Source organism: Anolis sagrei, chromosome 2, assembly GCF_037176765.1.
Source record: "Anolis sagrei isolate rAnoSag1 chromosome 2, rAnoSag1.mat, whole genome shotgun sequence".
Classification (NCBI taxonomy): Eukaryota; Metazoa; Chordata; class Lepidosauria; order Squamata; family Dactyloidae; genus Anolis; species Anolis sagrei.
Window position 1 is genome coordinate 57,377,930 of NC_090022.1, and position 144,179 is coordinate 57,522,108.

General features: G+C 40.4%; 2 protein-coding genes across 5 annotated transcripts in view; both read right to left on the reverse strand.

The window, feature by feature from the left end:
• The window catches only part of LOC132769299 (protein SPMIP1), a 2,398-nt gene extending 846 nt beyond the window's left edge, over nucleotides 1-1,552 (reverse strand). Inside the window, exon 1 of the mRNA XM_060766149.2 lies at nucleotides 1,014-1,552. Coding sequence (XP_060622132.2) covers nucleotides 1,014-1,455 — 442 coding nt within the window. The 5' untranslated portion in view covers nucleotides 1,456-1,552. The remainder of the gene's footprint in view (nucleotides 1-1,013) is intronic.
• Nucleotides 1,553-6,669: 5,117 nt separating this feature from the next.
• Nucleotides 6,670-112,691, reverse strand: FLNB (filamin B). Of its 4 annotated transcripts, XM_060766146.2 has the most exons (47): nucleotides 111,997-112,691; nucleotides 73,955-74,203; nucleotides 72,764-72,861; nucleotides 70,811-70,958; nucleotides 68,609-68,727; nucleotides 67,161-67,238; nucleotides 65,640-65,802; nucleotides 63,719-63,916; nucleotides 61,074-61,211; nucleotides 58,031-58,157; nucleotides 57,281-57,417; nucleotides 56,415-56,608; nucleotides 55,842-55,955; nucleotides 54,705-54,848; nucleotides 54,123-54,246; nucleotides 53,707-53,867; nucleotides 52,111-52,201; nucleotides 51,388-51,557; nucleotides 47,969-48,086; nucleotides 46,107-46,369; nucleotides 43,098-43,695; nucleotides 42,499-42,672; nucleotides 42,020-42,182; nucleotides 41,232-41,392; nucleotides 40,028-40,195; nucleotides 37,228-37,320; nucleotides 36,243-36,366; nucleotides 33,769-33,925; nucleotides 32,431-32,620; nucleotides 30,113-30,360; nucleotides 28,875-28,952; nucleotides 28,169-28,271; nucleotides 27,360-27,500; nucleotides 25,566-25,694; nucleotides 23,424-23,597; nucleotides 22,556-22,714; nucleotides 22,045-22,248; nucleotides 20,985-21,137; nucleotides 20,365-20,487; nucleotides 17,448-17,714; nucleotides 16,644-16,781; nucleotides 16,437-16,552; nucleotides 13,812-13,944; nucleotides 11,214-11,390; nucleotides 9,493-9,711; nucleotides 9,085-9,288; nucleotides 6,670-8,333 (listed from the first exon to the last, which is right to left on the reverse strand). In XM_060766146.2, exons 1-47 carry the CDS (start codon nucleotides 112,466-112,468, stop codon nucleotides 8,146-8,148), a joined length of 8,088 nt encoding a protein of 2,695 aa, XP_060622129.2. In that variant the 5' UTR covers nucleotides 112,469-112,691; the 3' UTR covers nucleotides 6,670-8,145. The 4 variants fall into 4 exon arrangements, with proteins under 4 accessions (XP_060622129.2, XP_060622130.2, XP_067319616.1 ...); XM_060766147.2 differs by lacking the exon at nucleotides 37,228-37,320; XM_067463515.1 differs by lacking the exon at nucleotides 28,875-28,952.
• Between the last annotated feature and the right edge of the window lie 31,488 nt (nucleotides 112,692-144,179).

Here is a 144,179-nt window from a genome sequence, read left to right on the forward strand (position 1 = left end):
TTTCCCAATTTTCATCCAATGGTTTAGGGTTGGGCATATGAACTACCAGACTAAGTACATCACGTCATTTCAGTTGGATCTCTGGGAACATAAACTTGTTTGAACATTTTTGAGTACAGAGTCAACAGCCAACTGATGTGATTTTCAGACTCCCTTGCAAAACAGTCACACACTGTCAGTTGATATGGAAAGAGAGCAATAAATGTGTCATGTATTTCCTAGTGACATCCAGCTCGTGCATTCCCCATCTGCAGCTGCGAGAATGAAACATTCAGTTTACCCAAAATTTCCAGTCCTTGCAGCTGAGGAGTACTGATTTTAACTGAGGAGGGGGACCAAGTCCTGTCGTGAATATTCATCCTTTTAAATGAACTTAGTGATCGACTGATCTGAAAATCTATTTACCGAGGTTGGTTCATAGTTCTCATTATAAGGTCCTTTCACGCTTTGCAATTACAGCCCATGGGATCTTGGGATTTGCAGTTTAGAGAGAAGTGTTCAGATTTCTCAACCAGAGAGGACCTGCCCTATGTCCCCAAACTACAAAGCCCAGGATTTCATAGAGTGGCAGTTAAGGAAGAAAAATTCCTGTAATTGTGTAGAAAAGGTCCATGGTTTACCTATGAGTGGCATCTGAAGCCAACAATGGGGAATAGAGAGTAATTTCAAGCTCGACCATGGGACACTAGTGTCTCCCACTGAAGAAAACTATGCCTAGAAAAGAATAATGAACAAAATCTCAGGCTAGTCTCATACAAGGAAAAAATACAAAAGTTTAGCATATGGACATGAATTGCCAACTTTTCTCTCTCTTTTCTGTAATCGTAGCAGACTCCACAGGAATTCAGCCACTCCCAATATTTCATTACACAAAGTTTCATCTGCTGGGCTTCTACATGCTAGAATCTAAGAACCTCAGCCGACTGCAATTCCTAGAATTCCATAATCAAAATGTGGTACCAAAGTGCTACTATGGCACAGTGCAGATACACTTCAAGAAGTGTTACTCTTACCTAAGCGCCAGCCATAGTCCCATGATGATAATAAAGGGTAGTAGAATTTTTCCTCAGGGCTCTTCCTCGTCCTCTCTTTGAGATAGTGTTGCCTGCCTTTGCCCTCATGGGAGAAGCCCTGGTACAGCAACTGCACTGTCTGCGGAGTTGGGGCTCTCATCTCGGGCAGAGGCTCCGGAAGAGGGGGATCATCTTCTCTTTCTGGTAACTTCCTTCCTTCCTTCTTTTGCACAGTTATGTCTTCACAGGTAGAAGGGTTCCCACCATCACCTGGAGGGCAGAGAGCAGGCAAGAAGCATTTTCTCTGAGAGATCCTATAGTCAGGCACCCGTCGAGGGTATTTGGACCCATATTTGGCTTTCCAGCCGACTCTGCAGAAGGCTTCCTTGTTAATCAGTTCCCTCCATCCATTCTGCTCCTGTGTGGTTAGAAACCCCCTCATGGCCCCAGAGCAATAACTAGAGCTTGTGCAGTGGCTGTCGTCTGTGCGTCTATGTATGTGTATGCCTAGTATAAGTGAACACTGCCTGTTTCTGGTGTCCAAGGAAACCTGCACAAAAGGGCCAGTCAAGCTGGGCTCAAATTACAGCAGCCATCACACTGGCTGGCAGTTTCCAGGGTCCTGTTTCCCTCCGTCCTTCACCAACCCCAGAATTATATTCCTATTGAAAGACATAAGGACTGTATTTGAGAAGGTTTGTGGTGGGATGTTGAGAAGTGCTGAATCAAGTTTGCCTCCAGGATGGCCTCACAGATGATTTTACAACCCAGTTGGCGTATTATTATTGCAGGTCCTGTAAATCATATAATCACTCCCCCTTATTCCCCTTTCTACTGGTGCTGACTGTAAGGAATATATTCTGATTGAGGGAGAAAAGCTTTAAAATGTTTAATCAATATTTGTTTGAAAATTGATGGAATCAGCCCTGAGAAAAGGACTAGATTTGCCAAACTGGATTGATCTAGTTTTGAACTGTGCTGGAATTAACCCAAAGTAAAATTAAATTAATTAGAAGCTGTATTGTCGAAGGCTTTCATGGCCAGAATCACTGGGTGGTTGTAGGTTTTCCAGGCTGTATGGCTATGTTCTAGAAGCATTCTCTCCTGACGTTTCACCTGCATCCGGGGCAAGCATCCTGAGAGGTTGTGACGTTTGTTGTCGAAGCTTCAAAATGCCAGATTGACTACTGCCACTCCATATCCTGCCACTTCCCAAAATGAATGAAACTGTCTGTATGCCCAGCTCACACATACTCTACGATCTGCGTACAAAGATCTGATGTACTGGTTCTTGCTGCATCTTATATTTAGAAAAATGCAAATGTTTTCAAAAAGTCCCCTTTTTCATACAGTCATCTTAATATATTGACATCTGGAAAGTAGCATAATAAGGGGAGAACATTATTTCAAGAAATGTATACAGAGAAGGGGAGAGAGAGGGGGAGAGAGCAGCAATTGAATTAAATGTTAAATGCATGCAAATATATTCTCTGTATCTTTCCTGTCCTGTAGTGTTCATTTGAACAGTTGCCTTTTATAGCTAAGCACAGAAGTAAAAAAGCATGTGCAACTACAGGGATGGGGAAGGAAACTATACAGAGAAAAATGCCATACCAGCCATTTGATTTCATTCTTTGAGGCTTTAATCACAGTTCAAGAACTACCACACCCTGAAAGAAATGGGAAAATCTTAGACTTTGGGAGCTAAACAAGCCATGAATTAAAAAGATTTATATGCCAGAGCCTCCACCCAAAATTCAGGAAGTATGCAATAAGTTAACTGACTTTTCTATTCCAACAGACGTTTGATAAAAGATTAGAGAATGAATCCACTTTAAATCCAGTTGCTGCCTCTTGCAGAATTCTGGGGTTTGTAGTTTAGGGAAGAGCCTTTAACAGCCTCACTAAACTACAAACCCCGAATTCTAGATTTAAAGTGGATCCATTCTTTAGTGTGATGAGATTGTATATAAAGATCTGCCTCACACAGTATGCTTGATACTGATAACTGATGTGCTGATATGTTTGTTTTAATGACATATATTTTAATTCAGGTTTTGATTTTTTTCCCCTGTTTAATTGTATTTCAAATTCCAACTGCAAAAAAAGGGGGAAGGGGGGGGGGTCATCAACTTTTGTCAGCTGCTAATATTCTCTCCAATGACAGAACTACATTTCATAACCATACCTTCTCTATAGCTCTGTAGTGAAGTACAAGCCATGGATGGAAAAATTCCCAGGCAAGCTTCGTGCCAGGGGCAAAAAATTGTGTGCTTTGAAGAAGAATCCTTCTCCTGTGTGATTTTTAATATCTTTGCCTGATGAAGAAGCCAATGAATCTTTGAATGCTTGTATTTGGTTTTCCAAAATGTGAGGGTTGGTAAATGTGAATAAGCAGAATATGCAGAAGCTTTACCACAGTATTTAAACCAAGATATATCCTGCAATATAATAAAATGTCACTCAGGCTTGTAAAACAAGTAACAGTATCTTTACTTTAGTACAAAAGTTCAAACAGTGCTACAATATATATTTCAGTCTCTTTGAATTCAAGCAGAGATCAAAGGAATAAAATAGTCCTTTAAAATAGTCTTTAAAATAAGCCTCATGCCTTAAAATGATCAGTCTTTAAGATAATTGGCAGCCAGCATTTTCTCTTCACTGTCCAAAGTGAGAAAAATGGCAGAATGACAGTTAGAACCATTGGTCTCAGCAGCTAGCCAGAGGCAGCAACCAATCAGAACTCTGGCTCCTGGCATGCTCAGCCAATGAGCTGCTGACACATGCCTCCCCAGTTAACCCACCATATCATGGCATCCTTTTTCAAATCCTCACACAAAACAGGTATCACCCTTTTGTGGACTGTGTTGTATTTGCCCTTCTATAGCACTAGGCCATATTCCTGGAGCTTGTGGCAAAGGGGCTTGCAATGCATTAAGGTTTGAAAGGGAGATGAAATAGCTTCTGGATTCACAGGCGTTGTCTACGTCTGCATTATTTAGACAGACCTTAAGTCTACAAAACAGTCAGCGAGATTTGTAGGATTCTTCTTCAAAGCAAAACAGGGTGTGAAATATGATAGGAAAACCTTGTGAGTCGTAGGGTGCAATTGCACAATTACCAATGAATTTGGAATTTGCATAGCAATGCTCTGCCATAAAAACCTTGAGTCGTAGGGTGCAATTGCACAATTACCAATGAATTTGGAATTTGCATAGCAATGCTCTGCCATAAAAACCTTGTAGGGTGCAATTGCACAATTACCAATGAATTTGGAATTTGCATAGCAATGCTCTGCCATAACTCATAGCATTGTACATATGTGACTGTGGTATAAGTGTTGAAGTGGGCTATGTTACGTATTTAGCCTAGGCTCAAAAATGAGTGCTGCTTTGCATGGTTTTGCATGGTCAGTGAACTTGTGCTGATCTGCAAACCGTTGACTGCTGGCTTGTAGCAAGTTTCTGGAAATGAAAGGTTCAGCTGTAGGCAACAGGCACAAATATGGTGCTGGTTTTCTGGCACATGGGGGTGGGGGGAAACCATGCCAGTTCATTATTTACCCATGACAGTTTAAGAAGCACCAATGTATGAGGCAGTGATCTCTACCAAGTTTGTGTATTTATTTAACCAAACGGAAGTGAGGAAGGTTCCAGTTCAAACGTTGTGGCAGTGTTAGTTTCTATAGCAACTGGCACCTTAATTATTAACCTTTGACGGAGACAAATTCAGTCAGGTGTGAACCATCTTGCCAAGGAGACTACCTGTGTTGTACAAATGTTTGTACAGCATGTTTGTTCTCCTATTCTAACCCTCCCATTTCCATTAGGCTTTGCAGCCTAGCAATTCAAAACTAGTGATTTTCATGCAATTACTATGTCTAGTCCCTGCCAGATGTGTTGGGTTGGACTATAAACTTCTGTACTCTCACCACAAGGGTGAAACAGGTTGTGCTATTTAAATATAGCCCAAATTGAAATACACTATTATTATAGCACCAACAGAAGAGAGTCCTAATTTGGATATGGTTTGTAGAAAAGATGACTAAGAAGGGACATGATAGCCATGTTTAATCATTCACACTGAAGAAAGGGACAGGTTTGTTTGTAGCTGCTCTTAAGACTAGGACACAGAGTAGTGGATTCAAATTGCAGGAAAGTCTCCTTCTCTGGAGGTCTTGTATCAGAGGCTGGATAGCTATCTGTTGGGGGTACTTTGATTGTATATTCCTGCATGCAGAGGGTTGGACCGGATGGCCTTTGTGGTCTCTTCAGATTCTGATCCCATGGAAAATCTCAATGCACCCCCTTGAGGGAGTTGTTCAAGTAAAAGTCAGCAAGTTTACAGGTAAATAGGATGCTGGCATAATCCATGCCTACATTCGGCAAATGCATGAACCTACTGTTATATCTTTCATCTGATGACACAATTCTACCAGTTACCTGGAGGCTGTTCATGTGCTAAATTAACCATTTGGAAGCTCTTTCATTGACTGACTCATTTGCAATTCAGGGGGAAGGAGATTACAGCTGTCTATACCTGGTTGCACAGCGGGTTAAACTGAACCAAAAGGTCGGCAGTTCGAATCCGGAGAGCAGGGTGAGCTCCCACTGTTAGCTCCAGCTTCTGCCAACCTAGCAGTTAAAAAACATGCAAATGGGAGTAGATCAATAGGTACAATTTCAGTGGGAAAGTAACAGTGCTCCATGACGTTATGCTGGCCACATGACCTAGAAAGCATCTACAGACAACACCGGCTATTCGGCTTAGAAATGAGCTGAGCTCCACCCCCTGGAGTCGGGCACGACTAGACTTAATGCCAAGGGGAAACCTTTACCCTAACCTATACATGTATCAGTTCATCTTCAACTGGATTCCTACTCAGATATCAACATGAGATGCCAGATTGTGCATACCTCCCTCTAAAATACAGGTATTACCTAGGGAGACTGCCAGCATCTAACCAGGGTCTCAAACAGAGATTTGTCATGCCATTTATTAACATAATCCTTCTTTCATATCCATGTTTTCAGGTCTATTTCAAATAGACAATTTGTGGGCCCCAGATTTGCATTACGGGATTGGTTTGTTCACCAACTCTAGCTAGAACAGCCAAGAATGAGAGATCATTGGAGTCAGTCTGAAAATCTCTAGAGAGCCATGTTGCCCATTCCTGACCTAGAATATTCAGTATGTCAAAACAATAGGATGTGAGTAGTTTAAGGACAGATTGGAACATTCCTAAGAGTTAGAAGGCTGCACCTGCTGTTATTACAAAAAGCAAGACTGCAGAATGGAAGGGAGGTAACCATTTTACTCTGTATTTAAAATCCCTTTGCGTTATTGCGACTTTTTGGCGTCTTATGTTCGTTCCTTCAGGAAAAATATATAAAGGAATCCCGTAGCAAGCACCTTTCAGACTGAGGTGCTTTCACCTGACAAAGCTGACTGAGGTCTGCAAAAGCCGATGCAACAGACTTCATTTTCTCAATTTCAAAGGTGCTACAGAATTCCCTTGCAACTTTTTGATGCTGAAACAGACTGACACGAGCTACGTCTGTGCTACTAAAAGCTGCCACTCCTGAGAACCACCAATAGAAGTTTCCCATACTGGACAGAAATCACAGTAAAACCATTATTGATAAGCCCACCTGAGTTTGTTTGTTAACATGCACATTTTATTTCATGAAGCAAACAGTCACGATTTTAATAAGTTATGAGATACAATATTACAATCCTGCATTTATTCCAGTTTATTTTGCTTTTACTTAATAGTTTACAATGTTGTGAGTATTTCACATTAAGGCACACAGCACAGTTAAAATCCTGTTACTTTATTTCCCCTCCAAGAAGCTGTGCTTAACTTAGTTCACTGATATACAAACTACAAAAATAAAGTTGACCCAGGAGAATTTTTTACTAAACAGGGAAAGGAACTAAGTCACTTGCAATTAAGTCTTTTCCTCCATTGACCACCATGTAAAGCTGAGAAAATTCTGCTTAAAAAAATGGAAAATTTGTATAACCATTGAAATAGATACTTGAGACCTTTTTTGACATTCTGAATGTTAGAACAGCTATGTACTCATATCCTTCTGCCAAAACAAAGAAGGGGATTCAACATCTGTGCATGAACTTCTTAATTTGACTTATTAACTAACCCAAAAACATCCAGAGTCCTTTAATGGTTAACTGCTGAGATTCATTTTCACATAGCCATTACTTGATATTATGATGCTTGAATCCCAATATACTTTTTTACTGGACTGGACTAAGCACCTGTGGAAATTAAGAATTTTTTCAATACAGCCAATCTGCGTTTCCTGAACATTCAATGGGCAGAAACAGTCAGCAATCCTTTGCAGTAAGACTTATTGCAGGTTGTATTGAGGGCATCACAACTGATCTTGAGCACTCAGCAAGGTGCATCCCTCTGTGTGAGAACGTCACCCTAATTTGGCATCCAGTCAAGAACCATCATAATTAAAAGCAAGCCACCACCATAAGAACAATAATAAAGGCTTCTGGAAACAGCCCAAGGCCCTCTTTTGAGTCCCTTTAAGGAAAAAAAGGCAAACAGTTCTAATTTCCTCCAAATGTAAACAGCCAAGCATCCTGTAAAACCTTTTAGTGTTCGGCTGTAACATGATTTTGAATTTTCATTATCAGGTACTAAAAAAACAAGTCAAGTATACAAAGGCACGTTAAGTACCACTTTAACCTCATTTCTTTACAGATGAACCTTTAACTGGCAAATGCCAACGTGATATTCTACAACTAAATGAAATGTTTCCAGTCTAAAAACACCCATCGCAAGTCAGTAGTTTAAGATACCCAATCATCCAAGACAAATTCCAGTTTGTAAAATCTAAAATCCACAAAACAAAAAGACAGCATATCCTTCAGTATTACATGATTTTGTACTGATTCAGAAAGGTAGAGTTGGAACGTGACCAAAGGAGCACACTGGATAGCAGTGATACGTAAGACAATAGAAAGGGGTACTTTAAACACAATGAATTTAATAGGGGGAACATTAAAAATGTGCATTACATTTCTTGTAGGAGCGCTCACAGTATTGCAATGTACAATTTCATTTGTAGAAAGTAGTATCTTTTGAAAAGAGGTGAACTTAGGGAACAGTAACATGGAACGGGCTTCCGGGAATGTGTTCTTCACCCCATTTTACAGCCAGAATGTAGTCACCCTTCTCCTTCACAACGTATGTTACATTGTACTGGTGGTTTCCCAAGTGTTTCACAGATACTTCTTCACAAGGTGTTGTTGGTCCATGAACTCCAACCAACAACATATTTGAACCTAAGACAGAAGGAGAAGGTTAGCACTACCATAACAACAGAAAACACTGGCTCTGAAATTAAACAATTTAGGAACTCAATAAATATTAAGTGTTTTAATATGTCTACGTCGGTGATTCCCAACGTGTGGGCCGTGAGACCTAAATAAGGTCCACGGCTCTAGATTAAATATGGGCAAACAGATGGCGACTACTGGATGGCATATGTTTTGTATCAGAAAGTAGAGCTGATGTGGTCTATCCAATGCAATTTTATGAATCAGCACCCCAAATAATCAAACCGAATCTAAAGTTGACCAAAAACTGATTCGTAACCCTTTTGGTATTAATATTGGAGAGTGGTCCCTGCTCAAAGTAGTCCCTGGTTTTTAAAAAAGGGCTGGGAACCACTGCTCCATGTAATGTATAATTAGTGTATGTATGTATGTATGTATGTATGTATGTATGTGTGTGTGTGCATGTTTGTATAGACACATTATACAGCCAAGATATATAGGCAAAGACACACACCAGGTTCTAAACTAAACTTCCAGTATTTTGTTCCCACAGCAGTCTGTTCATTTACTTCCTTGCTGCATGCAATGAGTGACTTGATATTCCACTATCAATAGCAATTCACGCATTTTTTTTTACCTGTGACATAAATGCCCTAATGGTTTTCTTAATCCTCAAGACTTACAACAGAAGTGAAAATTTCAGGTCTGGTCGCTAAATTGGTAAGACACTCACACCCTTTCTAGAAGGGCAAATTACCTGCTTTGCTGCCATCAACGGAGAAAGAATTTTTCTGGCCCACAAAAGCTCTAGAAAGCCCTGCCCCTCTGGAGGTGACTTTGCTTGCATCAGATGAAGATTTGGGAATGGCACTGTAGCAGGTATCAGTTGTGGACCTGGTGACAGACTCCACCATGATAGAAGACATTTCATTTGAGACGCCTGGGCTAACCAATCGCTGACCTTAAAAAAGGAAATGAAATGAATTAAAGCTCAGCCTAGCAATATACCTACACCTTTGTTTGAAGTCAATATTAACAGAATTGTCTGCTATTTGAAACAAGTCAATGATGCTGAACCCCCATCTTCTTCACTTTGAACCTCTTCCCTCCCAAACAATGCAGTGAGATCAAAAGTCAATTTTAAGGACCAGCTCACTTCTCTTACCTGTCACTTTTGCCTTGAAAGGGCTACCAGCTATGTGATTAGGGCCTCCATATTTAACTCCAATTAAGTAGTTTCCTGGAGCCATAGGAGTGTACATGACATTGTAGCCCTCTGGAGCTTCCTGGCAATCCATTTTCACCTTCGATGGGCCCTCAATGGTAACAGCAAGGGTACCTGGGCCAGCTTTGGTGGTGTCTATAGTAAACATAGACTGCAATCCTGGAAAGAAAAATACACATTTTTAAACGTAATACTACTTTTGTCTTCAATTTTGGTTTGTATTTAAGTGTACAGACAGGGATTTCAATGGCTTGCAAATATTTTTTCCCAAAAACCAACCCAATAATTTTACCAATTTATATAAGGGACATAATTTTACTATGCCATTGTATATAATGGGAATTGAGCATCCATGGATATTGGTGTCCTGAACCAAATCCCAGCATATACCAAGGGCACACTATACTTCTGACTGAATATTACTGTAAACTACTTCAGAGTCTATTATTGGGAAGAAATATGGGCTCTAAATCAAATAAATAAATATTAAATATATGGGGGAAAACCAAAAAGTTCCAAAATTCAGCACACACCACCTTACTTTTAATGTACATTTTAATGTAAGGTGACACATTTGTGAAATATGTGCCACATATGCAGGATCATGAATAACTGTAGTTCTTCAGTGTCTATACAGAAATATGTTTTTGCCACATCCTCTATCATTTATTGATAATGAGAACCTGAACCTCTTGAAAATGACAATCAAGAGTATCAGACTAGGCCCTTCCAAGTGTTGTGCCCTGTCACAGGAATGCACGTGCAAAGTGGAATCATATCTATTTGTACTGTCTGAATCATGCCAATCACAAGTTTCTTGATGGCACTACAAATGTGCTTGCAAAACCTATTTCACACTTCCAACTGTTGTTAGACAAAAATGTGAAGGGAAGAACAAAACAAAACTGGATGCATTTGTATAAAAAAAACCTCTTCTTTTAAACGTAATGGTTACATAGAACCCTGCTACAGAGCCAATAACACCCCAAAAGCTAATTAGCGATGATGGTCAATCAATACTTTGCTAGTCAACTGACATGAGAGAAGCCTCCCCGCAGGACAGTAACAAATCCTCTAGGAAATGTCTTCGTGGACAGCTGATTCTCTCCCACTAGAAGCAACTTGCAGCACCTCAATTTGCTCCTGACATAATAAATAAACTGACAACTGATATTTCCTTCATCAGTTGTTTCAATCAATGATAATTTCTTCAATGCCCATAGAGAAAGCAAGGAATGAGCACCAATGCCATCATTTAATACAAGACTAGAGAATCCTTGTCCTGCCAAGCATTTCAAAGTCTCACTGTCCCCTTTCATTGGCCATGCCAAGGGGGGCAGATGTGGTTGTGGGCCAGAATATCCAGAGACAAAAGTTCACCACTCTGGCTTTAAAATATCTTTTTGAAGAAAGCCAATACACTCAAGACAATTTTGTCCTTCAGCAACCATTTAACCAAGTACTAAAGCAGAATGCTACACCTCATAGAAATTGTTCAGATAGATTTGGCATCTAATTCTAAAGTTGCCTCGACATTGGTTTTTTCCTGCTTCATAGTTCAAATAAAAAAACTCAGGCTAGCTAAATACAAGGAATGCAGATTTCCTGGAAAAGAACTCTTCGGTATTCTAATGTCATAAGAAGATGGGGAAAAGGTTTACCTGTTGTGCCACTCTCAAGGCCTGGGCCATAGGCAGTAACAAGAGCTGGGCTTTCGACCTGACCTGGTTCTCCAACTCTGACTTTGAAAGGACTGCCTACAACATGGCTCCCGTTGAACTTCACATCAATAGAATGAATACCATTTTCACGTGGGATGAACCGTACAGCGTATTTATCTGTAAAACATATATAACATTGTTATTTAGAACTTGCCAATAAGATAGTGCACTTGTCAACCTAAACTACACAATAGCCTTTTATGCTCATATGTCGGGGACAGAATGCTTCTGACCCTAAGAATCTGCTGTCTGAGGTTTGAACTTTATTGTGCTTAATGGCCTGACCAGCCTGCCCTCGCAGAGGACATGCACCAGAATTTGAGTTGGCATATTTAAACCAGGCTTTGCCTCTTCACTTTCAACTACAATAAAGTTGATTTGTTTCCAAGAAACAAAAACTATTGGTAGAAACTCAAGACCAATCTTCCTTGAACAACAGTTGTACATGTTCACTGAGAACCAAATTTCTTTATTCCACAATAAACATTAGTACAGTTGTCCCTCCACATTTGCCTATTTCACTTATGTGGATTTGATTATTCATGGCTTTGAATAATATGTTCTCTTTAAAAAAAATACTCTAGGTCCTGCTCAGGCCCCTATTGCACAACTGAATATGATCCCACATTTTCAGCTTTGAGCTGAAATATATGACAGTGTGGACTCAGATAACCCAGTTCAAAGCAGATATTGTGGGATTTTCTGCCTTGATATTCTGAATTATATGGCTGTGTGGAAGGGCCACTTGGGGTCAACTTCTGCCACAGAGTTACACTGGAGGATCTAGTTTCCAAGAGAGAGCACTTTTCTACGCACTTATAGATCCTCCATGATTTTTTTTTATCAAATTCCAGTGAAGGTTGACCACAGAGTTCCACTGGTGGGCCTAGAGATACCTAGAGAGGTTTTCTCTCAGGTTTAAAAAAATTATTCACTTTTTCTCATTTTTGCAACAGTCCTATGCACCTAACCCCAAGGGAATGTGAAGGGCAGATTGTATGCTAAGGTATGTATTTCAGTGAGCCAGCACAGGTTAGTGATTTGAGTGAATTCGGAGTCTGAAGGTCCTTTCACAATGCCCTTTATCCCAGGATCTGATCCCAGATTATCCACTTTAAACTGGAATATATGAGTCTCCATTGCCATCATACTCTAATGGCCATATACAAAGGAGACATCTTGCCAAGATATTCCTAGAATAGGATTGACTTACGATGACATTGACATAAAAGCAACAACAAATATATCTTGCTGTACAAAATGTATCACTGGCCTGATGGTTGTTCTGGAAACATAGCTAATATTTTCCAAGAGATGCAAGCCCCACTGGCATTATCACAATCATAGAATCATAGAGTTGGAAGAGACCTTGTGGGCCATCCAGTCCAACCCCCTGCCAAGAAGAAGGAAAATTCCATTCAAAGCACCCTTGGCAGATGGCCATCAAGCTTCTGTTTAAAAGCCTCCAAAAAAAGAGCCTCCACCACACTCCGGGGCAGACAGTTCCACTGCTGAACAGCTCTCACAGTCAGGAAGTTCTTCCTATTGTTCAGCTGGAATCTCCTTTCTTGTAGTTCGAAGCCATTGTTCTGCGCCCTAGTCTCTATGGCAGCAGAAAACAAGAGGATACATGGCTATCATGTCTCTTCTCAGCCTTCTCTTCTTCAGGTTAAATGTGCCCAGCTTTTTAAGCCACTCCTCATAGGTCTTGTTCTCCAGACCCTTGATCATTTTAGTCGCCCTCGTCTGGACACATTCCAGCTTGTCAAAATCTCCCTTCAGTTGTGGCACCCAGAATTGGACATAATATTTCAGGTGTGGTCTAACCAAGGCAGAATAGAGGGGTAGAATGACTTCCCTGGATCTAGACACTATACCCCTATTGATGCAGGCCAAAATCCCATTGGCTTTTTTTTTTGCTGCCACATGACATTGTTGGCTCATGTTAACTTGTTGTCCACGAGGACTCCAAGATCTTTTTCACACGTACTGCTCTCAAGCCATGTGCCCCCCATTCTACGCAAGAAAGTAAAGACACTGTTGGAATCAATCTGCAAGTTGTACTAAAAACAAGAAGGGACACAGTGTGGCAGAATGGAAAGTGGCTTCAGCTAACATACTGCTGGTCACAATATTTTACCTTCTGCTGCATCCAATATACAGACCAATGGCAAAGTGAAGAAGTTGTGATATGGCTTTCTATAAAACAGCACATCCCAATAGGCCATCAATGTATCTGTAACCTTTCTCAGCTAGATGGGAACCTATATGCACTAGCATACTTTGCCTTTGCAAAAGATTCGGGGATAAAATGACAAACAGAAGTTGGTTCTACTCAAGCATTTGAAGCAAGGAAATAATTTCCAACTTCTTATGAAGTACAGCTTCTAGAATTTGGGCTCCAAAATAACTGCCTAATTTCCACTGAACATGTTTCTTTATTGGTATGTGGTGACATTTTGTGAAGATTTATGCATGCTGGAATGCTGCAATACTTAACACATTCTATGGTTTCACCTGGTTTTCGTGCTTCCTTACCTTGCTCCAGTTCAGAAACATGACACTCTTCTACAGCTCCAATTGGGCTGTGCACTTTAGCATCAATCTTGCCCTTTGCCCCATTAAGTCTAATTGCGAAGGCTGCTGGCTGGTTAACTTTCAACCCAGACTCCTAAGAATGCAACATTGAGATTATCACAGTCTGACATTTCGATTGCAAGGAAAACAGTCTGCAACAGTCCATAATTCAGTGTCTCTGAAGGCAAGAGAAGCATTGTACCATTCCATCTAAAAAATCACCACAGAACTAAGATGAAATATATAGTAGGACCATATCTCCTTTTAATAAAAGGACCGTGTCATCGAAAAATGCATAAATTCTGCTCTTCGCAGAAGCATCTCTGGACAGGGACTTAAGTGCCCCATCCTTATACATATGAAGGACTTACTCAGTGGGTAACCCTCAACCCTCACAAACCATTTTTCTCTCTAGAAAGAAAAAATGCGATTTTCCCTTGAAAAGCTAAAAATAATCCCTTAAAGAAAACATAAGACTTCTGAAAAGCCTTTCTAAAAATGTTCCACAGGTTTTAAAAATCACACTCTCAAAATCCCAAAGCCCACAGGTGACATTTTGGTAACAGTGAAGGAGGAACCAGAAGCGTATCTGAAATGCTGCTCAGTATTGAACATTACCTAGAATCATAGAGTTGGAAGAGACCTTGTGGCCCATTCAGTCCAACCCCGTCAAGAAGCAGCAAAATCGCATTCAAAGCACCCCTGAGAGATGGCCACCCAGCCTCTGTTTAAAAGCCTCCAAAGAAGGGGCCTTCCATCACATTCTGGGGCAGAGAGTTCCACTGCTGAACAACTCTTAAAGTTAAGAAGTTATTCTTAATGTTCAGGTGGAATCTCCTTTCCTGTAATTTGAAGCTATTGTTCCGCGTCCTAGTTTCCAGGGCGGCAGAAAACAAGCTTGCTCCCTCCTCCCTATGACTTCCCCTCACACATTTATACATAGCCATCATGCCTCCTCCTCTCAGCCTTCTCTTCTGCAGGCCAGCTCTTTAAACCACTCTTCATAGAGCTTGTTATCCAGACCCTTGGTCATTTCAGTCGCCCTCCTGTGGACACATTCCAGCTTCCCAAACTCCCTTAAATTGCGGTACCCAGAATTGGATGTGTGTGTGTGTACATATACACAGAAACAGTCCCAGGTAATATGCCTATGTGTTTCCTGTCTTTAACTATTGGGAAAATCAAGTTATATCACCAGGGGTGTTAGAGCACAACGTTTTGCTTTAGTACATAGCTTACCTGCAATTCCATTCACAGTTTTACCCTCAAGAGAGAAATAAATTGGAATGAGCAAAAGCTTAAAACCAAAACTGGACACTAAACATCATCAAGCAGCTTATGGAGTAAAGAACAATAGCCTGTTTCTGGAAAAGGATCACATCTCTTCCCCCACCCTTGTGCTCATCAATTTTATTTCCCTCTTCAGGGTTAAAATCATGTGACAACACACATTCTGTCAGGAGTCTTTAAATGAAACACAAGAAAAACATCAGTACCACAGCGGCTAATTAGCGTCCTTGTAACTCCTTGTTTCAGTGGAAATTTGGCTAAAGAACTGGACTGGACTGACAGTCAGGGGCCAGTGCACAAAAGCACAGGTCCTGTGTGACTATGTAATCTAACTACCTATCAGTCCCACCTTCAAGATGAAGGAAAGCGAACACATGGTAGCAGGACCTGGCTGAAACAAAGTCTCTCATCCAAAGTCATTACAATCTAGGTATAGGACAGGTCTAAAATGTTACTTGCATCAAGCTATCTGCTAACCACACAAATATAAAAATAATGGGCTACACAGAGTCTCAAATTTTGAAAGGCCTGGCATTCAAATTACTTTTGGCAGCTACTAAAAACAATTCAAACCACAAACCTGTGGTTTTGTGACACCTGCACAAGTGTGAATTACTACTTTGTGCTTGTCCCCTGAATCCAATCTCTTCAGTCAAGTTCATTATTAGAACCTAGCAACATGCTTCAATATTGGTCCAAGATCCTATCTCAGTGTAGTTATGCTGGAGATGGACAGGAAGTGGCAGCAACTGACTCTGAGCGGCTATTTCATGAGGACCCAGCTTCTGGTGTGTTGTGGCAATTCTCCACACCAGCTCTCCCATAGTGTCTCAGCTCCGAAGACCCTGGATGTCAAGCAGTCAGGAAAGAGACACCTCAGAGTGAGGGGTCTTCTCCCATCAGCATTGCTCTCCCACTTGGGTGAACACAAGACTTCTTCCATGCCTTGCCTGCATATGAATAATAAGGCTACATCTGCAATCGTTAAAGGCAACTGGCCATGGTTATTTCTGATTGCTGCCAAATATAGTCTTACAGACCTAAACTGAACTACTTAAACAGGTAATGTAATATTAATTTTATGAGCTACTGGAAAATATAGCAATGGGGTTTCTTTTTTCCCGAACAAGTGTACTATGAAACACTGATTTATGTCAGGAGCTGTCCCCTATTGAAAAGGCCTGACTGCCTGCCAAGGATTTCGTCCTAAGAAATTCTGCTACTGAGTGTAAGAGCCTGAGAACAAGGATGAAATCAGCCTGTGGTAAGCTGCATAGATATTTCCTTGTGTCTCACCTGAAGGCTCATAACAGTGAGCCTACGCGCATCATCTGAAGGAGCTATCACAGGAACCAAGTAGGGGCTCTCAGGAATATGCTCATCATTGAATTTGACGGACACCTCGTAGTTACCTGAAAAACACAAGAACTTCATTCAGCAAACAAGGAATGAAAAAGTGTGCTGCAAATTATTAATATTTCAGGTCATTAATAAATTTTATACCAGGTTCTTGAGCAGTATATGATACACCACAAGAGCCATCCTTATGATCTTCAAAAGTGATTTCTGCTTTGCTTGGGCCTTCTACAGCAATAGAAAGCCCTCCAGCTCCAGCTTCTCTTGTCCATATGCTGAATTCAGCTGTAAACAAGAGACAACAGTAAGAAACAGACACATGATCTTCTAGTCACTTTCTTGTAACAAGTAGGATAACATGCCCAACATGCATTGCAACAGATGTGACGAGACTTACCATCAACCAAAGATGGTAAACCATACTAATCCTGGTTTGTAGTCTTGTATCAAGATCCTATATGACATGGCATAGCGTAACAGTTCTACATGTAGGATAACACTATAGCTAGCCATTCAACACCTCCCTAGATTTACTGTTGAGCCACTGTAGTCTCTCACTATGGCCATTCCATAGCTGGTGGGAAATCAGAGAAACATTTGGCTAGGTCCCACTAGTCAGAGACATAAAGATAATGTCATTTGATGAGTTCTACCAAGATTCTCCAAATGTCTTAAGATATGATAAAATCGTTTCATGTCTGATTATAGGGATGCTTTTCTGGTTCTACTTCAACTCATTCTCCACCAGCCATGGAATATCTGCTAAAGGATGTACTAGCTCAACACAGGGAGGGAGGAAATGCCAATATCCACAATAAACAAAACAAAAAAGACATAGACATAAGTTAGGCTTATGTCACTAACAGACACCAATCATTATTCCCCACTGCATAACAATGACAAATTCTTGTCATGTACTGTATGTAGAAGACATATCAGCAGCAGTCTTACCTGGGATGCCTGCCTCTGCTCTTTCAAGTCCTGGCCCACCAGCTCTGACTTTATGAGCTCCTCCTTCACCAAGTGGCCCAACAGTGAATTGGAACGGACTGCCTGGCACATGCTGCCCTCTGTATTTCACATCAACGGTATGGACTCCCATTTCTTGTGGCACAAAGCGGACACAGTATGTGTTTTTATCATGCTCTACAATTTCTGCGTCTGTAGTTCTCCCTGATGGGCTAGTTACCCTAGCGGACATGTCACCAATATCAATTTCTAAAAAGAAAGGAAAAGAGTCTGGTGTTAATGGGGAGGATTTTTTTTTTTACATGCTGCACTGAATGGTGCAAAATATCAAGAATCATGCAATGTGGGACTCCATTCACAATGACTGATTCTAGAGCATCCTATGGATAGATTCACAATATTGAAGTTCTATTCCAGGTTAATTTAAATGACTTCTAAGTGAGAATACTGACTAGGGACAAAGTGCTTACAGAGTGCATGCAAGCTTTAAAAATACAAAATAAAGTTTCATATGTAAAATTCATATATGTATCCACTCCACCAGATTTATATACCAGAACAGAATAATATTGTATGGATAAACAACCAAGAGTTTGCTCAAAACCATCGAATACCGGTGAACTCTCTCTACAAAGTCACCACTTAATGATGTTCAAAAAGCTGATAGGTTTTTGCATAACTCCCGAAAGGAGCTGTTTTTCTGCTAACAATGAGCAGGGACAAGCAGCATCGCTCAAATGTTTTTAGCAGGAAATTTCTTTTTGAATCCCATCATACATTTTTGTAACACTGACTGCAATAGAAAAATATGGGATTTGATAGTGGCCTAAAATATTAAGCCTTATCCTTTTAAAGAATGGGATTTAAAGGAACATGTGGAAAACAGACTCCATGACAGCATTAGACCCAAAATGGGAAAAAATATTCAAAGATTTTACATTTTAGCCTGTTCCCGTTTTGAAGGCTCACTCTATCCCCTAAAGAATATAAGCCTACAAGCATTTGACTATATTCCTACTTACACAGATGGTTTTTATTACCAGAGAGAAAAAATGCTTGTATTTATAACATTATTAGCTGAATATGAGATTTAGCCTCCAAGCACTTTGGAAAGAAAACAGCCATTTTTCTCCTATCAGTTGAGAATTACATACAAGACACAGTCTTTGCAACAAATACTAAGTGACACATTTACCATTCATGGGGGCATAAAGCAAATTTTATTGTAATATATAGGCTGTATATACAGAACAACCTCAATACTACACATACCCACAATCCCTACAAATCCATGCATATAATACTTGTGCAGATCCCAAAAACAGACTGATTGGAAACTTTCTCTTCTGGTATTAGCTGGGACATCAGTAAAAATGGGACACAGCCGTTCTCTCAACTGCGTCTGGCAGTTTTCCTCCTGCTCAGCACACAGGAAAGTGGGACTGAATTGGTAGGAAAGATAGGACAGTCTCTCCAGACATACAGCCATCTGGAACCATGTAACTATAAGGTGGCAACAGAGGAAGAGAAGAGAACAGAGGAAGAGAAAGGAACAGAAGACAGGAAGAGTAAGCTTTGATTAGAGTAGCAGAGAAAGGAAGGAAAGAAAGTGGCACAATATATAGTAAAAGGGAACAGCAGCATGCTGAAGGATAACATCTAATTCAAATATTTGAAGTAGACTGTGTGATCTTTCAATGAGGAGAATATGTTCTCACAAAGTTTTTAGCGAGTTAGTTGACAAAGGCAAGTTAAAAAGCCAGGCAAGTTTTACTACTGTGTCTTTTTTCCCAGTTGGATCCACATAAAAAAGAGAGGGTAAATAATACCTTGCTATACTAGCAATTTTCCACTCTTTCACACAAAAAATGGACCAAAAAACCTGTTTGGATTACTGTAACCCACTCTCTATGGGGCTACCTGAAGCCAGTTATAGGGAGCGCATAACTCCCTAGCTGAAACAGCTTCAATGGTTATTATTCCATAACCAAGCAAAATTCAAATGGCTGGCGATATCCTATAATGCCTCATATCAGAAAGACTGTATCTCCCTACACAAACCGACCCAAGCATTATGGTCTTCAGCATAGGGCTTTCTCTTAGTCCCATCAATTTCACAAGTAGAGTTGATGAGGACCTGGAGAAAGCCTTCTCAGTGGCTGCTTCCAGGCCAAGGAACTCAGTTGCTCCTTACTCATTCTCCTTCTGTTGGCATCAAAGACTCTTCAATTTTAAAAATCCTTCAGTTTTTAATTAATTGTGGTAGTGCAATGGGTAGGTTTTAAAGTATTCTTTAATTGTTTTCAACTAATATTCTTAATTGGTTCATATGTAATACTTTAAAATATTTCAGAATTGTTTTTATTGTATTGTTCAATTTATGGTTTGAGCCACTTCAGGTTCCTTATGGAAGAAGAAAAGCATAATATAATCTAAACAAATAGGCAGAGGGCAACAAGAATCAACACTGTTCTAATGTCTGCAGTTACAGTGTTGTTTAATTCTAAAAGACACTCCATTATAATTTTGGGTTGCTAGACAAAACACTGCACTTTTCTAAATCTAAATTGAAAGTCAAGTCTCTCTGGGAGGGCTGAGAAAACTGACAAGTGACTGCGTGCACCCCATGCTGGAAACAAAAAGAAAAACTAGGGGTTTTTTTAGTGATTGGCAATATTTAGATCTTCCAGTTTCTGAAGACAACCATTCTAGGAAGAAAGATGGGACAGAGGTTGTATAAATAAATCCAAACAACTAACTAAACCAAACATAGAGACTTCTTTGTTCATGCTCCAGTGGAAATTAATATAGCAGAGAATGAAAAATGAAGTCCTGTATGTTTTGCATAGCCCACCTTTCAATCAGATAGCATTAAACCATACCAGAGACTGACATTTACCTGGAATCTTTAAGTTGAGATCACACAAGCTTCCAACGGTGGCCACAGACGGAGCCCTTCGTGCACGGGTGATGCTTTCCTTCACTCTTCCTTCACCACTTACTTTAACTGTGAATGGACTCCCTTTAATGAGTACAAACAAGATCACACTGAGTTGCATTTCTCAGAGGAGAAGTAAACAAGATGTATATATAGGCAAACGAGAATTTTTGATAAGTATACTAGTTGCAAAAAGTTATTTTCACAGTGGCTTAAAATTCTTTTCCACTCAGCAAGACTGGATCTCTTCATTTGAACACAGACAAAAAGTAGGAGACAAGTCAACAGTCATGGCGAGTTTTAATGTAGCAAACAAACTATGTATAAAAGTGGTAGAGAAACCTGTATACGTCAATAGAAGACACACTCTCAAACAACATAACTTCAAAAGACTTTACAAATGCACAGATCTTATCATGTAGACTATTGCTAATGGATTATTCATTCAAGTATTTTCATATTAGCAATCCTCTGACAGTAAATCGAGAAAATCATGAGCACAATCTGTCCTACAAGTGAATCATTGCTTGCAGATAAGTTGAACAGTAGCTGACCTTACCCAGTTTTTCCTTTTCTCTTACCTGGGATGTGCTCATCAGCAAATTTAGTTGACACTATGTAAACACCAGGAACCGTTGGGAAGTATGACACCCTGCAAGTCCCATCATCTAGATCTTCTGTTTGGATATCCACTTTGCTCGGTCCTTCCACTGCTAGTGATATCCCACCATAACCTAGAAAAAAGCAGCAGCACTGAGAGCCAAAAACTATAAAGAGCTCCCACTTAAATGATTTTTTAAATTAAGGTGGATATTACATTATAGGCAAACCAGTAAGAGATATAACCTTACCAAATGTTCTTTTGATGATATACTATGAATTTTATCTTTCAAAGGTTATAAGAATGAAAGAGCATTACAACCTGCTCTATTTAGTTCAAAATATACACACCAAAAATACAACCCATGAACATGGAGCAAAGGGTGTGTTATGTGAGTATGTGTATAAAAATAATCATACAGAAGTCAGATGTTCTGTCTATAGCTGGAATTTCCAGGTTCTAAATGCTTTCAAACCATGGCCAAATTTCAAGAAACAAAGAACAAGAGATACCACTGTTGTAGGAGTCAACCTGGTTGCCTGATGATACAATGGTTACATTTATATATCCAAGGAAGACTATGTTGTCATGTATCACATTATACATTTTTCCTGCTTACTTTGCTTAACTGTGCATTGTGTGTATGTATACATATATATACATACATATATACACACACGGTATATACTATTTTTTAAAATACTGCATTAAATTCTGCATGCGTATTATCCTCATGTAAGCTAGATTTCAGAGGAGGAACTGTCAAAACCACCTCTGAGTATTCCTTGCTTAAGAAAAACTTATGAAATTCATAAGTCAACAGGAAACATGAAGGAAGACAAACACACAGAGTAAAATATGCAGGTCAAATGTGAATTCTTTGGGTAACCTATAGCTCTCTTCATTTGATGGAATCAGAGCATATTATGTCCATCACTCACAGAAGTGTCAGTCACTCATACAAGGGAGCAGCTTTCTATAGTGGGATGACATGAGGTCCTTACCAGTCAAGGTTTGCAGAATGGATTTATAACACTAACCTGCTTCTCTTGTATCTACAATGAAGTCACACATTTCAAATGTGCGCCCTTCCACCAAGCCACGTCCATAAACTCTCGCTCTGTTCGCATCACCAATCTCAGACTGAACCACCATAATAGACACTGGGCTGTTTGGTACATGACTTCCATTCTTCATAATACTGACCAAGTGCTCTCCCACTTCCCGTGGAATGAATGAGATACCTGTCAAAGTGAAGCTGGTGGTGAGACAGATTTTGCACCATTCCACCTTATTAAAAGAAAAACCTATCCATTCTTGTCCCCGTCCACAAAAAGAAAATCCCTTACAAAACTGCAATAAAAACCACAGGAGGATATTCTGTGTTAATATTAAGGCAGCACCTGGAAATCCCCAAACTAATCACACATTTAGGAAGCTTACAGCAGCTCCCAATTATGACCCTGGCTAGTGAACTTAAGGTCATCCTCCAATTTCCACAAGCCAGAGCCATCAATGTTGTGACTTCTAGGAAATACCTGGGAGACTTACCAATGTGGTTATTGGGTAGTCTTTTCAGAAGACAAGGCTCATCTCTGCCAGATGGTGCTTTAATATGGGCGGTCAAGAGGCTCAGATCAGTCTCATTAATGTCCAGCAAGAAATCAGCAGCAGAGCCAAGCTTAACTTGGGAACGCCTCCTATTGTCATCTTTCGAAAAACAGATTCCCCATTAAAATATACACTAAACAACTTTTCAGCAGTATCTTTAACCATCATTTTGTCTTAAAATTTGAATTAAACCACTTGTGCCTTTCGCCTTAGAATTTAAAGATAAAGCTTCAGTGAACGACGTAAATATACATGTTAATCATATGTCTGAGAAATTTGTAGTGTCACATCAGTTATGCTCCAAGAAACTGGGAAGCTAGATGAGCAATAATTGAACAATACTTGAATTAATAACTCAGAAGCATTTACTACAGGGAATATATTTTGTGGTAATTTTTACAATGAATCCTCAGTTTTTAACATCACTTTCCACAAAACCAAGTTGCCACTTCTCAATGTGAATTGGGTTTTTTTGTTTTTTGTTCTGTATTCTCAGTAAGCAACTTGGACAGAGTATCTGAGTATCAAAGAAAATCCCTTTCCATACACATATTTAAACAGCAATACACCAGATCAGAGTATGAATCTGGAGACCAGGGTTCAAGTCCCTGCTCAGCCATGAAAATCCACTAACTAACTTTGGGCAAGTCATGTATTCTTAGTCTCTGAACCCCTATAAAAGGTTCATCTTAAGTCAGAAATCACATGAAGGCACACAACAACGTCAGATTACTAAATGCTGAGCAAGTGCAACACATCTAAGTCCATCCTTTATGAAAAACTACTCCATTTAAAAACATGCTCATACCTGTGATTTTGGCAATAAACGGGCTTCCTGCAATATGTTTCTCATTGTACTTGACTAAGATGCTATAATTTCCTGGAAGAGTTGGCAGGTAAGTGACTGTGCAAGTACCATCCTTATTATCAATGCAACTGATCTCCGCTTTTGAAGGACCCTCAATTGCCAAATCCAAGCCACCTATAAAAAAAAAGGAGGAAAAACATTTCCAGGATTTTGCAACTTTCATTCCCAAGACTAACTGCAATCAGGCCATTCAGATCAAGAACAATTTTCGGGATTCTTCTGAGAAGGCAAGATGCAGTTCCAGCTGCCTGGGATCCTTCTGGAAAGGTTTGACAGAGCACCACAACTTGCATTCTTTGTGTGCAATTTGTATTTTAAAAAGTAGGAGCCCCTGGTGGCACAATGGGTTAAACCCTTGTGCCAGCAGAACTGCTGACTAAGAGGTCAGCGGTTCAAATCCGGGGAGAGCTCCCTCTGTCAGCTCCAGCTCCCCATGCAGTGAGATGGTAAAACATCAAACATCTGAGCGTCCCCTGGGCAACGTCCTTGCAGACGGCCAATTCTCTCACTCCAGAAGTGACTTGCAGTTGCTCCTGACACAATAAACAAGTGAACATTTTAAAAAGTAAAGGAAAATTAACTAACAAAGGTCTGTGTCGAACTACTTATCAAATCAGCACTGATTTCATGTATTAAATAGCAGTCCTGCATGGGATACAAAATCCCATGCTAATTCTACATCCATGGAAATAATGTCTGTTATTATTATTATTATTATTATTATTATTATTATTATTAACTTTATTTGTACCCCGCTAGCATCTCCTGAAGGACTCGATGCGGCTTACACAGGCCAAGGCCTCAATAAAACATAGCATAACAAAATACACAACTTAAAGCAAATCAAAACAATTAAAGCAATATCAAACAACAAAACAATAAAAACAATACACCAAAACACAAGAAAACAGGGCCAGGCCAATGTAATGGGTACAGGTTAAAAGTGCTGATGTGACAGGTGGTATATCGGATTTTAGAGTAAGTGCAATGTGCGGGCAATCTTAAACTCTAATAAAGTGCTTCTGGGACATGTTACTGGAGTTTTCCTATTCTGGAAAGGCACATCAGAACAGCCAGGTCTTCAAGTTCTTCCTAAAGACTGCCAAGGTAAGGGCCTGTCTGATATCTTTGGGGAGGGAGTTCCAGAGTCAGGGGGCTACCACAGAAAAGGAGCCCCCGGTGGCGCAGTGGGTTAAAGCCCTGTGCCGGCAGGACTGAAGACCGACAGGTCGCAGGTTCGAATCCGGGGAGAGGTGGATGAGCTCCCTCTATCAGCTCCAGCTCCTCATGCGGGGACATGAGAGAAACCTCCCACAAGGATGATAAAACATCAAAAAAAATCATCCGGGCGTCCCCTGGGCAACGTCCTTGCAGACGGCCAATTCTCTCACAACAGGAGCGACTTGCAGTTTCTCAGGTCGCTCCTGACATGACAAAAAAAACCAGAAAAGGCCCTGTCTCACGTCCCCACCAGACGCGCCTGCGACGCAGGTGGAATCGTGAGCAGGGCCTCTCCGGATGAACGAAGAGAACGTGTGGGTTCATAAACAGAGATGTTTAGAATATGTTTCAGTATCCAATCAATTTCACAAAGGACTCACACGAGCATATTCAAGCTTAACCATGGAGCTTACTTTGTGGCTTTAGTTAGCTCCCGGCTTAACATTAAAAATCCTCATTTCAGGTTTAGACAGGACAGTTTTGATGCACCATATAATTTCCAAGTACTTCAAAAAAAAACATCACAGTCCTGCTAGCAACGAGTAAATATGGTGTTAATTGGCTTGTGCAGCCCTAAGGTTAGGGGTAACTTTATGGATGTATTACGGCGAAACTGGGTGAATTGGGGTAAGACTGTTTCATCAGTGAAACTGATGAATTAGCTCTATTCATTGCCCTCGAGTCTGTTTATAGCATTTGGCTTGCAGCATGAGTTCAAAATAACCGTGTTGAAATGTATCCTGCTTGTTTTGGGTGTCTTAACTTCCCAATAACCATGCTTATTTGACAGTTAAAACTCCCCAAACAGGCAGGATCCATTTCAACATCCAAGCATTTGAGATCAGGCAGGTGAATACTTACCTTCACCAGCATCTTCTGTGACTATGGTAAAAGTTGCCGGTTTGTTTGCTACACCATAGACAAGGCCAGGTCCATATGCAGTCACATTTCCACTGTTTGGATAGTTGACATAGAATTGTAGAGGGCTCTCTGCAGAGAACAAGATACTATACTTAAACATACATTAAGATGGATACTTTTAAACAGGTTGTTTTAATTTTCTAAAGGAGAAAAACACATGCATTTTTTATCCAATAATTTTAACACAGGATGATAAATGTATGGTCTTCTATCTGTCCACCTGTGATGCCCATCATCCCTCACCCTTGGCTAATGCTGGCTAATGAGATTTAGTGTACTGAGAGTCACACTGAAACTATACAAACACACAGAGACACATTGCATTTTTCTTGGCTATAAGTAAAACAACTTGGAGGGTAATACATTCTAATTCCTTGGTTTAAAGACTCTTTTTACCACAAAGTGTTTTTTTACTGTAATCTCTTTGTATATTTCCTTTTGGAGTACTTTAAGTGCCCTGCTAAATAAAGCCAAAGATGCCACCACAAAACCTTGAATTAGAACACAAGAGCAAAGGTCCACTTCTGCTTTTATGTCAAGGAGGAAATAAAACAAAGACATGCTACCTCCAAGTATGCTGCTCACTTCCACCCATGTTAATCTTATCCAAATCAGGTTTCTAGCCTCAACTAATGTTGGACATCCACAAGTCCAAATTTATGTGCACTTAAAAGCAACCTACTTACAACATTTACTTATTTATATTTCTCTCTCATCTTTGTACCAAAAATGTACACAGACAATTTAATGATACAGATTATATGAAAAAGTGCACAGCTTTTGCCAACAAAACTTGGAATGTGCCAGTCATCAAGCACAGCCTCTCCTCTCCTGACATCTCCGTTGCCTCGGCACTATAAGAGAGTTTTGCGAGACCAGTCACTCTTGTTGCCATGGTGTAGTAATGGTGAGGCCGTGGACCATATTTTAGTTCTTCTTGGCCACTGGTGGTCCACAAACCACAGATTGGGAACCACTACTTGGGGGTTTATGTGTTTGTTTTTAACTTATGTTTATGTTGTAGTTTTTTGCTAGTAAATGTGTACCTCTCTTATTTTTCAGTAGTTGTTACATTTTTAAATGGATATGACACATAATAAGCATGAAGGATTCTTGGTTATAGCTATATCAGTACACCACGACTTTATGTGCAAGTTCTTAAGCTTTTGGGAATTTACTCCCTATTTAGCTTTTCTCCCAGACAACAAGTATATGCAATGTTAAGTGCCAAGTGGTAAACCCCAACTTAGCTAATACTGCTTGGTTTCGGAGGAAAGAAAGTCAAAAGGATTTTTATTCAACATTAATTTTTTGTTTACATAACCAGCTAGCAATATGATGTAAGCAGTCAGAGTCTGCCATCTTAGTATTTTCTCTAATTGGGTTTAGCTCTTCATAGCCATATCCCTTCTCCAAGCTATCATTTCACAGAAGAGGGTCTGAGATTCTATCCATACACTTCACTTTTTTATTCAACTTTCAATAGGTTTGCACTCAAATTATAAGTTTCAGTTTGATTATACAGTGGAGGGCACAAGCCTAATTCCACAAAAACCAATACTGTTTTAAGCCTGGCAAAGACTACAAACCCACTAAGAATTCCTGCGGCAGAGCAAGCAATGCAACCCAAAACCAGAGGACAGAAATGGGGCATCATTCAAAATAAGTATGACATAAATGCAGTATCATTCCAGCTCCACCCTCCCAGCAAATTCTAAAAGGCAATATACTAACCTGGAATATGGTTGCCCATGTATTTGATATGCATTTCATGCAATCCAACCTCAACAGGAGCATATCTGACTGTGACCGTGCCATCCTTGTTATCCATAATGTCGGCTGTTGCGGTTTTCCCTGAGGGCATGTGGACTTCCCCTCAAAAAAGAATGAAATACAATTCAAATACACAATATTTTTTTCTCAAAAATCAAAACCAGCTCCAAAAGATATTTTTATTCTCAATTCTGTATTTTATGGGAGTTCTTCTTTAAATCTTCCAGATACTGATGAAAAAAATGCTATCAGCTACAAAGATTGTTTGGGGTCTCTACTTCTCTTCCTTTCAAGAGTACAGATACATTTATTGATTTATATAGTAAACAAGAGCATAACTTAGGTAGAACTGCTTTAGAGAGAAATTTACAGTGGACAAATAGCATTTGTTATCACTATTGTATCATGGTGGAAATCACACCTGGGATTTGCCACAACCTGCCCAATCTGACAGATTTAGAGTTCAGCCAAGTCTTCTTACTTTGGACCAGGCTGAAGAAAAAAAGATGAAGAAGCCACAATGCAGGATTATGGACAATAGCAGCTATTTCAGGAGGCTTTTGTTTTCTTTCTCCTTCCCGCCCACATAAGGATTATGCAATTCAGTGGAACAATAATGTTGGGTTGAAAGTTGTTTTAAAATTAGTTCCGTGCATTAGTTACGTGAGGGCAAATACCCAGAAAACGCACACAAAGGGGGAGAATATGCAAAGAATCTTACTTGGATTATTTCATAGAGAGTAATCAAATGAGTGCAGAGAGTTATTTACCAGTTATTTCTCCTTTTCTTACTGCAAAAGGAATGACCATATCAAAGGGTTTAAATCCCAAACCATTCATGGCACCATCAGGTACATAAGCTTCTTCTGTGACCTAAAGCATTAAAAAGTTACTGTCAATTTTTCTGATCCACTAGAGAATATTCTGCTTGACTAAACTGGTGGGTTCAGGCACTTGAAACCCAGAATGAAGGTATCATTCAACTACAGAGACCAAAACACAGGCTTGCTCTCAATCATACATGTTCAGAAGAGAATGTTTTAAACATGGAAATGGAGGAATGAAGACGCAAGACCCTTGGACATGTACAAGATGCAAGAGAGCTCCGTCTGAAATTTTTGATTATGGCCTGAAAAAAAGTAACCTTCCAAAAGAAAACACCAGAATGTAAAGCGAGAGCAGCAAGAACACTCCAGAAGGTACTGTTTGCCATCTTATAACAAGAGAGAAATCAGTATTAGGTCCCCTAAGAAAAGAGTCCCATAGCTGGAATGATTGTGAGGTTAGAAATTGTTCAAAATAGCATTAGCACAGCAATGAAGAAAGATCCTGAACCAAATTGGAGTTTTCCCTAGGCAGAGTTCTGACCACCATTAAGATGTGACATGAAAGCAAGCACGAGCAATTCCAAGACGCAATTACTTCTTGAATGGAAAATGGAAGAAAATGTTAAAAACAGAAACAAAACTTTTGTACCCAGGGCTGGAATCCAGGGGGACAGGCTGCATTTAGTGGTTCCTGAGACAATACTGCAACTTCATCTGGATCTGTAGCCTGGTTAGTGGCAAAAAGCAAGTTATAGGTTTTTTTTAAAAAAAATCTTCCTTCCATACAGCTAATAAAAACTATCACAAGGCATATATCTAAGCATATGGTTCTAGGGTGGCAACACTTTCAAGCAAACCAGCTGCACAAAGTAAAGTTGAATACACTTTGTAATGGTCTCTGGTTTTGCTTACCACCCCCCAGCTGCCTCACTCCAAAACCTCACCAAAATCTTGAGGGAGGATGGGAGTAACATGGCTGATGGCAGAACTGAGTGGACAGCTATCATCACAGAACAACTAACTTCCAAAAGCCAATTTAGAACAACCACAATACCAAAACTGAACCAAATGCCAAATTTCTTTCTTGACCCACTATTGAGGTCAAAGGCATCTTTCACTCCAGTCAGAAAGGAGCTGGAAGCAAAGAGTAGATCTGGAAGATTAATCTTTACACTCCACTAAAAGACTAACAAATGGTTGTTCATTTAGCTTCTGAAAAGAGGTTGCATGACTACTCAATTACTAAATAGATGAGGAAGAATGCAAACTTTGTTGTCGGGCAGCTGGGCTGATGTGGGTCTCATTTTGAAACGTCACTTCAAAGTCAAGCAAAACTAGTTACTGGCTATAATTTGAGATGTTCTATGACAGGCAGAAGTGGAGGGATTGTTTTTGTAAATTCTTTTGTCAATATTCAAAGTTGTTCTTTGACCTGCTATTGGGATCACTGAAAAGAAATGTGCTTGCTTAGAAAGTTCCAGCACCTTTGGTATGTTTGCTTGATCTTATCTTCCTGACTACACTCATCATCTGCTCTCAATCAACTTTGTCCCATTTCATATGCACAAATTCACTGGACATAAAGTTTTTAGCAGACCTTCTATTTACACCCTAGTGACCATCGCATTCCTAAGTCATTAAGGTTACACACAAGTTGCAAGGACAGCAGCTTGAGGAAACAATGGACGTTGAGAAAGTGCGAAGAAGGGAAGTGTTCGCCAGTAAGGTTTGGGGTGCTGCATTTCTCATTTGTGTATGCTAGAGGGATCTGAAAAGTAGGCTATTTTGAACATGTGCCAAACTTGTCACAGTTATTCTGCCAGCCATTTGTATCTCAAGTGGAGAAACTCTTGTTCACTTCAAAATTATAGCAACTAGTCCTCTTACCACAACAGTGAAGGGGCTGTTCGGAATATCCACTCCACCAAAGCGGACATAAATTACATAGGTTCCTGGATTAACAGCTGTATAATAAATGTCATATGTTCCATCTTCATTTTCAATGACCTCTGCTTCGGCTTCCGTGCCATCTGGTGTCAGTACAGTGCATGTCACTTTGCCCTTGCCCGCAGATTTAGCATCTACTACAAAGCCAACTTCTTCTCCTGTCTTCACTGTGGCTGCAATGCCAGGACCTGGAAAGCAATTTGTATGAATGTCAGGGAAGCTTCGGCATACCTTTGCCAAGGAAGAAGTATGATGTTTCCTCTTGGATGTCTGCACTATGAAAAACACAGCAAGCAAAACCAAAATTCCACCCTCAGAAGTAAAAATATTGATATAAACCTCTGGAAGCAGGCAAATACACACTGAAGGCCCTCTTCAAGGCACAGATCAAGTGTCTGACTGCTGCGTATAAAGGTAGAAGAACCAGAGAGAAATTCAACTGCCTTCAAGACCTATTTCTCATTGAAATGGCATTCCCACTATTGAATAATTTTATCAAGAACCAAACTGATCACATCCTTGAAAATGTCCAGTCTCTAGATCTACACAATCTAAAGCAATGGTAGGAATTATGCGGCTTTCCAGAATTTAGGGGGGTTTCAACTGCCAACATCACTTGCCACAAAGTGGCCAGAACTTTCAGTTCAGTAATGTTATGCGAACCACACAACAGCCATCATAATACAGTGGAAGGTACTTTTGAGATACCTTTCCTATGGCTTACTGCAGCATAAGTACTCTCAGGGTAAGGGAAACCTTTTGCCATCCAGATGTTCTGGCACAGAACTTCTATCAGCTCCACCCAACCAATGATAAGACATCCTGAAAGCTGCAGCCAAATATCTGGAGAGCCAAAGTCTTGTCACAATAAATCAGAATTGTGAATGTGGAAAAAAGCTTTCCTCATATGAAGGGAGGAGCAAAAAAAAGCAACTGGAAGGCACTGAAAAACAAACTGCTTGCCTGCAACTGTGGTTCTTCAAGTGATCATCAGTGAACCTATAGGTATAGATTGTTCTCTGGTTGTGCAGGGCCTGATTGGGAACTTCTAAAATTAAGGATGCCTCTACACAATAGAATTGATGCAGTTTCGCATCACTGAAACAGCCATGGTTCAATGCTTTAGGATCATTGGAGTTGTACTTTGGTGAGGCACCATCACTCTTTGGCAGAGAAGGCTAAACACCTTTAAAACCACTCTCAATGGGGTATAAAAAGAAACACAGGTCTTAGCTTAGACATATGAGGAAACTACATTTAAACATCAAACCCTAGCTGTTCAAGAAAAGTAAAAAAAATGACCATTGAAGAAGGTCTATGTCCAGTGAAGTCTAATTGTGTTTTTCAAGCAGTATCTTGAGTTTAGTGAGACATGTGCATGTCGTTATATACCTTCAATGAATGGAGTTGAACATACAAATAAGAGACACAAGAGTCACATATGGTTGCAGGTCTTGCTGTGATCAAATGCGAGATCACCTAACAAACCAATAGGTTTTGTTCAACATGCCCTTCCATCAAAATTGTAATTCTCAGGGGGTTTGTAGTAACCTCTCTGATCAAATACTCCTTTTTAGAGCACTTCTCTGCCCATGGGACTCACAGTATCAATCTGTCCTGCCCTGAACTGTTAGCAGTGTTTTTGTAATGTTTAAGTGCCCTATAGATTTAATATTTCTGCTTTGCTGATACAGAGGGGAAATTTTTGAGTATAGGCAGTCCACGAATTACAAACATCCAACTTACAAACAACTCATAGTCAGGAACAGGAATAAGAGAGATCTACTCCTAGGAAGAGAAATTCACTCCTGTAAGAGTTATCATGGAAATATTAAATCTATAGGGCACTGTCTTTATCAGCAATCCTTGTTTCCACAACCAGCCATTTTTTTCAAAATCCACTTATCACAGGAACAAAAAGTAAGGTGAAATCTTCTGAACAGGGGCACAGACAGCAAAAGAAGCATCACAGGGATTTTCACCCTTCCCTATGCTATCCAAAGCTAATATATATATATATATATATATATATATATATATATATATCAGGAGTTACACTTTAAAATGTACCGGTTGAAACTTACATATAAATTCAACTTAAGAACCAATCTTGTTCGTAACTTGGTGACTGCCTATATCTTAATCAAGTGTGATATATCTACATAAGGTCTGTAGGATGACTGCATGGCTTACTTGGCTCCTAAACTTTGTGCAAGTACTTACAAGGGAAATTAGAAGACACTGAGGTAGGAATTTACCTGTTGCTAGACACTTGCTGGCATCTCCAGCTGGTGATACACGAACTCGGTAAGGAGAAAGAGGTATATCATCCCCACCATATTTAATGCCAACAGAATATCGACCCGTCTTGTCAGGAATGTACGTTACTGCGTAAGTGCCATCATTGTTGTCATGGATATCTGCCTTCTTTGGTTTGCCATCTTGGTCCTGAACATCAGAAGTAATACCAGAATTAACAGACAAGCCCTCTGAAGGCTGTTTAGTCTTGATAGTTCATTTTCTTTTGAAGTCCTGTTGATTTTAGCAGTAAAATGTCACTGACACTGAATTAACCCATCAAATTAGTTTGTTGCAGCTCATGAAATCTCACCTCATGGTCAAAAAGTCATTGGGAATAGGTCTTTGGGAGCAAATATTCAGACTCTTCAGATTTTGTAAGAAACAATGACTCTGGATCCCCACAGAATGTGTGTAGACAACTTACATGCACCAACATGAAGTAATCATGTTAACCTACTGCTTCCTTAACTTAGCTTATAATAGTCACCAGTGCCACTAAAAAATGTCTACATGTAGTATCTGTGTTGTGTAGTTGTAATGCAAGAGCTGTGATAATAAAGGTCCTTATTTGAAATAGGCTGGTTTGACTAAGATTTTAATTTTTTCCCCATAAAACATTTTTCAAAGATGCGAATTAGATAAAAGATATACCATAAATTGCAGTATTATGCCTAGTAAGTATTCAGCTCTTAAATTAAGGAGTTTTGTCTTGCTGCATGGGTTAACTAACATTTCTAAACCTATGCCTGTAATTACAAAAGCTTCCAACAAAGCTGTCCTGAAACTGAGCCCAGAACCACTACGATTAGCTCCCAATCATGCATTTGCCTTCTGCAAAACCTTGTATATGCTCATTCATGGTGAAAACTGCATACTGCACTAGTTTAGAGAATGTGAAAAGGCCAGAAATAGTTCACATTTAAAGCTCTTTATCGTGTATTCTGTACAGGACACCCTATATTAGAATCTAAAAATTTTGCCTGAAAAGTTCAGAGCCAACATGCTGTAGCCACACAACATTTTGCTAATATGCAACTTACACTTTTTAAGGAAATGTCTGGAAGAATTGTTCTCTGAAAGCTATTTAATCCAAGTTGATACTTTAAAGTAGGCTGAGAATTGCGGTATATAAGCGTAGTAAATAAATAAATAAAATTCATCAGGAGGCAATGCTTTATGTCCCTTATCTGTTAGCAGGCAAGCATCTCAAATATTTACAATTCATCATGTAAAGATTGAGCTAGTCTGTTGAAGAAAGTGTCTATTTTAGAAGAAACACAAAAAGAATAACTTACAGCTACATTTACTGAGAGAAGTCCTTGACCAGCATCTCTAGCATCAACAACGAAATCAGCAGGCATACTTGCTTGGACCCCATGGGCATTGAGGCCAGGCCCACTAGCAGTCACTTTACTGGCTTCATATGTAGGAAGCACCTTCACTTTGAATGGGCTGTTGAAAGAAGGACATTATTTCCAGCATCACAAATCATCTACATTTATCTTGGAGTTGTCATAATAGCAAATGGTGCAAAATGAGAAAACATGCAAGTCTAGCATACCTATCTACATTAAATATTAATTAGTCCTGTAGTCTTTAGACTGAACAGTAGCATAGTTACAAGTTGTTATAGAATAGCCACCAGAGACTGATGATTTAACTGATTTAGCTAATGATTTAGAGAGGATTGTGAGCTTTCCTGTGGCACAAAGTGATGGCCCCTCAAGTCTGCAAAATTATGGTTTTCACTGTGAGACAAACAACTCGGATAGTGTAGAGCGTCAAGGGCAGAAGGGGGGGGGGGGTATTAGAAGCAGCAGCAGCAAGGTAAAGAATCGAGTGAGAAGATGAGTGATAAGGAGGGTTCTCATGGAAACCCACCTGCAGCCACGGAGGTCAACAAAAGTCTTTGTTTACAAATCAGAGCCAAAAATAGACTGCGAAAGTCAGAGAGATTACATGGGAAAGTTGTGAAAAAGTTTCACAGGAAATGGAAATATTTCAGGCGTGTCTATTAAACTACAAGTTTAATGTTTGCCATAGATGCAGAACAAGCCCTATGAGGAGCGGCTTAAGGAGCTGGGCATGTTTAGCCTGAAGAAGAGAAGGCTGAGAGGGGATATGATAGCCATGTATAAATATGTGAGAGGAAGCCACAGGGAGGAGGGAGCAAGCTTGTTTTCTGCTTCCCTGGAGACTAGGACGCGGAGCAATGGCTTCAAACTACAAGAGAGGAGATTCCATCTGAACATGAGGAAGAACTTCCTGACTGTGAGAGCCGTTCAGCAGTGGAACTCTCTGCCCTGGAGTGTGGTGGAGGCTCCTTCTTTGGAAGCTTTTAAACAGAGGCTGGATGGCCATCTGTCAGGGGTGATTTGAATGCAATATTCCTGCTTCTTGGCAGGGGGTTGGACTGGATGGCCCATGAGGTCTCTTCCAACTCTTTGATTCTATGATTCTAGGTGAAACATCAGGAGAGAATGCCTCTAGAACAGTGGTTCTCCACCTGGGGTCCCCAGATGTTTTTGGCCTACAACTCCCAGAAATCTCAGCCAGTTTACCAGCTGTTAGAATATCTGGGAGTTGAAGGCCAAAAACATCTGGGGACCCCAGGTTGAGAACCACTGCTCTAGAACATGGCCATATAGCCCAAAAAAAACCTACAACAACCCAGTGATTCCAGCCATGAAAGCCTTCGACAATTCAAACTACAAGTTGTTTACCTTAAGGTCAGTTCAGGCAATGCTGTGTTAGAGTGAAAAGCTAAGCCTGAGTTCTCTTGTTCCTGGTTCAAGTCAAGCTCTGATTCTGGATGTAATATATCCTGGAAGTTTTCCATGTTCCTGTTCATGTACTCCTGTTCAAGTTTTACTAGTTATACCTTCCTGTTTGTGGACTTATGCTGTATCTGTGATTCCTGGTTGTTCCTGGACTTTGTCACCTCTGGAACTTTATGAGATACCTGGGTTATTTTTTGGTTACCATCTTTAGCTAAACCTTTTTGGATTATAGATCTTCCTTTCTTCCTGATTTTTTTTTTTGTTATAATGTTTATTGTGCAGTTTTTTCTGTGATACATAATTTAAAAAAAGAGAGAGAAAAAAAAAGAAAAAAAAAGAAAAAAAAAGAAACCGCCTAAAAGATCCCCGTGCCGCCCCCACCTGTCTCCTCCCTCCTCCTCCCCCCCCCCCCCCCATGTGAAGGACTTCCCAGAGTCTTCAAAGAGAACCTTCCCCTTTTGGTATGGTTCTCATCCAAATTTCTTTCATTTTTCTGGCGTTGTCTCCATCTGTTAATTTCCTTCAGAGACTGGAAATGTCTATTATCATAGTCAGTTTTTCCCTTTTTTTCTTCCTGATTTTTATATGCTTTTTATATGGTTTTTGCAATTAACTGCTTGCTTGTATTCCTGGACTCTTGTGTGGTGTGGTGGTCATAGGTGTTCCCAGGCCTGGAGTGCAACACTACTCAAAACTCTTACATGTAGAAGCTTGTCTGCAATATAAAGGTAGATCTTTCAAGAGACACCAGACAAATAAATGTGTGCCATTTTCTATTCCCCATGACAGTGCACATCACTTTGGATCTTCTATTTCCTACAACCACTGAGAGAAATGAAGCCCACGTGATGCAGGCTAATTCTTCCAAGATAGAATTAGACAACAGTTAATATATGTATTGATGCAACCCATCCTAAATGTGGAAGCCATCCAATAGCTACGTTTCATTAAAATTGTTCCAAAATTAGGTTTGACCTTCTTCCTCTTACCTTCTAGGAATCTCTTCATCTGCATATTTTACTGCAATTGTATAAGGGCCCTCCTGCGTAGGCGTGTATGCTACTGTATGAGTGCCATCACCATTGTCAACTACGCTCACAGGTTCTGCCAGGCCTAAGGAGGGATGACAAATGAGACCACATTTTAATCATTTAGCTGCCCTCTCACCAGGACTTTAGTTCTACATGAATTAACTTTCCACTTTGGAGCATGAGCACACAACACTAATTTAAAGCCCTGCAAGAAATCTGCACAAACATCTGCTCTGTGACCTGCTTAGATAACACCAATATATGCCTTATTCCTATCATTCCCAGTCTGTGACCTCACCAATTAGAAAAAGTGAAATCACAGGCAGTCTCTTGGTTGGCTCAAGTCCAACAGCTGTAAGCTAAGAGCCTAGTATCAAAGACAGATTGGAAGAATTTATTGTTCCAAAATTAGACAGCTGGTTAAGTCAGTTATCAGGCATAGTTACCAAAAAGCTCACAGAAGCAGGAAACGAAACTTCTGTTTTCCACTATTACCCACTATCAGTGGTTAGGCACAACTTCCAATCCAAAATGGTGGCTTGTTAGTTTAGAACAGGCAGTGGATTTATTCAGCTTGCCACAAAGAAGTTTAAAGAACTGAATAAATCCAGCACTATCAGGCAAGAGTTGGGTTATCTGCCAATGCAAGACTGAAGCATTTTAATATCCCAGAAATCAAGATGCATGGATTGGTACATAAAGCATTTCCCAGAATTATTTGCACATGCATGAAGCTGTGATTAGACATCTCTGAAGTCACAATTTAGGTCATATTAGTGGGGGAAAGGAGTGAAAAAAGTAACAAAAAGGTTATCTCAATTGCAAGCTGGTAGCATAGCACTAAAGAAGAATTATTTAACTGAGCTAGTTTAGAGCAACAAAGCACAGTTATTGGGATTACAAGATTTTCTAAAAGACACAAGTAATTAGTGAAAGTTCAAACCTGTCTCATTAGATTCAACCTGTGGGTCACCTTTAAAGAACTCTGAAATGGCTTTCAGTGGACTGCGCCATGACTGGGAATCCGGCTCATCAGCTAGAATCAGAAAACTATTAACTTAATAATCCAAAACCAGAACTCCTGTCAGTTGTCCCTTGCAAAAGGGCTTAAACTGTATTACAGAACAAACAAAGCAGCTTCACATGCAATAACCATGCTAAATCCATTTGTCACAGTTTCATGGTATAATACAGGTGCAGATTAATTTGGAATACTACTACCTCCCTTTGGGTAACTTTTATCAAAGGTACAGAGAATAAATAATTCTACATAAGAAGCTGAATTAGATCCAGCAGTCACAGGCCTGAAATAAATTTGCTCGGAGAAGTCCTCCCAACATGCATACTGGAAGTCTAGCTTTGAGTACTCACAGAAAGACTGCCGGATAGTTGTTTATTTGGCACAAGTATATACATTTGATTTCTGTACTTGACAATACAAGATTTTTAACTAGCAAGTGAATGTGTTTTGGTATCTGACAGTAATAAAAAAAACCCTCTATGGCCTTTTCTTTCCCTTGCAGTCATTCTGATTGGTTCATAGAAATTCTTTCTTGGCCTTGCACCTTCAACTGTAATCCATCTTCCTCCAGTACTCACATCTGCCTTGTCCTCAGGCCTTTACCTCTATCCTTCCCTCCCCCCCCCCCCCCCCCCAGCCCTCAATAGGCATACTTCTCTTGTCCTCAGCTCTTCTATCTTTCTGCTTACTCTGCTCAAGGAACATAAATACTTCAAATGAAGCCAACTTGAGGAAAAAATTTTATACGATGCTGAAATACACCCAGGAATTCCCTGCTGCATGACACTAGGGCAGCTGACCGTGTCAGAGATTAGTCAACTCATCTTTCATCTGTGAATTCCAACACAACACACATTGATTTTGTTCTCCACTTCAGCTAGGAGATCATTCTAGGTGATGACTCATTCTGCCCACAGCTTCCCATATAAGATGCCCTGGAGTTATGGGCTTATGCAGCATGTGATCTGAAATTCTCCAGTTGGGCTCCAAAGTCAAATAGATATAACTAATGGCGAGGGAAGTACAGGGGTTGAAGTCCTAGAACAACTTGTGTGTGTGACATGTTGTCCAACCAGTTTACTGTGTTTTGTTTTAGTGCTAGAGAGTCATTAAATGGTTACACACCAAACTCCTCCATTCCTAGTATTGAGACAAAGTGTTCTCATTCCAATTCTGCTTGAATAGCAGCTGAAGGGTTCCTAATCAGAACTTGTATGAGGAATGTGTTGATTACTAAATCTAGTACATTTCTGTAGTAGAGCATAGAAAAGCTATTTTTGAACTACCATTATCAGAAATCCCCTTACAGCATTCCCATCTGACATCATAGCTTTGGGGTGCTGGGGAGTAGGGGGACCCTTGTGGGGGAAGATTCTGAGAGTTATTAATTGAAAAATATATTTTTTTCTAAGATTTGCTGCAAAGTAATAGCTATGTTACCCAGAAGAATTCAGATCTCTGAATTCAAAATGCAGCAGCCAGATTAGTTACAGGAACATTCAGGAGTGAGCATATTGCCAGCACTCCACTGGCTGCCAATTAGTTTCTGGGCAAAGTACAAGGTGTTGGGTTGTTGTAAGTTTTTTGGGCTGTATGGTCATGTTCTAGAAGCATTCTCTCCTGACATTTCGGCTGCAACTATGGCAGGCATCCTCAGAGGTGGATGCCTGCCATAGATGCAGGCGAAACATCAAGAGAGAATGCTTCTAGAGCACGGCCATACAGCCCAAAAAAACCTTCAACAACCCAGTGATTCCAGCCATGAAAACCTTCAACAATACAAGGTGTTGATTTTTACTTTTAAAGCCCTACATGGTTTGGGACCAGGTTACCTACAGGATCGCCTTCTCCCATACAATCCACCCCAAACACTTAGATCCTCTGTGAGGCATGTACTCCAACCAACCAGAACCCAACTGGTGACTGTCATCCAGAGGACATTTTCATTAGCCACCCCAAGACTGTGGAACGACCTACTAGAAGAGCTCCGACAGTTAAATTGGCAGTCAGAATTTAAAACACTTTTGAAAACTTATCTCTTCCGGCAGGCCTACCCAGGCAGTTTTAATCATGAATTTTAAACTTGTGTCTCACGTTTTCATCTCTGTTCTCTGTATCTTAATATGCATTTTATAGAAATGTTTTTTAATATGTATCTTTTATAGAAATACATTTTAATATGTGTGTTTATAGAATTTTTACAATGTTTGTTTGTTTTAACTATGCTGTAACCTGCCTTGAGCCATGAGAAGAGGAGGGGAATAATAATAATAATAATAATAATAATAATAATAATAATAATAACGTATTGTCGAAGGCTTTCATGGCTGGAATCACTCAGTTCTTGTGGGTTTTTTTCGGGCTATATGGCCATGTTCTAGAGGCATTTCTCCTGACGTTTCGCCTGCATCTATGGCAAGCATCCTCAGAGGTGAGGTCACCTCTGAGGATGCTTGCCATAGATGCAGGCGAAACGTCAGGAGAAATGCCTCTAGAACATGGCCATATAGCCCGAAAAAACCCACAAGAACTGAATAATAATAATAATAATAATAATAATATTGTTATTAGCTCAACTGTACACAACACTCCTCCTTTGAGTTCTATTATTTTACTATTTTTTTACTCAATGAGTCTTAATAGGAATTCTCATTCATATCTGTGGGTATGAATCCTTATTTAAAGATAGTACTGATTCTGAGCTCAAACAGTGAAACTTTACCTCTGGGAGCTGTGACAGCAACCTCAAGTGGTGCAATTCCAGCCTTACTGGTGTCTACAGTAAAGGCCTGGGGAATTTTGGCACGAACTGCTGTTCCCAGGCCCGGTCCCAAAACTTTCACTTTGTAGGGGTCAATGACATCTTTTACAGGAACCTTGAATGGACTTCCTGCCAACAAAGCAGAAGCAAGAGGTTATAGCCTTGCAAGGAGTTCACTAAAATAATAATAACCACAATGGGATCATCAAGGATAGCAGACACCGTCTCAGTAACAGAGCTCCCTTCTCGCACTGCTCATTTAAACCCAGCTCTAAACATGTTTGAGATGCCCATTTTTAATTTGGCACTGTTCCTTAAGTTTAACAGGAATACTTTTGTATGTGCTGTTCTTATAGTACTGAACTCGAGCCTTTTGTAAGAAGGACAGAAGATCAGGGAAAAGAAAAATGCACAAACTATTTGAAAGCTCCTCAAACAAACAATCTGTACAGGAATACAACTGTCTGAACAACTGTGAGAGATTAGAAAAATATTATTGTGCTGGAATTAAAACTTCACACATGCCCCAGGGACTAGAGCAGCTTAATGGAGCATAGGCTAATGACGATGAAGAAATCCCAGAAGCACGCAATCATTAAAAAAATAAACTGAGAAACAGGAATGTAAGGATGGGTGAACACCAAGACCAAATATGATATACTAGTGAAGAGTGCTGGAGAGGGACTGGAGGAATGCAGGTTTTCCAGGAAGCCATGAAACTCAGAGGTAGATCTTTGGCTAGTTACTCCCTCTCCACCTGATATAACTTACATGGTGGTTATGGGGAGAAAGAAAGCTCTACACATGGCCTTGAGCTCAGAGGTGGAAAAGCTGGATATAAATCTAAATAATGATTTTTTTAGAAAGAGGGAGGGGGAAGATAGCACAGGAAATCTCAAATGTTCTTGCAACGTCATGCTACTTCAACTTTTCTAAGTGAAGTGCATATTTAAGATACAATATTCATAATATGTGTTCAAAATTTTCTTCAGAAAGTCAGAAGCTCATCATCAGTCATGATCTTTCTAAAAAGAGTGAATTTTTAAATAAACTATTAATCGTATTGAAGGTATTTAAAACATACATTTAGAAATAATTTTTAAAGCATTTAAATAGTATGATTTAAAACACTATTGTCATCAGTACATAATGCAGATGCTCTTACCAGGGATATGTTCACCTCCATAGGTTATGTTGACATCATAGTCCCCTGGAACATATGGAATATATTCTGCACTACAGCTGCCATCTTTGTTATCTTTACAGCTTATCTTGGATTCTGAAGGCCCTTCAACAGTTATTCCAAGGCCACCAATTCCAGCCCCTCTGTGAAGACAACAAAAGTTTATATTATGCTTATGTTACTGTGTATCATTGTACTCTGAAGTCTATTATGCCATTTTATGACTGCAACTATTTCTGCTCAGATATGTGTCCCTGGTGGCACAGCGCGTTAAACTGCTGAGTTGCTGAACTTGCTGACCGAAAGGTTGGCGGTTTGAATCTGGGGAACAAGGTGAGTTCCTGCTGTGAGCCCCAGCTTCTGCCAAACTAGCAGTTCAAAAACATGCCAATGTGAATAGCTCACTACTGGTATTGCTTTGGCAGGAAGGTAATGGCGCTCCATGCAATCATGCTGGCTACATGACCTTGGAGGCATCTACGGACAATGCTGGCTCTTCAGCTTAGAAATGGAGATGAGCACCACCCCACAGAGTTGGACACAACTAGACTTAGTGTTAAGTGGAAACCTATGTGCACCTATAGTCACATCTTGCAGTTTTAAGCACCCAAGCACACGCTTTTCCCCAATTCGCCTCAGAGGTGATGCAAGTTTTCTTAGTGTATCTATCCATAATAAAACAGCTATGTCTTTGAATTCTACATTCATACCAAATTATGGTCTAACATGACTTAATGTGAATATTTCACACAACAGCCTGTGATGCTTACCGAGTGATAACAGTGAATGGGTTGGGTTTATTTGTGAGGGCTTCCTGTAGCCCAGGTCCTCGGGCCTCGACACGTGAAGGATGACATCCCTCTGTGACATCAACTCTGAAAGGACTGTTTAACACGGGAACATCATCATATGTCACGTCAACAGTATGAGGGCCTGTAAGCAAAAGATCAAAACCTTAAACATTTGTGGGCTCTTTGAAGATTTACAACACAAAGATTACATGGCAGAGTATCCTCCTTGCCTCAAGTAATTGATTTCTTGGTAATCTGGGAAAATTAGCCTTACTTACAATGTAAATTAGGTGAAGCCAATGGTTGAAGTATTTTCAAGATAAAAGGTTCTGTTATGTGTTCCAGAGCACTTAAATCCTACAAGTATTTATACAGGTGAAATACAGAATGGTATTGCTTAGTGTGATTTACTTCTCTATCCCACTTCCTCAAGTCTATGGCAATTAGCCACATTTTACCTTTTTCATATGGAGTGAACTCTGCAGCATATGTCCCATCTGCGTTGTCTTTTATAAGGCAGTCTGTGGAAGCTCCAGAGGGATTTGTAATTTGTGCTTTGATATGATCTCCACCAGTTTTGGTCAAAGGACTAGCATCCACAGTGAAATCTGTTGTTGCTTCTCGGAAGACATCTGCAATGTAAGCAACATCTATTGAGAACCATTTCAGCTGAATAGACCCACGCTTTCCACCAACATGTAAACACTTGTCTTCTCACAGATTAGTTCAATCCCCAACATGGTGCCAAAGACAACCAAATGGTTTACAATGTAAACATAACCCACCCACTGGTTCCTCCACCCAGGTTTCCCTTTTATCTTTACAGTTCCCTTCAGAACTGCTGATCCAGTAGCCACTGTTGAATTGCTTTCTTAGGCTATTATGAGCTGCTAGCCTACCCAGAAAAGTTAGTATTTATAGTATTGTGAGATTGCAAGCAGGGTGAACTGCCAAATCTTCATCTACTTCATATCTTTCATATACTATGAAATCTATTGACCAGGTCTTCTAAAATAAATTCACCTTTTAGTTTTAGAAAAATTTAAAGAAGGCTTACCTTTTCCTTCGATGCCTGGTCCATACACTTGGATTTTGCTTGTGTCCACAGCTGGATCAACCTTGACCCGTGCCGGAAAGTTTGGTACCGGTTCTCCACCATACTTCATTTTGAGTGTATGCATCCCAGCAGAAACAGGTACATATGTGACTGCATAGGTACCATCATTATTATCCTGAACGTCAACATCTGCTTTCGAACCAGAATCTGACACAGCCTCCATATCCAGTTTCCCAGGCCCAGCTTCGGAACAGTCCACATTTAGCAATCCGGCCTCACCTACTTTACCATGTTCAAGTCCAGGACCAGTGGCAATAACTTTGGAAACATCAAATGGCATTTCAACATCTGCTTTGAAGGGAGAGCCAGGAATATGGACCTCTTCAAAAAGAATGTTGACAAGGTATTCACCTGGTTTTGTTGGCAAGTAAGAGACTGAGCATGTTCCATCACCATTATCAGAGCACTCTATTTTAGCTTCACACGGTCCTTCGACTGTCAGTCCCAGGCCACCGGTTCCAGCTCCTTTGGTGTCGATTGTGAATTCTGCAGGCTTTCCGACAAGACCACCCTCAAGACCAGGACCGTAGGCTCTCACCTGGACAGTTTAATTTTTAAAAATGAAGAATTTAATTACCCTGTAAATGCTTAGCAGGCAACCAAGAGTTCATAAACATCATAAATCAATCAATATGTTTTCTATGCTACTCAAAGGCCATGACAAAGAGATACAAAATATACAAAACGGAACCTTCAAGATAAAAGGTACAAAAGACACTAACCATTATTATTACCAAACCTATAAAAACAATAGAAACCTTACAAGTTACAGGTAAATTTCCAACATGAAAATGAAACTAATAATTTGAGTTGCCATGGCATTTTTTTACAATTTTATTTAGTGTATTGTCGAAGGCTTTCATGGCCAGAATCACTGGGTTATTGTAGGTTTTTCAGGCTGTATGGCCATGTTCTAGAAGCATTCTCTCTGACGTTTTGCCTGCATCTGTGGCAAGCATCCTCACAACCTCTGAGGATGCTTGCCACAGATGCAGATGAAACGTCAGGAGAGAATGCTTCTAGAACATGGCCATACAGCCCGAAAACCTACAACAACCCAATTTTAGTTAGATCTCCCTTTCTTTTTTTGCAGCCAAAGCAAATGGGGCCACTTTATGTGTTACACCATCAGTGGTATCACTAAAAAAAAAGCCCGAACCAATTCTACAAGAGAGTTCTCATTTCCATTTGTCAGCAATGACTTCAGAAATCTTCCTCTAGGGTCACTATCCTGGGGACAGTTTAGCACAGGGGTCGCCAAACTACAGCCGGTGGGCTGGATATGGCCCGTCAAGGTAATTTTCCCATCCCACTACAGTTTGCACACACACACCCTACCGCCCACTTATCTAAGCCATTCTCCCTTGCACAAAGCCTTTTCCCCTTGCTCAGAGCCTTTCCCCTTCCACTCCACACTGCTCAGTGCCTTCCATGGGTTTTTTTTTTTTTGCACTACAAATAAAACATGTTCAGTGTACGTAGGAATGTGTTCATGTTTTTTCAAACTATAGTCCGGTCTCCCTATAGACTGAGAGACCATGAACTTGCCCTCAGCCTAAAAAGTTTGGAGACCCCTGGTTTAGCATGTAATGTACAATGTCTTCCAACTCATATTAACTACAAATATACACTCTATTCTCTAACAAGCAACAGCTAGCATATAATTAGGGTTTGCAGTTGTAGCTCAAAAACTTCTGCAGAGTATCAGCTGTAGCCCAGAACATCTGAAATAGGTCACTTCTCTGTAGCCTAAAACTTCATGTGTGAAAAACACATGAATCCCTGCCTATTTGAAGGCACATTAGTGCATGTCACCAAAGTTGCAAGTTCAACACGCTATCTGCTGTTTTTAGGAGATATCAACATTATTGCATAATAGGCAGTCTAATCTGCATATTGCCATGCTTTTATCAACTTGATTCCCATTAGTCTAATTGATTTTGAAAGCAAGAGGGCTAAATAAACAAGGGAAACAAAAGCTGCAGCGATCAAAAAAGATTTATTGTTAATTTATTTTAAAATTCCATCTTTTCTTCAACAGGAACTAGACAAGGGAGGGGGGTAATCATGAAGGCGCAACACAGCATAAAAGTTTAGATTACGATAATATATTTCCAAGTGAGATTCAGCTGCAGACACAGCTGATACAGAACAATTATAATAGCAGATATGTTGTGGGGATTTATAACGAATCATGAAATCACAGAGCTGGAAGAGTCCTCGTGGGCCATCCAGTCCAGCCCAGGAAAATCACATTCACAGCCTTTAAACAGCCTCTGTTTAAAAGCCTCCAAAGAAGGAGCCTCCACCACATTCCAGGGCAGAGAGTTCCACTGCTGAACAGCTATCAGAGTCAGAAAGTTCTTCCTAATGTACAGATGGAATCTCCTTCCCTGTAGTTTGAAGCCATTGTTCCGTGTCCTAGTCTCCAGGACAGCAGAAAACAAGCCTACTCCCTCCTCCCTATGACTTCCCTTCACATATTTATAAATGGCCCTCATCATGTCTCCTCTCAGCCTTCTCTTCTGTAGGCTAAACATACCCAGATCTTTAAGCCGCTCTTCATAGGGCTTGTTCTGCAGACCCTTGTTCATTTTAATGAAGTGGCTTTATAGTAAAATGTATACTTATTTCAAGTGCAGTAAGACTAAAAAAGAGAATATTTCAAAGGGAACTTCAAGTTTCTTCTGAATAAAACAGGAAGCACCGAAAGAAGTTATTAACTCGGTCCACATTATATTTTGTGTAAAATTCTCCACTAGTACGACTCCAGAATTGGGCAGAATAGGTTGTGCAATTTCTGTTTCAGATACTTAAAGATCAAACTTGGAAACAGAATAATATACATAACATAATGCACATGACAAATATATCACATATGCTTGATCGATGAATACACCAAATCTTCACCCAGCCACATAAATTGGAACTTGCTAGATTTTTACTTACTTTGGTGGGATCAGGTGGCAGAGTGGCCTCCACTGTATAAGGGCTTCCTGGAACTGGATTCCCATCATAATTTACATCAACCACATGAAGCCCTTCTTCCTTTGGGATATACTTTGCTGTGCAACACTCTTTGCCTACCACTGGCTCCACTAAGCACGGCACAGCTTTCCTAGTAGGACTGAAGATCGAGACATCCAGTTTGCCCTGTCCACCAGCTCCTTTTGTGTCAATCAGAAATTCTTGGTCCCTTCCTACTTCAACTCCTGTAGGAAATAAATAGAACACATTGAAAAGTCCGCCTTTCCACTGACTGCGTCACATTTAGAATTCGTCAAAACAATAGGGAGGGTCATGTCATTATTAGATGTGTTTAAATAACCACCTAGAAAAATACTTGTATTAAGTAATCCTGATATTTGTGTTCTAGCTCAATTTTTCAATGTACCAGTAATCTGCATAAAGGGAAACTTAGTGGAATAATTTATGTTAACTATACAGTATACTACTTAAATAGCCACAGAAAATAGGTTTCCCCTGACATTAAGTGAAGTCATGCCCAACTCTGGAGGGTGGTGCTCATCTCCATTTCAAAGTCGAAGAGCCGGTGTTGTCCATAGACACCTCCAAGGTCATGTGGCCAGCATGCCTGCATGGAGTGCCATTACCTTCCTGCAGAAGTGGTATCTATTGATCTACTCACATTTGCATGTTTTCAAAGTGCTAGGTTGGCAGAAGCTGGGCCTAACAGCAGGAGCTCACCTCGCTCCCTGGATTCGAACCACCAACCTTTTGGTCAGCAAGTTCAGCAGCTCAGTGGTTTAACCCACTGCACCACCATATGTCCCAGAAAATAAAATCCCCAAAGTAAAAATGACCTGAAAGAGATGCTTAGAATTGGCCATTCTTACACAGTCCTGCCAGAAATATTACTTTTCTTTGATATTTGAACTCACTGGAGAAAAAAGGTAAGATGTAAAAATAACTAATAAAAAGTAAATAAATGAAATATTCAGTCAGATTCTGGAAAAGTGAAGCTAGTTCACTAAGTGATTCGCTACTGTTTAGACAATCTCAGCTCCAGTTAGTCATTGAGAGAGGGACTTATGAATGAAATGAAACAGACCTCTAGTACAAACTCTAATAATCTGCATAAGCATTTCCCCATGTGGCATTCTGGATTTTGTCATGGCGATCAGGGGTTACAAACAAAACAGAAATAGACTTCTGTTCATAGAATAGCCTTTCTCATCCTCATTTGTTTACATTAATTGCACATCACTTCTCAAGATGAGCTCTTCTTGTGTTTCTCATAATATATTTAATTTACACATTTCATTACACTTCCAATCTCTAAACTTAGAAATGATAAATAAATGTCATGAAAACTCAGTCCTGAGAGACAAGTGTGTGTGAGACTGCAAAACCAAGGCAAACACACATCTCGAGAGAGAGAGAGAGAGAGAGAGAGAGAGAGAGAGAGAGAGAGAAGGGCATTCTCTTACAGGATCCACCTGTAAGCTTCTAGCAAAAGTATTTAATATAGACGCACCTTCATCCAGGTATTTACACTGCTAACTTGGACCAAAGCTGATCTACAATTAAGCCAACAAGCTGCATTTTACTATCAGTACAATCAAGAAATCATACTCCAGTACACTTATCTGAAAAGCTGCTCCTTCCACAAATCTACTGGACAGAACGTTTTACTCAAAACTTGTGATGTTCACAAGTGCTAGAGAACAAACAACTTAGTTACAACTCTACATTCAAATGTTATGGGATGCTGTTTTCCTTTTTTGAACGTCTTGCAGCTAGTTCTCGTTTCTAATCAATCTAACACTCCAATTAGAAAAGTTACTTACGATTTTCCAGACCATTAAGCTTAATTTTGCTCAGATCAAGTGGAGCAGCAACACCAACAGTGAAAGGACTTCTTGGGATGGGATCACCACCATAATTCACCAGAATATCCATGTTTCCCTAGAAAGGTTGGACAGTTTATTAATTTCATTCTACATTCCAATACTCAAGATATCCCAGCAATCACAGGATCCAGTTGTGAGCATTTAAATATTCCTTGAAAGCATTTTCCATAGATCAAACCAGATGGAAGCTACCCATATGTTTCAGATTGTGGTTCAGAACTGCACAAAGTACAAGTAAATTTGCTTATAAAGCCAGCTAAATGCTTGGAAGTAGACAACTCAAACTGGTAGAGGAAGCAGCTTTTCGATGTTCCACATTAAATGCTACTATGCTTTGGTAAGACACCCAGGTAATCTGCTGTGTGTGTTTTAAGTGAAAATCCAAGACCTTGACTTTGTCCAGATTGTGTTTTGAAATTCTTTAATTTAAATCAAACTTCAATAAAATCCACTGAACGCCTTGCTTTTTACCCATAGCACTGCAAAGCATAGGCTTCATTTATCTCATTTTCTGCCATCAAGGAAAATATTAAGACAGTTCTGAATAATAGCTGGATTTTTAGAAATGTAGAAATTTGTAGCTGTCTCCTAGTGCATAGCCTGTAGCCATGCACCTGGAACACCTGAGTCCATTTCAGTATCTGTTGGACTGTTGTGAGAGACTGGCTCCCTGAACTGAACATTGGGCTCTTTTTCTTTTCCACTCCCTTCCCTCAAAGTTCATTTACTCTGTTTGATATCTAGCCTGATTCTCAATTCTGGAGATCTCTCCACCTGTTTTTCTCTTCCTTTTTGGAAACAGATGGAGAATCCTCCCACCAAAAGCCCCTCCTCTGCTGTGATTGGCCGGTCTCTCAGCTGGCATCTCAGCCAAAGGAAGGGTTGTTTCTGAGACTCCACGGAGGCGAGGGGAGAACAGGTGTGCTTGGTGCATGGCAGTGTGGTGCGCATGTGTGGGGTGAGGGAGAGCATGCAAGGCTGGAGGGAGCATCACGCCAGCAAGTTCCTTCAAGGCATGGGGGTTCTGTGTTGGAAGTTTGGCCCAATTCTATTGTTGGTGGGGTTCAGAATGCTCTTTGATTGTAGGTGAACTATAAATCCCAGCAACTACAACTCCAAAATGACAAAATCAATCCTCCCCAACCCCACCAGTATTCAAATTTGGGCATATCGGGTATTTGTGTCAAATTTGGTGCAGTGAATGAAAAGACATCCTGCATATCAGATATTTACATTAGAATTCATGACAGTAGCAAAATTGCAATTATGAAGTAACAACAAAAATCATTTTATGGTTGGGAATCACCACAGGAATCACCACTGTATAAAGGGGCCACAGCACTAGGAAGGTTGAGAAACACTGCTTTATTTTTTTTTTCTATGGACTGTGATTAGTTTAAAGAAACGGAAAATGGCTATAAAAAGGATACTAAGAAATTACAATTTTTCAGCTAAGCCACTTGGGCAAGGGCCAAAACATTATAACACGTTCACTCCCCATGACTAAGGTGCATATCGTGTTTCAGTTCTGAGACATAATCCCTTGGATAAGTGCCTGACTATGAAAGTTACATTTTCACAGGGCTGGAAGCAGTTTAATGTTTGATAGCTAGTATTTGTCACGGCCATATTTACAGAACTGACACAGCCAAGAACTACCTGCAATGTTTGCTTACTCCACCCCTTATTCAGTTTATCCTGCTCATTCTCCCCTCCCTTTGTCAGGTTAATTTCAAAAAAATACATCTGCTGATGTACATACAAGTGCACTCTTCAAACAAGGCAGCATTTCTGAACAGCAACACCACCTACTATAAATTTCAGCCTGTGACAGGATGCTGGCAGAATGCCACTGCTCCGTTTCCTGAGTTTATCTGGGTTTCCCTTCTCTAAGCTGGGAGGCCAAGGACATGTACTCCATCCACACACAGAAACCTAGGGAAGTATTTGTACCATTTCACACTGGGAGGTGAGTGTCATTTTAATGCTCCCATTGTAGCAGAAATTTCCTGCATGCAGCATGTTAAAGTGTCAGGGAACAGGATAAGAACAGGGAAAGTTTTCTCTGCAAGTTGCATGTACTCCCATCATCACTTTTTTTGTAATATTAAATTCCTCTAAAGCCCCAAATGACTTTTTTCCAGGCAAAGCTCATCCCTATTTAGCAAAAACCTTTCAAAGCAAGATTAAAATACAATGGTTTTCCTCTTTTTGTGTGCTTCACAATACCCAAAAGAAGGCTGAAAATACAGGAAACACAAACTGGAAGTGGACTTACAAGCACTTCTGGGTTATATTTGCAGGTGTAAATGCTCCTATTTGGCCTGCCTGAGGAAGATGTGAGGATGACAACTGGCCCCTGTTGCAAAATGGCCCTTGTTGCATATTACAGCTTTCTCCTAGGGGTGCTAGTCAGAGATATCACTTAGTAAACCAACCTTCCCCTGAAGTGGTGCAATCTACATTTTCACCCAATTCTATAGAATATATAAAATGGCCTGACTGTCATTAATGTATATCTTAGAATAGATTAGATTAGTACTTTAAGCTGGCCAGAAAGTTCACTGCCTTCCAAGAGACACATTTGACAAGAGTCAACCATGCTTTTGAAGGCAGCCTCTCAAGCTCACCCCACTCTGAACCCTCAGGGGTTGCTGGAATACAGTACACAGCACTAACTGTTTCAGAAGCGTTTTTCCATTTATACCAGCCAGTATCCAGGAGTAGGAAGCCAAAGAGAAAGCTGGCATCAGAACTTCCTTTACTAAGATCCAACTAAAGCAAAGCCATCTGCAGAATATTGACATCCAAATGTTGCTGGGGCAGGCAAGGTACCAGATGAATAATACCAGCATGAAAATGCACAGGATTTGGGTGCAAGAAATATGCACCAACCATACAGTGCCTCAGCAGGAAAACCAAGGCCAGCACATCTATATTTACAATCTAATCCAGAGTGGCTTGCCTTATTATTATTTTATTTGCTGATCACTGAAAGGAGATATCCAAAGCCAGTAACAACTTCACTCATCACAAACATGTAGCAATGAACACTCGTCCTTTAAACTTCCCAGAACAGCTACTGTTAGAAGCCGGAACATAAGACAAGGAATACAAAGCCGCTTTGGAAACTGATCATTATTTTTTTTTTTGTTTCAAATCAGGAAGTTTGCATATGCCAATAGTTTATTCTCCAAAAAGTTGTCAACAAAGAAGGTATTAACAACATCCTTCAGAACTCTGAAACATGATTTTGCCACAACTGCACTCTAGAAATTGCTAATGCTTTGTATTAGGTCCACATTGCTATAGGTTAACTGGACAATGCACTCTTAACACTTTAAAGGTGGGCCTACCTGCTGTATTGGAGTGTATCTCACAGTGTGAGAATAATCATAGTTGTCAATGATGTCAAGATCTTTGACAGCATCTCCTGCCATTGGTCCATTGAACTGGACATCAAGAGGGGCCTTCCCAGCACCTTTTGTGAAGACATTGAAGTGTGTAGGCTTCCCATTTTCCACACCTAAGTCAAGGAAGAAAAGAGTTAAGGGTCACCCTTAGATATATTATGAATGAATGAGTTCTGAAAGATCTTAAGTGCAGGATGGTAAAGCCAGGCAAACACCAAATGCAGAACCTCAAAAATATTTCTTTGCATAACGATTCCCAGAATTACATGGGCAGCTTAATTGCTGATCACAATACCTGGGTGATTCTGCAAGTGGTATGTTTTTTCAAAGCCCAACTTCTGACCAAGTGTAACACTGATTCCCCTGATTTAGTTTTCTAGTATGCATTTACTTACATGTTCCTTTAAATGCAAATAAGGCATTCATTAATAGAAAGTTAAACAGTTTAATCTGGAAAGTTGCATTTTTTCTGCATTTCCCCCTTTTTATTTTAGTTTAGTTGTATGTAGGTTTTCTTTTCTTTCATAATTTGTATGTGGTAGTTTTAGCTAATTTTTGTAAGTTTCCTTTTGTGTTGTTTTAATGTTCATGCGCACATGTGCATATACAGAGAGGGGGGGGGGGAGAGAGCTCCCATTTTGCATAGCAAATTAGCAAAAATCTTGCCTGTTTTGCTGAGACCAGGCCCTTCAGCTTTCACTCTGCTTGCATCATGTGAAGGTTCCACTTTCACTCTGAAAGGGCTAGTAGGGATTTCCTTAAAGACAGAAAGCAAGTTTTTAAATACAAGTAATAGTTTTCTGCAGTACTACTACAGATGAAAGAGCTCCACTGAAGCATTTCTCTTTCCCACATTCCTTGCATCTTCATTTTGCCTAACTTATTGAAAAGCCAAAATTATTATTATATTTATTATATTTATTTATACCCCAGTTTATCTCTCCCACAGGAGACTCAAAGTGGCTTAACATAAAAGCATCAGCATGCAATTAAAAATATAAAAGAATGAAAACATTAAAAGAGGGTCAAATATAAACAGTTTTTTAAAAAATCCAGTTAAAAACCATTAAAACATGTTCAATGTTCAATGTTAAAATATTGATTTCCTTCTAAACTAAAGCAATAAATGCTAAATAAAAAATTTAGCAAGAGAAATGCCACTTTTTAAACATTTTGCATTACACCTTTAAAATGCTTTTTATTTTTGGGATATTAAAGAAAACCAATTATTATACCAGTCCTCTACTAGAAGACAGCACTTGCTTCAGAAACTCAGTGTCCATTTTAATGCCAATTAAATCAAGCTTCACCTGAAACCTGTTTTAGTTTATATGTTTGATGGGATATTTCACAGACAAGAATTCCTGGGGGGGGGGGGTGTTTTGTTTTGCTTTGTTTTTAATTAGCTCCCAGACAATTAAGTGAATCTCTAAGTCAGGGAGGGCAAGTGTGTTCCTCCACATGTTATGGACACTAGCTACCAGTAGTATCCAAAGCCACTGGCGGTGTTGGCTAAGACTAATGTTAGCTGTCGTCCAACTCCTGCTGGAGGGCTGGATTCTGCCCACCCCTCCTCTAATGAAGAAATAGGACTGTTTTTAAAGCAGTGACAACAAAAATGTCTATTTCTAATTTCAGTGTCTAGAAGTAGTTTCTGTATGCCATGCAGTTGGTTCTTAATGTTGTAAGATAAAATGAAATGTAGCTTGCAGCTTGGTCTTTAGGAACAAATCTTTGTATTTAATATGCAAACGGCATGAAAAGGAAAAATGTATTCAGTGTTCTCTGGCACTGTAGTCAAGAACTGATTCCAGACAAGAACTGCTGGTGTTTTTTTTAGAAATTTAGCTCCAGGAAAGCTAAGAAGTCTTTTAAGAAAATGCTGCAGTCTAGTCTCATAGTCTGATGTAGGAAGCACAGTTGACTGTGAGAACTGGTGTCTCAAGCTTGGCATCATTTTCTACATTCTACTAAGATGATTTAACCTTTGTTTAGAGTTAACATTAATTATATGGGCCCTTGGTATTTTTATTGCTGCAAATATAACCAATTTCATGATATAAAAATTGGATGCACTTTATACTTCTTTTGTTGTTGTAGATCACTTTAAGCACTTTGAGAACAAAAAAATGGAAGGAAGGGAATAACGTTTATATGAACTAAAAAGTAATGCTAATGCATAAACAATTTACAGGCAACCAATATGGTGGCACCCTTAGCCTAAGTGTCTCAACATCTCCGCCTCCCCAAAAAACAACATACCTCTCCAGCAAAAAGCACTTTGACAGTGTAGCGTCCAGCTGCAGGAGGCGTATATTTCACTGTGAATGTATCATTAGCATTAGGTATGATGCCAAAGTCTATGTCTTGTTCTTCTTCATTTATGACATTAGCATCACATTTGATGCCAACGTTCACATCACCTTGAAAGAAAGCAAAAGGATTCATAAATCTACTTCACAACTGCTCTCTTACTACAAACTGCTTGAAGATTTGTGCACTTAAGATATGCAGTTGGCTTTGTCAATGAGTTGCCCACAAAAATCCAGTTTTCTGGAAGAATGCTTCCTTTGCAGTGCAGTGTTCCCTTTCAAAAGCAGTAAGATTTAATTTTTGTGACAGTAGAAACCCAACCTTGTTGCTCAGAAGGGAACATCAGTAAACAGGCCTGGTTTTACCTTCTCCTGCTTCTGTGCAGTCTACTGTGAAGTGAGTAGGCTCATTAGCTTTTAGTCCAGTTCTCTCCACTCCTGGTCCAATAACTTTCACCTTGTAGGGATGGCTGCCTTGGCCAATCTGGACCTAGGAGAGCACATGCATTTTTAAAATTAATGTGGAATATAATTCACTTTAAGATGCTGTTGAATTGTTTTACAATAATACCCTTTGATAATACAGTTCTTTGTTTATCTAAGGTCCCAGTTTCATTCTAAACTCTACTAAGATGATTTAACCTTTGTTTAGAGTTAAAATTAATTATATAGCAGCACCCTTTTGTGGATGTTGAGGTCCCATTATATACACTAGCATAGTAAAATGGTGTCCCTTATATAAAACGGCAAAATCAAAGTTTGGTTTTGGGAATTTATTTTAATATTTTGAAATCATGCATGGCTGAATCTGTGGGTAAAAGGGGTTGACTGTATAACCATCACGACATGCCAGTTAAATTATAAGTGTGAACATAAAGCTATTACAGAGGCAAGTTTGAACTGGAGAACAAGCCCAAAGACAGATATTGCAACTGCTTTAATACTTACTCTGTAAGGACTATTAGGCACGTTTGCTCCTCCCCAAGTAACAGCAACTGTGTGCTTGATTGGCTTTGTGGGAACATACGAGCAGGCATAGATGCCATCTGGCTTGCTCTTCATTTGGATATCAATAGGATTTCCATCCCCATCCTAAAAAGAAAAGGAGAACAAGGGTCTACTTGATGTACAAGATAATACCAGCAATTTTAGTGTAGTTAATAAATACTACTCATTTATTACAGCCACCCAATAAATGGAATCTCATCGCTTTATCACAATCTTCCCTACATATATCTGACCCCAATTTACATTTGAAGGGCAACATGTGAGGGAAGACCAGGCATCCTCAAACTGCAGCTCTTCGGGTATTTTGGCCTCCAACTCCCAGAAATTAAATGGTCAGGCATTCTGGGAGCTGGAGTCCCAAACAGCTGCAGTTTGAAGATGCCTGGTGAGGACCCTTATCAAAATACAGTCACATTTTTCCAGATTGCCCTTCCCACTCCCTGCCCACAATTTTCTCTCCATATAGGTCCATGTATTACCAGCTGTCCTTTGGGAAAGATCCCAAAGGAAGAGGTCAGGCAAGTACAGATAGCAGACAACTGCTCCCATTTCATCTGGACCCATTCACTTGATACACCACCCACCCTCCCGGCCATCTGCTCTTAACTACTATGGATGGATCTGGATGATACTCTTTTTATTATCTAGGATTTTATTAATAAATGCCTTTGGTACTTTACAAGCTTCCTGAAAGGATCTGCATTTGAAACAATGGGTTAGAAATATCATACTATTTCAATTAATTGAATACAGAAACATTTTAATGCAAAATTGGCTGAATTGAACAATCAATGGAAAAAAAGAAAAGGAAAATGGTTTATCTCCCTCTCTTCACCTCTCCAACATGGTGAATATTTTTTCCTGTCAACAACCAGTTAAGATATTTTATCTCACTCACTCCCACTCAGAACCAATCCTCAGTTTACTGGAGTGTTGCTGGAATCATTTCCCCATCCCTTCCTCCCTTACCATCCAAATAATGTGTAAACATGAGAGCTTTGTGGGCAATGCTAATAAGACAATTCCTCAACATGCAGGAAAAGGAAACAAATGCCAAACTTGGATCTTTGGCCTTACTTGTGCATATATCTTCAGGGGAGCACTGCCACCTTCCTTTGTGTCAACTGTAAACTCTGCAGGATTGTTCACAATACAACCAGTTCTCTCCAACCCTGGACCATAGGCTTTTACCTAGGAAAGAGTAGCAAAAATGTCAAACATGGTAATACTCCTTTGTAGACTCTGGTATCTACAGAGGACACAATTCCTTTTCAAGATGTAGATACAATGTCTGTTTGGCTGGGATATATCTTACTTGTCACAAAGTAGTTCTCTAATATTTTAGGGAACTTACTTTAACACAAAGAAAAAATTATTCATGTATTTATAGCCATACTCCAGATAACGAACTTCTCCAGATACACATACTTCTCAGATTAACACAGGGCTTATTTGTATTTACTGTTGCCATGCCACTGAATGATGTAGTAACATGTAGTGGAATTAGTGCTTGGAGAAGTAAAATGGATTTCCTTATCATTAGGACTAGGACCTTGAACATAGCTACATATATCCACGTGATCACAACTTATTTAGAAGACTTTGGTATGAATAACGTTTCCTAACAGAGGCAGTTCCTCATAATCTTGCCTTGTCGGAGTCGAAGTTTGGAGAAGCTGGTTGGATGGAAGCCATGTAGGGACTGTCTTTGATGTCTTCATCATCACACATGACATGGATGGCATATTCACCAGGCTCCTTGGGCCAATATTTCACATCACATGAGCCATCATTCTGATCATCGCATTCAATTTTTGCCTGAGACGGGCCTTCAATGGCAAAGCCTGAGAAAGAAAGGAAGCCAACAATGGTACTGTTAGGTTTCCAAAAAGAACCTATACATGGTCAGCTATCTGTTCACAGTAATTTTTTCCTTGTGTATCTGTAATCCCAACAGCAAGATTGAACTAACCCCTAATTGCACTCAGAATAACCCATGGCACAGATTGTAGGGATCCCACAATTGCAGTAACACTTCCTATCACTTTTGGCTGACATCCTTCATTTTATGATTAGCAGTCAGGTGGATATCAGAGATCTGCAAGCAGGGCAAAAGGAAAATCCTACCAGTACTTGTCAGAGTGGACAATACTGAATTAAATGAAACAGTAGTCTGATTTAGTATAAAGTTGTTTCCTATTCCCCTTGCATTATAAGCAGTAAGCCCTATTTGGAAGGCAGCTCAAGCAGTTAGCAAAAAAGTCCATATAGAAAAAAACACATGACACATTGGCTACTATTATTTCTAAAATGGGTGAACTGCTGATATTGCCAGAAGTACTAGATAGAGAAGGCAAAAGAATTGAAAACAGGTTGCTGGGTACTGGCTTAAGTCACATTTGTAAGGGAATCCACGCTTTCTTCAGTTTCTAATGTGGACACTTTTTCCATGTGAAATCATGTAATCACGCCATAGCTATTCAGGGTAAATGCAGTGCAGTCAGCCAAGTCCTTACCAAGTGATCCAACTTCTGGCCCAATGGATTCTACCACAAAGTCAGCAGATTTACCAACAACTCCTTCATGAAGACCTGGTCCCCAAGCTCTTACTTTTTGCGGGCCTGCTTCAGGACCTACTTGAACTTCAAAAGGGCTATGAGGAAAAACATCAGAAAACAAAATAAATAGAAATAAATGTGCAGACATGAGATTAACTATAGCTACAGAGGGAGAAGAATCTGAATGGCTGGCCCCAATCCTCAAAAGTAGTGATCTACATTCAAGCAAAACATGGTCTTCCATTGCCCATGCTTCCTGAGTTTCATCTCTTCCCAATCTCATTAAAGCAATCCACATCAAGTTGGAATTCAAGGAGCTGTTTATGAAATTCAAAACTGTAAAGAGCTTAGGACATTGACAATTGAAGGTGCGGCTCTCTTTGATTCTGCCGGAGGGGCTCTCCTCTGGGAGACAAGATCACACCTTGTTTAGGAGTGGAAGCTAGAATACTGTTGCTAAGCCTCACTACACTGCCAGTTACCTGACGGTACCATGAATACATAAAGTTGAACACTATGATGAAATCACCTTTATCCAGACTAAATCCTCAAGAAAAACTTTACACAGACTAAATCTCACAGTTGAATTTTAGTGCCAACTTCTGTCATTTGACTTTGCTCTAAGCAACAGTGGCACTTTCTGTTGCCTCCAAAATTTCAGTAGGAATACATATCCACTGTAATAAAAAATTAAACTTTCTAACTCACCTTTTGGGGATGTTATGGCCTCCCCACAATATTGTCGCCATGTATTTTCCTGGAGTTACTGGGTAATATTCAAACGAATATACACCATCCATGAATTCCTTTTGTTTCACAAGTTCCTCTAAGCCCTCTGCAGAAAAACCATTGATTTAGCATTAGCCTCCTGTTATTAAAGTCTAATTTATCTGGTTTTGGGTTCTTTTGTGTCTTCTAATAATTAACAATCAATTGCCAAGAATGATGTCAGTTTTTTAAAAATCCAGAAATAGTTTGCAGTGAGAAACTACCTCTAGTCATTTAAGAAAGATAGCATAAACATTTCCATCAGAGAATGATGAGTGAGTGCATTGCATTACCATGCTTAATTCATTCTCCTATGTTATTCCTTAGTCTACAACGTTATGTATGTCATATGTTAAAACAAGGAAAGCTTATGCTTTGTCAGACCTCGTGACCACAAGTATTTGGAGAATGCCTATTTCATTTAGTTTCCTTGCGATAGTCTAAATATACTGAAGTTTGTTGATACTAGCCTATTGTCTTTAGCACACAGTTGGCAGCCTTTCCCAACCAATGCTCAAGCATCATCTTGTAAACATTACTTTACAAGGCATTTTTCCACCAGCCCCCCACCCCCATCAGCCTTTCCAATTTGTAAGACATTGAGGCGGACTGTCAATTGTTTGACTTGAGGCCCAGAATACATCAAATCTACTTCAAAGTCCCATCTAATAGCTGAGCTGGAATATTATTGAAAACACAGATATATTAGTATTATTCTTCTAAAAAGCTACATGTTACTAATTACTAATAAGTGATATTCATTAGTAACATGCCACTTTGTATTTAAAATTTGAAACTATAAACATTCACTGAAATACCATCCCAAGTAATAATTTATTTTTAGTCGGTATGAGCAGTTACACTGTATCGCATAATGCTGCCTCCTCATTACTGTAAAAAGTAGCATCTTATAAGTAACAATATTTGAAACATGCTACTCCCAAGCTCTCTCTTAAAGTATTAAAAAGCTGTTCTGCTGTATGGATTAGCAATACAGCTATCACTTCCTATGCATTGTGACTCCTCATAAGTATAGATATGTTAAGCTGAAGTACAGAAAAACCAACCTGGAATTTCAACTTGAGTACATTCTTTCTATAAGAGTTTTACATCTAGGTTTTAAGGAATGTGCAAGGTAACAACATCCTGAATTTACTAGGTTTCACTTATCTATTGGAGCCCCCAGTGGCGCAATGGGTTAAACCCTTCTGCCAGAAAGACTGGTGACCAAAAGGTTGATGGTTCAAATCCAGGAAGCAACTTGCAGTTTCCCAAGTCCTTCCTGATGTGAAAAAAAAACTTGATCTATTGAGTTCAGAGGGATGGAGAAGAATGATGGGCCAAAACTAACAAAATGAAGTTCAACAGGGACAAAGGAAAGATACTCCACTTAGGCAGAACAAATGAAATGCAAAGATACAGAATGGGGATGTCTGGCTCAAGAGCAGTACACGTGAAAAAGATCTTGGACAACAAGTTAAATATGAGCCAACAATGTGATGAGGCGGCTAAAAAAGCCAATGGGATTTTGGCTTGCATTAATAGGAGTATAGTGTCTAGATCCAGGGAAGTCATGCTATCCCTCTCCGCCTTGGTTAAACCACAACTGGAATACTGTGTCCAATTCTGGGCACCACAATTGAAGGGAGAGGTTGACAAACGGGAATGGGTCCAGAGGAGGATGGCTAAAATGATCAAGGTTCTGGAGAACAAGCCCTATGAGGAGCAGCTTAAAGAGCTGGGCATATTTAGCCTTCAGAAGAAAAGACTGAGAGGAGACATGATGGCCATGTATAAATATGTGAGAGGAAGTCAGAGGGAGCAAGCTTGTTTTGTGCTGCCATGGAGACTAGGACATGGAATAATGGCTTCAAACTACAGGAAAGGAGATTCCACCTGAACAGTAGGAAGAACTTCTTAACTGTGAGAGCTGTTGAGCAACTCTCTGCCCAGGAGTGAGGCGGAGGCTCCTTCTTTGGAGGCTTTTTAAACAGAGGCTGGATGGCCATCTGTCGAAGGTGCTTAGAATGAGATCTTCCTGCTTCTTGGCAGGGGGTTGGACTGGATGGCCTCTTCCAGGCCATCCAGTCCAACCCATGAGGTCTCTTCCAACTCTATGATTCTATGAATGAATGCTCTGGAAGTCTGAAATGGTTCTACAATTGAAAAGTTACATTACATGCAGCAGATTTGACACTGAATGCCAGTTTCTCCATCACTTCCTAATTATCACATTTCAAAAAAGTCTTTGAGGTCACAAGTCATGGCAAAAGTAAAATCCTTCCAAGTAGTTTTGCTGTGGCCACACTAACGGCTAATTTATGGCAGCATTGCTTGTCCAATATACAGGGAATTCCAAATTTCGGACTAACTTTATCTCTTTCCTTTGATCTCCAGTATTAATAACAAAAGTAAGCTAAACCTTTCTGCTATGGCTGACAATTCAAGGACCCAAAGTACTGTGAAAGGGACTTGGGATTCTGGCTGCCAGAATAGAAGTCCTGGCCCAAGTGAGAAGCCAAAGGGCATTTATCGAAAACTCACCCCAACCTATATAAAGATTGCTTAGTCTGGTCCCATGACACTGTAATGAAAGCTTAGCATATCACCAACCACAGATTTATATATATATACACACACATGCATGCATGTATGAAGTTCAAGGCCACAAGATTTTCCCAACCCACCAAAGGAGTTGCACAGCTCAAATTACTTTTACACAAACATGTAAAGCAGATACTATTACACTAAAAGAATTAGCCATTTTATACTTCCAGTCATGTTTATAGTTCTGCTCTTCTGCAATTAAATTAGATATGTGGGGAGGAAAAGGAGCTCCATTTAACCTCTGGACTTCCCCTGAGGGCAAAAGTCAATATACAGATAGTACTACTACAGGTTGATTGATATACTTTTAAGCCCTTTGCAAACTCCTTCAACCACACCCCAAAACCTAAGCAATGCTAAGGAGCTGAACACTTACTTGGCCCTCTTACTGCAACATGGATATCTCCACTCCCTGCGGCTTTAGTATCAACCTTGAAGTCTGCGGTTTCTCTGATCCGAACTCCTTTAGGTTGGAGGCCTCTGCCGCTGGCACGGCAGGCATTTGGATTGCAGGCTACAAGCAAATTGCAGACAGACATCAATGCAGTCTTTGATTCCTGGAGATATTTAACTCAACCAAGCTAGACAGAAACAGCTTCTCTCAGCTTGCTTTAAGATGGATGAGATTCTACTTTATGAAATGTAAAACCTGAATGTCATTCTGTAGCATTAAGGAGAAAGGTTGTGGCTGTCAAGGCACATTATATTCATATAAAAGTAAGGACTGCAGTTTGGGATTGAACTCCTATACTTCTTACAACCACATTCCATTAAAGTAGCATGAATGTCAACAAGGTTTCCAAACATCTGAGTTTTGCAGTTTGAAGAAAGGGTTCAGTTTAATAATAGTAAAAGGTAATCGGGTATCTTAATTTCCAAAGCTCCAAACTTGGGGGGGGGGGGGGTTAATTCTCCTGAAGGCATGTGTCTTACAGTATACATGCAAGTGAAACCACCTAATGTAAACCAGATTTTCAAAGTCCCAGGTTTCGCCTCAGCGAGGAAGGAGGAGGAGGGGAGGGGAGTACGAGCCAAAGCCCTCCAAACATTGTATCCTAGAGTGACAGAGTACTGCTGATCCTGCTACTGTCTCCATATGCCTTGCAGAACACCAAGCAACCACCACATCCATGGAAATGCGGGAATGTGGAATGCTACATTAGCAAGCCAGATCTCCAAATAAAGGTCTGTGCAGATGTGCTTGAAATGAGCAAAACCATGAGGTGGAATATAAAAAGAGTGTGGGATGCTTTCTCACAACCCCCACCGAGAGAAAGGCATGCTTTGCTAAAAATCTGTACGATTAGGAAAGCATGCCACTATGTATGAAAATGAGAGATACAACAGATACAATGTGGGGCAGGCAACATATAGAATCAAAGTTTACATTAAAAACTAGGCCAACTACTACCTCTGGCTGTGACTTCTACTTTATTGCAGGGTAACGTTCATAAATCTCATTCCAGATTGGGACCCTAATGTGGAAATGGTAGGGAGCTTAATTTTTCTATTGCTTTGGTCTTCCAGGTTTTGGGGACTTCAACTCCCAGAAATCTCAGCCATCATACCAGCTGCTACGAATTGTAGGAGTTGAAGTCCAAAACACCTGGAAGAACAAAGGTTGAGAGTCATTACTTTAATGGATACTGATTCTACAGTTTAAAGACCTGGTGTGGTGGATCTGAGGTGGATCAAAACCAATATAAGGGGAAAGTCAAAGTTCCTATGCTCATGCTGGGGGTCCCCAAACAACTCTGGAGCAGAAGTTGGTCAGTTATTCTTAAAAATAACTAATATAATGACAGGATGCAGACATACATAATTGAGTAGTAGTAGGATCTTTTAGGTCCCATAGTATTATCCTGCAATTGTTTCATTTTTGACAGCTTCAGCATATCTTTAAGTTCATCTATGGAAAGTAACATCCCAATTCCTTGGCTATAATAAAACAAAAGACTTGAAGTAGCTGGTAGCTACATCTTTTATATAACATTTGCTTTGACTCAAAGAGTGAAACATTAGGGCATGTAAATGACCACTTAGAAGAACTTAAGCTGTGAGCCTGCACATCAAGGTTTAACTAGCCATAATACTGAGGTGTAATTGCCATGCACCCTTACAGCCTCTTGGACGGAAAGTGGGGGCTCCAATCAGATCAATCCATGCATGTCTTTCTTGAGTTGGAAATTACCTCCTTAGAGAGAAAGACAGTTGACCATGTGACAACTATCCTATTCTAAGAACTGAGATTACTCTTTTTATCCAGCCAGTCTGTATTTACCAGTTGTTCTATGTTCACCTGCTCACTCAGACAAAATGGGGATACTTCAGCAAGCTGAAGTTCAAACTCAAGTATCTCGCAATGAAGTTTGACAGTTTGTGGTTAAGCATTTTGACTTCTTGCAAGACAGTTTGCAGTAACCAATAAGCCCAGCAAACTGCTTGCAACATGTTTGTACAAGCCCATAGCTTTTACTTCAAGCTGAAGGCTAGGTGTTCAGTAATTGCACCCTGGCCCATACACACACACACAGACACACCCTGCATACCCTCTTACCGACAGAGCTTGCCCAACTATGAAGCCAATAGCAGTGCAGTCCAATATCCCACAAATTGAGGAGAGCTCAGGAGAGGTGAGCAGAAGTCTGAAAGCACAGGAGCAGGCACGGATGGAATAGAAAAGCCAAGTATCAGTTCAGAAAAAGAAGAAAAAAAGTTGTGACACAAAGCAAAGTGAATATAGTAGGTTTAAGAGATATAGCAAGGAAGAGCTTGCGTCTAGAAGTGTCAAAAAGAGCACTATAGCCATTTAGGATGGCAAACTAAACCCAGTTGGTTAAGCAAGAAGACAACAACACTTAGAAGCACTTTTTCTGGAAGGACTACCAAGCAAGAATAATTAACCTGTTTGCATGTCACTTGGAAGACTAATTCACATTTTTAAAAGCAAATAATAGAATAAGAAATTTACTTAAACTCTGTAAAAGAGCAAGGAGATATACATCTGCTCTTAATGCATACCTTCACCAACAACAATTCCCCAAGGGCTTTTTGGAACTTCTTCTCCAGCAAACGTCACTCTAATAGTGTGAGGGCCAGCTTGAAGAGGCTTGTACACACAGCGGTGCACCTGATTCCCTTTGTCTTCTAGCATAACTTCAGCAATGTTCTTCCCTTGAGGGTCTTCAACATCTATGTCTATATCACCAACACCCGCTCCTACAAAATAGTAAACATAAGCTTAACAGTCAGTTATCACAATTAGCATTTTCTTCTCGCTTTGACCCAGGGCCATAAACAAATACAAATACAGTACTTGGTATCCTGCCTAAATATCCTAAAGGCACCAGATTCAGTCTGATTTTATATACTAGGCAGGATCAGCCCTGGTTAATACTTGGATGGAATGGGAGAATGCAAACAAATATCAGGGACTATAGGCTATATTTCAGAGGAAATAACCAGAAAAGCGACCTCTGAATATTCCTTGTCTAGGACACTTAATGAAATTAATAGGATCACTACAAATGAGCAGGTGATTTGAGGACACGGACACACAAAAAGAAATTGGGATTTCCAGCATGAGACTGATGTGTAACTGCAGTCTTTGCATAAAAGGCAGCTCTTTAGTGTTCTCTCTCACACACATACACACCAGTGTATCTGATTGAGGGCTGTAAAACAGAGGGCTGTAAAACAGAGTTTCTGGCTTGATAAGCAGAGTTGCACAACACTAAATGCACATCTGAGTTTTGGGCCACCAAATGGATTCTCCTGACAGTCAGCAAGGGCTTCAACATTTAAAAAAACAAACAAAAAAACACTCCTTCATACCAACTTTTATCAGTTTTTCTATCCAAAGTGTTGGAACAAAACTTGCTTCTCCTGTTCGTAAATTCTTTGTTATATTAAGCAAACAAAATAGGTGATTGTTTCTATGTAAAACTAAACTGCAATAAATACTTGTACATCTAGTATTCCAGCCTAGTTCACGAGATCATCTACCAGACTCTTTGTCCAGCTACTTTCCCAGCATTTCAGGTAGCCCTTTTCTTTCTGTTTCCACTCTGTATTTCTTTTCTTGATTCCCTTTGTGGACTTTTGATGTACCTTTTTAAACTTTTTAAAAATAAAGTTAAAACATGGTGGAGGAGCGGGGGAGGAGAAAAGGCCATCACATATAGTGATGTCATTCATATAAGTTGTATATGTTGGATCCATGCTGAGCAAGCAAACTAGTTTTAAAGTTGCTGAAAGACAACTGATGTGTCTGCAGCTGTAGCCACTGCTAAGGTGTGCTTTAAGAACCTCTGGCATACATAGCATACACTGTGCAAGAGGCACGTTCCACACCTTTCCACTTATTTCTCCCTGCATTCCCAAGAACAATGACAAAAAGTGTTAGGCTTAAGAGAACAGTTGCACCACAAACGTATACTTTCTAGAGAAGTAACACACAGGGCAATACTTAAAAACTGTGTGCCAACTTTCTTTCCAAATTGAAACCAGAGCATCAACCACCATCATTTGGCAAAATAAGTACAAATTCAGTCAATATCTGCCTTTTACTGTTGGAATCATTAGTGCTGTATTCAGACTTCTTCACTGAACACTAAGAATTGGAAAACCTAGGTGTTTGAATGAGATAAAGTACATCTCCCATAGCCAAAATAAAAGTGCCAAAAAGTAGCACTGTGGCAGTAAGTTGATAATCTCAAGTATCCAAAAAAAAAATTAATTGGCAATCAATTATCAAGCTTATCAAGTACATTTTTCACACCTTCAGGTGTACTCTGAGTAAAGATCATTTAAGACATCTTCAGGGGAGATCTTTAGAAACAAATTCTGACCCTTGCAATGAGGAAAACCAAGTTGGTGCACCAATTCAGCTGACAGATTGCACAGTGAAAAATGTGTACCAATCTTAATTAGCACATCTTACCTGCTGTATAAATGTCAAAATAAGTAGGTTTATTGGCTATATTTCCTGTTACTTCCAAGCCTGGCCCTTTGGCTGTTACTTTGCTGGCATCTCCCTGTGCTTTGTCAACATTGACTTCAAACGGGCTCTTTGAAATATGCTGGCCAGCAAACAGGACTGTAACCTAGAAATATAGTTAATAGCATTCACATAAGATATCCACGATCAAAACTGACTGGCACTTTTCATTTGCCTGTTCACATAACTGAAGGAATTATGACTTTGTAAACTGGCATTCAGCTGCTAATGAAAACACTTAAAATTTAAAGATTCAGGTGTTTTAGGCATATATGGAATGTGGTGTATGGGCCACCACAAGTAGATAAATCACACTGGTTTCAGAAATCCTGTTTATTCCAGTCTACCTAAATGCATGAATTGCCATCACATCCAGCACTGCCTTCCACCAACACATCACGACTTGTTAGGAACTGCATGAGTTGTTGGCTGCTCCTCAGCAGCAAAGCCTCTGTCTCAAAACTGACATGGGAGGAGAAAAGAGGCGGTCTTCACTGTGTTTTTAAAGTTCTAAATGTAACCACTGGGTACTGAAATAATGAAACAACTCAGCAATATTTTGGGTACTTTAAGAAATGTAAGGATGCATCATATGTGAAGGTTATTGCCTTTACCAAAGAAGTGCTATCTGAAACATACATGAAGAGATGTATCAAATGGTGCCTTACCATGTCCTTAAGGGTTCCAAATGCTACCAGGAAAAAAATCCTTAATTTTTACTAGGAAAATACAGTTTTAAATTGTGGAAAATGACTTTTGGTAGGTTAAATTTTATGGGGCAGAGTCTTAATAGGTGCAAACACTTCCTATCTGGTTTGGGATGAACCAGTTAGAAACTCAAATTTAAGATGCATACCGTTCTCAGCAAAAAAGGAGTCAAAAGAGTGCAAATATATATAGACACATTAGCCATTTCTTTCCTGAGGAAGCCACTAGACTTTGCCTCTTTTGCATGTTTTTAAATATAAATAATAAATAAATAAACTTTATATCCCGCCACCATCTCCCAAAAGGAACTCGGGGCGGCTTACAAGACAGTAAGCCATAGTATATAGCATAAACAATACAGGAGTTTAAAACAATATCACATAAAAATGATAAAACAAGCAGTATCGATACATAAAATAAAATAACACAATTTAAAATGCAGAATCATCTGTAGTAAAACTAGCTGCCATCAATTCAAACTAAAGTGCCGGAGTGTCAACTTCATGTAGGCCCATTTCAGACTACTCGAGGCCAAAAGCCTGCTTAAAAATCCATGTTTTTAGGTTGAACAAATAGTAGATAGACGAACCAGCTTTTTGACATGGCCAACTCCTACCATTATAGAAGTGGGGGAAGCTGTTGCTTCTAAGTATGGTTACTATACTAACTAGATCCAAGATAATTGTAACATTGTCCTGAATAAGGGTCATGATTTAAACTCAAGCATCCCTCCCTCCAAACCCTGAATTTTCTCACCTTGTGTGGTCCTGTAACCTTTGGCACATATTGAACAGCATAGGTCTTGTTCTTGTCATTTTCTGGAGACACCATGGCCTGAGAAAGAGCAAGACATCAGGACATCTTTCCAATCAGCATCTCTCAATAGCTTAGTCAGTTTTACATTTGAAATGGTATGTTTTGAAAAGAATGCTTATCTGCAGCAGAATATGCTTGCCAAACCTAGTCCTTCTTCTTGTCAACCATTCACTGTCTCAGGTCTCTCAGGGACAATACAGAGCCCTTATTTCTACCAGGACATTACAATATGTGCCTAAGAATTTACTTAATTAAATGCTGTTTTTATGTGTGGCTGTTTTTATGTTATAACTTTTTCTGTTTCTACCTTTATCTGTTTTTAATCTTGAGAGCAGCCTTACATCTCAGCTCTGGATGAAAGGATGGACATGAATTAAAAATTAAAAATCCAAGAACAAATGACTTGTGAGGACACCAATTTTCTATCTCCCTCACTCACACTTCAGGTTCCTTCCAATGTTACTTTAGCAAACTGAGAAACATTTGAGCTCACATCCTCTCTGCATAGTTCTGGAAACATACAAAGTCATGAAGAAAGAGTAATCAAGGATAGCCCCTTCCCATGCAAGCATCATCCCATGCAAGCACCAGACTATTGTGGCTGGGAAAGAGCACACGGTGGCCTTCCCCCAATGAACCTGAAAGCTTCTGATGTCTTTCACAAGTCTAGTACAGGCATATGCTGTGGTAACTGCTTTTGTGTCATTAAAGTTGTGGGCAACTTCCATGCATTCAGGAGATCAATGAACCCAAACTGAAGCTTGCCAGGGAAACACTCTCTTGCTTCCAAAACCAGCTGGCAGATGTAAAGAAACACCCACTTCCAGGTTAAAACAAGATTTACAGATAATATGTCCCTGTTTAAAGGAGAACTATGCTTCCTGGGGTATTTTATAAAACAACAACAACAACATAACTTTATTTTTGTATCCCACCACCATCTCCCTGGGGGGACTCAGGGTGGCTTACATGGGAACCAAGCCCATGTGTAGGATTTTATCAGTGGTTCGGGAACCTCAACAGGCTGGCTATCCCTTCAATTATGGCCAAATCAGTTAATTTGCTCTTCATTTCACAGAACTGTTTAGGAGCATCATATTATCAAGGACTCACCACAATAAGACCAACCTGGTGAAAAGATCTCTGTCTAGTCTACTACTGTCCGCTCTGATAGACAGCAGCTCAAGAAGAAGTCTCCTCCCCTGAAACATCTACAATCAAATCCTGGTAAGTGACAAGGCCAGAATTTGAACCTGCTGCTTTCCATAGATACCTTGCTACAGAACTATCACCCAAGCTCTTAAAATCCCTTCACGCATCCAAGAAATGCAAGAGAACAGGCCATCAACCAAGTTCTCATCTTCCCCAATACTTCTTGATATGCACACCTCTTCTCTGTTGCCTTCTGGGTCTTCTATAAAAACCATGACTTCACCCTGGCCAGCGCTGATCGTGTCTACAGTAAATTTGGCAGGCTGCTTCACCATATTTCCATGTGGTTCAATTCCTGCAAAGACATAAATGCAATTGTCAGGTGGCACCAGAAAACCTTTGCATATTAAAACCTCAGTGAGAAGCAGCATTTCCAAGACTGTACAGCAGCAAATTTTTAGAACTACCCCTGCTGTTAAAAAGTAGCCTTGGGACAGAAATTCTCATGCCAAGACCCCAGTACTTTTCTGATTATGAAACACTGAAAGTAAAGATGGAGGCTGTATTTTTCAGCCATTACAGCTAAAAGTCACTGGCACACAGATTCACTGAGAACTGGCTTAAGCTTTCTTAAAATAATCTAAGCTAGCAGGCTAGCAACTCTTGTTCAGTTGTGAAAACATTTAGTGACATCCTTTAGTCCCTAACCTATTATTCCCAGCTCTCATATTCTGAGATATATTTTTCTTCTCCCCTGTGTATATCACCTCCCTTTTCTCCACTTGCCATCCATAAGAACCAAAGAGACCTCAAATGCCCTAGATCAGATGTGGGAATCATGGTGCTTTCCAGGCATTGTTAGAATCAAGTCTGAGCAGAACTAAAACCACCACAACCAATGCTAGGAATATCAGGGGTTTCAGAGAACAAAAAAATATCTGCATGAGTGTCACCTCTATCCTAAATGAATTATACAATAGCAAAACTAGAGATAATAATAAATGCTGAAAATACCATGTCAACACAACTGGAGGAATGATGGCAATTTTCCTTAGGAATATATATGGATCTTAAATTTTCTATTTTTCAAGGCTAACCTAAGCCTCAAGTAAAACTGCTTGTGTTCCTCCACTGAGACTTACACTGATATACAGCTGTGCAATTTTATAAACTATAATCATCTTCAGAAGAAAGCACATTAATAGCAATGAAATGCGTAAAAACAAAGTAACTAGGAAACAATCCCCTACAATCTCATCTGCTACCACACTAGCAAGAGCCATGCTGAAAACTGTTTGCTAATAAAGCTCTGAAACATTTAAAATAGGGAAGGCAAGAATGCAGTACTCCACATACTACTGCACTGCAGCTCTTAGCATTCTTCAACTCGGGAAATTCTGTCTAAAAACTGCTGGAATTGACAATCTAACAACATCTGGAGAATACGATAATCCTTACAAATTTTCCAACAGTGAGACAAAAGGCAAACTTGCTTCAATTGTTTACTAATCAACTACTCCCATATTTCCATCCATTCATCAAAGCTTCCTACAAATGTATTATTTCAAAAAGGAGACATGGTAGTGCAATTGGTGAAACCCTTGTGCCAGCTGAACTGCTGACCCAAAGGTCGGCAGTTCAAATTCACAATATGGGATGAGCTCCCATCTGTCAGCTCCAGCTTCTCATGCGGGGACATGAGAGAAGCCTTTCACAGGATGGTAACACATCCACGTGTCCCCTAGGCAATGTCTCTGAAGGGACGTGCAGTTTCTCAAGTTGCTTCTGACATGATAAAAAAAAACTCAAACGTAAACACTTTCACATTTTCCTGTTTCTGCAACTCCACTTTCTGCAAGTCCACTTTCTCTAAGCAGTCATGTCTCCACTGACAGTGCTGGTTTAAGTTCAAATGATAAAAAGATGTACAAGGGCATAGATAATGCGACAACTCAGGAATATGGTGAAAGGAAATCTGAAAGACACAAGGTACAAGCCTTGCCAAACTGGTTCTCAAAGATTTGGGAAATACGTGTGAATATAGGAGTGGCTCTTGGACTAGTTCCACATTTCTGAATCTCACCACTGCAACAATTGAGTACAATGGAACTTGAAAATCTCCCTACAAATTGGATTTAAATAAAGCAAGATGATGGTTGTGAATCCACGACATACGAGTGTGGAGAAGAGCAAACTACAGACCACCTACTACAATGTAACCTGAGCCCTGCTACATGCACAATGGAGAACCTTCTTATAGCAACACTAGAGGCACTACGAGTGGCCAGCTACTGGTCAAAGGACATTTAATCAACTACCAAGTTTGCAAACTTTGTGTTTTGTTTGTTTGTTTTTTAATGCAATACAACTGTTTGGTTCACTCCTGACACGATAAATAAATAAATGGTTGTGAATACTCATGAAAAACAAAGCCTTACCTCTGCCATATGCTCTTGCCTTCTTTGGATTAAGTTTAGGTTTCAGAGGAGCACCTGGTTTCAGCTTGGCTTTGGGGAACTGTGACAAGTACGTCATGACAGAATGCTCATCCACATTAGGATGTATGATTTCTTCTGGAGTGATGACCTGGGGAACAATTACAGGCATTCTCAGCAGGATAAGAGTTCACTTTGTACATTTCTACCCCTATGAATCATTTCCTCCTTCATTCAGGAATTAAGAAAGTGCAGCCTGCTGATCACAAGTCACTTCCAAAACCAAACCCTCTTTTTTGTGCATAATCCCTAAACCTCCCAACCCTCCCAATTTGTATCACTCAACAGTTTAAAGTATAACTGTTTCTGTAACTTGGGAAATATGACCAAAAGAAAGCCTTCTTAAGAATAATCAAGTTTTTAAAGATTACACTGTGTTGTATGCATACATATTTTAGCCAACAGCTAGAGATATTTGACAAAAGAAATCATTATTTGTAATCAAGAAAAGAAATTTTAAAAGCTAATTTGCCACCTAGGTCTGACAAGTTCACTCCTTGAAGAACTCAACAAAAGCTGGTCTCATAGAGCAAATGCGACTTCCTCAAAAAGTTTAGACCAAGGGTGTCAAACTCATTTTCCCCAAGGGCCACATCTGCTTTATGGATGCCTTCCAAAGGGCTGTTTGTAATTATAAGACTGTATAAATGTAACCACATTGCCCTGGCATTGAAAGCCTCGTATTGAAAATAACATGGCGGCCTGGATTCGGCCCATGGTCCTTGCATTTGATGCATGTGGTTTAGGTCCACAATCCCTTGGGCAGATTACTGTTTGATCCAGGCAATTTCTTGGTCCTGTCTTTATAAAACTCAATAAGGACCACAGCAATAAAGACCCTCTCTCTCATCCTTCTATAGTGCAATGCATTGGTGGGGGGCAGAGAAGACCCTCTCCAGCAAACTACAATTCTTGGCCAGTCATACGAAGGAAAAAGCAATATTTTAAGGAAAATGGTCAGAATTCAATTAAGACTTCATGTACCATCAGTAATACTTCAAATTCAAGCCATCGGAATTCTAACACCTCTAAAATTGCTGCAATACAGTTTATATAGGATGTTTCAGCCAACGATGTAGCCACTGCCATTTTTGTGACCGATGGGAGTTTCTGGGGTAATTCCACACTAAATGCAATGGAGTAGTTTGAATGGGAGGTAACCAATGCAAGAACTATGGACAGGCCATCCTGCTCCACAAAAAACATTCCAAACCAGTTAAGGCTGGTTCCAGGCACTACAAGCCTAGGGATCTTTAAACTTAGAGTAACAAATGGAATACTAAGACAAATATAAAGCAACATCCGGTTTTGGTATTGAGAAAATCAGTAACTTAACTGAAGCTGATAGCAAGCTTGAGCTTGTCAGAGAGGTTAAAAATAATAATAGGCAGGGTTTGGCTATATTCAAAGGAAAAGGAACAAGGAAAAGGCAGGGTCAATATAGAGAGAAGATGATGAACTGCTTAACATGTATTTTGCTTCAATCTTCTCCCAAAGAGAAAAGCGTGCTCCATCTGGAGCACATAGAATAAATGATGCAGAAAAGGGACTGCAGCCCAGAATACAAAAAGGTAGTAATACCTCTCTGTATATTCTGGGCTGCAGTCCCTTTATTGCATCATGTATTACTGCATCTTCCCTTTGCTCTTAATGAGTTCAAGTCTCCAGGGCCAGAGGAACTGCATCCAAAATTACTAAAGGAACTTGCAGCTGTAACCTCAGAACCAACAGCAAGGAAGTGACTTTGAAACTCACAATCAATTTGAATTTTCCATAAAAGCCAGAGCATCTACCACAGAAAGGAGGCAGAAACTGCCAGATGCGAGATGGCTAAAAGTGACCATTCTGTTTATTTCCTGCCACTGATGTATAGAGAAACACCAGTCCATATCCTACCTGAGGTACACCCAGCCAGTCATCTGCTTGCTGCATGGCTTCACGGGCATTGTCGACCGGCTTCTTAGGGTCCCAGGTTTCCCAATCTGGGCAAAGACCTAGGAAAGGGCATTACAAAGAATAAGACTTTAGGATTTACAGGTGCTAATGTAATCAAAAGGCTACATACATGGAAGTAAGTTAACACTAATTTCATAGTGATCTACACTTGCACTGCATAAAAGTAAAGAACAGAAATCAAGAGACAATGTTTTCAGAGGAAGTATTAATCTGAAATGCATATTCAACAGTTCAGAAAGTATGCCAAGACCACACATTTGATGCTGTTAATCTAACACAGAACTTGATTTTTTCTTTAAAAACTCTAAAATTTTAGACGGTATCAACAAAGGTTTTAGAACAAAAATGAGAAACTGGAAAGAATTTGGAGGCCAAAATGTAGAAAAAACACCCTCATTTCTGCAGAGGATAGCAAACTAAATATTTAAAAATATTTTTCGTGTAAAAATGTCATGGACTATCATGACCTGCATGCCACACCTTTCTCACTTCTGATTTCGAAGGACGAGGCAAAACTGAAAATGAGACATGTAAGTGTGAGGCATCCACATGTTGGACTGCAACTCTCATGAGCCCTAGGCATTACAGACAGCCATGAAGGTTTACAGAAGTTGCAGTGCAACAACATATGGGGTATATTTTCTATCCATGCTCTATATAAGACTACTGACAACAGCAAAAAAGTAACTTTGAAATATTTTCCTAATCTGCTTGTGAGCTGTGTGCAACAGCAATACTGTTACAGCATTAACAGCCACTGAAGTGATACAACCATTCTCTTGGAAGAGTGTTACATTTCCCAATACAAATTTCAAAGATTTTGCAGAAATACGTCTTAGAATGAATGCAATATTTCCTGGTGTTAAATAGTTGCTTAATGACTTATTGAGCATTTAAGAACCATTATTTATTCACAAAGAACTGTATATAGTAACCTACAGGCTCTCTAATAATTTTTAAACTTTGTGAATTATCACAGGATGTTCACTGTAAGTTCCTAACCTTTAGACATTTTTCTTAGATTTTATACCTATAGCTTCTATGTCAGGGCAGGATATCTTATGGCAAAGGAATTTCATTTACATTAAAGCTGATAAGGAAGAAAAGAGGGAGAGGTCACAAGAAGCTTACCAGGAGCACAGCTATCAACAAGGGCACCCAGCGCTTTGCCATCTTGCCAGTTTTGGTTAAAGTTTGTAATTGGCAAATACGGGATTTTGTTCTGAATCCATCCCAAGAGTCTCTGTTTTGGAGTCTGTTTCTTGGCATCATCATCTCCTTCATCTTCCCAAACGGGCATAGAGATTGAATAATGGAGGATAAGGGTCCATACCAACCCTAGGATTAGTTTCAAGTTCCCATCAACAATAGCTTTACTGTCTGAAAACAAAAGAAAAAAGTTACTATTCACATTGCCCTCAGGAATCAAGTTTATCAGGTGGAAAGATGAAATGTTCAACTGCAATTCCATTTGGAGAATTTTGCTATATTAAATTAATAATAGTAATAATAATAATAATAATAGTTTATTTTTAACCCACCTTCTCTCCCTAAAGGGACTCGGGGCAGCCTACAAACATAAAACTGGCAAACATTCAACACTGAACCATCTATTGAACCTATGTATGTCTCTATGCAGGAATAAAACATTGCAGCCAGATCTAGGCCACATACTAATACATATTAGGCAGATGTTATGTGAAAGGTTATGTGGGCGAATTCCTGTGCCCAGCATGCCCTCAAAGGTATTTTTGGTGCCAATGCTCATTTGCCTGACCCACTGCTTTGCACCGGCCTCCAAGTGGACATCTGAAGGCTCCAGTGATAAGTAAAATACACCCCCTGAAAAATTAAGTCTGGCTAGGCAATAATCCTATGACAAAAATAGCTACTAAGATCAGCCTCCACATTACATCAAGGGAACTGAGGAGAAACCAGCTCAGTCCGAGATCTTCCCATGAAAGATGAAACAGTATTTATACTGATTAATTAAACAGATATAGTACCAACAAACTGGCAAGATTACTTCTTTGGTAAAAGCCCCAAAAGGTAAAACTCGGTCACCTGGACTGAACTGCAAACTAATGAAAGTTTTACCATTTGTTGTTAATTGCCACTAACTTACAGCAACCCTTGTGAGACCTCCAAGTCACCTTGTTATCAACAATCCTGCTGAGGTCTTTCAAATTCAGGGCCATGATTTCCTTGACTAAGTCTATCCAGCTGTAATTTCATCTTCTTCTACTGCTTTTCACCTTATCAAACATTGTCATTTCTAGTAAGCATGTCTTCTCATGATATGGCCAAAGGATAGCAGTCCCAACATCATCATCTTTTATTTTAGGAAAAGTACAGGCTTGATTTGCTCTTGAAAATCATTTGACTTGTATCCCATTCCCAAAATGGATCACTGTCAAAAATGTTAAACGATTCAAAACCGATAGCTACACAATGCTCAAAATTTGGTTTACAGTGAGTAGCAACGAGACTTCACTCTTTCCTAGCACTTTTTGGAGATACAAAGGATTGAACATGGGAACTTTGAGAGTAGATCATGTGCTCTTAGCACCGAACTGTGCATGGCCCTTATGTCCCAAGAGACAGGCATTTCATATGGTGGGGTGATAACAAGATTAGAAATAAGACTGGTCCAGGCTTTTCCCAGACATCTTGAATCTATCAAACAAAGCAGCTTTTGAACAAAGTCACTTTTCTTCCCCATTGCTTATTTTGGGCAATTGCTTATTCGCATCTGTATGAAAATTTTACTTTTTGCTGAAAATACTTCCCACTCTTATCACTGAACCAACAGTAATTGTGCATGCTAGAAATTCCACAGTGTCCTATAATAAAAGTTTGCCTTGGACACTTGAGTGTTAGTGAAGCAGAAAGCAAAACAAGCATGCTCCAAAAATGGCATCACACTGAGAAGCTGGACTTTAAAAGCTAGCCTCCCCACCAACAAGTTCAAAGGCAAGGACAAATGTTATTCCTTCTAAATGGAATCACTCTCATTATCCTCTCAAAAGTGGTATGTCAAAAGGGGCTAGAAATCAGAAACTTAACAGGAAAAAAGGAGATCAGAGAAAAGGTACTATGATTAAATAGTTTATGAAGGAGTTTGCAGTCCACCAGTGCTCTTTCAGGAGGGTAAGTTACACCAAGAAAGTTTACAGTCATTGAGTTATGAGAACAAGTTATTTCTGCACCACACAAAGCAACCCCTGGAGACTCCTATAATAATATTTTTAAACGGTTACCAACCAGACCTGCCTTGCTAAAAGATGGACTTTCAAATTATTCAGACTAAAGCAATGCAGTATTCCGCAATCAGCTTCATTCAACCTACACACCTTCCTTGACTACAAGGTTTTCTAGTTATGTTTCTAGCCTCAGGCATTGATCTATTCCACAGGCAATTAACAATGTAATTTATATCCTGCCAGTGTAGTTTATTAATGAAACTTTTAAACTTCTTAAGCAACAAGCTGTTAATCTAAGGTAATTAAAGTATATAATGTAGAAATAAGGTTTAGCTAAGTACAAGAGTGCAACTACGTAGGCTTTTGAAGCAGAAACTTCATGCTGAAGGTATGTTAGCTTTGTGGCCATTTAGTAGGTGCACTGAAAGCTATTATACTCCAGTGAACATTTCTCAGTTCTGAACAAGTCACAAGGTGCTCAAAATCGGAAGGGTTATCATTTTTATTCACAGCAGCAAACTTGATGGAAGTCAATTAGCAAGGCAACTATTCCGTACATATGATAGAAGTTTGTTTTACTTGGAGAAAGTCCAACTCCAGATATACACTTGCTCAAGATCTGTTGGCAGAACCCTTCTTCTCTATGAACATTCTTGGGAGCAATGCTTTGAGAAGACATTGCTCACAGCAGTTGCACCCCACTTATGGAGTAGCCTTCTTAAGAGGCCTGCTTGGTACAAAAGCTGATGTCATTCCAGCATCAAGTCAAAATAATTTTTTTATTAAAATTTTTGAGGTTTAATTGATTGCATCCAGATAGGCTCATGTGTAATGGTTTAAATTATTTGAAACAATTTAAATAGTCTTTTAATTGTTAATTGGGTTAAATGAGAATATTTTCTTGCTTCTTGGCAGGGAGTTGACTGGATGGCCCACAAAGTCTCTTTCAACTCGACGATTCCAACATGCTTTTATTCTTTCAAGACACTTCTTATTGTATTAAATTGTTCTAAATTGATTTTATTGTGTGCTGCCCTGAGATATTAGTAAATAGGGTACTATTTAAACATTGTTGTTGTTTCTTCTTTTAAAGGAGCTTTGACTCCTGTAAATTGATGCTTGCTACTTGCAGCTACTTGATATATTCATTTCCTACTCCCAAAACAGAAGGTTTATGAGCCCTATGTGAACTCAGAGATATTCCTAATGCACGAAAGTGGCAAGTATTTCCAGTTCCACTGGGCCATCTGCCAGCTAACCCGTATTCATATCTTTCAGCCTCAACAGTTTCCTTTTCTGTATTATTTTGTGACTGGTTACGCCTACCATCTTGCAATGATAACCACACCACTGTCTTCACATTATAGATACAGAAACTAGTTCATAGAGAGAGTATGAATTAGTGGAATAGATTAAGTGAGATCATGATGTGCCCAGCCAACTTGAGTCCCTATATTTGGAGAAAAACAGGATAAAAATAAAGGAAAAAATGTGCAACATGGACCGTACAGCTCTGGGGGGAAAATAGGTCAAAGAGAAGAATGGATAGAGCACCACAACACAATAGGTATTACAAGTTGCAGTTGCTTTCACTGGGCTAACAAGGTATTTCCTAGTCCACAGCAAGTATAAGGAGGAAACTTTTGCATGATCTGATGGAGTAATCTCAATAGCATCTGGGAGAGATTGGATCACAGAGTTCTCCAAGGAGAAAACAATGTTTGTTAGTTATCTAAAGGATGAATTATTCAAATATATGTGTAATCATGCTGTCACTTTTCAAATGTAAGTTCTACAGAAGTGCAGAGTTCACATTTGCTGAAAACTATTCTAATATACTTCATCACTAGCCAAGGATTTGAAATCAGCATCCATACTCAGCCCCACTCCTATACACTGTGAACTCCACATAGCTGATCAATACTGAGAGACTGAGCAATTGCGTAAGTATGCACTTGCATCTCTGAAAATTAGCCAGATCCTGGAGATAAGTGTTAAATATTTACTTCTGGATTATTGTTGGCACTTGCTTGTCGGTTCAATGAGCTCTGAGATCTAATACACCGAAGGAGGGCACCCTGAAGGCAACACCTCCGGGATTTTAATAAACACACACCCCCAGGGTGCTTCAGTGCAAACTGTTTTAAAGGCCCTTTAAATATATATGGCACTGTTTACTCATTATTCAGCGATACTGCCATTCATAATCTACCTTACAGCACCGTTTCATCACGTAATTGCCTGGATTGTGTCGCAGAGCTTTAAAACCCCGAGCAAAACAGCTAAATAAGATACTTTTTTGAACTTTGTCCTGCTGCAGTACAAGGAATTTGCTGTTAGACAATTAGCGGAAACATGATAAGCTACTGTAGTCGGTTTCCTTGGCAACTGCAATACACAGAAGAGCTGTGCTCTTTTCGGACACCAAGCAAGGAAATCAAACCACGGACAAGAAAGAGCCATATGAAGTAGACTCAGCAGTTTGAGAAGATCGGGTTATCTCCCAATCTTCTCCACAAAGGCTGACTCTGGAGGTTATCTGACCAGAACAAGGTACAATGAGACTGAATACAGTTTCGAGGCAGCACTGCTGAGCCATCTGTGGGTTTTTTTTCCAGGTGCAATGGTCATGAACAAGATTTTAAACATACGCTCACTAGGATTTGTTGGACAAAACAAATCTACAGACAACAGTGCAACTGGAAGTCCAAATTGTGCTACCCTTTAGTAAAACAAAACAAAACAAAACATTTTCTCTGCACTCAATTGAGACAAACGACTGAATTACTACCCCACTATAACTGTTCTGTTCCCATAGATTTTCAAAAGACTAGAAACTGAATATCTGAAACAAGAGCTTCACAATAGCCCAAACACTTACTGGTATATCAGCAAGGATTTTCTTATTCCCAAATGCTTATCAATAGCAGTAAAAAGCAAACGCTTTACAACATTTCTATGCCGCCCTTCTCACCCCAAAGGGGACTCAGAGTGGCTTAAAGTAATATGTAAATACAATATATTATATTATTACCATAGCACAATATTAATATTATATATTACTATATTGTACTATACATTATACTGTAATATTAATAGTAATATTACATGTAATAGAACATATATAATTATACCATATTATTATTATTAGTATATTTTATTACATTATAATATTATACTATTGTATGTATATACAATATATTATATTATATTATATTATATTATATTATATTATATTATTAGCACAGTGCAGGAGACAAGACTAGAGCAGGGGTTCTCAACCTATGGATCCCCAGGTGTTTTGGCCTACAACTCCCAGAAATCCCAGCAAGTCTACCAGCTGTTAGGATTTCTGGGAGTCGATGACCAAAACATCTGAGGACCCACATGTTGAGAACCACTGTTCTAGAGAGATAAAGAAAGCCTGTGAGTCTTCAGTTCAAGAACTCAAAAACAGGTTTCTGGGCTTAGACGTCTTTTGTTGTAAATGCACATTAATTCCACCAGGCTCTGATTGAGACTAGTAAATGCCCATCTCAGATATAGAGAACACAGGCTCGTGAATTTTCCCCCCACCATAAACAGTTCGGAATAGCACTCATAATTATCCATTCCACTGCAAGCTGTTCTGACTTTTATTGATGCTTTGATTGTAACTAGTGTGATTATGCAAGCGCATGCATTCACTTATTTGAGTTTCAAACATAGTTCCTGTAACACAGAGATAGAATAGCAAACTCTGTTTGTTCAAATATTTCTAGAAAGCTCTTGGCTAAGACTTAACCACTAAGCAAATAAACCAGCATGTCCTCCTTGTCTAGCCTTGATTTAGATTTGTCTCCAACAGAAGGGATACAAATACATATGCTATTTATGAACTTGGAATCTATTGTGCTGGTTTACAGGCATTCAAAAACTGGGTGTATGAACTAGGTTTCTGCCCATGTACAGCATTCTACAATCTGCAAGGGTATTTTTTTTACCATCCAGGGTCACACAGAACCTTGTGAGCTCTGTCAAATGTTGTAGTTGTTTTTATACCTCATCACACTAGAGAATGAATCTGCTTTAAATCTGGTTTCTGCCTCCTGCAGAATTCTGGGGTTTGTAGTTTAGGGAGGAGCCTTTAAGAGCCTCACTACACTACACATCCCAGAATTCTGCAGGAGGCAGAAACCGGATTTAAAGTGGATTCATTCCCTAGTGTGATGAGGTAGTATATATATTGCATTTTGAACACTGCAATACTAGTTGCTATTCCATGAAGCAGAGAAAAGGAAAGGAGGTTGGGATTTTGCAAAGTATCACAGGTTACAATGATTCCTTAAACAAAGATGAGTTGTGTATTATCCATCACAATACAGCTGTTTTGCTAAGAAAAGTAACATGTGAGAGTCAGTACAAACCATACAGGATCCAACAAAAAGAAGGCAAAAAAATCTGCTTTTTTCTATACTACGAATCCTCTTGTCACCACCCTGGGGCTATCTGTAAGAAATGGAAGGCTAAGACCCCAAATGTGTAATTTTAGATCACAAATTTGTTCACTGAAATGGATTGTACCAAGGAAGCACATTGCTTTAGGTCCTGTTAACCAATACTTTTTTTTTTTTACAAAAGCCAGTATTCAGTTTGGAAACTGAGTAGAGATTACAACATGCCTTAAGGGGACAGAGAAGGTTCTGTTGCAATTCACTTTGTATGCTCGCATACACAACCTGCGATTATTCATAATCTCCATGGGAAAGAATTATCTTAAAATCAGTTAAAGGGGTATATGTCCTTTTCAGTCCACAGAGAACACTAGACAGCAACACTAAATTGAAACTGTTTATGGTAAGAAAAAAAGTAATTGTAATTGGTGCAGCCTCGTAATTTATTTCGCAGCTATATAAACTTCTGGACCTAAGCTAGCAAGCCTACTCCAAACAGTGATATACTGTGATTCAGAAGGACAGCTCATAAACACAGAATTGGAAGGGACCTTGTGGGTCATCTAAATCCAAAGCCCAGGTAGATAAGGAATATATACTCAAAGCCTGGGCAGTTGAGAAATATATAACCAAGGTAAGCATCCAACCTCCAAAGAGGCTGAATGCATCACTATAAAGCAGTCCAATTCCACCACCAAGTGGCTCTTTCCCACCAGAAGTCTTCCTAATATTTAAGTGGAATCTCTTTTCTCAAAATATAGGTAAGGTAAAGGTTTTCCCCTGACATTAAGTCCAGTCGTGTCCGACTCTGGGGCATGGTGCTTATCTCCATTTCTAAGCCGAAAAGCCGGCATTGTCCATAGACACCTCCAAAGTTATGTGGCCAGCATGACTGCATGGCATGCCATTACCTTCCCATCAGAGCAGTACCTAGTCTCACATTTGCATGTTTTTGAACTGCTAGGTTGGCAGGAGCTGGGGCTGACAGCAGGAGCTCACACCGCTCCCCAGATTCGAACCTGTGACCTTTTGGTCAACAAGTTTAGCAGCTCAGCAGTTTAACTTATTGTGCCACTGGGAGGTCATCAGCAAAAATCTTTGGGCTTCCTTGTCTTGGAGTGATGCACTGAGATTTGGGTTCCAATGCTTCCCATTAAGTATCCACTGTGCAGAAAAAGAGATTCCACCTAAATATTAGGAAGCCTTCGACAATACATTAGGAAGATTGTCCTGACAGTAAGAGCTGTTTGATAGTGGAGTATGCCGACTTGGAATGTGATGGAGTTTTCTTCTTCAGAGGTTTTTAAGCAGAGGCCATCTGTCTGGAGTGCTGCGACTGTGTGTTCCTGCATGACAGAATGGGGTTGCACTGGATGTCTCTTGTGGTCTCCCAACTCTATGATTCAGCAGCAGTGAACCCAATACACAGCAACTAACCTCTTTAAGAGCATCGGCATAATGACAAGCTCTCCTCTGTCTGGCATAAGCTGCAACTATTGCACAAACTCATAGCCCTCCAAGCTCAGTATTACTGTTCAGGCTCGGGATTGTTTTATGATGTTGTGTTGTGTTATTGTGATGTGTTTATTTTATTTTTGTTCCTTTTGATTTTATTGTTGATTTTATTTTATTGGGTTGCTTTTAAACCTATGTTTTTCTGGGTTTCTCCCTATGTAAGTTGCCCTGAGTCCCTTCAGTGAGATGGAGGTGGGGTATAAAAATAAAGTTGTTGTTGTTGTTGTTGTTGTTGTTGTCGTTATTATTATTATTATTATTTGAAACACAACAACATAAGTCCTATTATTATTATTATTATTAGCTGTCAAAACCCTTCTTCTGTTTGTGTTCAGGTGGATTATTCTGGGAGGACATCTTCATTTATACTTCAGTTATAATGGGCACCAGGAAGAGATTCCCAATAGCAACCTCATCAAATAGCATAAGGTACTTTATAGCTGGTGAAATATGATATCCTGGGAACTGCTTCTTGCATTAGTCTGTATAAGAGTCATTCCCATATCATAAATATTCACTTATAGGATTACTGAAAGAAATCTTTGTCATCAGAAGGGTTTTAAAAAGAACACATGGGTGTATTTAGAAAACCAGTATTTTTGCCAGGAACCAGTTCCATATTTATGCACAGTGTTTCTATCTTTTTGAGAAACTCATCAAGGAAGGGCTATATCAGTTTACAGATCATTTTGAATAGAACTGCTTTGAAGTACACATGGCCTTCTTGGTTTAAAAGAACCTTCTTGAAAAGACTGTCTACTTTGCTATAGCAAAGGCTCCCCTTGCACATGTAAGCAGCTCCATGAATATATCTGGCCCATGGGGTGGGCAAAATACAGCCCTCCAGATGTTGTCAGAATCCACATTCCAGTAGCCCACATCAACTGGGCACAAAGGGATCCTGGGGCGTGGAGACTAATAATGTCTGAAAGACCACACACTGTTCAATCCTACTATACACCAATGGGACAGAGCTCATGTAGTCACCGGCCCAATGCTGTTGGGACAAGCAGTGCAAATTCTCAAGCAGAACTGCAGCTTGACGAGAAACTATTTATTGGCCTACTTACAGATAGCAACACTTTTGTCTTTTCTACAAAACCTAGTTGCCACACCTTAAAGTCTAACAGAGCTCATGAACTATGATCAAGTAAATGTATTCCTTACAAAAACTTTGCGATCGTTTTCTTCATTTATTATTCTCATACTAATACTATCATGAGGTAAAGATCTCCAAATATGAAAAGTTTTTTAAAAAGCACAAGAAAACCGATCCAATCTGATCCACTAGTCATCAATGCCCTCCACAGTCTTCCATTTCACAGCAATGTCAATTCTTCCTTCTATTAGCATACGAATAAGCTCTTACGAACTCAGAAAATATTAATTATCCACTAAATTATTTGTACTGACATGTTACTTTAACAATGATACCTAGAAGGTGCAACTAACAGTACTCAACTTTAGTGCAGTTAGGCCACTGAAGTACAGTTCCCTCACATTTGCACTAACATAAGGTAATTTTATTGCAACAGGGTAACATGGGCAAAGTTGCCACTGTCAACAGGTCATTTCATATACAATTTTATTTTGACTGTGTAGTTCTTGCTTTGAATGGAATGACATACTATGGTCTTCTTCGATTTTCATCAATTTGATCCTAATATTTTTTCCATGAGACTTGTCTATGAACCTGTTGTAAAAAAAAATATGATACAAATCTTTGTGATATTGACAGAGACAATGCATTTTTCTTCAGAAAGTATCGTAACAGCTTAGAACTTTCAAATCATTTTTTCAATTGGTCTATTGTTAGAAGGTATCAATACAGGTCACTTTCAAATCATTTTTTCAATTGGTCTATTGTTAGAAGGTATCAATACAGGTCACGAAGAGTCAGAGACAACTGAACAAATGAACAACATCAATACAGGTCTTTGACACAATTTAGACCTTGTTCATACCCTTTTAAGAAGTGGTTCTCTCTACATTTAAAACTATAGGTTAATCAAGAACGGGCACAAGAGTGAGAAAAGAAGAGCAAGATGTCGCTCACTAATGCCATGCACCATTTTTTAAAATGTAGATTAATTATTTTATTGGTTGTTTTCCTTCTAAAGCGAGGCCACCAAAAACAGCAGGCTACTCTGAAGAGTAGGAGTCCTCTGAAGAGTAGGAGTCCTCAACCAAGAACAGGTTAAGTTCTTGGTTGTTGTGTGTTTTCCGGGATAGGTGTGAAAACGAAGGCCCTCCAAGGTCATTTACCTGGCCCTCACTCTGGGTCAACCTAAGTCTGTAATGATTTGAAAGCACACAACAACAATAATCCTATCTCATCAGCCAAAAGCAGGCCCACACTTCCCATTGAAATGCTAGTAAGTTTATATTTGTTAAAATTGTTCTTCACTTTAATTATTGTATTGTTTTAAGTGTTTTTTTGCACTACAAATAAGATATGTGTAGTGTGCATAGGAATTCATTCATGTTTTTTTCAAATTATAATCCGGCCCTCCAACAGTTTGAGGGACTGTGACCTGGCCCTCTAAAAAGTTTGAGGACTCCTGCTGAAGAGAGTTATCCCTCAACTCTATAGTAGTTCATTAGATGAATATCTTGGTTTATTTGTATTTCTAAAAACACACACTGGAATACAAATCTAAACGACTTCTGGAAATGGAGTAATTTTTAGAATCCTTTATAAATCTAGGCCATTTTCCATTGGAAAGCAAACAAAAAACTGATAGCATCCTTAAGGACTAACAATATAACACACACTTAAAACTAACAACAATTGTTAGTCCTTAGGGCAGAGGTTTCCCAACATTTGATGTTGGTGACAACATTTTTATACACGCATCATTCTGTGACACAGTAATTCCATTTTACAGCAAACTATTTCATATATATTTTAAATATATGATTTATTTCTTATTTCACACAGACTCAGAAGTTTCTTATTATGTTCGTGTGACATACCTACACACTGTAGCCAACACAATAATGTGTCAAGACACATAGTCTGTCACAAGTCTTTTAGGTGCAGAAGATTTTGCATGGATTCTTTAGAAATCTGTCTTTTTCAGAAACCAAGCAATGTCAGAGTGCAATGCTGGCATCAAGCAGTGAAGGTAGTTTCATACACCCTGTCAGCAGCTTCGAAATGGGACAGACTGAGTTACTATACAGAAAACCAGGAGGAGATGCATCCTTCAAGACTATGAAAGAGGCATCTGTTGCATAGTTTAACACTTCATACACCCAATCACCACAAAGGTCAACATTATGCCTATTCTTTACATTACAGCTCTTTTAGCAAAAAGCTTAAGTTAATCAACAAGTTTTAGCAAAAAGTTCCAAGGGCTCACTTAGTTCAGAACTGCAGAATACATTGCCACAGCTGTTTGTCTTCTGTAGCTGTAATACAGAAATACTTTCCGTCTTTGACATGAACACATGTTTTTAGCCCTCACAGTTATTCTAAAAAGGTTCTAGCCATGCAGGCACTGTGTGAAACATACTGTGTTTCAGGACAGTACTCGCAAGCACTCCGATTTAACTGACTTGCAAGGTACTGCCACGGAAAGATAAAATACTACTGGAAGCTTTCCACCACATGCCTTTAAAGCACACCAAGAAGCAAAACTAGGAAGTTTGCTTTCACAATTTACTTGAGTCACAATGCAAACTGGGCTGCATGTTAAGTTGGACTGAGCTTTTAAGCCATGCTGCCACAGTCAACGACTGCTACGTGAGCTTCTAACCTGTGCCTCAGGAGATGTTGTGGCATGTCTAGACCACAGCAAGATGACTGACACGTTGGCCTTGGCAGCTGGGATGTCATCCCTGCCTATGTCTCCTGTGCTATAGTATTCCTTGCTCCTAACAGCCAGGACAAACACATGCCAAGGCAAGGGTACAGTGATCAGAGATAAAAATGCTAATTTCATTTTCTTCCCCTGCCACTTTTTCTTCTTTTCTTTTTTACGGTAACACCCCAAGCACTGGTCATGCTGGCAGAGGGATTACTAGAAAGATAAGCCAAGCTGTTACAGGTTCATACAGGCCGTCCCCAAGTTATGAACAAGTTAAGTTCTTGGTTGTTGTGTGTTTTCCAGGATAGGTGTGAAAATAGCACACCTAGTATGTAATGCCTAGCAGTTTTCAAGGTCTAACTTCTTATTGCCTGAGGGAATCCTTTGTTGGGAGGGGATTAGCTAGCCCTGATTGTTTCTTGTCTGGAATTCCCCTGTAGGTTGGCTCTTAAGTTGAAAAAAAAAGTACATTTTGTAAGTGTAGCTCCAGCCAAGGACATCTATATCTTTAGCTTTGTATAGCAAAGGGAAGGGCGATATTTGTTTGGATGTCTGTGCCCCTGTTCAGAAAAAAATCACCACATTTTCTGTCCTTGTGCTAACTGGATTTTGAAAAAAAATAGTTTGTTGTGGAAACAAGGATTGGTGAGAAAGTGTCAGTGGAGACACCTTTCCCCCGTGATAACTCTTCCAGGAGTAAATTCCCCTTTTGGGAGGTATATTTCTCTCACTTCCTGTTGTCTCACACCCATCCTTAAATATGAGTTGTTTGTAAGTCAGATGTTTGTAACTTGGGGACTGCCTGTACTTGAGTTGTTATTTTTTACTGTGGTTCAGTGCCTACAGTGGTTGGAGCGATTAAGCCAGGACACTTAACTTGCTTCCTCAACCTTATCCTACTCCTAGTTCTAGTTTCCACATCTCACTTGTCACCATGGTCTGAATTAGAGTCTTTTGGTTGTTAATATCTGGCAGCAGTGGTATACCAGGACTCCACACCTGGTAATGCTTCCTTTTCAAGTAATTTTTTTTCTCCACCTCACCCTGTAGTACTTTGCTTCCATTTATTGCTAAAACAGAAACGTCCAACTTCCCTAAGCTCTTCCTGTATCCTTACAGCTTGCTCCAGCATGCTTTGGATAAATGACATCATTGAGAAACTTGTTATACTGACAATAAGTCCCAGGAGAGCAGGCCCCCCTCTTATACTTAGCAAAGCACATTCCTCATTAGTGAGGTCACCTCTTGCTCCCCATGTATGTGAAAAGCCCCCAGAAGCTGCAGATGAGATCAGTTTGCTTTGTTATTCCCTTGACTGAAATCCTGCCTTGTGAAGCATCTCTGAATATTGATGCAAGTATTCCAGGGAGATTTTCTTGGCAGCTATTCCAACCTATATGCGCAAATGTACAGAGTTACTTTCTCAATACGGCTGCTTCTCTCCAATGTAGGTTGGATTTCTGTTTCCTTCAATAAACTCTCCAGTTAATTTTAAGGCTTAATTCCAATGAGGGATACTAAAGGGTGCCAACAAGCCCACCTAGATCAGAAAAGGCATCAACTTCTGTTAGGTATCACTTAAGAGAGATTTATATTATGGAGCTCTGGAAAACCTGAAGGTCAAGACAGAACCTGGAAACCATGGTCACCAGTCATACCCTCTGTGGGAGAGTACAAATCATTGTCTAAGAAGTAATATTTCTACCCTGAGCAGTGGGCATTTAACTTCCGGCTAGAATGCCTTTGGGCAGGCACAGACAGAAGTCTGGGGCCACATGTTTAAGACAGACACATCTCCCTGACTTTAACTAAATAAGCTCCTTTGTATCCCTTTTAGGAAACACAGTAAGTTTGTTTTAGTTTGGCCAGCAAAAATCCGACCCCACCTCCTAGCGGTGCCAGCTGTATAACCAACCAACGGGGCAACAGTCTGCATTGATAGGTGGTGTGACATGTCATCTGCAATACAAACAGTTGCATCAACCTGTCAAAACCACAGAGGTCTTTTTAGGAATGCCCAAAACAAAGCCATGTGAAAATGACAGGCAAAGCCGACCCTACGAATTTGTGGGATAAATGCTAAGAAGAGGAGGAGGAGGAGTAAGAGGAGGAGGAGGACTAGCAGAAGCAGCTTGTTTTAGTTTAAACATTATATAGATTTAAGTTAGGCACACCTAAAGCTTCCTGAGTGTTAACACACAGCTTTGCACGCTCTTACCCCAAGATGACCATAGGCCTGCATCCATTCTCAATCATTATTTCCAATGATCTGGTATACACATACATCAATTCACTTTGTGTGAGAATGTCATATTTTACCAAGGTAACACTTCAGATTAAGTCCAGGACCCTACTAGTTAGTTCCAGGTAAACAGACCCAGACAACTGTATGGTGAGTTGACATGGAGATAAGTCCTAATGACTCAAGCCCTCACACTACTATTGTGCATTTCCTTGTATCTACATCAGTACCTGAGTAAAGAGGTACTTTCCATCCATAGCTTCTGACTAGTATGAGAACTCAATGCCCCTTTGAGTCTACTGCTCAACATGACTGCCTGGAATGTTTAGTCATCAATCTATTTGCACCATCTTGTTCTTATGAAATAAAGGAATGTCTACTTATGAGTAAACTGCACAAATCAGCACGTATGTAGTAGAGGTGTATGAAGATAGTAGTAATAAAAATCAGAAGGAAGGTGTTTGCCAACAGACAAATATTCCAAAGAGAGAAAGCCTGCTCTGATCTTCGTAAATACTCCGTTTCTTCCAGGGATTGACATCACAGCAAAAGTGTCAACAGCCAGACCCAGGATTTGCCAAATGAAGAACTAGTTCAATAGCAGCAGAATGCGTATGATATTCATTTTTAGAATAGCATACTTCCATTACCTCAGACTTTGTTTTGAAGCCAATATAGATAATTGTTTATGATACTCCAATTTCCATTGTTATTAAATTTGAATAACCAAGCCAAGTTCCTTCATCAGGAAACATTAGTGTTTAGGGACATTACACTGGGATTTCCTGTTCCAGAGCAAAAAGGAGAGTGCTTTTGTTTGTCAGGAAATATGGCAGGCAGAAAACATAGGGTCTAATAGGCAGTAAAGTGCAATGGAGCAAGCTTCACCATTCAGTAACTCCCCAACAAAATACTAGATGATGGATAGATATGGGGAGGACACTGAGTGATGGGCAGAGGTCTTAAGGACACTGTGTACTCTCTCCCACAACCCCTCCTTTCACCAGTAAAAAGGCCAGAGGCTGGTATGGGTGCTGGCAAGGACGAGCTTTGGCTTGGCCAGGAAGACCCATCAGACATTGTTGACTCTAGATCATTCTGAAACAGCACCCATCTATTAAGCTCACAGCATGAAAATGTTGGAAACAGTTAGCCCAATCCGCTTGGACAATTTGGCGTTTCACTTAAATGCCTCTTTCACAGGCCACACGCTTTAGTCTTCCACATAGGCAGGCTAGCTTTTCAATTTGACATTTGAGAGGCTTTGTCAGAAAAACAAGTCTTCCAGAAAGACCAGGCAGAAGAATGCAGGGCTGTGGGCTTGAGCAACCCACATGGTCTATGTATGCCTTATTTCAGTGCATGTTATTCTGCTGCAAGTAAACATCTTTAATATCAGTGAAGGCTTTCCAATAGAATAAGAATAGCATTGCCTCAGACCAAGGCTACAAGAATGATCAGTATCGCTCTTCCAGTTCACTAGCCTCAGAAAACAGACCCTCAATGAAGCTGGCAGTTATCTTTTAAAACAGGCTTGGCTTTGAATATGTGGGCAAAGTTAGAGCACAAATTATGTCAGCTTGAAGTGAGCTGCTTGCCTTCTCATTTCCTCCTTCTCAGAACCCCTTCATTTGATAATACTGAGTCTTGTCAAAATATATGGCTTGCGTGGACACAGTGCTATTTGCAGTTTTATGTGCACAAATCATAACTATATCCTAGAGATGCAAAAAATAAAGAAGTAATAGAAGTGTTGCTTGCTAAATATGCACTATGTGGATGCATTAACTTTTTTACGTCTGCGCAACCTCTCCCACAGAAGAAAAACCAGAACCTCAGTTCTCACCATTATGAATACAGTAAGTCCAAGTATCCAAGAAAGGGACTTCAGCAGCACTAAAGCCTATTTAAGTCCCATCACTTTCCTCTCAATGTGCCATTATTCTTTTTCTGCTTTAAATGCAAGAACTGATTTATCTACAACAGAAGTCCCTCCTCTCGAGTTTAGCTTTTGCAACTATTCCTCCAACTATTACTCAACATTTCAGATAGAAGTCTAGCTAAACTTTGGACAAGCCATATGGCTAATCTTATTTGAGTGCAGCATTTTTTCCAAATGAAGAAGAGAGTGAGGATCAGAACATATGTAGGGAGATCAAGGTGCTTGTTCATAAAGATATTGTCCTCCCAACTCTGCTATATGCCTGTGACTGTCTATAGACATCACACTTAACTCCTGGAATGTTTCCATCAGCATTGCTTCTGAAAAATCCTGCAAATCTCTTGGGAAGACAGGCAAACAAATGTCAGCATGCTGGAAGAAGCAAAGAACACCAGCATTAAAGTGATGCTCCTACTCCATCAACTCCTCTGGACTGACCATGTTGCTTGAATGCCTGAACACCATCTCCCAAAGCAATTACTATACTCCCAACCCAAGAACAGAAAACGTAACGTTGATGGATAGGAAAAGAGATTTAAAGATGGGCTTAAAAGCCAACCTTAAAAATTGTGGCATAGACACTGAGAACTGGAAAGCCCTAGCCCTTGAGTGTGCTAGCCGGAGGTCGGCTGTGACCAGCAGTGCTGCAGAATTTGAAGAGGCATGAATGGAGGGCGAAAGAGAAAAATGTGCCAAGAAGAAGATGTGTCAAGCCAACCCTGGCCAGGACCGCCTTCCACCTGGAAACCAATGTCCTCACTGTGGAAGAACATGTGGATCAAGAATAGGTCTCCACAGCCACCTATGTATCCACTATCAAGACACTACATTTGGAGAGCCATCATCCTAGGACTATGGGGATCACCTAAGTAAGTAAGTAATTCATTTTGATAGTTTAGTTGTGCTCCATGGGATCTCTTCTCTTATAGGTCATATATAATATAAGTCACTATTATAAGTCACTGGAATATAAGTCACTAGCTCGTGCCTGAATGTGTATCTTAAAAAATGGCAAATCAAGTCTCAAGCCAGACCTGCCATTCAAGGCTGGATGTGGCTACCACAAGCAATTAATTTGAAATGTCAAGAAAATGGCAATAATTGTTGTACTTTTTCTTAAAATATGCAAGGCATGAGGAAAAGCCCTTGTGGATCTCTTGCTTCAAGTACTAAAATAACTTGACTGGCTTTGGGGATTATCTGCTTCCAATCTGGTGTCAGGAAACCTTTTGCACTTCGAGAAAGTCAGGCTGGAGTGACCATAAGAATTGGCTTTTTAAACAGAAAACTCTATTTGTTCTTGCTTTGGTTCTCATTTATTAGCCCCGGTCTAAATACCATGTATTTCTGCTCCACGTCATCCAATCTGTATTGCAGGCATCTGGTGAAACTTATTCTCAATGAAATTTCACCAGATCCCAGTTAGTCAACTATAACAGCCGGCCTTGGGTTGCTGGCAGCACGAAGAGGCTCCATGCTAGTGTGAAGGTCTAGCAAGCTTCCAAGACTAATGTCTTCAGCATTAGCAAGCATGTTTACTCACACTGGGTGTGGGTCAAGATGCTTCTAGGCAGCTGCCGCCAGCCAAGGACTGCAGCAGATAAGTGAAGCTATTCAGATATGGTTCAGCCAAATATCTTCTCCACAGCACACGCCAAGCGCTACAGCCACAGTGGACATGGATTCCTGGAGCCAAAAGCAACACGTTGGAAGTAATCAGAACTGATTACTGTTTGGGGAAATCCTTGACTACAATGTACACTTTGATTCAGTTTTTCCGTCCGAATCCATCCAGAGTCACCACACTCACAGGACTGGTGAGAGGAAATCCCATTCATGCAAATGTGTGCAGTTCAGCCAGACTCCATCACAGACAGCATTCAGGGAGAAAAATGAAGTGCTCTCGTTCAAGGAAACATTTTACAATTCACAGCCTGTCACACCTCTTTAAAATTTGATGCCATGAGCTACCTCCTCATATGCTACCTACTTTCAAAACATCTTGATTAAATTTACATTGCCAACTTGGCACCTGCAATATAAACCCCAAAGCCAATCCCATTTTTATCTACCTAATGAAAAGCTAAGGAGGTGGTTTGCTCCTGGCACTCTTACAGTATATTATCTTAGGGGACCATTTAAGAAAAAAAGGAGGCCTCCTGCCTTCTTTTTCATATTAGATACAACAGTTTGGCATTGATAACTTTCAGCCTTAGCTTTTAGAAATCTGTGGATACTATGACAAGCAAAAAGGAAAGTATACATTAAATGGGAACCCCTGGTGACGCAGTAGGTTAAACCACTGAGCTGCTGAACTTGCTAACCAAAAGGTCGCAGGTTCGAATCTGAGGAGTGGCGTGAGCTCCCACTGTCAGCCCTAGCTTCTGCCAACCTAGCAATTTGAAAACATGCAAATGTGATTAGATTAACAGATACTGCTCTGGCGGGAAGGTAACGGCACTCCATGCACTGATGCCGGCCACATGACCTTGGAGGTGTCTACGGACAATGCCAGCTCTTCAGCTTAGAAATGGAGATGAGCACCAACCCCCAGAGTCAGACATGACTGGAATTGATGTCAGGGGAAATCCTTTGCCTTTTATACATTAAATAAATAAAATAGTAATAATAATTTTCCTAGATCAACTCCTGTGTAGGACTACAATAAGTATCATCTAATCAATATAGCCATGGTTATGCTGAACTAACATGTGGGGAATTTAAACACATTGGGGTGCCTGAGTTGCAAAGTGCAGAAGGCTTTCATTATATTGGTGTTGGGTCTGCATTGTGTATATTTTGGTATATGCATTTTCATAGTGTTTTGTTTCATCTATCTGTTTTAACCATGTTGTACCCCACCTCAAGCCGCATGGAGAAGCAGGTAACAAATATATTATCATCATATATAAATATATTATCATCATCTCTCCCTCTCACAATGCTATATACCACTGCAGAATCATGTTTTTCAACCTATCGTATAACCTAGAATGAGAGGAAGTCCAGCTGTTTCCTCTAACAATTGGTAGCCTTGTCACATCAATGGAGCACAAAAACTAGTCATCTATCCTTACATACAACAATACAATTTAATGTGTTGTTGAATGCTTTGGAAAAGGGACTTTGGTGTAGTTTATATAGTAAGCATGAGATACATCCACTCAGGTGCTACCATGTGAAAGTGTTATCACAACATCAACAGTATTTGTTAGTCAATAGTGTTCAGTTTTGTTTCTTAACTGAGATTCACACTGGTCATGAACTTATATAATTCTTGCAATTGGCAAAGTGGACAAACACACTGACCTTTGGAGTTCACATCTAGTCACATCTTGAATAATTTGATTGCAAACAGTAAGTGATAAACTGAGATGACAAACTGGACTTGATTTCCAAAAAATGAAGGAAACGCTGAGCAGCATTCAGTGGACACAGATACTAAAAGACAAGGGAGCTACGGATGGGTGGGAATTTCTCAAGAGTGAAATACTCAAGGCGCAATTGCAAACCGTGCCAACAAAGAGAAAAAATAGGACAAGTGCAAAGAAGCCAGAATGGATGTCCAAAGAACTTCTAACTGTGCTAAGACACAAAAGAGACATGCACAAGAAGTGGAAAAAGGGAGAAATCACCAAAGAAGAATTCAAACAAATAGCCAACACCTGTAGGGAAAAGGTCCGCAAGGCTAAAGCAAAAAACGAGCTCAGACTTGCCAGGGACATTAAAAACAATAAAAAGGGCTTCTATTCTTATGTCAGTAGAAAAAGGAAAAACAAGGAGGCGATAGGACCTCTTCGAGGAGAAGATGGGGCAATGCTGACAGGGGATAGGGAAAAGGCAGAACTACTTAATGCCTTCTTTGCCTCGGTCTTCTCACAAAAAGAGAGTCTTCAACCTCAGCAAGATGGAGTGGATGAGGGATTGGAGGACATCCAACCCCAAATTGGGAAAGAAGTCGTCCAGGAATACCTGGCCGCTCTTAATGAGTTCAAGTCCCCAGGGCCAGATCAACTACACCCCAGAGTATTGAAGGAACTAGCGGAAGTCATTTCGGAACCATTGGCAACCATCTTTGAGAGTTCTTGGAGAACGGGAGAAGTTCCAGCAGATTGGAGGAGGGCCAATGTGGTCCCAATCTTCAAGAAGGGAAAAAAGGACGACCCAAACAACTACCGTCCGGTCAGCCTCACGTCGATACCGGGCAAGATTCTGGAAAAGATTGTTAAGGAAGTGGTCTGCAAACACTTAGAAACAAATGCAGTCATCGCTAATAGTCAACATGGATTTATCAAAAACAAGTCATGCCAGACTAATCTGATCTCTTTCTTCGATAGAGTTACAAGCTGGGTAGATGCGGGGAATGCCGTGGATGTAGCGTACCTGGATTTCAGTAAGGCCTTCGACAAGGTCCCCCATGACCTTCTGGCAAGGAAACTAGTCCAATGTGGGCTAGGCAAAACTACGGTGAGGTGGATCTGTAATTGGTTAAGTGGACGAACACAGAGAGTGCTCACTAATGCTCCCTCTTCATCTTGGAAAGAAGTGACGAGCGGAGTGCCGCAGGGCTCCGTCCTGGGCCCGGTCCTGTTCAACATCTTTATTAATGACTTAGATGAAGGGCTAGAAGGCATGATCATCAAGTTTGCAGACGACACCAAATTGGGAGGGATAGCCAATAGTCCAGAGGACAGGAGCAGAATTCAAAACGATCTTGACAGACTAGAGAGATGGGCCAAAACTAACAAAATGAAGTTCAACAGTGACAAATGCAAGATACTCCACTTTGGCAGAAAAAATGAAATGCAAAGATACAGAATGGGGGACGCCTGGCTCGAGAGCAGTACGTGTGAAAAAGATCTTGGAGTCCACGTGGACAACAAGTTAAACATGAGCCAACAATGTGATGTGGCGGCAAAAAAAGCCAATGGGATTTTGGCCTGCATCAATAGAAGCATAGTGTCTAGATCTAAGGAAGTAATGCTACCCCTCTATTCTGCTTTGGTTAGACCACATCTGGAATATTGTGTCCAATTCTGGGCACCACAATTCAAGAGAGATGTTGACAAGCTGGAAAGTGTCCAGAGGAGGGCGACTAAAATGATCAAGGGTCTGGAGAACAAGCCCTATGAGGAGCGGCTTAGGGAACTGGGCATGTTTAGCCTGAAGAAGAGAAGGCTGAGAGGAGATATGATAGCCATGTATAAATATGTGAGAGGAAGCCACAGGGAGGAGGGAGCAAGCTTGTTTTCTGCTTCCTTGGAGACTAGGACACGGAACAATGGCTTCAAACTACAAGAGAGGAGATTCCATCTGAACATTAGGAAGAACTTCCTGACTGTGAGAGCCGTTCAGCAGTGGAACTCTCTGCCCCGGAGTGTGGTGGAGGCTCCTTCTTTGGAAGCTTTTAAGCAGAGGCTGGATGGCCATTTGTCAGGGGTGATTTGAATGCAATATTCCTGCTTCTTGGCAGGGGGTTGGACTGGATGGCCCATGAGGTCTCTTCCAACTCTATGATTCTATGATTCTATGATTCTATAAAATTACTGGTAATGTAATACATCATCCATCTAACAAGAGCATTGACTGCCAACTGGCAATTCGGCTGCATCTCCAAAGGAGGCTATGGGACAGTAGAGTTCTTCCCAGTCAATGTAAACATCCTCCAATCCAGGGAGGGTGCCCTTGCGAGCATGAAGCTCTCTCTTTTTTTCTTTTTTTTCTTTTTTGAAGGAAAAAAATCTTAAAATTCATAGGCAGGCGATACCTGTATAAGGGCCCACTAAAATTCCACATGAGTATGTGAACATTCAAATTCTCCAAAAGGGGAGTAACCAGGCAGACTAATCATATACAACCCAATTATATTAGAGCAGCATTTCTCAACCTGGGGGTCGGGACCCCTGGGGGGGGTCACAAGGGGGCATCAGAGGGGTCGCCAAAGACCATCAGAAAACACAGTATTTTCTGTTGGTCACGGGGGTTCTGTGTGCCAAGTTCGGCCCCATTCTATTGTTGGTGGAGTTCAGAATACTCTTTGATTGTAGGTGAACTATAAATCCCAGCAACTACAACTCCCAAAGGTCAAGGTCTATTTTTCCCCAAACTCCACCAGTGTTCACATTTGGGCATATTGAGTATTCGTGCCAAGTTTGGTCCAGATCTATCATTGTTTGAATCCACAGTGATCTCTGGATGTACAACTCCAAAATTCAAGATCAATGCCCACCAAACCCTTCCAATATTTTCTGTTGGTCACAGGAGTTCTGTGTGCCAAGTTTGATTCAATTCCATCATTGGTGGAGTTCAGGATGCTCTTTGATTGTAGGTAAACTATAAATCCCAGCAACTACAACTCCCAAATGACAAAATCAATCACCCCGCCCCCCCAACTCCACCAGTATTCAGATTTGGGCGTATTGGGTATTTGTGCCCAGTTTGGTCCAGTGAATGAAAATACACCCTGCCTATCAGATATTTACATTATGATTAATAACAATAGCAAAATTACAGTTATGAAGTAGCAACGAAAGTAATTTTATGGTTGGGGGTCACTACAACATGAGGAACGGTATTAAGGGGTTGCAGCATTCGGAAGGTTGAGAACCACTGTATTAGAGGGTTCTTATAATTAGACAAGATAATATTTAATTATTCATTCATTCTTACAGTTAGTAAGGTTTAGGAACTCCTTTTTTAAATGGTAGTTTTGCAGAATTACTAGTTGCCATGTTCATATTTGTTGTCATGAAGATTTACAACCACATACTCTACATTGACTAGAGATTTCCCCTGTGTGCTATACAGAAGGTGTGCTGGTATTTTCACACGTGATACCTACTGAAAATCCTAGCAATTCCTATCCCTTTCCAATCACAGAAGCACCCCATATTAGGACTTCCACAACTTCTTTCACCTGAACCTAATTCAGTCCTCACAAATTACAAGGCTCCTCTGCCATGTCAACTAAAAGGGACTCGGTCACACTGCTACAAAACAAGCTTTTTTCCTTATTCGCTTATGTTCCAGTTTCTTTTTACACAGAAAATGCTACCACTTCATCACATAATAGATTATCCAGAGATCCTGGGAAAAGTTTCTCTGACATAATGCACATGGTGCTTTATAGTGAATTCAGAAAAGAGCAATCTGAAGTATTTTCAAGCTGCCACCCTTTGTGGAGACATTGAAGTCCAACATCTCATCCAATCATAACTATTACTAAAAATAGAAACTTGTTTGGCATTCATCTTCCTATTTAACCACCCAGTCACCCCATTTAGCTGCACTCAGGACCTGCATCTATTGTGGCACTCAAGCAACATTTTGGATTATGCCCAAGTGCTATTCAGCTGCCAAGAGGCAGCAAACGGAGGCTTGTTACCAAAGACATTAAAACATTTTGCAACTTGTCCAGTTCAAGTAAAGCTGTCTTCTCATCTCTTCATCAGATCTGACATCCTGCTGTGGCAGATGAGATCGGTAAGTATAGTTAGTACATGGGATGGTCAGGTTGATACCACTACCTTCCTGACACAGGAGATAACAATCCTGGCTTAAGGCCCAGCAAGCCTGTCTGATCACGATGCTTGTTTGCCCATCTTCTTGAGCTATTTCCAAAACACAGTGTGCTGTAAGACAAAATGTACCTCAAACACTGCTTGTCCAGCCTTTTTTCCTCCTCACAAGGCTATGGGGAAGCAACATAGCAATCACACTTCCACACACTTCATACTGACTTTGCCATGCCATAAGGCTCAAAAAATTTTTTCGTGTCAGGAGCAACTTAAGAAACTGCAAGTCTGGTGTGAGAGAATTGGCCGTCTGCAAGGACACTGCTGAGGGGATGCCCAGATGTTGTGATGTTTCACCATCCTTGTGGGAGGTTTTTCTCATGTCCCTGCATGGGGAGCTGGAGATGACAGAGGGAGCTCACCCGCACTCTCTCAGTATTCGAACCTCCAACCTGTTGCTCTTCAGTCCTTCACCCATAAGGCTCAATAATAAATATCTTAAACAGATAGAGTGAGGTGTTGGATACCCAGGCCTTGTTTGGTCCCCAGACAATGTTTCAGAAATTACAGTTGGCCTTCTGCTGATACAGTTTCAGTTGCGTTCAGATTAATTTTTTTGGAAAAAAAATGGATTTTACAAGTATATAAGAAGGACACAATGTTACAACACCATTGTATATAACAGGACTTGAGCACCCATGGATTTCAGTGTGCGGTGGGGGCAGATTCCTGGAATAAAACCCCAACGGATACTAAGGGTACCTTGTACATCTGAATTAGAGTCTGTGTATACTAGAAAGACAGCTATCTTTTTAAAACACAGAACTGTATAAAAAGGATCCAATCTATACAAAGTCTTTATTCTCTCCCCCCCCCCCCCCCCAATGCACATACACAGTATGATCTTGCCAAATTTGAGTATCTATGGGTTGTTTAGAGAACTCTGGCAGCAGGAAGGAGAAAAGAGAAAGTCTCCTGCATCATTGTAGCATTGCGAAGACCGCAAAAGTAACTGTCATAGTTCAATGACATAGGAAATTATTTGCATGCAAAAGGCATGTAAAAGTATCCCAAAGAAGTCCATCTTTGGGAGCCATAGGCAAACTTCGGCTCTCCAGCTGTTTTGGACTTCAATTCCCACAATTCCTAACAACAAGTAGATTGTTAGGAATTGTGGAAGTTGAACTCCAAAACAGCTGGAGGTCTGAAGTTTTCCCATGCCTGATCTATAGGCTAGTAAACCATGTACAAGGACAAACCATATGTGAACTTAAAAGTCTTATTCTGTATTGCAGAGGTGGGCAAAGCATAGCCTGTGAGGAACATGCAACTCCCTCACTATTTCTGTGACCCCAGCAAAATGACCTCCTGCTCTGCAGATGGCACCATGTTTGGATGTCACCAGGTCAATTAATGCCTGGAAGTTTTGTTTGGCACTTTAATTGATTTCTGCTCACTTCCTGTTCTTAAATAAAGGCCTCTCCAACATGCCCCAAAACATGGTGACAACACCACTCCATACCCTTTATATATGATGATAAATCACATTGAAGGATGCAGCCCTCCAAAGTCTCATGGGAGACAAATGCAGCCCCTTCGACTTCCAAACTTGCCCAACCGAAGCTGCAGAGGCAGACATCCTTCATTCTTATGAAGAAAGAGGTGCTCCTATTTTGACATAATGTGCAAAAAGCTTGGTAATGTGGAATGGTACACAATGTACAAAAAAATGACATAGCCATCTTTCTGAAAGTTAGCAGATCCCACCCTGGGCAAACTATCTGGGAATCTTAGGGCCTTTCTACGCTGCCATCTAAAATTCAGATTATCTGCTTTGAACTGGATTATATATGACAGTGTAGAAAGCCCCTTTGCAACGCTACGCTGTATAACAAAATCAAAGGAAGGCAAAACATAGGCTAACTCAATTATCCTTCTTCGTTTAAGCAACAGTTGACAGATTTAAGGTTATGGTTAAAAGTGGTGACCAAAATCATGATCTCCTAAGTGAAAATTAGTGGGTAAGCCCAGCAAACAACTATTGAGTGAACGAAAAATATTTAATGGCATCTAGTGGTACTTATTCTCTCAGCTGAACTAACAGTTTCAAATACCAGAAGCCTTGGTCTTTTAGTTCCACTATGACAACTTAACTGTTCCAAGAGTTATGTCAAAAAGAGTTTTCTCCTGCAACACTCTAAAGAAGCAGATTATACTTAGTAATGAATTGAAACATCTCACAATAACAATTTTTCAGACTAAAAATCCCATTCACTACAGATGATTCAATTTCTGCAGGTATTTGGTTATATTGCCAGCAAGAGCACAGCCAGAACCATTCCATTTTTGGCAGCTTACTGAAGAATCTACAGGATTAAACTCCCAGCTCTGCAAAACCTGTATGATTTACTTCCTTCTTAAAGGACAAGCTCTTGAAAGTAAAAGCAAGTGAGAAAAAAAGCACCAATGTTTTAGCGTCCCACATAGGCAGCCACTCCTCAGTGAAACTGAACATTTAGAGCCCTAGACAAACATGAATAATGGCATCCAGTCATCGCAAGCAATAATCCCTTTAGTGCTGAATCACTGTTTGAAGTCCTTGAATCCTAGCCTCTGAGCTGGACAAAAAAATGCTTTCAATAGCTATTCTGTCTGAGCTGGATGTTTTTATCACCCATTATCAAAATACAGAATAACAGAAGAATTATAGTTTGGTCTGCAGGAAGTGTACTTGAAATAAATTAGAAAAAGAGTTGAAATTCCTGTGAGATAAGATTCTGAAGATAAGCAATTTAGTTTTACAAGATAAGAAAGGTGTTTCCAGTGAACAAATGATTACAGATTTAGTCATCGGGTGAAGATCAATCGATTGGCCCTTCACAGATCATCATGTCCCTTAAATCATTATTTAAGAATAGACCTGGAGAAATGGGCAAACCTCCCAAAACTGTTGCAGTGTAGTCCTCAACAGCCTTAGCCAATAATGAAGATGATGGAGACTGTAGTTTGGCAACATCAGGAAAGCCACATACCATCCAGCATATTCTAGCAGCAAAGGTGTTGAGTTTCCATTCTGATAACTTGCTAGCATTTATTATTTCCATGTCACAAGCTTTTCCGATAATAAACTTGTGAAGAAAAAAAAGCCGTCACATCTCTTTCAGCAGGAAAAGGAAGGATGCAGCTGGAGGGCCTAAATACACTAGGAATCAGATCCTGTCTGATCTCAGAAAGTAAGCAGGCTGAGTCATGGTCACTACTTGAATGAGAAGCTACAACAAATACCAGGTGCTGTAAGTTACATTTATGAGGAAGGAACTGGCAAAACCACCTCTGCCTTGAGCCACGAGGAGAGGTAGGTAAGAAATAAAATTATTATTATTATTATTATTATTATTACTATTATTATTATTACCTTTAAAAAAAACCTACAAAATTCATGGGGTCGCCATAAGTTGACAAAAAACTTACACACGTGTGTTCTGAACAGGCAGCATGGAAGAGAACAATAGTTTTACTGTATTTTTGTAAATAATATTTTCTCTAAAGCAGAACCATTAATGTCTGTTTCCATGCAAAGCATAAATGCATCTCTAAACTACCAAGGTCACAATATTTTGAATAAATTGTGTCTTCATTTAAAATTCAATAATTATATTTGAAGGAACAGAAGTTCCAGCAGTGCCTTCTTTGAAAAATTGAGAAACATGTTGAGTGTCTATGTCTCAGCCCTCAGCAAATGTGATACTGGATACTGCAACAAAAGGGATCAATGTGTAAAACTAGAAAAGTAATGGATTGTCAAAAATATATTTATTACCACTATGTTCCAAGAAGTTCCATAGGGAACAAATACAAGCTGAAACCTAAAGTAACTAATTCATTTCCAAAAAAAAAGCAGTGCTCAAAGCGTTCCTCTTTGCCTTCTCAAGGAATTCCCAGGAAGAAAGGAAAGCGGAAAGAATGCTGATGTATCATTGGTGTAACTGCTTACTCGCAATGGGGAGTGCAAAGGGTGTGATCTTGCTCTTTAACATCTTTCCACAGTCATTGGATACAGTCATTATTGATTTTGGGAGAAGAGTCATCAGAATGCAAATATCACCCAATCTATTTCTCTGTAACATCTTAGGAGTGGCAATGCTCAACCTGTGCTTCAATGCAGTGCTGGATGAAGGTCAACCAACAGCACTGTGAGATAGATGTTATGTGAGTAAGCACTTCCTATGAGTCATTCAGTACTTTACCTGTCTTGGATGTGCATCCCTCACAGCAGGGTTGAATCACTGAATTCCCAACTCTGGAATTCACTCCCCAGAGATATTAGGCAAGCCCCCACCCTGGCACTCTTCAGGAGGAGCCTGAAAACTTAGTTATTCCAATGTGCCTTCAATGATTGTGTTCATTGAGCACATAATACCAGCTTCAACTGGTACATCACCCTAAGACTATTTCCAGATAGGAATAACTTTGACACTGTGACCCATGCATTAGAAACCTCAAAACTACACAACAGTAGGATTTAGGTTAGGCTACCCTTGAGACTGGTCCAAATACTGAGGGTGACCCAGATTTTTTTTAGCTTCTTCCCTATTTCCTTTTGGTATAACTAGAAAATCAGTGTCACCCATGGTAACAACATCTAAATCTGCATACAATGTGAAAGCAACACAGCCTAGGCATAGTCCAATTTTATGTAAGGCATTCAAATTGTCATTCCTGCACAGAAATGCATTGTTCACATTGTCAAAGCACAGATTGTGAACCTCACTTAATGTTTTTCTTGTTATTTTTGCCATTTCTCCACTATTAGAATTGTTAATATTTTTAAGGACGTACGGTTTTTGAAAAAACTACCAAAAAACCCAGAATTATAAGCTGTTGTGGGTGTATCCGTATGGGGGGCACCATATATATATATATATATATATATATATATACACACACACACACACACACACACATATGCATGCAAGAGGTGTGGACATTAATTGTCAACAATAAAACCGCCTTCTGTACTCAAAAGATATTGCTTCTTTTCACTTGAGTAACACCATGTACATAAATCCATAAATCAAACATTTCAGGTGTGTCACCCCACCCAAAAATCCGGGGAGGGTACAAGTTGGCCAACTGGAATGCAATTAGCACACGCATCTACACACCCAAGTGAACTACTGATAATAGTTCAACACTTGCACCTTTGAACTGCTGAGCACCTAATGTAAACTAGGCTTGGCAGAAACTCCACAAAATGTCATTTTCTCACTGTTGCTTATCAATGTTCTTGATAAACTGAGTCAGTTTTTACTAAATCAGCATGGGTGCAACAGGATGCATTTTTATTTATTTTTTAAAGAAAATATATTCCTTGCCATTAAAAGAAATATGGTACAATTGTTATCCTATGCACAGCGTATTACGTGTTTTCAGATCTACAGCTGACACACACCAATACAATGCACTCAGTGCTATGGGCCTTTATTCCATATGTGCTCCCAGGCTGGATCATAAAGGCAAAACGGAACTCAACTCTGACCAGCAGACTTCTGCATTCAATGCAATAGTTTTTAATTTGTTGACCCAAGAAGTCGGGTTCATTGGAGGCAATACGATTGTGTTCATGAGTGATGTCTTCAGAATGTTAGCGCTGCCACTAAACTAGCAACTAGTATTTTATTACCCATGGAAAAAATCTGCCAAGTTTATTGCAGGAAAGAGTTCTCACACAAAAATCTGGTTGTGTATACTGCGCAAGGCGCACCATAACCTGAACTTTGGGAGTGGCAAGCTCAATCATGCAGCAATTACAATAAATGCAGATGAACTCCCATGTCTGCAACAGTCACTAGATTTCCGACTGACACCCTATTCTGAGCCTAAGCAAAAAGCTACATTATAATTTGCTTATAACAAATGAACTGGAATGGCTTGGTAAAGTGTCAGTTATTAAATTTGATAGCTAGTCATTAGCTGCATGTAACTGCCAAGACACACAGGTGTTTAACTGCACTCTTCCAACAAAAATGGGTCTGGTAGTTAATATGTCTTTTCTTGTCTGGAGAAACGTTCAGTATCGAGGCTGTTCACTGAATATTCAGGTGAACACACCTATGTGAAGAGTCAGAAACCAGTCAAAATTATTCATACAGGTTATTGGGAGTGGGGTGTCTTGATATAGGTAACACATTAGAACAGTGGAGAACACTGAGAGTAACGATGTATTATTCTTCTATATATTAAAGTCACCAATTTGGACAAAGTTGTTTGAGATAAACACTGTCGAGCAGGATAATGATACTAACACATTGCTGTCAGGAATCAAAAAGTTTTGAGACAAAAATGGCTTCATGAGATGAAAATCCAGCAAACCAGTTAACATTGCTTACTTAAGGCACCCGGAACTCTGACAACTCCTAACAACCTACCAGCTGTTAGGAATTGTGGGAGTTGAAGTCCAAAACACCCGGAGGGACGAAGTTTGCCCATGCTTGCTCTAGAGCTTTCTAAACATTTCATGTTAGTGACACACTTTTTTGGACATGCATCCTTTCACAGCACAATAACACAGTTTTACTAGCAAGCCAGAGGTTAAACCAACTCCTTATAAAATACATAAATTATAATAACAAAATGTATGGGGACACAGAATATCTCATACTTTTATTCAAATTTCTTAAAAATATGGGATTTCTTGACTGTTTCACATAGATTCAGAGGTTTCTCATTATGTAGTATGACATACCTACACACTGCAGCCAACACACAAACGTGTTGTGACACAGTTTGGAAAGCTCTGCATTAATCACAGCACCACTTTATAAGAGGAAGCACATCTTCCATGTGCTATACAGAAGGTATCCGGGAGGGGGGGGGTTGTGGGGTTTTTGTAGCACACATTCCCCCACCCATGTCAACAATTCTGTCAACTTTCTGCTAGTTCTTTACCAGCAACACCCAGCATGAGTAGGACAAAAGTACACATGACTCTTATTGTTACTTTAGTTGGCACTTTGCACAACATATTCTGCTGTTAATGTTTAAACTGAAAGAGAGTAGAGTGAAGTAATTCCTGGAAACGCAAGTTGTAGCAGCTGTCGGAGGTATTTTCCCACAAGGAGACTGATTCAGAGATCAGCAAGGTTCCCCTGCTTCAAACCATATGGGTTACATACAGAAAACCAACATTCCTTCTCCTATGCTTTTTCTTGAAGCCTCAAGTCTATTTACACAGACACAAGGTCTCTGAAGTTATGCTTCAGGTCTCTAATTCAAGGTCACGTTTTGCTCATAACAACATACTTTTATACCCCAGAGACACACGGCAAAGAAAACCTAATTACTTCCTTACTTAAAATTCAGATAGCCTTCCACCAAACAGGGTAACAATTATTTAAAAGTTATGTTTCAGCTCCCACAGGCAGGTATTAATTTTATTTTCCTTTACTTGTTAAGCATACTAATTCTATGCTACCACTTGGCTGCTGATTGAGAGCACAGCAAGATTGGGTTAAAGAAAATGAATCACTGTTTCACATCTTAAATTTTCTAAAGGCGACTTTCATTTGCAGACCATGTGTTATGTCTTTATCTCGACTCTTCCTTTGGGACTCTCAGAATACTATCACTTATTAAACCTAAAGTTTATTTAAGAACTGATGAGGATGAGACTTGCTTGGCTTTAGTAACTCAAGAACAATATGTTTTATTAAAACCATTTTCTGAGTCCATTCACTTTAAAAAGATCTACACATGATCTAACAGCAACAAATCTTCAATGAAAGTCGGTCACAGAGTTTCACAATTGAAAGAGCACTTGTTTGCAGAAATGTGAAGTATCTGCCCAGGAAAATAATCCTGTCAGAAATAGTATTTCCTACATTGATCCATCTTGCAACATTAGGGTCAGTTATTATTCTAATGTTATGCATGCATGCCTGACTTCTAAAAATGGAATAACAGGAGCGACTAGAAGCAATACAACCCCCACCTTGGATATCACAGACTTCATAAAAATTCAAGAACAGGTTCTACAACTAGCTTCAGGAGATGTTCTGCCTTTGCATATGGGGCAAATTATGGTTGTTGCATGCCTTCAAGACATTTCTGACTTTTTGTGACCCTAAGGCAAAGCTAGTATTGGGCTTTCCTTGGCAGATTTTGTGGAGAAGGTGCGCCACTGACTTTCCCAAGGTCACACAGTGGGTTTCCAAAGCTAAGAAGGGATTCAGATCCTGGTTTCTCAGGCTCCTTCCACACAGGTATAAAAATTCACATTGAACTGGATTATATGGCAGTATGTACTCTGGGCCCTTCCACACAGTCATATAATCCAAAATATCAAGGTAGAAAATCCCACAATATCTGCTTTGAACTGGGTTATCTGAGTCCACACTGCTATATGTTCCAGTTCAAAGCAGGTAATGTGGGATTTTATTCAGTTGTGTGGAAGGGGCCTCAGTTAATCCAGTTCAAAGCAGATATTGTGGATTATGTGCCTTGATATTCTGGGTTATATGGCTGTGTGGAAGGGCCCTCAGAGTCCTAATTAAACACACAAGCTACCATACCAGGCTGACTCTCTATGGGCCCTTCCATACACTCATATAGCCAAGAATATCAAGGCAGAATAATCCACAGTGTCTGCTTTGAACTGGGTTATATGAGTCCACACCTACATATATCCCAGTTCAAAGCAGATAATGTGAGATTTTGTTCAGCTGTGTAGAAGGGGCCTATGTTAGGTTATATTGTCTTTATATCCCAGTTCTGTATGAATTTCTCTCATATTTGCATTTTTTCCTGCTTCAACTCAGAACTTTCAATTACTGTAATGCATAACTACAATTCATCTGACAGGGTAAGACCTGCATCCTATTCATAGTCCTAAAGTCTGACAATTAATCAATGTTTTGAATGTTATTTACCTAAATCCCATTGATTCAATGGGGTCAGTTCTACTTGAGAATACTGGCCAGGGCTATTTACGTAACTTGGGAGAGTGGTAAAGATGAAAGACTTAACTAGAAAAAAACTGTGTTTTGCTAAACAGTGAATACAATCCTGCAAACACTTACTTGGGAGCAAGACCCAATTTTGTGCCTTGGACTTATATAAATGTTCAAGGACAGAAGCACACACATTTCCCAACTTTAAAGAGTTGCGATTGGCAACCCAAACACAAATACTGCTAAGCAATAAAGCAGCTCAGCTGCTGAGAAGTACAAAACAGTAAATTTCACAGCCAGAATAAGTTTTTTTTTTAACCAAGTAGAAAAACACAGTCACTGAGAGGAGGCAGCTCACACTCTGGTTAACTTTTCATATACTATGCTATCACACATTATGAATGAGTTATATTATGCAACCCAGGAGGTGTGACCCACAAGCCCCTCATAATTTGTGAAACTTCCAACTCCTTGCATTCTTCACCATTGGCTATGTTAGCAAGGACTACTGGGAGTTACAGTTCAACAATGATCCCCAGCCTGTTCACATGGACACTGACAGCATGTTAGTCATTAGGTAAGTAAATAGTCCCTCATGACTGGATCCAGACTAAACTTTTAAAATTCAGTATCTTCCTTCTCTGGCCCTACCATTGCTCAATTTTGATAAACGTGCAAAAGGCATCCTCAAAAAGAGGATAAAGTGCAAAAGCTTTAATTCCTTATAGGATCTCTATAAAAGATAAAGGTTTCCCCTGACATTAAGTCTGGTTGTGTCCGACTCTGGATGGTGGTGTTCAACTCCATTTCTAAGCCGAAGAGCTGGCGTTGTCCATAGACACATTCAAGGTCATGAGGCCAGCATGACTGGATGGAGTGCTGTTACTTTCCTGCCAAGGCGGTGCCTATTGATTTACTCACATTTTCATGTTTTCGAACTGCTAGGTTGGAAGAAGCTGGGGCTAACAGTGGGAGTTCACACCACTCCCCGGATTCAAACTGCCGACCTTTCGGTCAGCAAGTTCAGCAGCTCAGCAGTTTAACCCACTGCGCCACCAGGAGGCCCTTATGGGATCTCTATAGTTTCCCAATATTGAGTTTCCAAAATCTTAGGATTATTACTTCGGCTATACAGGAAAAGAAAAAAACCTACAGTGACAGTCCAGTTGTCAGTCTCAACTGCAGTAGCCCCACTAAACCAGGCATGGGCAAACTTTGGCCCTTCAAGTGTTTTGGACTCCCACAATTCCTAATCGCCAGTTAGGAATTGTGGGAGTTGAAGTCCAAAACACCTGGAGGGCCAAGGTGTGCCCATGTCTGCACTAAACCATAAGCAGCAAGCTCCCCCACTTGAATCAATGCTAGTTGGGAGTAACAACTGGATTTAGGCCTTAGATATGTGTGGCCTTTCAAAGGCTGAACTTATTATGGCATACAGTTTTATGGATTGTGTTCATTAGATGCTATGGATGCAGGTGAAAGGTATAGTATAGACATCAAAGATATGTTGGAACTTTTGAATGGGAGGAGGAATCATGTGGCCTACCTGACATACCAATAGCCTTCTGCAGATTTGTAGTAGCTTATCCCAAAAGTTAAATTGTTCAGTAGTGGAAACTTGTCCAACCCACCCCAAATTACATTGCTAAAAAAAGCCGTGGAAGAGAAAGAGTAATTTTTTGTATAAAATGTTGCATGTGAACTTAAATCGTGGTGCTGACCACAAACCTCTGGGCTGGCTGATCTGCGGTGAGGCATCCTATCCCCTCATGTTTAGTATATGATCATCTCTGTTTGCATCTGGCACCAGCATGTGGACCTCAGAAAGAAAAGAGACCCCCAGATATCTAAAGACTGCCTGTCTCTGGCCCAGCAATTTGAACAGCAGGAAGCAAGTTGCAGTCTACCCCAAAACAAAGAGTCCTCTCAACTACAAAGGAGTAAAACATACTGTCTGTGAAATGTATGACACTGCTACTGTTGAATTAGATTGAAAGATAAATATAAAAACCCAAGAAGCTGATCCTTTTAAGATCACTGTAGTTGTAGGTCACTGTTTACACTAGGCATGGACCAACTTGGGCCCTCCATGTATTTTGGATGTCTACTCCCACAATTCCTAACAGCCCTTCCTTTTCCCCCTCAGCCACTCAAATACTCCCCTGCCACTACATGATTGGAGCCCTGCCAGAAAAGGGGCGGAGTCCTGTGAAGACTCAAGGGTTAATTGGACCTGAAATGGATGAACTATCCGCTTTGGAAAAGAGAGGCATTCTTTTTTTCCCCAAAAAGTATTTTTTTATCTGTATTGTGGAAGACTCTGAAGGTGTCAGCCACAGATGCAGTCGAAACATTGGGAGAAAATAATAATAAATTTTATTTGTACCCCACCCCATCTCTCCAAGGGACTGGGGCAGTTCACAACATGAATAAATACAGCAAAATACATTAAAATAAATAACAGATCACATCAATAGAAAAAAACAAGATAAGCCAAAACACAAATATACAACATTAACAATAAAATTATAAAACTTTAATTAAAACACTGTCATTCCTATGCTTCTAGAACAGGACCTTGCAGCCCAGAAACCATTTAACACCCCTGTGTTCAATAATGTTTAATGTTTTATCAGGGGAGGGACAATTTTGATGTTTTATACTGTTTTTTATCAATCGCATTGAATTGTTGCCAACACTGTGAACCGCCCCAAGTTCCCTTCGGGGTTGAGAAGGGTGGTATACAAATACCACAAATAATATTTTTATTTATTTGAGAAAGAGAATGGTAAAACCAAGGGTGCATTTCAACACAGCAGAATGAATGCACTTTGGCACCGCTTTAACTGCCCTGTCTCAATGCTATGCAATCCTGGAAGTTGCGGTTTTACAAGATACTTAACCTTCAATGTCCAAAACTGCTGGTGCCTCATCAAACTACAACCTTCTATAGCAGGCGTAGGCAAACTTGGGCCCTCCCTCCAGGTGTTTTGGACTTCAACTCCCACCATTCCTAACAGCCTCAGGCCCTTTCCTTTTCACAGCCGAGGGAGAAAAGGAAGAGGCCCAAGGCTGTTAGGAATGGTAGGAGTTGGAGTCCAAAACACCTGGAGGGAGGGCCCAAGTTGGACCAGACCTGGTTTATATGCTGTAGGCACTGTAGAAAGTTTGTTAAGCACTTTAAATCCATTATTTAAAACTGTTATTTTAACACATCTGCACACACTGCATACCTAGTGCCCATCCAACAACATGATATGTTTTTGGGAGATCCATGTGTAGAAATTATTATTGTGTGTGTGTGTGTTCAGGAGAGACTTGAGAAAATGCATGTTGGGGCTGGTGTGAGAGAACTGGCCATCTGCAAGGACACTGCCCAGTTGTTTTGATGTTTTGTCATCCTTGTGGGAGAGTTCTCTCATGTCCCCACATGGGGAGCTGGAGCTGACAGAAGGAGCTCATCCACACTCTCCCCGGACTCAAACCTCTGACCTGTCAGTCGGCACAAGGGTTTAATCCACCATGCCACGGGGGCTCGGTGTAAAAAAAATGAGAAGAGGATAGATAGGCTGATGGGTTTGGTTGTTATTTTTCCAACAGTGCCATGCAGAAGAGATCCCCAAGACCAGGGTCCTCAAACTAAGGTCCGGGGGCCGGATACGGCCTTCCAAGGTCATTTACCCGGCCCTCGATAAAGGTCAACCTAAGTCTGAAACGACTTGAAAGCACACCACCACCACAACAACAACCCTATATCATCAGCCAAAAGCAGGCCCACTCTTCCCATAATTGTTCTTCATTTTAATAATCGTATTGTTTTTAAGTGTTTTTTGCTAATAAGATATGTGCAGGGTGCATAGGAATTCATTCATTATTTTTTTCAAATTATAATCCGGCCCTCCGACAGTTTGAGGGACTATAACCTGGCCTTCTGTTTGAAAGGTTTGAGGACCCCTCCCCAAGACCCTTGCTGCTGTTCCTTTCTTTCAAAAACGCATACATGTGTACTGTCTATCTGGAAAGTCGAACTGGCAGTCCAAATAAAGCCTGAGCTCTCCAAATGAGAGGCTGCCCTTTTAACAGTGTGAGCCCTTCATAAGAATCCAGCACAGAAACCAAAGTCCTGTTGCAGCCAAAAGGAAGTGGCTCTACCTGCTGGGAGGGGAGGCACCTCAGGAAATCCTGTCTGAGCAGCGCCAGGGTTTGCCTTTTCCCTGATTAGATGTAGGAAGGAACAGAGGTCCATACATGGGAAAGACCATATGGACTGGGGAGAGGATAGGCCAGCAATTGATGGGTACAGGGCAGGTATGAGCCCTCCAGGTGTTTTGGACTTCAACTCTCACCATTCCCAACAGCCTCAGGCCCTTTCCTTTTCCCCCTCAGCCGCTTAAGCGGCTGAGGGGGGAAAGGAAGGGGCCTGAGGCTATTGGGAATCGTGAGAGTTGAGGGAAGGGGGCTGATGCTATTGGGAAAGTTAAGGGAAGGGGGCTGAGGCTGTTGGGAACTGGGAGAGTTGAGGGAAGGGGCCTGAGGCTATCAGGAATTGGGAGAGTTGAGGGAAGGGGCCTGAGGCTGTTGGGAATTGTGAGAGTTGAGGGAAGGGGCCTGAGGCTGTTGGGAATTAGGAGAGTTGAGGGAAGGGGCCTGAGGCTGTTGGGAATTAGGAGAGTTGAGGGAAGGGGCCTGAGGCTGTTGGGAATTAGGAGAGTTGAGGGAAGGGGCCTGAGGCTGTTGGGAATTGTGAGAGTTGAGGGAAGGGGCCTGAGGCTGTTGGGAATTAGGAGAGTTGAGGGAAGGGGCCTGAGGCTGTTGGGAATTGGGAGAGTTGAGGGAAGGGGCCTGAGGCTGTTGGGAATTGTGAGAGTTGAGGGAAGGGGCCTGAGGCTGTTGGGAATTAGGAGAGTTGAGGGAAGGGGCCTGAGGCTGTTGGGAATTAGGAGAGTTGAGGGAAGGGGCCTGAGGCTGTTGGGAATTGGGAGAGTTGAGGGAAGGGGCCTGAGGCTATTGGGAATCGTGAGAGTTGAGGGAAGGGGGCTGAGGCTGTTGGGAACTGGGAAAGTTGAGGGAAGGGGGCTGAGGTTATCGGGAATTGGGAGCGTTGAGGGAAGGGGCCCGAGGCTGTCAGGAATTGGGAGAGTTGAAGGAAGGGGCCTGAGGCTGTCGGGAATTGTGAAACTTAAAGGAAGGGGCCTGAGGCTGTTGGGAATCGTGAGAGTTGAAGGGACCTTAGGCTGTCAGGAATCGGGACAGTTGAGGGAAGGGGCCTGAGGCTGTCAGGAACTGGAAGAGTTGAGGGAAGGGGCCTGAGGCTGTCAGGAATCGTGAGTGTTGAAGGAAGGGGCCTGAGGCTGTTTGGAATTGGGAGAGTTGAAGTCCAAAACACCTGGAGGACCCAAGTTGGCCCATGCCTGCTTATCTACAAGGTGGATGCAGCCAAGGTGGGGCTGGGATGCTCTCCCCTGCAGCTAAACACCGCCAGAGGCCGGCAAAACCTCCTCTGAGCCATCCCCGAGCAACATGTGGCCACCCCCTCCCTCTTTCCCTCTTTCCCTTGGGCTCACCGATGGAGACGAGCTTGATGTTCTCCCTCTCGAGGAACTCCAGGGCGACGGAGACGTTCTCCAGCTGCATCTGCCGGAAGGTGGGGCGCTGGTGGTACTTGCGGTACATGCGCTTCTGGCTGAGCACCTCCAGGAGCGCGATCAGGCGCAGCCCGTCGCTCAGGTCGCACTGCAGGTTCCCGATGCGCTTGTTCACGCAGCGGAGGTGCTCGTTGCACCAGCGGGTGAAGGTGTTCTGCTGGATCCGCTTCCAGGGCGCGTCCTCCGCCAGGTCCTTCTCCGTCACCGGCATGATGCTATCGGGCTCCGAGGCGCGGGGCACTGCTCCCACCTCCTGCTTCGGCTGCTGCTTTTGCTCCTTCTGCTGCTGCTGCTGCTCCGGCCGAGGAAGAGCAGGCGACTGCGAGTCCGGGCTGTGCGCGCTCCAGTCGCCGCGAGCCACCGGGACCCGCGCCTGCGCACTCGCGCTCATGCCGCCGCCACCAAGGGCCCCGCCTTCCCTAACTCCTCCTCTTTCTCCTTCCCTCTGGGTCGCAGCCAAGTTACAATGGGTGCAACTACTCAGCAGCGCCCTTCGTTACTCAGACAGTCAGTTTAGCAACCTCTGCTGCCACTACCTCCTCTTCTTCTTGGCCTGCCCCTGCAGCCACCGCCCTTACCTTTCTCACACACTTCACCACTACACAGCCACTCTCGCGCTCCTCTTTGGACCCCGCGCCTTAAATACTCCCCTCCCGCCCCGTGATTGGAGCCCCGCCAGAAAAGGGGCGGAGTCCCGGGAAGGGAAGGGCAAGGCTGTTGAGACTCAAGGGTTAATTGGACCCGAAATGGGTGAACTACCCGCTTTGAGTCAGAGGGGCGTTCCTTTTTAGCAAAAAGTATTCTATTATTTGCATTGTGGAAGTGACTGGCTTGACCTTGAAGGCGCTGGGGGTGGTGACGGCCGACAGGGAGCTCTGGCATGGGCTGGTTCATGAGGTCACGAAGAGTCGGAAGCGACTGAACAAATGAACAACAATTGTGGAAGGCCCTGAAGTTGCAAGCGAAATGTCAGGAGAAAATAAGAATACTAATAATAATAAACTCATTGGAGGGAAGGATATTAGGGGCAAAGATAAAGTATTTTGGCCACATCATGAGAAGACAGGAAATCTTGGAGAAGACAATTATGCTGGGGAAAATGGAAGGAAAAAAGAAGAGGGGCCGATCAAGGGCAAGATGGATGAATGGCATCCTTGAAGTGACTGGCTTGACCTTGAAGGAGCTGGGGATGGGGATGGCCGACAGGGAGCTCTGGCGTGGGCTGTTTCATGAGGTCACGAAGAGTCGGAAGTGACCGAACGAATGAACAACAACAATTGTGGAAGACCCTGAAGGTGCAGGCGAAACGTAAGGAGAAAATAAGAATACTAATAATAATAAACTTCATGCTTCAGAAAATAAACCCCAACTGCTCATTGGAGAGAAGGATATATATTAGGGGCAAAGATGAAGTATTTTGGCCACATCATGAGAAGACAGGAAAGCTTAGAGAAGACAACCATGCTTGGGAAAATGGAAGGAAAAAAGAAGAGGGGCCGACCAAGAGCAAGGTGGATGGATGGTATCCTTGAAGTGACTGGATTGACCTTGAAGGAGCTGGGGGTGGTGACGGCCAACAGGGAGCTCTGGCGAGGGATGGTCCATGAGGTCACGAAGAGTCGGAAGCGACTGAACGAATAAACAACAAGAAAAATAAACTTTTATTTGTACCCCGCCCCATCTCCCCAAGGGACTGGGGTGGCTCACAACATGATTAAATACAGTAAAATACATTAAAATAAATAATAACATGATATTTCTCAACCCAGGGGTTGGGACCCCTGGAGGGGTTACCAAAGACCATCAGAAAACACAATCTTTTCTGTTGGTTGTGGGGGTTCTGTGTGGGAAGTTTGGCCCAATTCTACCATTGGTGGGGTTTGAAATGCTCTTTGATTTTAGATGAACTATAAATGGTCCATCTCTACACAGTAGAAAGAATGCCCCTTGTTACTGCTCTAACTTCCCTGGGTTAATGCTATGCAATCCTGGGAGTTGTAGTTTTACAAGATATTTAACCTTCTCTGACCAAAAGTGCTGGTCCCTCATCAAACTACAACCTTCTATAGCAGGCCTGGGAAAACTTGGGCCCTCCCTTCAGATGTTTTGGACTTCAACTCCCACAAATCCCTAACAGTCTCAGGCCCCTTCCTTTCCCCCCTCAGCCATTGGGCCCAAGTTTGGCCATTCCTGCTCTATAGCATGGAACCCTTGCAGGTAAAAGAGATATCAAACTACATCAATTCTACAGTGTAGATCAGTGGTTCCTAACCTGTGAGTCCCCAGGTGTTTTGGCCTACAACTCCCAGAAATCCCAGCCAGTTTACGAGCTGTTAGGATTTCTAGGGTTTGATAGACAAAACATCTGGGGACCAATAGGTTGAGAACCACTGGTGTAGATGCCCCCCAAGAAGCACCATTTTGTAATACATAATACTAAAACTACTACTACTTTCCATCAACTACTGCCAACTACAAACCTAACACTTGCAAAAACACAGCACACACAAGAACTAAGCTAGCAAAACAGCCAGGACAACAATTCTACTAACCTCACATTCATGATTTTATCCCTTATTCTACTCCTTTTAAATGATACATATTACGTAGCTACAGTTCAGTTTTGGGTAACACTTATAAATAAATCCTACAATTGGCATCGTTGTTGTGAAAAAGTATGTTACAGAAATTATGAAAGGTTGGGGGAATAGAGAAAAGAGTTGTGCTAACTTGTGGGTTTTGATCATTAGTGGGTTTGGATTACCAGAAGAAGCAGATGAAGTAATGCTTAGCTAGAGAAGTAACGTTTTATATATTTGGACCATAAAGAAAGCCAAGCACCATTATTTTCTGTTTCTAGCTGTTCTGTGTTTTCTCCTTTTTGGATTTCTTTTTTCCCTTTGTATTCATAAGGGTTCTTTGGTGTGCTTTGAAATCCTTAATAAAAAAGTTATAGCTTGCCTTAAAGTAATTCAGCTAATTATTTTCACCACAGTCCAGTGAGATAGAGGAGAAAGTGTGCAGAACTAGCTCAGGCATTTATTTCGTAAAAGATAGGCATATCTAACAAAGGCTTTTGAGATGCAGGGCCCTTCCACACATCCATATAACCCAGAATATCTGCTTTGAACTGAGTTATGAGCCCACAGTGCCACATATTCCAGTTCAAAGCAGATATTATGGGATTTCCTGTCTTGATATTCTGGGTTATATGGCTGTATGGAAGGGCCCTTCGTTCAAATCTAAAGTGGGAAGACAGATTGTAGTGTTGTTGCAACTATAAGGCTACATTCACCCCAAATTGTACTAGAATTAACTGCTTGCTCCTAAAAGTTCAGCAGGATTCCTTTCCCCTTCTCATTAATTGTAATAGACAGTAGATACAAGCCACTTTCAATATAAGGCAGGGGAGCACCCCATAAAGGTTTCTCTTTTCCCTGACCTAGGGCACTTCCACACAGCCCTATATCCCAAAATAGCATGGCAGAAAATCCCACAATATCTGCTTTGTTGTCTGAGTCCATGCTCAGATAATGTGGGGTTTTATGCCTTGATATTCTAGGATATAGGGCTGTGTGGAGGGCACCCTAGTTTTAATTGTTTGCTACATATTGGGTTCGGGCAGGCAGGGGCTGTCAAAGACATTTTGCTGCCTGAGGCTGAGAACCTAATGGCCCTATTTGCCACTGCAAGGCTGGAAAGGTTTTTTTTACCCCCAAGAAACAAAATCACTCAGGCACCTGTAATAATAAGTAGAAATAGCCAGTGTTATGTAGTAGTTTGAGCATTGCACTTAGGAGACCATGGTTCTAATCCATGTTTGGTTGTGAAACGCACTGGGAGATCTTGGATAAAATGACGCTCTCTCAGGTGCAGAGGAAAGCACACAAGAGGAACAACAAAGAAGTAAGCCATAATGAGCAACAAAATTTTATCTCATAATGTTTTTGCTTCCACTTTATATATTCACCGCCCCTGCCACATACACACTTGTTTTCCCAATGCAGGATCTTCAGAGGAAGGCATCAGCTGATTCCCATATCTTCCTCTTCCTTGCAGTTTTGTATTTTTTTTTTCTATTTCTGAGGAGTAGATCGGGCTTAGAAGCTCTTTGGCATGAATTCTGCAACTACTTTGCCTTTCATCCTGTTGGATTAGTGCCCTGGTTCTAGCAATCACTGAGTTCTTGAGGAAGGGTATTTTGTCCTACATATCTTTCAGTGGCTAGCAGGTCTTGGACTTGAAGTTCCCAGACTCAGCATATCCAGACCTTTGATCATGTTAGTCACCCTCCTCTAGACACCTTCCAGCTGGTCAATATCTCTCTTGAATTGTGGTGCCTAGGTTTGAACATAGTATTCCAGGTGAGGTCTGACCAAAGCAGAATAGAGAGACACCAGGACTTCTCTTGAGCTAGACACGATACTCCTTTGGATGCAGCCCAAAATCCCATTGGCTTTTTAGCTGCTGCATCACACTGTTGGCTCATGTTCAACTTGTTGTCCACAAAGACTCCCAAGATCTTTTTCACATGGACTCTTGTTGAGCCAGGCATCACACCACCTGGATCTGTGCATTTAGTTTTTTCTGCCTGGGTGTAATATTTTATATTTCTCCTTGTTGAAATCAAGATATGCAATATCCACAGCATTCCCTGCATCTAGCAAACTTGTAACGCTATAAAAAAGAGAGATAAGAATACCTCACTATAAGAATACCTCAGACCTCACTACCTCTGAGGATGCTTGCCATAGATGCAGGCGAAACGTCAGGAGAAAAAATTGCCTCCAGAACATGGCCATATAGCCCAGAAAAACCTACAACAACCCAGTGATCCCGGCCATGAAAGCCTTCAACAATACATTGAGATAAGAATAGTCTGGCAAAATTTGTTTTTGAGACATCCATGTTAACTTTTACTCATCACAGCATTCTTTTCGAAGTGATTTCAGACCACTGCCATACTGATACTGAGGATTTACCAGCATCATTATTATTTATTTTATTTAAAACATTTATATTCCACCCTTCTCATCCCGATGGGGACTCAGGGCGGAGCACAGCATATACATGGCAAACATTCAATGCCGGGACACAAATTCACATACAATACATAAACATTAAAAACATTTATCAAAATATTAAAATGCACCATTTAAAACCGTCCTAGTCATCCGCATGAAATCAATTGGCCTGGTCATCTTTAGGTTCTTGAACCTCAGAGTTTATATCCAGTTGACTTCTGGATAAGTTTAGGCCTCCTAAATCCCTTCCACACAAACAAATAAAATCCCACATTATCTGCTTTGAACTGGAATATATGGCATGTGGACTCAGATAACCCAGTTCAAAGCAGATATTGTGGGATTTTCTGCCTTGATTTTCTAGGTTTTATGGCTGTGTGGAAGGGCCCCTAGAAACCACGCAGGTCAGAAACCTCACTCTTTTAACAGGAGTATATAGATAAAATCCATGGGGGTCACCATGAATCAATAGACAACTTGAAATCACATACAAACACATAGAGGAAATAAGTTCAGCTGGCAACTTTCCTCTCATTCTCTTAATGCAGGAGTTAACACAATCACCACCATTCTCTGGAAGCAGCTGGGAAGAGAACATGAACTCTTCTCTGTAAGGACAGCCCATGTTACTCTGCAAGGCACGAGTCAAGTCCCCATCAGCAGATGCAGTGAGAGAGCTGGAGTCATTTGAAAAATGTCCACAAACAGGTTGGTACTTACTTGCCAACAAATCTCACTTATCAGAGGCAATGCTGCTGACCAGAAAAAGAACACTGAGGCTCCCTTCTACACTGCCCTATATCCCAGGATCATATCTTCTTTGAACTGGATTATATGAGTCCGCCAGATAATCTGGGCTAAAATAATATGGGATCAGATCCTGGTTTATAGGGGCAGTATGGAAGTATGGAAGGGGCCTAAGTGAGACTTAAAGGGCTGTTGTTAGTTTTTTAGAAGACTGAGATGTAAAATCTCTCCAGGCCTATTTAAGAGATATTACAAAGTCCTCCTTCAAGTCTTCATTGAAAACTATCAGCACCTGGTCTGTTGTTGTTACAAGTTGACTCTCAGTTTATGACGACTGTGTTCTAAATCTCTCTTGGCCAAAATGAATTGAAATGAGGTTTGCTGTAGCCTTCTACTAAGGCTGAGACAATGTGATTTGCTCAAGGCTTCCATGGCTAAGCAGGGATTTGAACCCAGACCCCTTCTCCGCCATCTTTGGCACTCTCACCACTATACCAGAGTGACTCTCCTGGTCCTTTCTTTTCACCTGAGGAAATTTCAGTCTGCACACAGTTTTCTTCTCATTTGCTCACTAAGAGGTTAATACATATTAACCCACCTGTATTTATGTTTGGGCAAGTTCTCCAGCTATTTCCTGCCCTCTTGAGCCCCTCACCACAAAAATTCAGCCCATGAACTCTATCCCTTTTGAGACAGACTTGCATGTTCAATTTATTGGAAAGAGCAATTGGTCTCTGAATTTAGCTCTGTCTTGTCAGAAGCTTTTTTGTATAAAGGTGGTTACTAAAGTACTTGCTGTATTGCTTGTGCAGCAGTTTTCTAAAGCACAGGGTGAAGAGCCATCTGCAGTGGGAGTGGCTGGCATATGCCCAAGACAGAGACATACCATATGGCTAAGGTACCTGTTCTACATGTAGCCAGTTGTCTATAGTCCAGTGCATGCTCCTTTGGGTCCCAGGAGTGAAAAATGAGGTCGGGTAGGAAGGACTCCAGCAGCCACCATCTGTGATTTGATTTGATTTTGATTATTTGATATGATTCCGGAAGCCCTTCCCTGAAGTTTAAGGGAATGTGTCATACTTGGACAATCCCTTTCCTGTCATCATGCTAGTTAGGAACAGTTATTGCATTTCCTAGCTAACCATTCGAATGGCACAAAGAGCAATGTCTGCGATGTGCCCTCTGAGCAGATGCCAAATCCAGAGCATTTATGGAAGTAGGGGATCAAGCCATCCTAGTCAGAGTATGTCTCAGGTCATGGCATTTGTGATATTTGGACCTCAAGTGTCATTTTTTTCAAAAATTGTCTGTGTAGCTAAGGAAATGAGGATCAGTTATAGCTGGATGTAATTGCCAGACTCTTTTTATGTCATTCAAAATAAACATATACAAGCAGGCTGAAGTAGCAAAACATGTGGCTTTTTTTCTCTCCCCAGAGAACACAAACAGGGAGGCAGCAGCTTTGCAAAAGAGTCCTCTTATAATGGTGCTGATCAGAAAATTTAGTCTGCTAAATCTGTGGGTTTCATCCTTTGAGAGCAAGGTATTATCCATTGGTGATCTGTTTTGGTCACCCACTCAGGGAGGCCTGAAGTTGGTCAGTTAGCTAGCAGAAATAGCTAGTGAGAAGATTTTACGGCTATTAGGGAAGATAGCTGGTGGAGGAGTGTAGAGATAGATCCAGGAAGGGACTATCTGTGGTGGAGTTTAGAATTACTTTCAGAGAATAAATCCTGTCAGTAATTTCTGGAAGGGGAAAAGGAGTGTTTATGTGCAACTAAATTTAAACTGCTTAAAGAAACCACACACTTTTAAGTCAATACTTCTGAACAGCTAAGCTTATTGCCTGTTTTGTTCAAGTTCTCTTAAATAAACATAATTGCTTTATTGTTCACAGCATCTGCCTCACGTGTGCCTCTGTGGGTGAAGTTTTAAAAACAGTTCCCTGCAGCAGAACAGTTTTGCCTAAGATGCTTCAAGTGAGCTAAGATACTTCAAGTAAGCTAAAGGCTTAACTTTCATTTTAGGTTTGGTGGGTGCCAAAGCTCTTTCAAAAAATTTTCTGGCCAGAAGTTTGTTCCAGCTTATTTACAGCTTTTTATTTTGGGGTTTTAAACACTGAAGCCACATTCAATCACAAGTGGTGTACAGCTGGTGAGATTATATTGCCCAAGTAAAGCCTCTATCTTTTATAACTGGGGCTATTTCCCAAATAAACCTCTACTTATTACACCATGCATTAAGAGAAAAGCAGGTTAGCCCCTCTCACTAGCTACCCCCAACATGTTAAAATAAGGCTAAATCTATAAAAATGCATAGATATAGACCTGGCCACCAAATTTTAATAAAAGTGGAGGTTTGTATTTTGGAGGAAGACTTCCTATCTCTGTTCTTTCCATGTTATTTCTACCATGTCTAGGGCCAACTTTTCTCTTAAAGAAGTAATACCCAAGAACACACTGACTTCACCAATGAAGATGAGATATACCTGTGGTGGGTTGACCCAGGCATTGAGGAACTTTGACATCTGTACTTATCATCTGTTCTTTAGAAGATACAGGACTGTTCTGTTTACTGCAGTTCATAATTCAGTATGTTCCTACAGTAATTCAGCTCCTGTTTCTCCGGTTTCTCTTAGGAAGGACAATAATGGATTTGTCTTGGAAGATGAATATATTAATACAAAAGTAAGAGGTGAAGCCTGCAGGTGCATCTAAACTGGATTTCTTTACCAGTTTATGCAGCAAACAGGTTTGAATTTGATGAACTAGGAAATGTGTTCCAACCGCTAACTCAGCTTACTCCAAAATGCTGTGCCTGTTGTTTGTGGGTGGGAGTTTTACATCTCTTTTATAGAATGTTGACAAAGTAAGTCAAGTCCATCATTATGGGCTGGATCTACACTACTATATAACTCAGTTTCGGAATGCAGTTCATAGAATCATAGAACCATGGTCCATCTAGTCCAACCCCATATTTATTTATTTATTTACTTTACTTATATACCACTGTTCTCAGCCCGAAGGCGACTCACAGTGGTTCACAACAAATAAGAACAGCAAAAATTCAATGTTACAGTGTAAAAACAGTTAACAACCTAACATATTACATAATTAATAAACAATTAATTATGCAAGAAAAACATATCATGCAAGAAAAACATATTGAAAATACTCCTGACAATTTATCTGCTTTGAATTGGATTATATGAGTCTACACCACCATATAATCCAATTAAAAGCAGACAATCTGGATTCAGAAATGGGATTATATGGCAGTGTAGATAGGCCATGGAGTGATTCCATCATTATTAAGTGACTTCCTTTTGGTGTTGTCATTTTTATGAGTGCCTCAATTGGTCTATACTTATAGATTTCTGTTATGTTTGCTTGTTTGTTTGTTTGTTTGTTTGGCTGGAAAGCATCCTTTTTTCAGGTGTGAGCTGGGTGTTACTGGGCTTCAACTCCCAATATATGTGGACACTGGAGCTGCTGGGACTGGAAATACAGCAACATCTGGAAAACTACACAACTCTGTCTCCAGTATATGAAATGTATCAGGTAGGCATCTTATGTCTTTAAAGCTTTGTTTTTCATTGTTAACAAAGAAGAGCTAACAGAGAAGGAGTCAAAAGCATAATTTTAATGAGAAATCTGAAATGAGAACAAGTTAATTAGCTTTCCAAGAAAACGTTAGTACACCTAATATATTGAGTGCTATCAAAAGCTTTATAATCTTGACATTTAAAAGGTTCCAGGCATCCATTCCATCTTTTTCCTTTCCAGCTTTTATCTGTTAAGAAAAAAATGTAGAAAAAAATGAAGAAAAAATTGAGGGCTGAAAATTTAAAATGACATAACTGAAAATGCTCTATAAATTTGCATACATTTGCACAAAGTGCTTTACATTGTAAAATATTTGCATGGAAACACTATTCATGATCTCAAGATAGTCGAATGAATGTCTTATCAATGGATCTACAGTATCAAGGTTAATATCTCAACAAACTAAAGGCTCACCTCACTAGGCAACCATGGACAACTTAGCTGATTGTCTTTTGCAAATTAATTCCACATTTGGGAACTAGAAATACTAATGAGCAACCTAAGGCAACTTACCTAGTCAGTGTAAAGAAGCACAAATCATCTGTTCCTTGACACAGGGCAAATGTGTCAGAAATTCTTTTCTATCCAAAAGATGTTTCTGTGGTTCCAGTTTTCTGGCAATTCCTTGCACCAACCACAGCATTTCATTCCCACAATCAAGTGGGCTTCTTTTTTTAAATTTTGAAACATAACAAAATAAAGAGGTATTATTTTCTTGATTCTGTCTTAAAAATAAAATAGCTTATGTTGCATTAGTAAAATGGCACTGAAACAGCAAGAGCACTTGGGGAGTTGAATAGAAATGTCCCTGGGAATTCCTGTCCCAGTTCCATTGGAACTGGGCAACAAGTCTGTGAACAAGCAGTTCCTGGTGGATGGATGAGAAAGGAATGCCTTATAAAATCATTGTGCAGACCATAGCATGAGTATTTGCCCTTTGGTTTGACAAAGTGCTTTATGGGCTTGACTTGCCAGCTGTTTATCAGCTTCTCCTTGGTGTTTTTTGGATCATGAGGTATCTCCATACAAATCTTGATTTTGTACAAAAATTCATTTAAAACACACAACAACTTGTGGCATTGGTTATTTAAGAATCATTTTTTAAAAATAAACTTTTAAAATCTACATTATAGAAAACAAAAGTAATGTCATAACTACCACACTAAAATGACAATGAGCTGAAAAGTGAAAGCAAATAAAAGTAATGATGTATTATGACTTTCAGAATCATGCCTTTATAGATATTTAGTGATACATGTTTCCCTCTTCCCTTAGTGTTTTTGCAGTTTGAAGACAAATAAAAATGCTCACAGGAATATATATTTTTAAAAGGTAAACTAATGATGACCAAGATCCTACACTGCTAACACTGAGGAGGGATGGATTGGAGAATATGCCTCCCTGATCAATCTAACATTATCTTCTCCCGTACAATCTGCCCTGCACACTTCATTAATAATAATAATAATAATAATTTTATTTGTATCCCGCCACCATCTCCCCGAATTGACTCAGAGCAGCTTAAAAAAACACACACAATAGTGCAGTAATACAAAAAATACAACAAGCTACATAACATATAAAACAATAACAAAGCAAGAATTGCATAAAATTATTGCACAACCCTACCTATTTAAAATCCAACAACACAGTAAGGCTGAGGATATAAACAGGCTGTGTACCATCTTAGTCCATAATGTGATAACATGAATCAATCACTAGGTCCTCAGGTTTAGTGATTAAGGTGCTAATCATGGTCCAAAGTCTTTAAAAAAAAAGAAAGAAAAGAAAACATGTTTTCAGTTGTGTCTGGAAAGCTTGAAGAGTGGGGACTGACCTGATCTCTTTTGGGGGGCATTCCAAAGCTGGGGGCCACCACCGAAAAGGCCCTCTCTCGTCCCCACCAACCACGCTTGAGATGGAGGTGGGACTGAGAGAAGGGCCTCCCCGGCAGATCTCAGAGGTTGCGATAGTTCATAAAAGGAGATGCGGTCTCAAAGACAGCTTGGATCCGAAGTGTATCCTTTGAGTCATAGTTTGGTGAGGCACCAGCACTCTTTGGAAGAGAAAGCTAAAGATCTTGTAAAACTAAAACTCCCATGATTCCATTGCAATGAGGCATGGTAGTTACAGTGGTGTTCAAATGTGTTAATTTTTCATTTTTGATATACCCATCTCTGAAGCTCAGAGAAGCAAACCCCTCTGGACAAATCTTAGCAAGAAAACCTTGTGATAGGTTCACCTTAAGGCCATCAGAAATGACGTGAGGACACACAACAACCATAGCAATGTTCCCTTCAACTATATTATTCAAATTCAAAACCAGCACCTTGGATTGTATTCACAAATAAAAAGGGAGGCAGTTTACAAATGTCGCTTCTTCAAAAAGGTAGTGATGTATGTTCGAAGCAGACACTGTTGGAAGGAACCAATTGCTGTTTGTGAGTCATCTTAGACCCCACATACAGTAAGAATGCCAAAATGAAAAAATATTGCCCCATCCACACAGAAAAATCTTATCCATATTTACTTGGAAGTATGTCCTAAGACACCTTGAATCCCATTCTTGGAAAATGTGAAATATAGCTAAAATCATTGATTGTCTGTCCCGCTCTTTTCAATGGTGATTATCCCTAGGTGTGTGCATTAGAATTCAGCCAAAGTTGTTATTCAAATATATCAACACAACAAGGCTGCAGTCTCAAATCAGAGGCATAGGATTACAACCAGACTTTAGATGCCTTTCTGTGCCCCAAAATACATGATTGGTTGATATTCATCCATTGTTATTTATTTATCGTGTCAGGAGCAACTAGACATTAGTATTACATTTTTAACAAAACAAACAGACAGACAGACAAAACACAAAGTTTGCAAGCTTGGTAGTTGATTAAATGTCTTTGACCAGTATCTGGCCACTTGGAGTGCCTCTGGTGTTGCTGCAAGGAGGTCCTCCATTGTGCATGTGACAGGGCTCAGGTTGCATTGCAGCAGGTGGTCAGTGGTTTGCTCTTCTCCACACTCGCATGTTGTGGATTCCACTTTGTAGCCCCATTTCTTGAGGTTGGTTCTGCATCTCATGGTACCACAGCGCAGTCTGTTCAGCGCCTTCCAAGTTTGAGCCTGCCACTTTTGGACTCTCGCTTGCTGGGGTGTTCCAGTGAGTGTTTCTGTAGATCTTAGAAAACTATTTCTTGATTTAAGTTGTTGAGGTGCTGGCTGATATCCAAACAGGGGATGTCACTGCCTTGGTCCTTTCACTATTAGCTGCTACTTCCCGGTGAATGTCAGGTGGTACAATACCAGCTAGACAGTGTAGTTTCTCCAGTGGTGTAGGGTGCAGACACCCCGTGATAATGCGGCATGTCTCATTAAGAGCCACATCCACTGTTTTAGCGTGGTGAGATGTGTTCCACACTGGGCATGCATACTCAGCAGCAGAGTAGCATAGCGCAAGGACAGATGTCTTCACTGTGTCTGGTTGTGATCCCCAGGTTGTGCCAGTCAGCTTTCATATGATATTGTTTTTAGCACCCACCTTTTGCTTGATATTCAGGCAGTGCTTCTTGTAGGTCAGAGCACGATCCAGAGTGACTCCCAGGTATTTGGGTGTGCTGCAATGCTCCAGTGGGATTCCTTCCCAGGTGATCCTCAGAGCTCGGGATGCTTGTCTGTTCTTAAGGTGAAGAACACATGTCTGTGTTTTAGATTGATTAGGGATCAGCTGGTTTTCCCTGTAATAGGCAGTAAGAGCATCCATTGTGATCAGTAATAAGTTGAACCAATTCTTATTCATGACTTTCTGTTTCACAAATTACTGAAATATCCCTGTGGTTCATGTATTCTATATGGTAAGTTAATATGTGTTGCATATGATCGGCTGGGTACACATTTAAGTCAATCAAGGACTATTATCCTCTGTAGATCTTTCCTTCTTGTTGTAGATCAAAGTGAGAGCTGAAGCAATGTAGGTGGCAGCTCTTTGGCTCCAGTGCTCTCCAGAGATGTCTTGGACCTCCCATGAATAAATATACATCCGATGTAAGCACTGTAATCACAGCTTTGAGACTGGAGAGAGGGGAGAGTTGGAATTCCTACCCTTGCAATAATGCATAGATGGGCCAAGTGTTCTGTCCATGATCTTTAGCCAAGGCTTCCCCCCTCTCCAAAAAGCACTATTAACATTAGTTAGTGAGCTGAATTTGAATTCTCAAAAGCAAGGAGCACATGTTCCACGTTATGTTTTCATCAGGAGACACTGAGACAAAACATGCGTTGGCACTGTGTATCCAATTTTGCTGGGATATCTTCCTGAGACTGTATATTATTACAACTGAACTAGCACACAGAGAAAGACCTTGGCTGTATACTTTATGAGCAAATGTTTGTGTATGTGTGTACATTGTGCACACATGCATTTCAGCACTTTAGTCAGCATCAGATCCTGTTCCTTTTTGTTTGACTTCTACAGCAAACACCGAGGAAGAATGTTTTCCTGTCAATCCTTGCATATGATACAATTAAAATACGTTTCTTCCAGGAGGCATTTTCCACTATGGTAATCTCATTTCTTCCTTGAAATAATAGGGAGATGTACTGTTTTAATTACTAAATAATCTAGCCAAAAGATAGCCACAAGGCATATGTTTCCTTATTAATAACATCTCTCCTGAATAGCCCTGTTGACTGGCTGTCAAAGAACTGTTCAGTGCATCGTAGATCAAGGCTGTTAAGATGTCCTGCTGGGTTGCTGGCATATATTTATATGCTCGCAAGAGTGAAGGAGACCTCCAATGTCGTCAAATTGTATTCATTTCACTGAGCCAACATTTTCTAAAACTAAACCATCTGAGCAGCAGACATCTATCCAGCACTTCTTTGAAACCCCTGACCCTGTTCTCATACTACATTCTACATACAGAATTAAACAGACTGGCAGCGAATGGGGCATCTCCATTTCTGCCTCCTTGCATCTGTCACCAATGGCAACTGCTTCAATTTGCCTAACTGTTGGGCCGGCCCTATTGTCTAAACAAATCTATAGTTATATTATTTGAATTCTCCAAGAATAAAAGGGAAACAAGCAAAATGTCTTTGAGAATAAGGGTAGGATATTTCCCATTCATTAACATTAACTAAATGTTCCATATAAGTAGCTATTATTGACCAGCTGGGCTCTGTACAAAGGAGGACAGTCAAAACGTATAAGGTCTGGAAGCCAAGTCCTATAAGGAGTGCTTTAGGAAGATGCGTATGTTTAGCTTGGAAAAAAGAAGTGTAAGAGGGGACGTGAGAGCCATTTTTAAATATTTGAAAGGATGTCAGAGAGAGCATCTTGTTTTCTGCTACTCCAGGTACTGAGACACAGAGCAACAATTCAAATTACAGGAAAAGAAATTCCACCTAAATATTAGGTAGAACATCCTGGCCGCAAGAGTCATTCAATTGTGGACCATTCTGCCTCAGAGTGTAGTAGAGTCTCCTCCTTTGGAGATTTCGAAGCAGAGAATGGATTGCCACCTGTGCTGTGGCTATGTATTCTTGAATGGCAGAATGGAGTTGGACTGGGTGGCCCTGTAGATCTTCCAAATTTAGGATTCCATGATTCTATACTTGTCAGGTCAAGATTTTGACTTCTACTACATGATCTTCATATCTTTTCAAACTGAAAGTCAAATGCAAAAAGTATTCAAGCAACTTAACTGTTTCATGCCACTGAACATCTGTCAATGCTTTGCCATGATGCTAACAAGAATTCTAAAATCCATCTGCCTGATGGCAGAGGGACAGCTCACTACTGTGGGTTTTCAAAATGAGCTGGGGGAAACAAACATTGCATTTATTTGTTGACAGGCACGACCAAAGCACATCATTACAGAGAAGGCCAACCCACCCAGTGGGCAAACCTCATCTTAGACATTTGTTGTTTGGTTTAGGAGTTTAAATGGGAAGGGTGAAATGACCTATTTGTAAGCCAAAATAGTTCAAGAATTTCTTTTCTCTCAAATTAAAAGTTTTCCATTCTAAAACATAGCTAAAACTCTGCAAGAAAGCACGAATGCCGGAGACCCGTGTTTATTCTTTCCTGAGGACAAGAGAGGATAATAACAATTTCATTCTTATTATTTCATTAAGGAGTGGTTTTTCAGCTCCATTTCCAACGGAAGAAGGGTGTGGGAGAGACAACTTTTGTTGGCATTCACTGATGCTAGTTAAACAAGAGCACATGATTGTGGCTGACTAATGCAGTCTGAGGTTTACTTCACACTAACCAACGTTTATCATAATCTTTTGTGATTATATAGCCCCGAAGTCCTCTGTATCACAGTCAGCTTGTAGAACAGCCCTTGGGCATGGAGAACCCAGTGTTTCTGTTTCCTCTGCAAGCAGTTGATATTCTGCAGCAACGGTTGCCATGATCTTGGGAGATAAAGTAATCAAGATTAATATCAAAAGGCTAATGTAACATCTGCAAAATTTTAGAGGCTGAGAACTGAGGTTGCAGGAAAAGAGATTTGTCTTTATCTTACTGGCCAAAAATAAAAACAAACTAAAAGCTTAATTCCTTTTGCATTTTGCACAACTATGCTTTTCTAAATTGTGTTAAATACTTTAGCAAGAAAATGGATACAGATATATAGCTCAGTTATCCAGCAGACATAAAGAATTTGCTCGTAAGAAGGCATCTAGCTCTGAAAATACTTCTTTGTCAGAAGATGTCAGAAGCAATAATTTTTACAGCAAAATATGATATTAAATGTTTTATTCTTTGGGGGTTTTTTTCTTTAATAAAAAGACCTCCCTGGAAGATCTAACATCCAAGGAGAGATTCCGGCTCCGTTTTTGGGGACTTGTGCGCAGCCTGAGTATAGCGTCTGAAACAACTGGGGCAAAAAAATCTTGTAACCAGATGTCTTTGGAAAATTAGCAGTTGACTTAAAATATTTATAAGTTTTCAACCATGTAAGAATCTTGTGCAAACACAGGAGCCCTTTGTACATTCTCAACATAAGCACATCTATGACAACAGCTACAGATTTCAAGTAATTAACACATTTGGTGCATTACCTTGCCATTTAAACTGCTTTAGCCCTCCAGTCATACTTGCCTGGATACTACATATTTTATATATTTATTTTAATTTGGGGGAATTAGGACATGCAGAGAATTTAACAATTTATTAATACAAATGATATATGTGCAGGCTTACAATACAGTTTCATGATTTTTTTTTTACATTGTTGTCTCTACACTCAGAAGATAGCATAAAGCACTCTGAAGAGCCAAAACTAGAAAAATATTATTTTTTGCTCCATCATAAGTTAAGTCACTCCCACATAACTATAGAAGTAACTTTAAAAGTAACAAATGTAGTGCGAAAGGCACTAGCTGATGCATAACTGTTGTTTTTGTAACAAATTATTTCCTTGGTCTTGAATTGCATCGGTTAGGAAATATAATTACACCACCAGACTATCTCTGAGAACAGAAAGAAAACATTGGAGAAAATGGGCAATAGCATTGTTCTCTGCCCTTGCCTCTAGTGCTCTTTAATCATCTGACATAGAAAGAGAATGATAATGGCCTTTTATCTCTGGTTAGCTATCCATAATATCAAGATAAAGAAATATAGTAAAAGTGTTGATCTGCTCTGGGGTTAAGGCAAGGGTCATAAACCAGATTATTAAAAGTAATAGATGGCAAAGAAAAGCATACATTTCGTTGTAGTTCAGCCCATGGTTGTGCCTGGTACTCATGTTAATGTGGATTTAGGTCATTCTGGGCCTGCGAGCCATCATGAGATTTTAAGTCCTGAAAATGAGCAGTCTGTGCTTCCAAGTCAGTGAAAGTTACATTCCACATGGTGCAAAGGAGCTGTTCTCTAGGGAAAAGAGTTCAGAGGCTGAAATCCCAGATGCAGAAAATAATGCGTTGCAAGATAATGAACAGGTAGATAGGAGGTTTAGTATTCGTAAACTTCGGGCTGCTCAGTGGAACCTCCGAAGGTCACAGTGCCTCTTACAGAAGAAACCCATAGCAGAAACTAACGGGAGGAAGCATGACTTCATATCTTTATTAGAGAGACCGCGATCATTTCCTGGCCAGTCTGGTCAACACTGGTTATTGAGACAACAGCTCGTGCCAAGTCCTAGTCAAGCTTTCTGAGGGAATTCTACTTTCATGTCTTTGCTCCTGTTTCATGCTTCCAAGTTTGAAGGATTTTTTTTGTATTGGATTTTATGCTGCTTTGTATTTCCTGGTTTCCTTGCATTCCTATGCTGGATGTCCTGTTGCTTTGGGATTTTGGATTACTTTTGTACCTTGAACCTTGTGGACGATTTTACACATACAGACTTTGAAGTTTTTACTGTTTTTGCTGAAGTGCTTGTTATCTTCAATAAATTGCTTTGCTGGTTTAACTTCAATTCTAAGTATAGAGGTGTTTCCTGGCCTGGGGTGCAACACATTTATTGGTGCTTAATGGGCTAAGTAGGACAAAGGCATGTTATTTTATAATTCCATTTACTCTCCTCTCAACTGGAATTATAGCAAATTTAAAAAATAGGTCTAGTTGCATTATACTTGACCAACTGACTGGACTTTATCACACAAAGCTATTATTCCACAGAAGTTTCAAGATCACTGATACAGGATACATACCAAAATGAGCACCTCTCTTCATTTGCACAATTGCTCTGATTCACTGATCTATGGTCCCACAATCTTTTGACAACCAATGTAACTCTGCCTTCACACATTTTTGCTGAGAAGGTGGATGATGATGATGATGAAGAAGAATATGGACCATCATCAAAATGACAGTCGTGCTTCAGTGCCAGTTTGCCTGCCTCATGCAATAAAGCCTGGTGAAAATATCTAGACTCTGGAACTCCCTTCCCAAAGATCCACTCCTTGTTGTTCTTCTATTGGCAAAGTAGAATTTTTAATCATAGAATAATAAAGTTGGAAGAGGCCACATGGGCCATGTAATCCAACCCCATGTCATGCAGGACAAACACAAAGTAATAATAAGGGTTTTTTTAAAAAAAAAAAAGCTAGGGCAAAGCTTTTTGTTGGTGACACACCATTTTTATACATGCAACATTTTGTGACAATCAGAAATTAAACCAACTTCTTATAAGAGATATAGACACATACCTAGATTGTGGTAACGAAACTTAGAGTCAAAGTATCTCATGAAAATCTTTCATTTATATTTTTGTAAGTATTTGATTTATTGCTTATTTCACAAAGACTCAGATATTTCTCAATACATTTGTGCGACACTCCTATACACTGCAGTGATACAGTTTGGAAACCTCTGGGCTAGGGAGTGCTGGGTACTTTTAAATAGCTTTTAGTATATTTTTAATTGCATTTTATTCTTTTTAACTTGAGGTTTGGATTATTTTAATGCTATGAATAGTTTGATTCTATTTTAATCTCTATTTTTATGTTTTTAATTGTATTGTTATTTTAAGGATTTTGAGTCTCAGTTTTCAAGGGGAAAGTGGATATAAATGATGATGTGACAATATTGTAATTTTTTTCAGACAAGGCGTACTTTAGTCCCAAGTTGATTATGTTCCTCAATACTGAATTGATTTCACATAATAGACATATGGCATCATGCTCCTAGTGACATAAATCATATTTTATACATAGGGCTTTTCCTGCTGAAGTCAGAAAGAATAAGACAGAAAAATTATTAAACTGTAATTGTCAACAAGCAAATGTAATAGCTAAGACTGTAATATCAAATCAATTATCGGACAATAAGCTCATGTGAGAAAATGCAATGTCATTAGCAATTTAAAGTTTGCAAACCAAATGTGCATACTTGATATGATTGCTGCTGACAGCAAGTGGAATAATTTTGAATAAATAATTTAATTTTATGCTTGCATTTTCATGCTGCTTCACACCTTATCACATTGAGTAATTTCCCAGTCATAGGACATTTCAGTCCCTTTTCAAGCATGGAGAGGCATGGTGCTCATCATAATGTTCCAGGGTTGAAAAGAGGCAGAAGTGTCCTGAAAGGAGGGAACTCTGAACACGGGCCAGCAATCATGTTCAGAACTCCTACCTCTTATCGCACTTCACTCACATCTTTACAACTGAAAAACAGGTGGGATGGGAACCATTAAAGTTTCCCGTCCTGTTTCATTGCCCAGCTGTCAGCAGTCTCTTGCATCCTATGGGATTTGACAGAGAACCATAGGGTCCCATGGAAGGCAATAATTTTAACTTGGATCACTGCCTCTTCTAACCTATGAGGTTTGAGATAGAACGGTGGTTTTAATAATAAGTGGTTTTAAAAGGTGTCCGTCTCCTTTAATGGAAGAGGCTTTGGGCGGGGCAAAGGATCTCTTGGTTTTGGGGTATTGTTTCTCCTGATTTTTAAAAAAACTAATACTGATCTTGTGATGAATATATTGCCGGCTCTTAAGTTTCCATGTGTGAGTGTGATGGGAGAAAGGGGGACTGCTGACAATATAACAGTGGCGATTCTCTGCTCTTAAAGGGATGGTCACCCATGCTTTCCCCTGTCAATATGATGAGGTGGTTAGAGATCAGTAGAAGGAACTAATTTGGGCATAGAAAAACACTGTATAGTTTGGGAGAATGAGAGATGATTGCAGCTTTCATGTATTAACTGACTTTACAGAACACAGCGTATATGCTTCTATAATTTCAATATCATTGATATTATTAATATTATCAATTTACCCATCAGATAGCATCCATCTCTTAAGTTTTAATATACCAAACAGTATTTCTAAATGTTTACTTCATGTTTTATGTTACCACAATGCTAGTAATTCAGAGATTGTGGCACTCCCTGCCCAAGGAAATTAGGCCCATCCAATCTCATTTAAGCTTCCATTGGGTAGCCAAAGCAGTGCTATTCAAAATAGACCCCGTGTTTGAAATTGTTGTTTTAAAACTGGATTCGAGAGTTGTTTTTAGACTGCTTTCAAGAGCTTTTAAAGTGTATTTTTAAAATTGTATTATTTTAATTAGTTTTTATTTGTTCATTGCCTTGTGAGCTGGGAGATGAAACAGAATTATTTAAAATAAATAAATAGTTTAAATAGTGAAGCCAGGACCTGAATTCTTTAGTATTTCTTTGGAAGTACGACATAATCAATCCACATCAGTCTCAAGCTTTCTTGTTCCTCTGAATATATCTGCCACGGTCACCATGAAGGAGTGACCTTTGCCAATAAAGTCCACATTGTTAGAAGATATCCCTGTTATTAGGCAAAATATTTTGGGGGGAACCTGGTCTTGAATGGGCAGCCAAGATCCACTAGCTGTATCTAGTCCTGGTGGGGAAGAAAACTGCTACAACTAGTTTGTTGATATTGAGCAACACAGCTGTTTGCAGTTTTTGATCCTCCTGCAAGTGGGAGGTGGTTTGTCTGTGAGGACAGTTGTGCTAAATGCCTGCACTTCAAAAATTACCACTATGGCACTTAGTATCTCTTATAATGGTTGCTTAAATTATTTAGAAGTAGTGAATTCGACAGAGGTTATTTTCTTTTAAATTAAAAATGAAGGGAGCTTTACTAATATGTTTACTTATGTGTTTCAAGATGTGTTTCAAAATGTGTTTCAAAATCAGAAGCAGACTTCTTGCTGGTTTTTTTATTTGTTTATGTTTGGGGTATTTTTGCTAGTTCGTGACAGATAGCTACCAAGTATTTTGGCAGGATTTTTATATCTTTGATTAACAGTAATATGGTTAATAAATTCAGCAGACAGAGCTTTCTCCATCTGTGCAGGAACATGACACTTTACTAGACAAAACCACTTTCTGGTCCATGTTCAGAAGCTAACTGACTGGGAGTTCAGAGTATGAGTTAAGGAATCCCACTATGCCTGCACATAGAACATTATATATAGCACATGGCTTTCTCCAGAACCTTTCTCTTACCTCTCAGGGTGGTTCCAGACAGCACCAAATTGTGGGTTTTAGTCAGGGGTAAATAAAACCAGAACCTGAGATGAGGTCCACATACAGACCTGTTGGTCCCAGGTTTCCTGACTCTGTTGTCGACACTTGCTACTTTGTCCTAGGATTTTGTACATTTTTACAGGAGCGCAGGAATAAGAGGATTTGCAGTAGTTGTGGCCAAAATGAAAGCAGGCTTGACTTCTTCAGGCTGCATGCTCAGGACTTGGGCTGGAGTGGCATCTTGCTCTTGGAGAACCTTCCCACACAGCCCTTGGCATTCCTCTTGTAGCCCTGAGGGCAAGGCTACCCTGTGCTCTCCACAGCTGCCAGGAAAGCTGTTTCTGGGACTCCCTGCTTGCCTGCCCCTTCCTTGCTTGTGTCACTTGTGGCTCGATGCATTCCTTCCCTGGTACCATAGATCAGGCACACACCAACTCCACAGGCCACCCAAGGGAACACGAGGGATAGCCAAGTGGCTGGCCAGCCTGATTCCCCAGTGTCTCCTGTCCACCCAGAGGCTCTGAGGACAGTGAAGGGGATGGAGTACAACAACAGGGTATGGATTTAGAGGAGCCTTGTTTGCAGGCGCAGAAAAGAAAACTGTAGTAGCGTCCAGACACTAACCTGGCTCCAGCTCTTGGTCTTGGCCAGAGGGGAGAGAGCTGGCATTGATGGCATGGCTTGCTTGGGCACTGGTGGAATTGGTTGCCCAATCCCAGTGATTCCTGCCAGCTAAAGGGCTTGGCTGTCCTGCCCCAGGGAAGAGCTGTTCATCTACTGCCTCATCTTCAGTGTTCCTTTCCCACTGATGGTCCTGCTGACTGTCATTTGAGATAATATTGAAGGCAACTACCAGGTTCATGGAAGAAGCAGTGACACGGGTGTTGGACACATTATTGTTGCCTAGAGTGTGCCATTACGGGCCAGCTGAAGTCCTTTAGGGGGTGCATGCGGCCCACATGCTGGACATTATGCATGTCTGTACTACATATAACTTATGTTATTGAATATGTAGGAAGGATAAATAGGAACCATCATGAATGCATAATTGTAGGCTGTGCATTTGCTATTGGGAATTACAGTCTGTATCTTTAATCCAGAGTTTGGAAAAGTTACATTTCAGACCCCTGAGCCAGGATAAAAGTTGTAACCCCTAGAAACAACTTTCCAAAGTTGTTTCTTTAAGTGAAGTCCAAATGACAGCCTGCACCTTTGGTAGTTGCCAAACAGGTCAGGCCTGAGAAAGAAGGCCCTGCAGCTGTAGGTTAATAATAATAATAAAACAACAAAGAATGAGGAGGAGGAGGAGGAGGAGGCAGCTTGCCAAGCCTGATAGGTAACTGTTTTAGCCACAGAGATAAACATATTCCAGGGTGCTGTGCAGAGGGACTGCAGATGGAGTTGAGTGATTCTTCTTTTTGTAAAAACAAACATGAGCATAAAAGGGAATTTGAGCAGGTGCAGCCAAGCAAGGATGATAAATACTGGATATGCTCATAAGGAAAGCCCATGACTCACTGGCTGGACAATACACTGCGAAGGCAGAGAGTCCTGGATCCAGTGCCCAACATTTCCAGCTACCAGTGGATGGAAGGTCGGCTTCCATCCTGAGAAACCACTGAAGCTTCCAGATGTTCTCGGGATGCAAACTCCATTGGCCCTAGCAATCATAGCCAGTGGCAAGGAGAGCCCTACACTATAATCAAATAACTCCTGAACGGCCTCACCATTCTCTCCCCTTTTATGTATGTTTAATCAGAAGTAATTGCCCTCTGAGTTCTATGGAGCTTATGCCCTAGAGCGGAGCTTTCCAAAAATTTCATGTTGGTGACATACTTTTTAGACATGTGGAATCAGCTTTTTCTGCCCAATTACGGATACTGTGCAGTACTTATATATCCCTTGACTGTGGTGTGCATACATGGATACGGCAGAAGGGAAGTATCGTAATGCACCATACTAATCAACACCTTTGCTGCATAAAAATACATGCAAGTTGGTATTGCTTATTTTAGATTGACTCAGAGATTTTTCGTTATGCTTGCATAACACACCTACGCACTGCAGCTGACAGAGTAATGTATTGCAACATACAGTTTGGAAAGTTCTTCCCTAGAGGGTATGCACAGAGCTAGACTGGCCCTCTCATTAGGCACACTGAACTAACTCAGTCACCAAAATCTGTGGCACATCAATTATATCATAATGGTTGTTTTGCTTGAACATCCCAGCTATGTTTGTCGTTTGGGTGCCATGCAGACATTTATCTCCTACCAGGCATCTGGAGAGGTTTAATGACCTGGTTTTGATTATTCATTTCTGCTGTGCCATGCTGTGCAGGATAATGTTTAGTAATTCCTCAGTATCCTAATGAATATGTTGTGGTTTGTTATAGTACTTTGCTTTCTTGTAAATCACCTTGAGGCACATTTTGGTTGCATGATTTTGTGTTGCAATGATTGGTTCAAAAATTGTCAACATCAAGCCCTCGGCCAGCAGGGCAAGAGGAGTGTGTGTGTGTCATATTGTATCAACGGGGCTTTACTTAAAGAACAAAAGTCCTGTGACAAATAAAACTATGCTTGATGTTCTTCCAACTCGCACATAGGCAAATTCCTGGCCCTCCCACCTGTTGAGCTCTAGAAAAATTGATCTACTCCATTAGCCGCCCTAGGAGAACAAACAGGTCCTGAGGCAATTACTTCCTTCTCCAGCTTCCCTGTTTATATATTATTTGGGGTTTTAAAAAATACTTATTAACATACATTCCAATAGCAAAAGCCTACATATAGTAGACTAAACATAGGGGGAAAGCAAAATGGTAAAATAAAAGTACACATAATTATATACATAAAAAACTAATTAATAACTATATTTAAATATATTTATATACAACTACATATACACAAGATATATATGACATCTAAATTGCCAATTTGTGATTGTAAGTGTTCAGCAACTTAGAATCATAGAATTGGAAGAGACAGCATGGGCCATCTAGTCCAACCCCCTGCCATACAGAAAAAGCACAAAGTACCCTGACAAAGGGACATCCAATCTCCATTTGAAAGTTTCCAAGAAAGGAGCTTCCATCACACTCTGAGGCAGAGAGTTCCATTACTGAACAGCTATTACAGTCAGGAAGCTTTTCCTAATGTTCAGGTGGAATCTCCTTTCCTGTAATTTGAACCCACTGCTCCATGTCCTGATCTCTAGAGCAGCAGAAAACAAGCCTGCTCCTTACTACCTATGACTTTCCCACACACATTTATACATGGCCATCATGTCTCTTCTCAGCCTTCTCTTCTGCAAGCTAAACATGCCCAGCACTTTAAACTGCTCCTCATAGGGTCTCCAGATCTTTGATCGTTTTGGTCTCCCTCTTTCTCTGGACACCTTCCAGCTTGTCAATATCTCTCTTGAATTGTGGTACCCAGAACTAGATAGAGTATTCCAGGAGACGTCTGACCATAGCAGAATACAAAGGCACCGTTACTTCCCTTGATCTGGACACTAGACCCCTTTTGATGCAACTCCCACTGGGTCATGTTCAACTTGTTGTCTACGAAGACTCCAAGGTCTTTTTCATATGGACTGTTGTCAAGCCAGGCATCACCCATCCTGCACTGCACATTTCATTTTTTTCTGCCTAAGTATAGTATCTTACATTTCTCCTTGTTGAAATTCATTTTGTTATTTATGGCCCAGCTCTCTAACCTGTTATTTTGAATTCTGATTCTGTCCTCTGGAGTATTTGCTATCCTTTCTAACTTGGTGTCATCTGCAAACTTGACATGCATGCTCTCTAAACCTTCGTCCAAGTTATTAATAAAAATGTTGAAAAGTATTGGGTGCGGGGCCAAAGAACCCCTTTTTACTGTTTTTAATCTCTTTGACAAACTTGAGCTCATTTTGTGCTTTAGCCTTTCAGACTTTTTCCCTACATGTTCGCTATTTGTCAGTTTGTTAATTTCAGCATAACCTCATTAACAATTGCATAGCCTCATTAACAATTTTATTTGTCTTGGTATGGTCATATCTTTCCATCTTTGTGCTGAGAGCATTCTAGCTGCACTTATCAGATAATGAAAAAATCTCCCAAATATCTCCTAATTCTCTTCAAGCCATAGTCCCCTGCGTACATATTATTTGTCCTCGATTCCACAGCAACAAAGCTGGAAATGGGAAATCAACACATTTCCCTTTGTAGCTCTTCAATCTTTTCATATCCTGCTTTTACACTGTGCCATATCACACACACACACTGGAAGACACCTACAAGCAGCAATAAGGGAATAACCCCAAATGATGCCACCAAACTGTGCACAGAGTAACAATTGCAAGACATTTCACCCACATTCATAGTTGGTGTTGGGCTGGGTGTTTGATTTAATGTTGGGTGGTGATGGGAGAGGTTCATCGAACCAAAAAGACATAACTGCCACATCCTTGTGTAAATAAGAGGTCATCCCATTCATGCCCCTTGTATGTTAAGATCTCTAGCTGCATCCTTATGCAGGATCATAAAGATTCTCCAAATGAAGGTGGGTGCTGGCAAAAGGGGATTTCAGGGAGCCTCCTCAGTGCCGGCATCCTTTTATGGGATGATATAGTCTCTACATGTCAAGATTACCATCTCCCAAAGCAGTTGCTTTATTCTCAACTTAAGCACGGAAAATAAAATGTCGGTGGACAACAAAATAGATGTATTTATTTATTTACAATATTTATATACCGCCTTTCTCAGCAAGAGGGCAACTCAGGGCGGTTCACAATTGACAACAATTCAGTGCCACAACAATTATAACAGTTAAAAACAACCATAAAATAGCATCAAAACATTTAACATACAATATAAGAGTATTAAAATATTAAAAATATTTAAAAACCATACAAGTCTTAAAAACATTATCATGAGCATCTCCATGTCAAGTTATTATTCAGTTTCATCGTCAGTCGTTCCGTGAGTTTGTATAGCTATGCTGTACTTGGAAAAGCCTGCTCCAAAAGCCAGGTTTTCACCTTCCTTTGAGAAGTCAAGAGGGAGGGGGCTGATCTTATATCCCTAGGCAGGGCATCCCACAGTCGAGGGGCCACCGCTGAGAAGGCCAGGTCTCTCGTCCCCACCAAGTGCATCTGCAAGGAAGGTGGGAGTGAGAGCAGGACCTCCCCAGAAGATCTTAATGTCCTAGATGGTTCATAAGGAGAGATACGTTTGGATAGGTAAATAGATTTGAAAAAATTGAAAAATGTAAACATTGGGAACTGGAAAGTCCTAACCCTCGAGCACTGTAACTGGAGGTCAGCCGTTTCCAATGGTGCTATGAATTTTGAGGAGGCACAAATACATGATGAAAGGGAGATGTATGCAAGAGGAAGACGCATCAAGCAAAACCTTGTCATGACCGCCTATTATCTGGAAATCATGTACTCAATGTGAAAGACCAGTTGGCTCCAAAATAGCTCTTCACAGTCATTTATGGATCTACAGCTAAGACTCTACCTCTGAAAGACAATCATACTAAGCCACAAGTGACATGTGACATGACAAGGATGGGCAAAATCAATGGGGTGAATGCAACCCTATCTCTGTCTGGTAATATATGACTGCTTCTTTGTTCTCTTTCGGCATGATGTACACAAACATTCCAAGTAATCAATAACCATATCCATGAACTTTTCCTATAGCGCAATAAAGAGACACTTTAATTTTATTCCAGCTACATTCATTTTAGGTATGCCGTGCTGAGTCATGTAGCCAGAGCTTTTGCTATGACCCCCCAGACCATCCTGTAAACTCCTTTCTTGGCCTCAGCTGTCTGTATCTATAAATAAGAATGACAGTTAACTATCTCATTTGTGAGAACAGGTCAAAGCTTTTTAAGTACTTTCTAAGCCAACTTCAGTTTCAGGCAAAACCTTTTATCATGCCACAAATTGCTTCTGGTCAAAACAATATCATACTGGGGATCACAACCAGCTACAGTGAAGACATCAGCCCTTGAGCTTTGCTTCTGAGTATGCATGCCCAGTGTGGAACACATCTCACCATGCTAAAACGATGGATGTGGCTCTTAATGAGACATGCCCCATTATCACAGGACGTCTACGCCCAACACCGCTGGAGAAATTATACTGTTTAGCTGGTATTGCACCACCTGCCATCCGCTGGGAAGCAACAGCCAATAATGAAAGGACCAAGGCAGTGACATTTCTGGCCCATCCCCTGTTTGGATATCAGCCAGCACCTCAAATCAAGAAATAGTTTTTTAAGATCTACAGAGACACTCACAGGGACACCTCAGCAAGTGAGAGTCCAAGAGTGGCAGGCTAAAACCCGGAACCCCAAACCATGGCTGATGCCAAATGAGAGACTCCCTCCTGGGCACACAGAAGACTGGGTGACTTGGAAGGCACTAAACTGACTGCACTCTGGCACCACGAGATGCAGAGCCAACCTTAAGAAATGGGGCCACAACATGGAGTCCGTGACATGCAAGTGTGGAGAAGTGCAAATCACAGACCACCTATTACAATGCAGCCTGAGCCCTGCCCCATACATAATGGAGGATCTTCTTATAGCAACGCCAGAGGCACTCCAAGTGACCAACTACTGCTCAAAGGACATTTAGTATAATGCCAAGTTTTTTAAAGTTTGTGTTTTTTAAACACATTACAACTATACCTCTGGTTCGCTTCTGATACGATAAAGAAATAAACCATGCCAGCAGTGGTGAAGCCATCCCAAGAGGACCTCCCTTTAAAAGGCCACCATGATCTCTGGTCTTTAGTGCTGGTGTTAGAGACTAGGCTGCGGTGGGCTATGCTGATCGGATGTCCGCGCTAAGTCCGGCATCACTGGTAGCCCCTAGAATGAGTGCAGACACCTTTTGACCTATATCTCTGCATCATCCCTGTTGTAGTGGGAGGGAGATGGAAATACTGCAATGGCAAAGTTGTCCTCTTTTGACATTTGTGGGCCATGTTCCTAATCCTCCCTTGCAGGGGATGACCAGCTTCTTACATGCCTGGATGTCATTGTTCTCCTTCATTAGTTGAATTTTGCAGGAGCTTCTCTATATGTTGACATCTACTCATAACAGCACTTGTTTTACCACTGCTTCCTCCTTTATAAATTACCTCAGAAAATCTGTTAAGGAGAAAAGATGAACTAGCTGCAAAGAGCTTTCTAACAACTTCTCCCCCTCTGGATCAGCCTCAGGATGTTGGGGATATGAAAATTTATCATAAGGTTAGAATATATGACGTGTTGAGAAGGAAAAGTAAGGAAAATATCCCATGCTAGTTTGATGCTAAACATTTCACCCCCCAAAAAACTGCTATTTTTTATAATAAAAAAGGTACATAATGTATTTCATTTCCAGAAACGGCTGGCCTGGGCAACTGAAATTGATATTAAATTCCAATGTTTATTTTCTGATAAACTCGGTGCGAGTGTACAAAATCTTGAGATGCACAGGTCATAGAAATATAACATGGGTGCCATCTGCTGTCTGAAACCAGCAAGGCAAAGGTAAGTTAGGAAAAGCAGAAAACAATTCAATCATCTGCTATTTTTTTCTGCAGTGTTAAATCATTTGCATGCCTACCTAGAATTAAGCCCATCAGACACTTTATTGGGATGTTTATAGGCTTTTAAGCTATAATCTCTCCATCTTCCACAACCATCCTTGACACATGTCTGTGTTTATCCAATTGGAAGACTGTACTCCCAATTATCTTCTTTTCAGAAGAATTTTAATAATTAGGAAAATCCTGGATTGAGAAGCTTTGCAAGGCAACATGGTCCCAGTTTATTTATTTATTTATTTATTTTGCCAAATTGGAAGGCTTAAAAATTAGCTACTCACTAACTATAGTTATGGGCCCTTCCACACAGCTGTATAACCCAGAATATCATGGCAGAAAACCCACAGTATCTGCTTTGAACTGAGTTATCTGAATCCATACTACCATATAATCCAGTTCAATGTGGATTTTATGCAACTGTCTGAAAGGGGCCTATGCTTGAATTTTCAGTGGAAAACATGTGCAAGTAATGGCTTTATACTACAGTGGGCCCTTGGTTTCTTGGGGTTTGATCCCAGGACCGTCCACTCCTTCCCACAGAAGTTGACCATAGAATTTTCTAGATTCAGAGTGATTCTATGGTATTCAAAGCTCTTCATGTTTAAATTGTTCGGCAAGCAATAATTGGATCTACTAAGTTTTCATGCATTTGAAGTAGATATTCAGTGTGGTTTGGGAACAGAATTGCCTGCAAATTGCAGCCACCATTTTTTAAAAAAACTTCGAGGATACCAAAGTGCTTTGAGGATCTGGCATTGAGTTTTGGGGCTACAAAGGGAGGGTGCGAGGATACATGTAGCCTGCAATCTCAGTTTGTCCACCAGTGTTGCAGAGAATGGCTTTAGACTGCCATCCCTCCAGAAATGTAATGTGGGCCTTGGCAAGTGCCCCACAATTTAGCACTGTCTGCTTTTTCTCATAGTATGTTCAGAAATGATAGTGAAATGCCTTTTAGGATATCATCACATGGGGCTTTTTCCCCATCATAGGATGCTTTCAACATAGAGCCAGTACGGAGGCTGCCGGAGCCGATCACATGACATAGAGTTAATTCTAGCGGGGCTCTGTGCCAGCTCCATGTTGAAAGTGTGTTGAGAGGAAGAATTCAGAACACATGCAACTGCCCGTGTTTTGACTGAGTAAGCCAGGAACAGTGTGGGAAGGAGGCAATGTGGGGAAAAGAGTGACGGTTTCCTCTACTGCCCATGGATTTGCCACACTGCCCCACAGATTCCTTTGCTGTCACCCAGCTCCAGGATCTCAATGTAATGAGGTTCTTAGTCTACACATGCAGCTGATGCAGGAAAGAATTTGAGAGAGAGTACTTTTCGAAAAGTAAACATAGATTCTGGACTCTAGGAAATCAAAACATGGGGTTAAGACTCTGCAGTGCGGATTTAAATAAAAGCTTGGAAATATTATTTCCAAGACTACAACACCTAGTTATCATGGCTTGCAGGAGATATTATAATCTAAAAAGGTAATTCTTCCAAGTTGATTTGAATGTAGGAACTTTATCCTGCAGTGGTAGCATCAACACAGCTGGTTCAACAGGAAGGTCTATGGTGTTGTTTTGCATTTGCATTACCACTGCAGAATACAAAAAAAGTGATTTAATGTTGTTTTTGAAAAAAGAAGCAAGGGAGCAGCTCTTCTGTCAGACTAGTTAATTCGCTTTCTAGGCAATCAGGGTGACATATCAGCTGATCAGCTTTAATCAAGGGTCAAAAATTAGGAGAGGATTACTGAATATTTTGTAATGCTTCAGGAATGTGGTTACGTAATTTCTAACCCACTCACCTCACAATTGCCTCATTGCTCTTCTCCTGTGAAAAACACTATAAACGTCCTCACAGTGAGTAGAGTGGGAGGAAGCCCAGTACTGAAAACTGCTGAGGAGTCTTTGTACGAGGAAGATCTATATGCGTGCTACAATGGGCCCATTGAAAGAAGATTGCAACCACGTTCCACATGACCCAAAAAGCAGGGGTAGAAGAACCTGTTCTGTGATGAGTACAATTCATTACTGTTTTAAGAGACGAGACAAGGGAGGGAGCAATGTTCTACAAACAGACCTTTTACGGCAAAATATATTGGCTTGTCATAGTTATGGATTTGTTTGCCCTATATGCTCAGATATAAATCTTAAAAAAAGTGTCAAAAATCAACCTCAAAACTCTGAGTTGATTTATCCACAAATCAGTGGGAGTACTATACCTTAACTCTTATCAAAAAAAGTAACAATCTCCTTTTCCAAGTAGAGTGGTAAAACACAAAAGTCGTCAATCCCAGGAGAACCTAAAAGCAGCAGCAAAATCTTCTCTTACTTGCCACAATGGCATCACTTCCAACCTTTTGTGAATGCCTGGGCGGGGAAATGGCAGCAGCAGCCAAGGGCTTCGGGAGGCGGCATTCTCCTCTCTATGGAATGACACTCAAACTTATCCATGGGTTGTATTAAAATTCATAATTTAGGGTTCAAAACCTGCCTTTGATTTATACATGAGATTGATTTATACATTAGAATATACACTTTGCCTTACATTTATATCTTATCATCCAGAAACAAAGAAGCAATTACCTTCACAGCAATCTGGTGGGCTTGTTCACCTGTGATTGTAAACTATAGTTTATTGTAATTTAGCATTAAGAGAGAAAGACTCAGTGAATCTCAGACATGCTGTTTGCTTTCTTCCTTCTCCCCCAGCATAAAAATAATGAGACATACTTCACCGTTATGTTAGATTAAAATCAGATTGCCCTGCCATTCAGTGCCAACAAATTATGGTCAGTTTTAACTATAGTTTGTTGAAACAATCCATAGTTCAAATTAGCCTTATGTTTGATCTACACTGACATACAATCCAGTTTCAGAATGCAGATTAATTGCATACATGGCAATGTAGATCCAGCCTTAGTTTGGGATTTGAACAGAATATTAAAATATTGTTGATTTGGAATCACAGAATCATAGAGTTGGAAGGGACCTTGTGGGCCATCCAGTCCAACCCCCTGCGAAGAAGCAGGAAAATCACATGTAAAGCACCCCAACAGATGGCCATCCAGCCTCTGTTTAAAAGCCTCCAAAGAAGGAGCTTCCACCACACTCTGGGGCAGAGAGTTCCACTGCCAAATAGCTCTCACAGTTAGAAAGTTCGTCCTCATGCTTAG

Bases quoted from the DNA above. Each gene is read 5' to 3' on its own strand.
- FLNB (XM_060766146.2), bottom strand. From the start codon at position 112,468: ATGAGCGCGAGTGCGCAGGCGCGGGTCCCGGTGGCTCGCGGCGACTGG. The intron at 16,782-17,447 runs GTAAGACTGCTG...TCTTGTTTACAG, and splicing joins AGCAGAGGCAGGCATCCCAG to CTGAATTCAGCATATGGACA. The intron at 8,334-9,084 runs GTAATTTGCCCT...CTTCTGTCTTAG, and splicing joins CGTTGATGGCAGCAAAGCAG to GTTCAAATATGTTGTTGGTT.